At 40.2% G+C, this 103,380-nt stretch overlaps 1 protein-coding gene and 1 long non-coding RNA gene across 2 annotated transcripts; one reads left to right on the top strand and one right to left on the bottom strand.

Moving 5' to 3' along the window:
* Positions 1-1,734: 1,734 nt before the first annotated feature.
* Positions 1,735-79,680, bottom strand: LOC132401959 (cytochrome P450 4B1-like). Its single transcript, XM_059984339.1, has 12 exons — positions 79,268-79,680; positions 71,096-71,240; positions 57,519-57,563; positions 56,308-56,435; positions 52,501-52,628; positions 45,520-45,671; positions 41,478-41,584; positions 29,060-29,250; positions 12,654-12,787; positions 9,954-10,018; positions 6,313-6,395; positions 1,735-5,286 (listed from the first exon to the last, which is right to left on the bottom strand). The coding sequence occupies exons 1-12, from the start codon at positions 79,463-79,465 to the stop codon at positions 5,094-5,096; spliced, it is 1,569 nt and encodes a 522-aa protein (XP_059840322.1). The 5' UTR covers positions 79,466-79,680; the 3' UTR covers positions 1,735-5,093.
* Positions 13,927-42,497, top strand: LOC132401961 (uncharacterized). Its single transcript, XR_009514766.1, has 3 exons — positions 13,927-18,120; positions 18,356-18,467; positions 42,026-42,497. It is a non-coding gene; the product is annotated as an uncharacterized LOC132401961 (long non-coding RNA).
* Positions 79,681-103,380: the final 23,700 nt, after the last annotated feature.

The following is a 103,380-nucleotide window of genomic DNA, read 5'->3' on the forward strand; positions in this document are numbered from 1 at the left end:
ACAATATAAAAGCTGCAATGTAATGCTGAGGCTTTATAAGGTATTCATCAGACCACAGGTGGTGTATTGTAAGCAGTCTTGGACCACTTATCTAAGAAAAGATATGCTGGCGTTGGAGAGGGTCCAGAAGAAGTTCATGAGAATGATTCTGGAAATGTAAGGGTTGACATATGAGATGTTTTTGATGGCTCTGGGCCTGTACTTGCTGGAATTTAGAAGAATAAGATGGGATCTCTTTAAAACCTATTGAATATTGAAAGGCCCAAAAAGTGGAAATGGAGAGGACATTTCCTATAGTTTGTGAGTCTAGGACCAGAGGGCACAGGCTGAGAATAGAGGAACATCCATTTAGAACAGAGATGAGGAGGAATTTCTTTAGCTAGAGGGCAGTGAATCTATGGAATTCATTGCCACAAACAGCTGTGGAAACCAGTCATTAGGTGTATTTGAAGCAGAGGTTGATAGCTCTTAATTTGTCAGGGCATCAAAGATTACAGGGAGAAGGCAGAAGTTTGGGGTTGAGAGGGATAAATCAGCCATGATGGTATGGTTCAGTAGACTCGGTGGACTGAACAGCATAATTCTGCTCCTATGCCTTATGGTCTTACAATACATAACACAAGTTATGGTTTCTTAAAAGAAGCCCGATTCTCCAAAAGTCATATGTACTTAAGCTATTCATAGGTGGATCAGATGAACGGGAGCTATGTAGATATGAATTGCATCACATGTTATTGAACTAGCTATTAACTTACCAAGCCATTAGTGCTTGTGCAGCTTGTTTGTGACTTTCATTGAGTAGAATATTTGTCTTTTGGTTGAGGTAGTAACAGTGCACAAGAACTTGCATATCAATGTGCACATAAGGTAAAATCCAAGAGATCTCTCAAAATCTGTCCAACTTATAAAGTCACTTTATAATCCTCTGTTGTTGTTATTATGAAACTTGCAAGCTGTTCTTCTGTGAATCTCCAATAAACTACCCACTGTGAGTGAACTTTTGCCAATTCCTCATTGTTTATGAAACTTAAGCCCTTTTTGGTAGTGACCACTGTGAAGGAAGCCGAAGTGCATTCTAGCAATTAAAACGAGAGGTTGTGAACCTCTGGACCTTCGGTAGATTTATAATGAACTCTTTTGGAATTAGATGGGACAGGTTCCACAACCAAGGAAGCTTTGTTAACATGGTAAGATCTTATTATTTCTCTCTGTTTTTCTTCAGCATTCTATAATTCATGGCCTATCTGGTCCCTTTTCCATTTGCTGTTCTACAAAATTTAGCAGAGATGCTTTCCTATTTAACTTTGCTGCTTGATAAGAAAGTATTTCTGTATCTTATTTTTAGCTCAAAGTTATTGCCAACCTGAACATATATCACATAACTATTTTGATTCTGTTGCAATTTGCTGAATGCTGGATCCTTCTCTGCTGCATTATGGTTATTTTGATGCCATTTTCATATTTTTCTTGTCTTGGAAGATTTTTAAATTAGTATCAGTTGTAACCTCAGTATCACAATATGCAAACACCTAACAAACTGGGTGCCTTATTAATTAAAAAAAAATACAAGTCCCATTAAGCTTAATTTGAAGCAAAAACCTCTATGGCTCTTTGATAGACTTGTTCTTTCTCTTTTATGCTACCCAGACAACTTAGCTTCTGGCAGAAGCCAGACCCTTTCTCTGAAACTGTTAGATTAATTCCAAGACAGACTGACTTTTCATCAGATTATAATACACAAAGTTCAGTATTTTATTTTTAAAGTATTCATTAAAGAAATTAAAAACAGTAGTTACGGTCATACATAAAATGTAAGCATAGTTAAAATACAAAGTTCACATTTTAAGTACAAGCAACATTAATTTTAGAAAAAGCCTTGATTTTTGGATATCATTATTAAACAACTCTACATAAACAATCTTATTGTCAGTTTTCAAGCTGCCTCTCCTGTCAACTTACCACTATTTCCACTGTTCCTCTGCCGACAGTCCGTTTTTCATGGCCTATATTTTCTGCCAAAGGAACATTAAAACAAAAGAACTATGCTGGTGGGATATCTCTAACTCTTAAAATGCACAGGGTGAATGTAGGATCAAAACTCCTGCTTTACAATCACTGATCATCATAAGGACTCTGTCATCAGGAAGTTGTAGGTGGAGCTCAGAACAAATCCTCTCATTTTAGGCACGAGATGTGACCAACAGGAATCTGTGTTAATACACTATTTGGGATATTCAGGATAAATAAGGATAGGTGTTGAATGAATTCAGCTAGATACCTGAACTACACTGGGAACAGCATGGCTACTCTCCAGAAGGGAGAGAAAAAAATGGCAAAATTAATTGTAACTAAGTGCATGAAGTAACACCATCGCAGCTTGGCAAATAAATCTGCTTCAGTTCTACAAACTATGTTTTCAATTCCAGACAAGGTCTGGGCCAGGACAAAGATCTGTATCTTAATTGAGTCCAGAGTGCATTGATTATATAGCCAACCCCAAGCAGATATGAAGAAATTTTCAGCTTTGAGACCTTTTAGCACTCCTGATAGCTAGGATCATGTTTTAACATTATCTGACTATTAGCACAATTTCTGGATTCTCCTGTTTCAATACCAACAGAATTACATTGGCATTGTATACCTAGGAGTACCAATTTTCATTCTTAAGAATATTTGTACATTACCCAACAAACATAGGTAATTTCAAAAATATTAAAATATCTGATCTAAAATTTAAGACTATTGGCATTGGAAGCTGAGGGATGACTTGATAGATGGTGGAGATGCCAAATACAAGAGTGCATAGCTTTAAGGTGAGAGGGGGTAAGTTTAAATAACATTTATGTGGCACTTTTTGTGCACACAGAGTTGTAAATACCTGGAATGTGCTGCAAGTGTTGAAAGCAGATACAAAAGCAATCTTTAAAAGGCATTAAGATATATACAGGGAACTGAGAAATATGGATGACATGCAGGGAGGTATGCAGCTTAAAATGGCATTATGTTGGCTACAACATCTTGGGCCAAAGGGCTTTTTACTGTGCTTCTATGTTCTGTATAATTTGCAATAATGTCTAAAATATTGACAGAGGGCCTGAAAAATATTTTAACTCTATAAAATTGCTCCTAAAAATTTTCAAATAACTAAAATACTGATTAGAAGAAATGAAATATTTCAAATATCATGATATCTATCAAAAATTTCTTGTTTTAGCTGATATCAATCAATTGAAATAAAATGTATTTTTACATTTTAAACAAACCAATACTCAGCAGTATTCCTTGTTTTGCAGCTGCTTTTTATATAACATTCTTCACCGGAGAATTTACCAACTAGTGCATTCAGTCACTCAACATCTGCTGCTGGCCTGGCTTTCAGGCTATTATTATTTTCTAGCAGCTGCTGTTTTAGACGGATTTGGCTCTTCTACTTGTACGATGCTCCGATGCCGAACCAGAGAGAAGGCATTCAAGTTACACACAACAAACAATCTGCTGGAGGAAGTCAGCAGGTTGAACAGCATCGATCAGTCAAAAACCTTCGTTGTACAGTCCTGATGCAGGATTTCAATCTGAAACATCAGCAACTTATTTTCTCCCAAAGATACTGCTCAGCCCATTGAGTTCCTTCAGCAGGTTGTTCGTTGCTCTGAATTCCAGCATTGCAATCTCTTGTGTCTCCAAATTACACATGGTATTTCTTAAAGTTCCAGCAATACCTCAATTACTTTTGTTCCACAAATTGTCAAGTGCAGCAAGATTCACTTATTGTTTTTTATATTATTGTACAAACATAATACATTTGCTCTGAAAATATTTATTCATTTACTAGTCTGTTCACTGTAGGACTGCTCATGGAAAGGCAGAACAGAGAGACTTTGTTTGGAATTTATTAGTGATAGTGTAGAAATGGTTATGTGAACCTAATGAAGTTCCATCTAGTGGCTGAAATACTAGTTATAAGCAATGACAGAATGATTTTCTCAAATAAGTTATCTACATGGTGATTGTAACAGCCATGATGGAATCTTCAATAGTGAAATAATATATTAGCAAATATTTTACCAACTGGTTCACAGACATCCCACCCTGCAAAAACTAATTTCAGGGAGGTAGCACCATCAATTTCAGGGAGATTCCCGGGAGAGGTGGGATGTCTGCAGCAGAGTAGTTCCTTAGCAGCTAGCTAGCTAGTTTAAATAACGTTAGCTATGCTAATGAACAAATGACACCTGTTAAACTCACCTCAACATGCCTTTTACATTTTAACTCACCATGGGCAATAAAAAAGTCACTGTTGCAAACAGTGCAGTGAGCAACACTGTCATTATTTTTGACCCCTATTAGGCAGGAGTACACTTTAGTGTAGTCTGGGGTGAAGTACATTTTATATTTTCTTTTTTTTGAACACTCTGCCATGGCTCACTCTCTCTCTCAAAAAAAAATCGATTTCCGGGATATTGTATATAATTTGCAGGTGTCAGGGAGCCGCTATCAATATGCGGGACACTCCTGGAACTTCCGGGAGAGGTGGGATGTCTGGATTCAAATTCATGTAAATTTGAGATAGTCACAAAGCTTTACTCTTTTAACTAATGATAAATCCAAGTTTGATACTGCATCAGGTTAGAGATGTTTATATTCCTATATGATGAATAACATTATAAGTTAAGTTGAGACGATGCTGAGTTTCATTTGAGAGAGCTTTTGTAAGCTGGCACAATTACCTTTTACTGATTTCCAACAGGCAATCTGCCATTTTCTGCCACAGTATGAACTTTTCTAATAACTGAATGATGGGCTGAGGAAGGAGAGATTGTACATACCTTGAGGAACAGTACTCCTATAAGGAGTTCCAAGATGAAGGAACAGTAATAGAATTTTAGGTCAGGATGTGGCACAACTAGGTGTTCTGCATTATCTGACATGTTTCATGACATTCCAGCAATAACACAAGTAATGAACAGCTTTAGCACACACATGCAAGTTCTTGAAAATATTCCTTACTATCCTATAATTATTTCTTGAATTGCTTGTCTTATAGATTGATTTGCCTGAAATTGAAATGACCACTTTTTAAATTTTTTTCAGAATTAAATTTTTCTTTCATCAGTACTTGATTTGATTTTTTTAAGTTTTAGATGTATTCCATTTTTGGACCTGAGGACTAGCTGGGGTATTTTCATTGGTGGCTTTGAGGCATCAACTTCCAGCTCAAATCGACTAAGGATCAAAGCAATGGTCACCTTCATCTCATTCATGGCAAACTGCTGACCAATACAGTTCCTGTAAATGAAATGAAATAAGTTTTGAGTCAAACTCCATGAGAATTTTATTTAATCAGAAATATATTTTATTTAAATAGAAAACAGTTAGCCAAGGTACTTAATGTACATATTATTCTTCCCTTGTTCTTGGAGTTTACTCTTTCAAACCATCAATTTGAAAAAAGGCATTTGTGTAAACTGATCTGTTCAAAATGGAGATGCTCCTTTCTGAAGCTAAGCAAGTAGTGAGTATGTCCCTGGAGCATAAGAGAAAGTATCTCTCAACTCTAAGTTACATCTCACCAACATAAAAAGCAGGAACAAGGCTGGGAATGAGTTGGGGAGCCAGAAAAAAATAATTATGGACCACTGCAATCTGTATTCTGAATGGAAAATAATCTAAACACATCACACAAACAGCTCCTAAAATTTCAGGTCTAATTTCTTAAGAAGAATTTGAACCATAAGATATCCCATCTGTCTTAGAATTGCTAAAGACCTCTACAACTTGGTAGAAAATGCAGCAAATTATTAAGAATTAAAATAAGAAAGTTCTAGAAACATCAGTCACAAAGGTAACAACAGAAGCAAGTTTTATAAACACACTGTTCATTACTTGTTCCCTAGCCACAGTCATATCTGGAATGGAGAAATTGCAGCAATCTGTGATTTAAAGAAAAAGAACCAAAAATCAAGCAATATAAATCACAGGTGGGAATGACAAAACAACTGCCCAGGTCTCCATTCAGTAACACTGAAATGCAATATTGGCTATGCAACTATTTAGCAAGCTGTGCAATTTTAAACAATGAATCTTATGTTACAATACATGGCCATTTCATTTCACCTTGAAGATTTCAGCTATGTATTTAGTTCCCAGTATCAAATCGTCAGTCCACATTGGCAAAAGATACTTAACTACGTCTGTGAATGGGAACTACTTCTATTAAAAAAAACTGCATATTCATGGAAAGTTATTTGCTCAAAATAACTCCAAATTAACAATCAGATGTCAATTGTGGCAAGATGACAAATACTTTGCTACCTTGATCCAGCAGAGAAAGGTATAAAAGCATGGGAGTGTCTGTGTGCTGAATTTTCAGGAGAGAATCTTAACGGATCAAATACCTACAAAAGAATAAAACAACATAATGTTCAGACTTGGTTCTTCTTTGAGATTAGAATTATACAGAATCCACTGCCTGTTGCTAGGTAACCAAATCTCAAGAGCTTTCCCTATCAATGCTGACTGAAAAACCAATACTTACTTTAGTACTACACAGTTATAATACACTTGTTGGAAACCACTGTTTTTTTAATTGTGTTTTATGATTTGTACTTTTTAACAAACACGTATTTTTCACACTCACTGGCAGAAAGTGGTACAGCAGCTAAACAAATGGTTTATCACCTTTCCCATTTTTCATTGGCTAAGTACTCCCACATTATGCAATTGTTTCCATTATGTAGCCTATTAATTAATTCTTCACTATCTAAGGAATTTTCTTTATCTTATTATGAAAGTGATAGATTGTTTAGAAGTGCCATCTTTATTACATTGTCTTACATCCCTTTGCATTAATTTCCCTGTTAGCATCATTGTTCAGTGCCTTATTTAGTTTGTATATTACTTGTATGTTTGTTTGTACTCTAAAATAAACTGAAGTCTTGGAACTAAGACTGTTCTCCATTTTAATTCCCGAAAGAGCCCTCAATGTTGCAAAAACAAAGGAGCTGATTATGGACTACCCAGGAATGGAGACAGGCTAACCCAAATTCTAATAACTTTCTATAGCGGCACTATTGAGAGCATTCTGACTGGCTGCATCATTGCCTGCTATGGGAACTGTACTTTCCTCAGTCACAGGACTCTGCTAAGAGTGCTGTGGACAGCCCAATGCATCTGTAGGTGTGAGCTTCCCACATATACAGAGACAGGTGTGGAAAAAGGGCCTGAAGGATCATTGGGGACCCGAGTCACCCCAACCACAAACTGTTCCAGCGGCTACCATCTGGGAAATTGTACCACAGCATAAAAGTCAGGACCAACAGGCTCTGAGACAGCTTCTTCCACCAGGCCATCAGACTGATTAACTTATGATTGTATAATTGTATTTCTATGTTATATTAACTATCCTGTTGTACATACTATTTATTATACGTGACTATAAATTGCACATTGGGCACTTAGACAGAGATGTAAAGATTTTTACTCCTCATGTATGTGAAGTATGTAAGAAATAAAGCAATTCAATTCAAAAACAGCTTAAAATACACAAAGGCCAAGAGAGAATTGTTGCTGGAGAAGTGGATGGAGTGGTGGGGAGGAGGAACACAGGGTAAAAAGGTGTGAATTCAAGATAAAAAAAAAGGCAGGGAATAGGGTAAAATTAAGGCCCTGTTAGACAGTAGAAAGAAAGATTTAGATGGAAAGTGGGTGGACAGAAGAAGACCTCTTTGAAATGCCTGTATATGATTTATGTTGCAAAAGGCTAGGGAATCCCATCTGCTGTATAAGATGCAAGCTACATCTACTTTAATACAGAGCACTCAATATGAACATTCTTCCTTGGACAACACTCTGTCTTCTACCAAAATGCTACATCAAAAAAAATCTGGACAGCTGTATTGATTATCCTCTGGCCTTTAAATATTCCTCTTAGAGATTGAGGATGCTTCCATTCTAAAAAGAAGTCCACAGCCGGTTGAGGAGGCTTTATAAGGCATTGGTCAGACTGCACTAGTGCCCCTTAGCAAGGAAAGGATGTCCTAGCGTTGGAGAGGGTCCACAGGATGTTCACGAGAATGACCCTGAGAATGAAAGGGTTATTCTAGGAGGCTCTGGGGCTTCCTAGAAGGGTTATTCTGGAGGCTTTGATGGCTCTGGGCCTGTACTTGCTGAAGTTTAGAAGAATGGGGGTGGGGGGGGGCAGGGAACTCATTGAAGCTTATTGAATATTGAAAGGCCTAGAGTGGAAGTGGAGAGGATGATTCCTATAGTGGTGGAGTCTAGGACCAGAGGGAACAGCCTCAGAATACAAGGGTGTCCCTTTAGAACAGAGGTGAGGAGGAATTTCTTTAGCCAGAGAGTGATAAATCTGTGGAATCATTGCCCCATATGGCTATGGAGTCCAAGTCATTGGGTGTATTTAAAAAGAAAGTTGATAAATAAGGTCGTCAAAGGTTATGGGGAGAAGGCAGGAGAGTGGGGTTGAGAGGGATAACCAACCAACCATGATGGAATGGCAGAGCAGATTCGAAAGACAAATGGCCCATTTCCTTATTGTCTTAACATGGGAACCAGAGACTGCCCAGGTGGGACTAGGTTACACAATGGGGAGCTTCGGAAGTGTCACAACCTTTCTGCATTTTATGTTGGCAAGAGGGCTTGAGGTGCTGAGTACTGCCACGCTAAATACTTCTCTACTTTGAGTGGGTGTGGACTAAATACTTCCATGAATTGGTGTGGATTCCTCTTTTTGTTCTGGGATATTTTAGTACTTGTCCTCTGTTCACATTGTAACCTCTTTCAGTGCTGCAGCTTGACAAAAGGTTTCTGTTTCGAGAGCTTGTTAGCACTTTATCAATGTCAAATGCTTGTTTGAAATGAATGAGTAGAATTATAATTCCAGCTGAAATTCTGGGGTTGCTCGTCTAAGAGGGGTCACCAGCATTGGCTTGTTTATCCTGCCATAGATTTAGTGTTTTGCAGAAACAGCATCGGTAGTACCTCTCCGGTACTTTGAGCTGCCTGCTCTATGTAGCTGGTATCTCAAATTGCAAAGAGGGCAGCGAATCAATACTGCCTGATAGATAACGAAATATGTGCTGGCTTAGAGGTTTTGACCTTCAAATATTCTTTTCCTTGGACAGTCAAATTTAATGCTGGTGCACAAAGTTGTGATGAATTTCATCATCCATGTGTCTACCTTTGCTGAAAGATGGCTTCTGAGAAAGGGAGAGTGGGGGAGAGGAAGATCTTTACTTTCATATGCTTAATATAAAGCTCATTCCCTCATTACTCAGAAAACAAACTGCTGACGACCTGTAAGCTTTGACCTCTGAATGTGCCCATATGCAGGTGGTGTCTGCTGCCACTTTTTAAATGACCTACGTTAAAGTGAATATGGAAATTTTTTAAAAATTGCTAATGCTGGAAAGAAAATTGAAGAAACACAGGAGGTCAGGAGATATCTGTCGGATGAGAAACAGAGTTATGTTTCACATTGAACAGAATTGGGAAAGAGAGAAAAGCAAGTTAGTTTCAAGTTGCAAATAAAAAGAGCGTAGGGCTAGATAGGACAAAAGTCATATATCAGAAACCTTGAGACTAGATTTGCAGAGGGTATGAGCTGTACAGGCCATTTGTATAACTTGGTTAACAAGTCAGCTAGAAGATTATAATACAATCAAAAATGTGTAATGAATTGCAAATAGCAAGGTTATAAGGAGATACTGTACCTTAGTGCTGGGATGGAGACTGAAATGTCCTAGTTGCCTTAATCTTTCGTTAAAATATTCATATATAAAAGAGGTTTACTGAAATTCAAAACTGTACTTCCTCAATGCAGGTTAACTCAATGTCAATATATGCAGTGGCATTTCTTTCAAACGACTGACACTACATGCTGTATAGAAGCAATGTATGCATATTGTTGTTACACGTGAAACAGGCTAGCTCGTTACCTCTGGGTTACTCCAAATCATGGAGTTCCTGTGAATGCAGTAGATGCTTACACCCACCAAGCAACCTATGAAATACAAATGAATATTAAGAATTTTACAAGTCTACAAAAATTAACTGTCCTGCACACACACTCTACATTATTTACATTATTTTCCTGTTTTTCACACAAGATGAATACAGCCCTGACATGTCTCTTTCCTAGCCCTGTCAGAGGGTCTTCAATGTGAGACATAGCTCTGTTTCTCTTTCCACAAAGAGTGTTTCCACTACGTTCTGTTTTTAGAGTCATAGAGCAGTACAGTACAGAACAGAAACAGGCCCTTAGGCCGCCTAGACCGTGCTGAAACATTTAAACTGTTTGCTCCCATCCACCTTCACCAGGACCATAGCCCTACCATTCATGTACCTATCTAAATGTCTCTTAAACATTGAAATACTGGCAGCTCGTTCCACACCTTCACAAAGCTCTGAGTGAAGAAGTTTCCCTCATGTTGTCCTTAACTTCTCACCTTCCACCCTTAACCCACGACCTCTGGTTGTAGAGAGAACATTTTTGTATCAGATTACTGGCATTTGCAGTTCGGTAAGCAAGATCAGAATGCCATGAAGGACAAAATTACCTTTTAGTCCTGAAAGAACATTTGTCTCCAATTTACAAGAGTTCATGAGGCTTTGGATTACTTTGAGTGGGAGCACTGACTGTCAACATCATAGATCAAACAAGATCTGATGGGTAACAAGAGATAACACCACATTTTCCTTGTAGTAAACTTTAAAAAAAAACAAGTGGAGCGATGGACAAGAGTAATGCACTCCATTTCTGTCTTCATTGTTAAAGTATTGAAATGATACAGGAAGATATTTTTCCATGAACGCTGAGGAAAACCAATTTATGCTGCACTCTGTCCATTTAAAAAAAAGATTCAGATTAGTCATAGAGATGAAAGAAAGCCAGAAAGAACTGTTCATATGTCCCCTCATAAATGTCAGCAGGTGCAGAACTTCAGTGGGAGTGCACATGAATGCAGAAGGTTCCCCAGATCCTTGATAACTGCCTCTGATGCTAACTTGCAGTCAATCAACTGGTGGCAGTTTCTTCATTAGAGAGAGATATCAGTGAAGGTTAAGGTAAATAGTTTTCATTTTATTGAAACTTTGTTTTAAAGTGCCTCCTTTCTAATTCTAAGTATTTTAATACCTTTTCATGAAAACAAAAGTTTAATTAGATTTTAATAATTTTTGAATAGTTTTGTATCTCCTAATTCTTGACATTTTGGGAACTGATCGAGCTGGGGCATGGCTCAACAGCACAACTGAATGCAGTCAAGTACTGATCCATGACTCCTTCATTGCTATCTGTGTTTAGCCCTCTGAACAGTTTGGACATTGGTCTCAAGTTAAGATGTTAGTAGGAATCCAATGTTGTACTAGTAACAAATGATCCAGCCCCACATTGACCATGAATAGTTAGAAACTGTAAATATGTGCCTAATTTGTGAAGAACTAAATGAATGGGGTGTATTACTCATTTTTGCAGTTAGCAGCAAAAAGACAGCTCATAACGAAACAAATTTAATTTATCATGATGTACTCAGGCAGACAGCATACAAATTGTTCAGTTTCTTCAGGGAGGTGAATAACGAGGGGTTAAATAGTCAAAATAGAAAGCACTTTGAAATTTCTTCATTTTTCAAAAGTAAATGAAGTAATCAATTAAAACAATAATTTGTTGTGTAAGAAGGCCACAGAAATTCAAAGTGGCCAGTCCATCTCTGCATTTATCCTTCATTTCATCTGTGCTTTCGAAAGAATGGAATGGCATGATATTTGGCCAATGCAAAAAAAAATTAACCCTTTTTTCCTGAAACCTAACATATAGAAAAATAAGTTCAACCATTTCTTTCTCCAACAACCATAATCAACGGAGAGTGAAAGCAGTGACACTGTTAAGCTCACAAATAATTTTTGAATTAAATGTACCGATCTATTAAATGACTCCTGTATCTCAGGTGGTCAATATTATTGGCTATACAAGCTATCAGATTTAAGAAGGAATAAAGCTAAGACACTCAAAAGTAGCTGCAGCTATACCAAGTGCATAAATATTTTAGAAATCTGGTGAAGGAGCCTTGCTACCCGGGACATGCCCTGTTCTCATGACCACCATCAGAGAGGAAGCACAGAACCCTGAAGATCCACACTCAGTATTTTAGGAACATCTTGTTCTACTCTGCAAATCAGATCTATGAATGGTCCATGAATCGATGAACATTACCTCACTTTTCCTCTTGTGTAGCATTTAGTTTTTTTTATTGGAACTCAGTGACCTTGCACTGTCCTGCTGCCACAAAGCAACAGATTCCATAGGCTCGGTCAGTGATCACGAATCTGACTTTGACTCTGTTAACATTTAAAATCAACCCAGGTGAAAATGGTTGAACATACATGGTTAAACTCAAAGTTATTAAGTCTTTTAAAAGAGACATTATGAATGTTGACATTAATCACTTTGACTAAATAAACAGCTATTCATATGCTAGCAAATGGCATGATTACAATCCATTCTTTTCACAATGTTAGATTCAGTACATCATGTGGGAGAAAAGCTAATCTATATAAAACCCAAATTTGAATTGCACAAACCCAGACCTTAACAATAATTCTCTAATATTATATAAAAAAATAATTTTAAATGAAACCTTCAGGCACCGTCCTCCCATCAAAGAATGTGAGTGGTTTGTTCAGCCTCCTGGCTATTCCTGGGACAGGGGGGCAGAGACGCAGAGATTCCTTAATGCACATTGTAATATAAGGCATCTTACTGAGCATATCCCTGCCAAGCAACAAAGAGACGTGACTTATTAAAACACAGGTAATCTTGTATGGAAGTTCCAAAGAGTAGAAAGGTGCAAGTTCACTGTTTAATGCAGAGATTACAACATACGCTTGAACAAGAAGCATTGCTACCGGTCAAAATTGAAATTAAGGCCACATTACTTTGTCCTGTCCCAGCAAAAGGAATTTTTCAATTAGAAGTAATGAATTAGGGATGGAGTGGTTTCAATGCTCTTCGCCTCCTACTTCTACAGTGGTACGTTCGATTTTTGTCAGCCATTGCTCAAGGACTGCTTAATAATCCTAAGCCCTACCAGTTTTTATTCCTAAATCTTTTTTTGATAGCATTGATTCAAAAATTTCTTCATTTGTGTGGCAAAATAAAAACCCTAGGTTAAGTAAAAAGCAATTACAAAAATCAAAAAAAGATGGTGGTTTAGCTTTACCTAATTTTAGATTTTATTATTGGGCAAATAATATTCGTAATTTATTGTATTGGAAATTAGATTTGGATTCACCACTGTGCCCACAGTGGGTAAATTTGGAATGTAATGAGGTAAAGGGATATTCTCTATTCTCTGTTCTTGGTTCTTGTCTTCCTGCGGATTTAGTTAAATTTAATAAACAAATATTTAATCCTGTTATTAAACATACATTACGAATTTGGTTTCAATTTCGTAAGTTCTTTATTTTGAAAAACTTTGTTCTTGATAGCCCTATCTTATTTAATTTCTTTTTCAAACCTTCCTGGACAGATCAAGCTTTTAACATATGGAAAAGGAAAGGTATAAAATGTTTTCGTGATCTCTTTTTTGAAGATACTTTGATGTCATTTGATCAACTTTCTAATAAATTTGAATTACCTAAATCTAATTTTTTCAGATATTTACAAATTAGAAATTTTTTACATAAAGTTTTACCATCTTTTCCTAATTCAACTTTGATGGACACTACAGATTTGATCTTTACCTTAAATCCTTGTCAGAAGGGATTAGTAGCTTTTATTTATAATATGATTATGAAGATACAACCAGAAATATCAGTTAGAATTAAACAAGAATGGGAAAAAGAACTTCAATACAACATATCAACAGATAAATGGGAAAAAATTTTGCAAATGGTTAATTCTTCTTCTATATGTGCTAAACATGCTTTAATACAATTTAAAATTGTACATAGAGCTCATATGTCTAAAGATAAACTTGCTCGATTCTATTCTCATATTAACCCTCTATGTGACAGATGTCATTTAGCAGTGGCCTCATTGACCCATATGTTTTGGTCATGTCCCACTTTACATAATTATTGGAAGGATATATTTACTACTATTTCCTCAATTTGGAATATAGATTTACAACCTCATTTTATTACTGCAATTTTTGGCATACCAAATGAAGATGGCAATCAGTTTTCCCCCTCAATCAGACGAATGATTGCTTTTGTAACATTAATGGCCAGAAGGTCTATACTACAAAATTGGAAAGAAGTAAATCCTCCTACTACATTTCAGTGGCTTTCTCAAACTATTTCTTATCTGAGTTTGGAAAAAATTAGAAGCACTATTTTTGACTCATCAATTAAATTTGAAGAAACTTGGAGACCGTTTATTCGACATTTTCATATGAATTAATTTGGCCTTTTCCGGACCTTTCTGCTTATTCATGTTCAGGTATGGAGTTCCGGAGTTCTTTGACACTATCTTATACTTGTAAACTGTTGTTATTGCCTATGTTAGTTTAGTTTAGTGTTTTATTTTTTTTTAATATATATTTTTTCTCACATATTTTTTAATATTTTTTTTTCTTTTTTAATGGTTATTTGTTTTTTTTTCATATAATCATGTGGACTTGATTAAGGTACTTTCTTTTGTTGATGTTTAGTAGGATATTATTATCTTATTATCAATGTGATTTCAAGTCTATTGTATTTATAATTTACTTATTATTATGTTATTTTTTTTGTGTATATGTGAAAATCAATAAAAAGATTGAAAAGGACTGCTTAATAATCCTGGAAATGACAACCCATTGCTTAGTCATTCTGAATTTTGGCCTTTTAGCCGAGGGCCCGAAAATGTACAAGACACATATACACTCAACCCCCTTGAGCTATTAAATAACCAGACAACATAAAACTGGTATATCTGGTACATTCTATCTGGGACAAGAATCTGGGCAAATCGGGCAAAGACTGAGAGCCACAACTGGCTTTAACTCTCCTGCCTTCTCTGTAGTGTTGATAAGCAGAAGGGGAGAGTTATCCAGTGAGAAGGATGCCACCTGAGGTGGATGGTGGGCACGGACTGGCCCCAAAGGTAGGCTCACAGACTCTCAGGTAAATCGAGAGGAGAATACCTGGGAGGGTGAAGAGAGGGGGAACTCAGAGTAGGGGACCCTAAAGTGAACCAGGATCCTGCTCTGCTTATCTGATGGGAGCATGTTCCCTCCATGTACTGCATATTTAAAGAACTTCACCAATCATGGCCCCACATTTTTACTACTTCCCGAAGAGAGTGGATTGATACTGAAGAAAGGATACCTGATTTCACAAAACGTGCCTGTCAATGACCTTTATATTTATTCATTATTTTGGGAAAATGGCATTGCTTGCAAGGGCAGCATCTATTGCCTATCACTCATGGCCTTACAAAGCTGCTACTGGACTGCCTTCCTGAACTGAACTCTTTCTATCAAATGTGCTGCCATCTTCTGGTAAGAAAGCACCATTAAGTGGCAGCTGTTTGCTTGCAGCTCTTAGGAAACATCAAAATATTCCCATTTAGGATGACTACAGCTGAAATCCACACTCAAAGCTATGGAACAGTACTTCAGTAACCAGCATCGTTTTAAGACATTTTTCAAAAAAATCTATCGATACTCAAAATCGACAAACCTCGGACAGCAAGCTCGGCTCGCAAGTGCAGTTCCTCTTCAAGAAAACAAAAGCAGGGATACTGTGCTGGTCCAACAGGTAAGATTGAAATGCAGAGGCCTTACACCTCCGCTCCTGACTATCCTGCTGATGAAGTACAGCAAGAAAGCAAAGCCAAAGACCTCAGAGCAAGATTTCTGTACCACATCTGGGACTGCTGTGCATCTTGCTTCATGGAAACATGGTTATCCACTGTCATTTCAGATGCAGCACTGCAGTTCAATGGCTTCAGAATTCTCCACAAAGACAGGACAGTTCAGTCATTTAAAAGCAGAGGAAAAAGCTGCCGAATGTTGTAAATTCAGCCAGCACCATCATGGGCACGAGTCTCCCCAACATCCAGAACACCTTCGATGCCTTAAAAAGTAGCATCCATCATTAAGGACCACTATCACCCAGGACATGTCCTTTTCTCATTGCTACCATCAAGGAGGTACAGGAGTCAGAAGGCACACACTCTACGTGTCAGGAAAGAGCTTTTCCCCTCTGCCATCAGATTTCTGAATAGACAATGAACCCATGAACACTACCTCAGTATTTTCCCTTCTCAGTTTGCACTACTTAATTTAATTTTCTTTTTTTAAATATATCATTCTTACTATAATGTGTAGTTTTTTATTATTATAAACCTACTGCTGCTGCAAAACAACAAATTTCATGACATACGCTGATGCACCGTCAATAACTCACTCTGAGACGTAAGGCGAGATATCGGCTTTTATTGACTGGAAGAAGGAACAAGCAGTGAGTGACCGCCATACTGCATCCTGGAGACCGGGCTCAGGCCTCAATCGCCTTTATACAGGGGTCTGTGGGAGGAGCCACAGGAGCAGTCAGCAGGGGGCGTGTCCAGACAGGTATATGTAGTTCATCACATACGCCAATAATTTTAAACCTGATTCTGTATGTGACGGGTGAGTAGGGAGTTGCAGGACTCAGACCCAGCAACTATTATGGGCTAGAAGTATCTCTCAAAATCAGGAGTATGTGTGAAGAAAAATCCACAGATGGTGCTTTAGTATGTACCTATTGCCCCTGTCTTTGGCGGTACTGGTCTTATGTTTGACAGGAGCAGTTGGAGCAGCCTAGGTGAGTCACTGTAATGCATTTTCTGGATGGCGCACACTGGAAGCTGCTGTGTGCCAAAGGCAGAGCGAATGAACGTTAGGAGAGTGAACAGCTCATGTGAGCCGCTTTGTCTGGAAGTCGTTGGGCTTTGTGATTGGCCTTGCACTCATCCATCCAAGTAGAGGATGCTCCAGCACACTCCCAAATTCGGCCTTTTTAATGCGGCAAAGGTTTTGCTGGGTCAGACGCTGTGCCACTCTCTTCAGGATGTCCAGCTTCTGACCTGCTCTACAATGACGACTCCCAGGATGTTGATGATGGGGACAAGGTAAATTCTAACTGCACAATTAGCTGCTCCCTGAAAGGTTTAAACTCTTGTCTTCACAGACATGTCCCACTTGGTGGCGCAATAATATCAGCACCGGATTCTGGAGCGAAGGTTCCCGAGTTCGAATCCAAGTCGGGTTGAGCATCGAGCTAGCAACTTGGCCTCGTAAAAACAACAATAGCTTGCTACGGAAACACTGTCAAAAGATGGTGCCCCGATAACTCCACTGGCGAGTTAAGGGCTATTCTTCTTCTCTTCTCACAGACATAGGCCTCACTGTGGAAACATCAGCAATGTGAATTGTCATGAATTCGCATTGAGAGGGTCTGCAGGTAGGTCAACAATTATAACACTTCACTGCCATGGAGAACCTGCTTGGATATGAGATCAAAATGCATCTCCTTGTTCTGGCCTATGGTGGTAAAAAAAAACATGATGTCACAGCAATAATCTTTAAAGATATATTAAGTTTTGTAGTTGTATGGGATACTGGTGAGGCCACACCTGGCAACGTTGGATGTAGTCTGAACAAGATAGTCCAGCTAATTCCCGTATGAGAGACTAGACAGGTTGGGTTTGTACTCTTTGGAATTTAGAAGAATGAAAGGTGAATGTTCAGATATACAAGATCTTGGGGGGGGGGGTGGGCTTGACAGTGTTGATGTTGAGGTGTTCTCACCAGAGGGGAAGTCTTGAACAAAGGAATTTAAAATTGAGGCGCTTCAAAATTTCTTCTCTCAGTAGGTATTGAATGTCTGGAATTCTCGGTCCTCAAGTGTTGTTTGAGGCCAGACAATGAAGTATATTTAAAGTGGAGATAGGTAAAAATTTGAAAGATTGAGCAATCGAGGGCACTGGCATAGAAGAGAAGTTGATGTCAGCATTATCATACTGAATGGTGGGTAGTGTACAGAGACAAAATGGCCTACTCCTGCTCCTAATTTGTGTCCAATCCTCTCCATCTGCTGGGCTAGATGGGAAGGCCCAAGGCACAGGGAAAGATTGTGAGTAAAAGGTTTAAAAGTACTTCCATGGTTTCTGTTATACTTTAATCGCATAACTGTCTGATCAGTCTTTTTTATGCCAGTGATTATCTGCAAAAAAGACTTTGAATTGTACAAGGCTGACTGGCTCGGCTCAGCTCAGCTCAATTCACACAGCCATTTATTTTGGTAGTTAATGATTTTCTGCCTAACTAAAGATAAGTTGACTGAAATAATAGTGTCGATTTTTCTACAGACTGCAGAAGGTGCAAGATGAAAATATGGTTGAGATTGATGTTGCATTTCGAGTGTGCTGCGTAGTTCTGGAGGGTGACATGCTGACAACGGGAAATTTCTCCTTGAAGTAGGTGGGTAAGCTGTTTCACTGTGTTGGCTCAAAGATCACAATTAGAAATATTAAAGCAATTTCCTGACATTTGTTATTGAGAGTCATTTAAACATGTACATGACATGAGCCCAAAGGTACATATAAACTAAAGTTAAAGTTAACATAAAAATCAGTTTAAAAAGAATTTCCTAGCCTAAAAGTCAGGAGTTGAACTTTCCAATAGATCTTTTGGGTACGATGCTGCTTTTCCCCTAGGTTAAGCCAGTTTTCAGCTGCTAATCAATGAGTTTTTTAAGTTGTTTGAAGGAATTGTTAGACCACAGATATTTAAACAGCACTTTCCATCCTTCAGATTGTTCCATTTCTTTTTCTTTCAAATGTGTTTCTGCTTTTGTTGGAGCCTGTGATCTACAGATTGTACAGTCTGGTACTCTGGGGGCTCAGTGAGGTTTGAGCAATGTGTGTGAGCTGGAGGTCAAGAAGCCTGGAGACAGGGTGCCAATCCATGATCGACTTCATTTCTTGACACCAAGGCAAGATCAAAAAAAGAGAGGGGGTTCAGCGCTGCCTACCACCCTCTCACTCACTGTTGCTGGAAGAAGGTGTCTGTGTGTGACAGACTCCCTCTCCCACTCATCCACCGATCCTGGAGGGAAATCACTGTGTTTGAATGGTCTCCCTCCCTCCCTCTTGCTCAATGCTGCCGGAGACCTGGGTCTCAGGCAAGGTTTGATTGACACAGTTTGTAGTTCATGTTATGATGTGCTCCTGGTTGCTCCTTTTTTTTTGTTGCTATTTTGATCTGAGCAGACTGGCTCCACCAGAAGTTAGTAAATGACACAGAACTAGACTGAAATGAACTGAACTGAATATGCCTGGACTGTTCGATGATTTGCGGTCTGGTGTTTTATATTCTGTGTTTTTCGCTCATTTTTTGCCATTCATGTGATTTGTTCTTTTTCTGCGCGTTGAGTGTTTGCATTTTTCTTTGAACGGGTCTTTGTTTCGTGGCTGTCTGTGGGGAAGATGAATCTCAGGGTTGTACAATGCATACCTACCTTGAGAATAAATGTACTTTAAACCTTTGAATCCAATCCCGCCTGAGAGCCTTGTACTTCTTTTTAGGAGGCCACTATTTTTCAGAGATGGTTAAGTCAAAAAGAATACTCTCTCAATGTCAATGTTAACTCTGCAGGTTTACAAGAGCTTGAATTTCTCCTAGGTGTCTCTTACAGTTTTCTTTATCCAACTCCAATCAAAGAGTACATGCACTGGGTAGTGCACATGTAGTAGTTTAAACTTGAAATCTGCCACTGTTCTGCTCACATGATATATCAAATGTAACATTAGATTAACCTGTGATTTATTAACTTATCCCTTTCTAACACCTCACAGCATTTTCTTTAATTTTATCTAAATAGAAAACATAAAAATCCTCAATTCATCATATTTATTCAAAGAGAAGATCTATGTTATAATACAGAGACTTCTTGAGCAGACAATGAGGCAGGTCTTTGGCTAAACTGAGATTAACGTGTCCTGGATGATGACATTATGTCCATCATGCTCCTAGTTGTAGTCTTCCATTCAGAACCAGGCTCTCTTCACATCGGTGCACAGAGACTCTCCTTTCACAAATGACAACAGTACTGACAGTGGTGAGGACCCGCAGGCCACCCACTGTTCCTGCTCCACACCACCCACGGCTCACTTGTGATCAAATCTGTTGTTTAGATCAATATGAATGTCTTCGATGTTTGCAATCACTCAAGACACATTATAAACTAATGTTTAAACATTTAAAAAATTAATTTAATGTTTTATGTCTAGAAAGATTCATACATTGAAAAACAAGAAATTTAAACTGAAGTAGTTAAAATCAAATTAAAAATAAACTTTTCTCAACTTTCTCTCAGCAGCCTATTTCTCCTGTTGACATTCAGTGAGTTCACTGTACACATGCCAGATTAACCTGGTGTGGTGGGAAAATTTATAGAAGCTTGTGTTGCCTATTGGAGAGCAGAGGAGTTCCAGGAGTCACAGTGGCACAGCATATACAGAGACCTTTTACAGACCTCATCCATGCCAACCATGATGCCTATCTGGCTAATCCCATTTGCTGACATTAGATCTCTATCCTTTTCCTACTGCCTTATCCAAGTTCCTGTCCAAATGCTTTTTAAGTGTTGTGATTGGATCTGCTTCCACCACTTCCTCTGGCAGCTCCTTCCTTATAACCACGGCTCTCTGAGTAAGAATCTGCCTCTCAGGTCTTCTTTAAATTTTCCCCTCATCTTAAACCTTTGCCTTTTAGTCCCCCGCCTCAGAGAAAAGACTGATGATCTACCCTGTCTATGAACCCCTCTTATATCCCAATGCAACATTTTCAAAAGTCTCATCTGCCCTCTCTTTCTAATACTACCACATCCTTTTTGTAGTGTGGTGACCAGACTGTACATGATACTCCAAGTGCAACCTGGCCAATGATTTATACAGCTGTAACATGACAACCCAACTCATAATCAATGCCTTGGCCTCTGAACACAAGTATGTAAAATGCCTTTTTCATTACCCTATCCACCTCCGTCATGATTTTCAGGATACTATGAACATGTACCACAAGATGCCTCCTGTATGTTCACACTGTTGAGGTCCTTGCCATTTACTCTGTTAGTTAGTATATGATATCCCAAAGTGCACAACCTAATTCCCAAAATACATTGGACTGGCACAACTTACAGGAGCAAAGGCCATGCTGAAGCCTTCACTTGGGAAGTTATCCACGGATCTGTTGTGGGTCTTAGCTTTGAGGGCCAGTTGCAAAGGACGATAGATAAAAAGAACAGCCTTTTATCGAATCCCTGAAATATTTTACAGCTAATGCAAAGTTATTATCAATACTTATAATACGAAACAGAAGAAACAGAAGCAGGAGGTGGTCATGCAGTCCATCCAGACTCTGTTGGCCTACAGAAAGATGGGGATGACCCCCTATCACTGGTCAACAGACATATCTTCCACTTGGCTTAAGTCAGTCTCCACCCACCCCCCCACCCCCAGTCTGAGACTGTGTATCACTCTGTCGATAGTTAAAGGTGTCTCATCTTTGCATGAGGATGAGGGCTAGGTAGCTGGTTTAATTTTGAATATTCTTTTATACACTAGCAATGCAGGCATTGATTATCTATCCTTAATTGTTCCCAAACAAACAAGTCATAGTGACTGGTGGATAAGGTGGATGATCTTGTTGCACTATTACAGATTGTCAGGTTTGATGTTGTGGCCATCACTGAATCGTGGCTGAAGGATGGTTGTAGTTGGGGACTGAATGTCCAATGTTACATGTTCTTTTGCAGGCAGAGGGGGTGGCGTGGCTCTGCTGGTGAAGAATGGCATCAAATCAGTAGAAAGATGTGACATGGGATCGGAAGATGTTGATTCCTTGTGAGTTGAGTTTAAAAAACTGCATGTGCAAAAGGACCCTGATGGCAGTTATATACATGCCTCCCAACAGTAGCTGGGATGTAGACCACAGATTATAACAGGAAATAGAAAAGGCTTATAAAAAGGGCATTGTTATAATAGTCATGGGATAGTTCAACATACAGGTCAATTGGGGAAATCAGGTTGGTAATGGATCTCAAGAGAGTGAGTTTGTTGAATGCCTACGAGATGACTTTTTAGAGCAGTTTGTTGTTGAGCCTACTAGGGGATCAGCGATACTGGATTGGGTGTTATGTAGTGAACTGGAGGTGATTAGGGAGCTTAAGGTAACCCTTAGGAACCAGTGATCACAATATGATTGAGTTCAACTTGAAATTTGATAGGGAGAAAGTAAAGTCTGACGTAGCAATATTTCAGTGCAGTAAAGGAAATTACAGGGGTGTTAACCAAAGTAAATTGGAAGGAATTACTGGCAGGGATGACAGCAAAGCAGCAATGGTGTGTGTTTCTGGAGAAAATGAGGAAGGCACAGGGCAGATGTATTCCAAAAACAAAGAAATACTCAAATGGCAAAATAGTACAACTATGGCTGACAAGGGAAATCAAAGCATAATGTAAAAAAGAAGGCATACAACAAAGCAAAACTTAGTGAGAGGACAGAGGTTTGGGAAGCATTTAAAACCCTACATAGAGCAACTAAAAGAATCATCAGGAAGGAAAAGATTAAATTTGAAAGCAAATTTCAAAATGGAAAGTAAAAGCTTTTTCAAGTATGTAAAAACTAAAAGAAAGATGAGAGTGGATATAGGACTGCTAGAAAATGAGGCCAGATAAATAACAATGGCAGACAAGGAGATGGCAGATGAACTAAATGAGTGTTTTGCATCAGTCTTCACTGTGGAAGACACCAGCGGTGTGCCAGGTGTTGAAGGGTGTGAGGGAAGAGTAGTGAGTGCAGCTACTATTACAAGGGAGAAGGTGCTCAAAAAACTAAAAGACCTAAGGGTACATAAGTCACCCGGACAAGATGAACTACACCCTAGAGTTCTGAAAGAGGTAGTGGTAGAGAATGTGGTGGCATTAGAAATAATCTTTCAAAAATCATTGAACTCTGGCATGTTACCTGACGACTGAAAAATTGCAAATGTCTCTCCACTCTTTAAGAAACAGGAAGGCAGCAGAAAGGAAATTATATACCGGTTAGCCTGACCTCAGTGGTTGGGAAGGTGTTGGGGTCAATTGTTAAGGATGAGGTTATGGAGTACTTGGTGACACAGGACAAGATAGGACAAAGTCAGCATGGTTTCCTTAGGGGAAAATCCTGCCTGCTGAACCTGTTGGAATTCTTTGAGGAGATTACATGTAGGATAGATAAAGAGAGATGTAGCGGATGTTGTATATTTGAACTTCCAGAAGACCTTTGACAAGGTGTCACACATGAGGCTGCTTACCAAGCTAAAAGGGCCATGGTATTACAGGAAAGTTACTGGCATGTTCAGACTGGCTGGTTGGTAGGAGGCAGTGAGTGGAAATAAAAGATCCTTTTCTAGTTGGCTGCCAGTGACCAGTGGTATTCCGCAGGGTTGGTGTTGGAGTTTTCTTTACCTTCTTTAATTTTTTTACTCTCTTGCTTTAGTCAGTTTTCAGGATATAAACTTAACTTTCATAAGAATGAACTTCTCCTTTGAATAATTTGGTATTAGTTAATACTAACCCTCCTTTAAAATTGTAAGAAATCATTTTACTTTTTTGGGTGTAACAATCACTTGGAATTATAAATTCCTTTTTAAAGAAAATTTTTTTACACTTCTGAATTATGTTAAGAAGGTACTATTAAGTTGGTCACCCCTCTCTTTAACACTGATTGGCTGAATCAATTCTATTAAAATGAATATTTTGCCTAAATTTTTATATTTATTTCAGGCCATACCTGTTTTTATTCCTAAATCCTTTTTTGATTCTTTGGTTTCTATTATATCTTTATATATGGAATAATAAAATTTCTCAACTAAATAAAGTTCATCTTCAAAAAGCTAAAAAGAATGGAGGTTTAGCCTTACCCAATTTTAGGTTTTATTACTGGGCAGTCAATATATAGAATCTTATGTTTTGGTTACAGCTAGCCCCCAAGATACAAACATCTGACTTATGAACAACTCGTATTTACAAACCGAGGAAGGAGAACGCCGTCCACCATTTTAAGTCTGATCGCGACGCCTTCCGCCATTTTAAGTCATTGCTGTTGACACTGTGTTGAGTGTTAACTTTGCATTTAGCTTAAATTTTTCTTAGCAAGATTCACCCGACCACCCACTCCCCACTGAGATCAGCACCGAACTCGAGAACTGAGGTTCCCGAGTTCGATCCAGTGACAGACCGCTCCCAAGCATGCCGGGTTGATGTCGAGTTTGCAAGTCGTAAAAAAAAAAACAGACACCTCCAGTTTAAATTCCCACACAGAATATTGAGGAGGATCAAATACCCAAACCCAGCACAGCCTCCATTTGTCCCATTTAACCTCTCTCAGTGTGGCGGATCTTAGGACCTAGGGAATTGAGTGCGATGGTCCTTAGGACCCAGCGGACATCGGGACCCGCTGCCCACAGTGTTTCTATTCCGTTGACGGGAAGCGATCACAATTGAAAATAAAGTAGTAATAATAAAGCGTTTAGAAAGAGGTGAAACGTCATCGGTCATTGGAAAAGTGTTAGGCTACAGTTAGTCAACGATTGGAACAATTTTAAAGGATAAAGGATAAAGTGAGAATAATAGAGCATGTGAAAGGCCCTGTCCTGATGAAAGCTACAATTATTACTAAGCAACACAGTGGTTAAATTATTGGAATACATATGTTTTTTAAGTGTTTTATATGCATAGAAAGGTAAAATATATACTAGGTATATACTAAGACAAATGTTTCACTAACTGACGTTAAATAATACCGGATGTACTTGTTCCGACTTACGTACAAATCCGACTTAAAGACGAATTTAGGAACGGAACTCGTTAGTAACCCGGGGACTGCCTGTATATTATATTAATCGAGAGGACTGTCCAGTCTAGGAGCTAACTCTGTTAATAAATTTACTATCATTTCTCTTCTCGGATCCTCAATTCCTTTATTTTTAGGTAATTTAACTGATAATCTTGTAGTTGAACAGACTTTGAGGATTTGGGTACAATTTAGAAAATATTTTGGTTTATTGAGTTTTTCACTTTCCAGTCCCATTTTTTCCAACTTTTTTTTTAAACCCTTTATGTCTGATGTAGTTTTTAAAGAGTGGAATAGATTGGGTATTAAATCTTTTCATGATTTGTTTGGTGGAGATAGTCTCTCTTCATTTGAACAACTATTGAATATAGTATAGTCTATCAAGAACTCACTTTTTTCGATATTTACAAATTAGAGACTTTTTATGTTCTCAAGTACATACATTTCCTAAAAGTCCAGATAAAAAATTACTTGATATAATTTTTAATTTGAAACCCTTCAATAATGCAACTATACCTAATATTTATGGTATGTTGTTGGGAATGAGAAATATTCCTTTAGATAAAATTAAACATCTTTGGGAACAAGCTTTACAGATTTCAATTTCTGAGGACACTTAGAATGAAATTTTTAAATTGGTTAATACTCATCATTATGTGCCCGTCATTCCCTTCTACAATTTAAAGTGGTTTATAGAGCCCATATGTCTAAGAATAAGCTGTCTTGTTTTTATTCAGATATATCTCCCTATTGTGATAGATGTAATTGTGCTGCCCTTAAGCCATTTATTTAGCTTTAGTAATTTTTAAATATTTCAAACATTTTCAGTGCTTTTTAAAGTAAATTTAAAACCTAACCCTTTGACTGCCTTACTTGGAAGAAATGATATTATTTTGGAGACACATTATTTGCATATTTTGGCCTTTATTTCTCTTATAGTCAGGAAGGCATTGTTGCTCATAATGTTAATGCTTATTCTGTTAAAAGAAATGACGGTTGATGAGGTTTATTTTCTTGTGCTATTGAAAGTGTTGCTGGAAAGTTTGTGTTGAAATGTATTTAAAGTTGTTAATGGCGTAGATAGGTTCTGACTGTATATTGTACTTTAATGATACTTTAATGTAATATAGTTTGTTGTAGTTTTACTTTTACAAGTATTTATGATGTAAATGCGATGCCAAGAAGGAAACAGATACTGTATATGTTTTGTATTGTTTTATCAAGTTTTCACCATACGTTAATGTGGCAGAGTGAACAGTAAATGGTCAATCTCACTGCGATCCCGTCCTCATTGACTTCTGTTTAACTTGGTGTTAGAGTTTCAACATACTGCACGAGAACACTACAGTAATAATGGAGAAGCTTCATTAATCCATATGTTTTGGACTTGTCCGAGTCTTGAAAAATATTGGAAGGAAATATTTCAAACATTTTCAGTCCTTTTTAAAGTAAATTTAAAACCTAACCCTTGGACTGCCTTACTTGGAAGAAATGATATTATTTTGGAGACACATTATTTACATATTTTGGCCCTTATTTCTCTTATAGTCAGGAGGGCATTGTTGCTCATACTCATTGGTTACATGACGCCATGTCATGTTTAATTTTAAAGAAGATTCGATGTTCAATTTCTGAACCTAGACAAGACCTTTTAACATTGTGGGGAAGTTTTTTGAATTACTTTCAAAATCTTTGATTTGCTATTAAGCACAGATGTTGGCTAATAATATGTTTTACTATATGTTAAAGAATGTTTCCTTTTCTTTTTTTAACCAAACAGCTGTTTTTTTTTCTGGTAGTGGGTTTAGACTTTTTGTATAATAAAATTATTTCTTTTCAATTTTATGTTTAAATTTAATTTATATGGATATGGGGTAATTACACTTAATCAGTGATTCCAATACATTGTAATCGATATATATCTTACTGTACCCTGTATTTTTATGTAAGAAATTAATAAAAATCTTGAAAAAGAATCATTGGATTTTGGATTGGTGTCAGGACTGGAAATTAGCAAATGTTACTCCATTCTTTAAGGAGGAAAGCAGCAGAAAGGAAATTATAAACCAGTTAGCCTGACCTCAGTGGTTGACAAACCTGTAGGAATTCATTGAGGAGATATCAAGTAGGATAGATAAATGGGATGCATTGAATGTTGTATATTTGGACTTTAAGAAGACCTATGACAAGGTGTCACACATGTGACTGCTTGCCAAGTTAACAGCCCATGGTATTACAGGAAAGTTACTGTCATGGTTTTGAGCATTGGCTGATTGCAAGGAAGCAGTGAGTAGAAATCAAAGGGTCCTTTTCTGATTGGCTGCCAGTGACAAGTGGTGTTCCACAGGGTCGGTGTTGGGATCGCTTCTTTTTATGCTGTATATCAAAGATTTAGATGATGAAATAGATTACTTTGTTACCAAGTTTGCAGATGATATGAAGATTGGTGGAGGGGCGAGTTGTTTTGAGGAAGCAGGTAGGCTGAGAAGGACTTAGACAGATTAGGGGAATGGGCAAGAAAGTGGCAAATGAAATACAATGTTGGAAAATGTATGGTCATGCACTTTGGTAGAAGAAATAAATGTGCAGACTATTTTATAGACTGGGATAAAATCCAAAAATCTGAGATGCAAAGAGTCTTCAAAGTTCTTGTGCAGAACACCCTAAGGGTTAACTTGCAGATTCACTCAGAGGTGAAGAAGACAAATGCAATGACAATGTTTGTTTCAACAGGTCTATATGAACAAGGATGTACTTTATAAGGCACTGGTGAGTCCTCACTTTGAGCATTATGAACAGTTTTGGCTCCTCGTCTAAGAAAAGATCTGCTAGCATTCTAGAGGTTCCACAGAGGTTCACAATGATGATTCCAGGAATGAAAGGGTTATCATATGAGGGACATTTTGTAGCTCTGGGTCTGTACTCACTAGAATTTAGAAGGATAAGGGTGATCACATTGCAACTGTTTGAATGTTGAAAGGCCTAGACCAGAGTAGATGTGGAAAGGATGTTTCCCACAGTGGGGGAGTCTAGGACAAGAGGGCAAAACCTAAGGATAGAGGTGTGCCCATGTAAAATAGAGGTGTGGAGAAATTTCTTTAGCCGCAGGTCTTCTGTTACCACAGGCAGCTCTGGAGGCCAAGTCATTTAGTGTATTTAAGACAAGCTTGATAGATTCTTGATTGGACACAGCATCAAAGGTTATGGGGATCTGGTTAGGAAGTGGGGCTGAGGAGGAAAAAAAAGGATCAGACATGATTGAATGTCAAAGCAGACTCGGTGGGGCAAATGTCTTAATTCTATTCCTATGTCTTATGAAATCATATACAAGACAGACTAGGTAAGGATAGCAGATTTCTTCCCTGAAAGACATTATTGAATCAGATAGGTTCTCAGAATAATTGTGTTACTATTACAAGGACTAGAAAATTGCTGATTTATTTAATTACTTGAATTTAAATTTCCAACTTCCATAGATAGGTCCCTGGATCACTGGTCCACTCAGGATGCTCGTCAGGTAGCTAAGTTACTACACAGCATGCCTTTAATGCAATACGAGCCAGTTTGACAATCTATTGAGTATCTGAATGTACAAAATCTATCATCCTCATTGCTAGACGTATCTAATAACTGAGCATCTGGGGCAGAGGATTCCACTGAGTAGGTAGGGTACATGACTGTCAAACTATGCAGCACCCACCCCTTCAAATAGTGGCTTAAAAGCAAATCCATCATTCCTCATTAAGAGGTGTGGTTTGAGGAATAAAGGTTCTTTGGATAATTTTTCTACTCTTCTTCAAAATAGTTCCTTTGGGTCTTTTACATAGAAAAATTTGAAAGACTGTACTTTGAAATAAAATAACACAGATAAAAAGACATTGTAATGTTAAAAACATGGAATAGTTCATCTGTAGCTCTCAATATGGTTGTTTTAGAAGTACAAGTTTTTACATGGCAATTGCAGCATTGTTTGAACATCAATGGAATAATGTTGGTATGGTTCGCAAGAGATAATATTGTACTTGTAAGTACTCTGTAGCCAGTTCACTCACCATCCAATAACTGTGTGCAGGCCAAAAGAATTCCTGAAAATTCACTCTGATGTTTTTTGTACAACAACCTCAAAGCCTGGAGAAGTGAATCAACAACAGAGACAAGGTTTACATAAAACTCACCATTCAACTTGTTTGTGCTGCATGAGGAGCTGCTGGATTTCTTCTCTACACTTCTGCTGGTGTTCTGGGTGTTGGGCCAAACAGTACAGAAGCCAAGAAATTCCACTTGCTGTTGTGTCATGGCCTTCAAACATAAAAGTGTCAACTTCTGCTCGGATTTCTTCATCAGATAGTCCCTTTCCATCTTCATCCTACAACATATTAATGGTGCCTTAAATGATCCTCAGGCTTGTTTGCAATTAGGATTTTCAAATGACATGGAACAGAAAAAAAACACTGATAAATGCTCTTAAGCAGTAGTTATAATTATGCTTTACTTGAGTAGGCAACATACAGCAGTTTGGAACTTTACCAAGGAAATAATAGGAATTTGTTTGAATTTTTCTGTAGAGGAACAGTGATGTAAAGAAACTACTCTTTAGTAGCGAACACAGTAGCAGTGAAATCTTACACCTGAAATCCAAAAAAAAATACATACTCAAATTTTTTAAATTTATCATTTGTCAATTAGGAAATACCTTTCCCAATCTGTGCTTGAGCTTTATCCTTAAGAGTAGGTACACTATAACAGGAATAACAGGATAGGCTTTTTTAGAACATAGAAATCTACAGCACATTACAGGCCCTTCAGCCCACAATGTTGTGCCAACCATGTAACCTACTCTAGAAACTGCCTAGAATTTCCCTAGCGCATAGCCCTCTATACTTCTAAGCTCCATGTACCCTATTGAATTCTCTTCCACTACCGCCACCGGCACGCATTCCATGCACCCACCATTCTCTATATGAAAAACTTAGCCCTGACATCCCCTCAGTACCCATTTCCAAGCATCTTAAAATGATGCCCCCTTGTGTTAACCATTTTAGCCCTGGGAAAAAGCCTCTGGCTAGACACACGATCAATGCCCCTCATCATCTGACACACCTCTATCAGGTCACCTCTTGTCCTCCGTCACTCCAAGGAGAAAAAGCCAAATTCACTTAACCTATTCTCATAAGGTATGCTCTCCAATCCAGGCAACATCCTTGGAAATTTCCTCTGCACTCTCTCTATAGTATCTACATCCTTCCTATAGTGAGATGACCAGAACTGAACACAGTACTCCAAGCAGGGTCTGACCAAGGTCTTATATAGCTGTAACATTACCTCATGGCTCTTGAACTCAATCCCATGGTCGATGAATTCCAACACACCATACACCTTCTTAACGGCACTGTCAACCTGAGAAGCAGTTTTGAGTGTCCTATGGACACGGGCCCCAAGATCTCTCAGATCCTCCAGACCGCCAAGAGTCTTATCATTAATATTATATTCCGTCTTCAAATTTGACCTACCAAAATGAACCACCTCACACTTACCTGTGTTGAACTCCATCTCCCACTTCTCAGCCCAGATCTGTATCCTATCGATGCCCCGCTGCAACCTCTGACAAACCTCTGGACTACCCACAACACCCCCAACCTTTGAGTCATCAGCAAACTTACTAACCTACTCTTCCTCATCCAGGTCATTTATAAAAATCACAAAGAGGAGGGGTCCCAGAACAGATCCCTGCAGAATACTACTGGTCACTGATCTCCACGCAGAATACAAACCATCTGCAACCACGCTTTGCCTTCTGTGGTCATGCCAATTCTGGATCCATAAAGCAAGGCCTCCTTGGATCCCATGCCTCCTGACTTTCTGAAGGAGCTTTGCATGGGGAACCTTATATAATGTCTTACTGAACTGCATATATATTACATTCACTGTTCTACCTTCATCAATGTGTTTTGTTACATCTTCAAAGAATTCAATCATGCTCAAAAGGCATGACCTGCCCTTGACAAAGCCACATTGACTATCGCTAATCAGATTATGCCTCTCCATATGCTCATAAATCCTGCCTCTCAGGATTCTCTCCAACAAATTGCGCACCACTGAAGTCAGACTCGCTGGTCTATAATTTCTTGTGTTATCTCTACTCCCTTTCTTGAACAAGGGAACAACATTTGCAACCCTCCAATCCTCCGGTACTTCTCCTATCCCTACTGATGACACAAAGATCATCGCCAGAGGCCCAGCAATCTCCTGCCTCGCCTCCTTCAGTAGCCTAGGTTATATCTCGTCCAGCTGGTGACTTATCCAACTTGATGCTTTCCAAGAGCTTCAGCACATCCTTCTTCATAATGTCTGCATGTACAAGTGTTTCAGTCCACTGTAAGTCATCCCCACAACTGTTAATGTCTCTATCCCTGGTAAATACTGATGCAAAGTATTCATTAAATACCTCCGCTTCCTCCTCCGACTCTATGCACACGTTTCCACTATCGCATTTGATTAGTCGTATTCTCTAACGGCTCATCCTCTTGGTCATCACATACTTGTAGAATGTCTTGGGGTTTTCCATAATCCTGCTCACTAAGGTGTTCTCATGGCCTCTAACAGTATCTACTTCCTTGAAACTTTTGTAAGCTTTTCTTTTCTTCTTTACTAGATTTTCTACATCCTTTGTACACCATTGTTCTTTAACCCTATCATCCTTTCCCTGCCTCAATGGAAAATACCTATGCAGAACTCCATGCAAATGTTTCCTGAATATTTGCCACATTTCTGCAGAACATTTCCCTGAGAACATCTGTTCCAATTTATGTTCCCAAGTTTCTGCCTAATAGCATCATATTTCCCCCTACCCCAGTTAAATGTTTTTGCAAATTGTCTGCTGCTATCCCTCTCCAGCACTATGGTGAAGGAGATAGAGTTGTGATCACTATCTCCAAAATGCTCTCCCACTGAGAGATCTGACACCTGACCAGGTTCATTTCCCAATACCAGATAAAGTACAGCCTCTGCTCTAGTTGGCTTATCTACAAACTGTGTCAGGAAACCTTCCTGAACACACCTGCCAAACTTAACCCCATCTAAACCCCTTGCCAATCAATATTAAGAAAGCTAAAATCTCCCATCACAACAACCCTATTATTATTGCACCGTTCCAGAATCTGCCTCCCTATCCGCTCCTCGATATCCCTGTTACTATTGGGGAGTTCATAAAAAACACCCAGTAGAGTTATTGCCCCTTTCCTGTTTCTGACTTCCACTCACACTGACTCAGTAGACCATCCCTTTATGACTTGTCCTGTCTACAAAACAACTGAGATCAGGAAAATTACTGAACCTGTCAATAGCTTTGTGGTGAACTACATATATCTGTCTGGACACGCACCCCCCCCCCCCACCCCCCTGCTGACTGCTCCTGTGGCTCCTCCCACTGACCCCGGTATAAAGGCGATTGGAAGCACAGCCCCGGCCTCAGTCTCCAGGATGTAGTGTGGTGGTCAATTGCTGCTTGTTCTTTCTTCCAGCCAATAAAAGCCTATATCTTGCCTCACGTCTCTGAGAGTTATTGATGGTGCATCAAGCTTATTACCCAGAAACCTTTTATTAACCAACAATTCAGCATTTCATAATCTTTAAACTTTCAAAAAGTTACCTCAGTGAGTTTCAAAAATGATAAGTTATACACATAAATATTAATAATTAGATGATCTAACCAGGAAACTACGGGCAGGAACATTATATTTTTCCCTATTGTGCATCTTTGCTTAAGTCAATACATGTGAAAACTCACTATGTATTGGCAGAGAGATTGTCCAGAAAACATTTAAATGCATTCCATCAATAAATGATTTCACAGCTGAGTGTATGTTTTCCAAGATACAGGCACAAACCCCAAAAACAAATGCTTTTTAACTGGGACTTTCAAAAGAAGGCTTGAAATTTCAAAGATCTAAGTAAATTTATTATCAAAGTACATATCCAACCCTGAGATTCATTTTCTTGCGGGTCATTAAAGTAAATACAAGAAACACAATAGAATAAATGAAGGACCACACCCAATGGGATGCAAAAAAATAACAAACAGTGCAAATACAAGAAGAAACATATGGAGAAGGTGAGATGAACTGTCCTTGAAATTGAGTGCATATATTGTGGGAACAGTTCATTGAAGGAGTGAGTGAAGATATCCCCACTGGTTGACGAGCTTGATGATTGATGGGTAATAACTGTTGCTGAATCTGGTGCTGTTGATCCTGAAGCTCCAATACCTTCTTCCTGATGGCAGCAGTGAGAAGAGAGTATCGCCTGGGTAGTGGGGGTCTGTTTTTTATGATGAATTCTGCTTGCCTGCAACTGCACTCCATGTAGATGGGCTCAATGGATGGGATGGCTTTACTGGTGATGGACTGGGCTGTATCCACTACTTTTTTTTTTAGACTTTTCCATTCAAGAGCATTGGTGTTTCCATACTAAGCCATGATGCAACTAGTCAATATACTCTCCACCACACAGCTATAGAAGTTTGTCAAAGTTTTAGATGACTTTCCCAATCTTCACAAACTTCTAAAGTAGTAGAGGAACTGACCAGCTTTCTTCATAATGGCACGTACATGTTGGATCCAGGACTAATCCTCTGAAAGGAGGACAATAAGAAATTTAAAGTTGCTGACCTTCTCTGCCCCGATTCCCCAATGAGGATTGGCTCATACACCTCCAGTTTCCTCCACCTAAGGTCAACAAACAGATCCTTGGTCTTGCTGACATTGACAAAGAGGTTGTTGGTGTGGCAGCACTTGAACAGATTTTCGAACTCTCTCCGATATGCTGATTTGTCACCACCTTTGATTTGGCCAACGACAGTGGTGTCATCAGCAAACTTGATGACATTGGAACTATGCTTAGCCTCACAGTCATAAGTATAAAGTGAGTAGAGCAAGGCCCTAAGCACACAAGCTTGTGCTCTTGTACTGAAGGAGATTGTGGAAGAGATGTTATTGCCATTCTGAACTGACTAGGGTCTGCAAGTGGGGAGTTTGAGAATCCAGTTGCACAATGAGATATTGAGGCCCAGGACTTGAAGCTTATCGATTTGTTTTGGGGGGATGATCGTGTTGAATGCAAAGCTGTAGTTAATGAAGAGCATCTTAATGTAGGCATCTTCACTGTCCAGCTGCTCTAAGATTGAATAAAGAGCCAATGAAAGGGCATCAGCTGTTGACCAGTTGTGATGGTAGGCAAACTGGAAAAGATCCAAGTCACTTCTTAGACACGAGTTCATATGTTTCATCACCAACCTCTCAAAGCACTTCATCACAGTGGATGTAAGTGATACAGGACAATAGTTATTGAGGCAGGTTACCACATTCTTTTTAGGCACCGGCATAATTGAAGCCTGCTGAAGTGATAAATTAAATATATTGGTAAACACCCCAGCCAGTTGATAAGCACAGGTCTTTAGCACTTGGACAGGCACACCATGTAGTTTGGATGCTTTCCGCCGGTTTATTCTTCTGAAGGATGCTCTCACATCGGCCTCAGAGACTGAAATCACAAGATCATTGGGGCCTGTGGGTGCTGGTGAAGGTCATCTGGGGCTATGGGAGTTCATGGTTTAGCTATCTTGGTTAAAGGAATAAATGAATCAAAGGCAGATTATCATGACTGGTTAATGTCATCCCCATTACACAAATGTAAAGGAGAACAAAATAATTATTACTCCGGATTCAATGCAGCACAAAAAACATACACAATAAGATAAAGAACACAATAATAAAAACATAATAAATATAAATACATAACTTAAATACTGCACGTTGATTAAATGTGCATGAAGTGATTCGAGGCACAGGAGAGTCTGTACATAAGGTCATTGATAGGAAATGATAAAGTAGTGTTGGCTGGGGGCATGGAGGGATAGGTTAGTGGGTGGAGGTGTTGATCAGCATTACTGGTTATGGAAAGTAACTGGTTTTGAGTCTGGTGGTCTTGGTGTGGATGCTACGCAGCCTCCCCTCCTATGTAAGTAGGACAAACAATCTACAGGCAGGGTGAGTGAGATCCTTCATGTTACTGGCCCTTTTCCAGGACTTTTCTTTATTAATGTCCTTGATAGCGGGTAGGCTAGTGTCGGTGATGTGTTGGGCAGTTCTGACTAGAATGGCATGGACTAGGTGAAGAGCCTGTTTCTGTGCTGTCATATTCTATGACTTTATGATTCTGTGGAAAGAGATTTTAAATGAGTGAAGTTCAGAAGGAGCAAACACAAGGAAATCTGCAGATGCTGGAAATTCAAACAACACACACAAAACGCTGGTGGAACACAGCAGGCCAGGCAGCATCTATAGGGAGAAGAACTGTCGACGTTTCGGGTCGAGACCCTTCGTCAGGTATAGTGTATAGATGTGGGCACATCTGCAATACTGCACCTGGTTTTGGTCTCCTGACCTAAGAAAGGATATGGTAGCACTAGAGGCAGTCCAAGAGAGGTTCACCAGCCTAACTTCCGGGATAAGAGGCTTGTCCTATCAAAAGAGGTTCAGCAGGCTGGGTTTGTATTCTTTGAAGTTTAGAAGAATGAGGGGTGACTTTATTCGCTGGCTGGTGGCGTAATGGCATCAGCACTGCACTTTGGGGCGGAAGGTCCTGAGGTGAAATCCAGCTGGCTCCTGTGCACGCTTTCCATCTGTGCTGGGTTGAGCGCCGATCTAGCAACTTGACCTCGTAAAAAAAGAAATTGCCTGCTACAGAAACATCAGCAGCAAAAAAGTTGATCTCCTATGCTCTCTTGTGAGTTGAAAGGCAATTTCTCTCTCTTTATTCAAAAGTAATCAGATTCTAAGGAGGTATGCAGAGCAGATGTCGAGATCCTCCAACTGGTGGGAGAACCTTGAATGAGGGGACATAGTTTCAGCTATGTGGCCAATCACTTTAAACTACATAGAATTTTTGTTTTCATTTCTTGGATGGTAATAAATTTTGGTAATTCTCTGCCTAAATGAATTGCAGAGAATAATTTATTGGAAGTAATTAAAGTACAGGTTGATTTATTTTGAAAGGTGTGGAGGACCGAGGGTTTTTAGGATCTGGCACAGAGAAGGAGTTGTGGCTAAATTTTAAAGAAACTTTATTATCACAGAAGGCATATGTTACCATATACTACCTTCAGATTCATTTTCTTACAGATATTTTAAGGTAAAAATAATTTTATGAAAAGCAATATATAAGCAGACAATAACTGACAAACAACCAACGTGCAAAAGAAGTTGTGCTGTCCTACTGTGAATGACTGGAAGAAAATGAATCTCAGGGTAGTATATGATGACATATACGTACCTTGATAATAAATTTTCTTTAAATTTTTAAGGCAAACTGTGTGAATAAAACATAATACTGAGAACACGAGTTGGAAGGAATTTTTGAAAATGAACCATCATTTCATACACTCAGTTTAGAATAGAAGTGAATGAAGTTGGCCACGCCAGTTCAGGAGCCTGGTGATTGTAGGGTAATAAATGTTCCAGAACCTACGGTTTCTGTTCCTCCTATCCATTGACAGTAGTAAGAAGAAAGCATGGCCTGGGTGGTGGGCATCTCTGACAATGGATGCGGCTTTCTTGTGGCGGCACTCCATGTAAATGTACTCAGTAGTAGGGAGCACTTTGCCACTGATAGACTGAGATGTACCCAGCACTTTCCGTAGCCTCTGCCTTTGCTGGGCACTGGTGTTTCCATATAGGCCATTCCAGACCATAATCATACTGAATGGCAGGGCAGGCTTGAGAAGCCAAGTGGCCCAATCCTCCTCCAATCTTTTAGGCTGATAGGTAGCACAGATACTTCAAGACAGATTTGCATATGTGCATAAGCTGTCTTTGGTATTTGTACTACTCTTTAAGCTTTAGAATGCCTCTCCAAGAGCTGGCAGAATAGCAGTGCTATGGAATATGCACTTAACCATAGCTGTGGCACAGGAGAAAGGACTAGAGCAGGATGGAAACTGAAGGAAGCCGTCAGAAAGTTTTGAAGAAAGCAACAGGTTCACTGGCTGCTCAGTTCATCTTGGAGCCCCTTCTATGTTGCAATGGTTTTTTTTAAAGATGAACAGCTGACTGGCAAAGCACTTACATTTGCGTGACTGTATAATTTAAAAGCTACTAATGCACATTTCCCTGTGTTTAAATTTTACGACGAGAGTACAGACAGACCTGCAAATGCCTAAGAGCAGAATCGAGCTTCTGTGAATCTATGGGTTTTGTTTATTTTTCTCCTCAGTTGAATGTGAAACGAGTGTCAGTGACTTGCCGGATACACATAACTGTGCCCTTTGGATTAACAAATTCTAAACTTATCCCACCAGAATGACCTGCTAGGAAGTTAGTTACCATGCAGTCTTTGACACCACCCAATAGCAAGGGTATAAAACTAAGACAATGGTAAGTACGGTTTGATTCAAAATTAAGAGAGAGAAATAGTTGCAGTGACAAACAGAAAATTGCTTTGTTTGACCATAGCTGAGAAGCATTTGGGTGGCCTGATGAAAGCAAAAAAGGGATTACATTTGAATAAATGCTGAGCAGGCAGTGTCATGATGCTAAGGGGATTTAAAGTAATCCAAAAAAAAATTAAAAAGGTGATTAAGAAAATGTTACTCAGACCATAGAAGCAGAATTAGGCCATTTGATCCATCGATTCTGCTCTGCCATTCAATCATGGCTGATAATTTTTTCCCTCCTCAGTCCCACTCCTCAACCTTCTCCCTATAACATTTGATGCTGTGGCCAATTAAGAACCTATCAAGCTTTCCCTTAAAATATACCTGGCCTCCACAGCTGCCTCTGGTAATAAATTCCACAATTTCACCACCCTCTGGTTAAAGAAATTTCTCCACATCTGTTTTAAATGGATGCCCTTCTATCCAGAGGCTGTGCCCTCTTTTCCTAAACTTCCCCAGCAGGGAAAACATACTTTCCACACCTACTCTGTCTAGGCCTTTCAACATTCAAAAGGATCCAATGAGATCGCCCCCATCCTTCTGAATTCCAGCGAGTACAGACTCAGAGCTATCAAAAATTCCTCGTATGATAACCCTTTCATCCCTGGAATCATCCTCCTGAATCTCCTCTGAAACCTCTTTAATGACAGCACATCTTTTCTTAGATGAAGGGTCCAAACTGTTCACAATACACAAGGTGAAGCCTCACCAGTGCCTTATAAAGCCTCAGCATCACATCCCTGCTCTTGTATTCTACACCTCTTGAAATGAATGCTGCCATTGCATTTGCCTTCCTCACCACCAACTCTACCTGCAAGTTAAACTTTAGGGTGTTCTACACAAGGACTCCCAAGCCCTTTTGAATTTCAGATTTTTGGATTTTTCTCCCCATTTGGAAAACAGTCTGCACAATTATTTCTTCAACATTGTATTTCATTTGCCACTTTCTTGCCCATGTTCCTAATCTGTCTAAGTTTGTCTGCAGCCTTCCTGTTTCTTCAACACTACCTGCCCCTCCACCAATCTCCATATCATCTGCAAACCTGGAAACAAAGCCATCTATTCCATCACCGAAATTTGATATTTAGCATAAAAAGCGGTCCCAACACCGACCCTGCGGAACACCACTAGTCACTGGCAGCCAAACTAGAAAAGGATCTTTTCTGCCTCCACTCACTGCCTCCTACCAACCAGCCAATGTTCTAAACATGGCAGTAACTTTCCTGTAATACCATGGCCCTTTAGCTTGGTAAGCAGCCTCATGTATGGCACCTTGTCAAAGATCTTCCAAAAGTTCAAATATACAAAATCCATGGCATCCTCTTTATCTATCCTACTTGTAATCTCCTCAGAGAATTCAAACAGGTTCATCAGGCAAGATTTTCCCTTAAGGAAACCATGCTGACTTTGTCCTATCTTGTCCTGTGTCACCAAGTACTCCATAACCTCATCCTTAACAATTGACCCCAACACCTTCCCAACCACTGAGGTCAGGCTAACCGGTATATAATTTCCTTTCTGCTGCCTTCCTGTTTCTTAAAGAGTGGAGTGACATTTGCAATTTTTCAGTCGTCAGGTAACATGCCAGAGTTCAATGATTTTTGAAAGATTATTTCTAATGCCACCACATTCTCTACCGCTACCTCTTTCAGAACTCTAGGGTGTAGTTCATCTTGTCCGGGTGACTTAAGTACCCTTAGGTCTTTCAGCTTTTTGAATACCTTCCTTGTTGTAATAGTAACTGCACTCACTTCTCTTCCCTCACACTCTTCAACACCTGGCATACTGCTTGTGTCTTCCACAGTGAAGACTGATGTAAAATGCTCATTTAGTTCATCTGCCATCTCCTTGTCTGCATTATTATTTCTCTGGCCTCATTTTCTAGTGGTTCTTATCTACTCTCATCTCTCTTTTATTTTTTATACACTTGAGGAAAGCTTTTACTATCTACTTTGATATTGTTTGCTAGCTTGATTTTATATTTCATCTTTTCCCTCCTAATGATTCTTTTAGATACTGTCATTTTTTTAAAAGCTTGACAATCTTCTGTCCTTACACTAATTTTTGTATGCCTTCTCTTTTGCTTTTACATTAGCTTTGACTTTCCTTATCATCCATGGTTGTACTATTTTGCCATTTGAGTATTTCTTTGTTTTTGGAATACATCTATCCTGCATTTTCATCATTTTTCCCAGAAACTCACACCACTTCTGCCCTGCCATCATCCCTGCCAACATCACCATCTAATTTACTTTGGCCAACTCCTCTCTCATATCACTGTAATTTCCCTTACTCCACTGAAATACTGCTATGTCATACTTTACTTTCTCCCTATCAAATTTCAAGTTGAACTCAGTCATATTGTAATTAATGCCTCCTAAGGGTTCTTTCACCTTAATCTCCCTAATCACCTTCTGTTAATTACATAACACCCAAACTAGTATAGCTGATCCCCTAGTAAGCTCATTGACAAACTGCTCCAAAAAGCCATCCTGTAGGCATTTAAAAAACCCACTCTCTTGAGATCCATTACCAACCTGATTTTCCCAATTTACCTGCTTGTTGAACTCTCCCATGACTATCATAACTTTGCCAGTTTGACACGTCTTTTCCACTTCCCATTATAATCTGTGGTCCACATCCCAGCTACTAGTACTGGTAGTGATTAGAATGTGAAATTCTCCATCACACATTATTGTCGACTAAGTATTTTTAAAGGGGAATTAGATGGTGCCTAGAAATACAAGGAGAATCAAGACAGCAGAATTCAACCTACAGTACATGTGAAGGCAATCACGGGGCAGACTTGAATACCAAATGCTCCACTGTGATGCCCTGATATTTTATGGTTTATATTTTAACGTCAACTTGAAATTTTGAGACAGAAGTGTGTTGGATGACTATGAAGCATTTTTTTCTCTTGCAGCCAAGCTTGCCAAACCTGGATCTGAATCTCAGTGGATATGTGCTAACATGTGCAAAGCTTTTAATTTAACAGCACACTCCTCCATTCTTTAATGCAACATCTTCATCTGCATAGATTACAGGGGAGGAGGGATACAAATACTGTATCCCATTTATTTGCCAGGCAAAACACAAACATGTCAATCATTTAAGCAGACAAACTGAATGTGTCTGAGATAATTGTGTCAATGCAGACTTACTATAGGACTCTCCTATCCAATAGTATTGTTATATGAACTCACTAATACAGAGAGAACAAGATATCTGTGCTTAAAGATAGCTAAGTGATAGAGCTTACTCTACCCTTTTTTCCCACAATTTTCCCCCCAGGAATAAAAATACCAGTGCACTGCATCCTGATATTGTGAAATAGACAGCCATTCCCTATTTAAAAGTCAGGAATAAATCTAATGTGATTCATTTCTAAATATGTTGAAACTTCAGAAAATACTTTTAAAATATTAAAAGGCAGACTCATTATGGAAATCTAGTGGGAAATTAAAATAGTTAAGAAATCTTATTGTTGCTGAAGAAAATTGAATTAAATCTGTTAATTCAATTTGTTTAAAATCCAGGACACTGAAATAAAAAGGAAGATTGACGCATTAAACATTTATTGATTAGGACCTTAAATATTACTGGCAACTAACAGGGTGTGTAAAGGTTATAAATAAAAGAAGCCCATTTTTACTCCTTCATAAAATACTGAGGAGTCAGTGATTCAAATGGCTGATTATTTCAAATACTGTGAATGGATGTCTTAGTCAAGCCAGGTGTAAGTTTATTGACAACATCGTACAAGGGCTAAAGGCAGTCAACAGCCTCAGACCCTCAGTGGAGGACGAAGTCTCATCTTAACCATTAGTCTGTTCATTGTATCACAATGAACTTGGGAACCTTTCCATCATGGTTCTTGAGTATCTGTTCTGAGAATGTTGAACTCACATGCGTAGCTGATATATGCTTATCACGCAGCAGGACCTTGATATCATTAACAGTATTCCTGATCTATGCTTTGCCATTGGGATTACAGCTATAAGAAAAGCCTGAAACCACAGTAGATACCACTGCAAAAGTTACTTACACAGCAGAAGACATAGCTTAACTAGAACTATTAGCTGTTACTATATGCAGACACTTACCCTCGCACAAAGCAGAATATCCAAGAAGTCCAAATACCTCCTGTCCTTGATTTTTCCCAACTCTTTCTTATCTTTCAATGTCTCTTTTCTCTGCCGTATTACTTCCTCTATTGGATAGAAACCTCATTAGGACAATGCACACACAATTTTCATTATAACTAAGATGATTGTACTCATGCAGGGAGGCTATAAGGCTGAGCAGAAATGTTTCTATGTTTGCATCTTTGTGCTCTTTTTAAATTTTTTTTAATGTTTGGATAAATTTGTGTCATCAGTGTTGTTGAGAAACAAGCACTTGATGTTTATACATTGTTAAAAATTCAGAATTGGAAATATACTCTCAAGATAATAGAAAAACCATTTAGGATTGAGAAAGAGGAGAAACTATATGCCAGTTTAAGATTAGATTCCCAGATTTTTGGGTACAAGAAATTGAAACAGGAGGAGGAGCTTAGGAGAATCAATGGCACCTAATGGTAACTCCTTTGCTTGCATCTTCAGAAACAATCCTACTTCTATCTTTAATATCTCTATTTTTCCCTTTCAAGGTTCTTTTGAAGACCCTGACCTGGAGTTACATGCTCACCATGGTTCTTTGTGGGAACGGGACCTGCTCGCGGGGTTTCATGACTGGCCGTTCCTCGGCATGCCAAGAGCACGGCCTAATAGCTTCACTCGCTTTCACAGGTCCGAGATTTCATGACTCTGGAGACAGGGGTATCGGAGGTCGGTATCTGGGCAGGAGATTGGTGTGTGGTGGAAGTCGGAAGATCTAAGGCCATGTGCCTGGACACCTGAGATCTTTGGGCATAGAGTTTGGAAAAAGTGATGCAATGGACTTTTAACATCATAAACCAGCAAGTTGTTTGTTATGCCTCCCCTCTTGCTGTGAAACAGACATCTCTTTCTACCTTATTAGGAGAGGGAGAGCTTGTGGTATGTCAAATACTGGGTGAACGAGTAGTCTTTGGAGTACTGCAAGTCTGTATCTTTCCAGCACGCTTGAGTGCTTGGTAGTGGGTGCCGATGATTTTATTTGCTAGCGGGGGGAGGGGGGGATCGTTGCTTTCTGCTGCTTACACATGGGAGAGAGGGGAGATGGGGGGGGGACTTTGGGGCTCCAACATTTAACTGCCATTCATTCTTTGGGGGCACTACTGTTTTTCGTGGATGGTTGTAAAGAAAAAGCATTTCAGGATGTCCATTGTATACATTCCTCGGACATTAAATGTACCTTTGAAACCTTTGATTTAGATTAGCCGTAAACTTGCTGAATGATGGCACAGGTTTGTGGCCAGCTCCTGCTACTGTTCCTATCACAAATGACACCAAGTGTTCCCAGGTCAAAGAATATAAAGGTAAACAAGAATTTTTTTAAAACCTGCAGGGTATTCAACCCAAACAACTCCTGTTAATGCTTAATCTCCAGCAATAATGCTTGTACACACTTTATTCCTGCCCCTTTTTTTATCACCAATTACAATCAGCTGCTCTCAGATTATCTACTGCCATGACTAATTCTGCAACACTCATTGTGTAAAACAAAGCTTCATCTGCACTTGTTCTAAATCTTCATTTCTTCCTTCTGCTTCAAGCTAATGCTGAAAGTATACACTGATATTTTATTTCTCATAAAGTTATATATTTATATTGACTTCTCTATAAATTTCTGCAATCACTTAAAATCTCCCATTACAAAGCAGTGCATAAAGAAGACATGGTCTAACCCCTGACAGTCTTCTAGTGATCCAGCTGTGTAGGCTAATGTCAAGATATCATCTTTCTGGTAATTTATTCATTTTTCAGGCAAGGCCATCATTTGTTGCCCAACCCTAGCTGCCACTGATTGAGTGGCAGTTTGCTGGGCTATTAAGGGGGCAATTAAGGATCATCCGACCACAGTGGTGAGTCATATGAGCCAGAATAGGTAAGGATTGCAGATTTCCTCCTCTAAAGAAACCAAATTAACAAAGCAATGCAGGGAACGTGCTGGAAGAACTCAGCAGGCCAGGAAGTATCAATGGAAAAGAGTAAACAGTGAACATATTGGGCTGAGACCCTTCTAAATTAAGTAGATGTGATTTTACAGCAATTCACAGGTTTAGTGTTACTCAAGACCAAGTCTTTGTCAGACTAAGCAGGCAGAGCCTAAAGCTACACATAAAATCTTTTTCAACATCTTCACCTTGATCACTAGAAAACCTTGAGTCCAAACAATATGTCAAATATCATTTCATTCACCCCACATCCCAATCTTCTTTTCAACTGTGTACTACAACACCATCCTAATCTATCTCCAGTGGGACTTCTCTGACCACACTCCCCCTTCACTACTATCTAGCACAGCCCTCTGTACACAATTGTTCTTAAACACAATCTTCTCCAATCTCCAACCTCATCTTTTCAAATTGAACCCCAAGCTAATAGCCACACAGCTCAGAAATAGAACATTTGAACCAACTGGTTCATCATGTCCAAGATGTCAATCTAAGCTAGTCTCATTTGCAAATTAATATCCAGTCCAAACATCTATTACTACACTACCCCTTTCCAACTGCAGTTGTCCTCTAAAAGGCAGATTCTCACCATCCAACAGCCAAAGGTAGCCTAGACTTTCTTCCCTCATCTCCAATGAGTTGAATTGCCAGAGTCTTGCACCTGGCCTCATACTTTCTCATCTACATCATAAACAATGCTTTTGATCTTGTGTAGAATAGAATTTTTTAGTTTTAGGCTCTCACATGCAGTGATGCAACTTACATGAGAGGTATTTTTGACCTCTATATTTTGTACTGCTTGTTACTAAATCAGTACTTTGCATTGGCTTGTGAATCAAAAGCCTTTTCTTGTCCAATTCATCGGTATAGGATTTTGGGTCGTAATCAACAGAAATCATAAAAAAGGAAGTTATGCCTTTTTGTTATAATACAAATCAGTGGTTTGACCTTATCTCATGTCCATAATGTCCACAGCAGGTGGGCACTGAGATTTTAAAAGCATGCAAACTAATTGATAAAAGAACCTAAAGGAGAATAAGATTTTGTTTCACAAGTGAGTTGTTACGATCTGAATGCGCTGTCTAAGAAGAATTATTGTAAAGCAATTGTATATAGACTTGGAAAGGGAAAAAGGAGCATATTCATAAATAATGAAGACTTAAGACAAAACAACGCAAGTTTAAAGGGAAAGTGGCTTAAAGTCTGTTACATGATTCTATGAAATTTTATCGACATCATACCAGGGCTGAGGACAAAGTCCTTGTGTCCTCTGTACTCAGTCCCCTGTGTAGCAATGTGGAAGAGAATTGAAATATTCTAGCCAGCTATCATTAACACTTCACTTACTTCTCTCAGTGTGCTGGGGTGAGTACCATCAGAAGTCAATGAAATGCATGTAAAGTTAAGTTACTTTTGCCATCTCTTACAAATTTTCTATATCCCCTCACAAATAAATTGACATCATCTGCGTACCAATCTTGTCTCAGGGTCAGAAGGTTGTAGATTCAAGCTCTACCTAGAGATGCTTGGAAATTCAGACCAACTTTTCATGTTCAATGGTGCTGCATTTCAGACTTGACTTAAAATACCTTCCACATATTCTCTTCAATAGATGTAAAAGATTCTATGCTACTGTTTGAAGAGAAGTGAGTTCTGGCCATAATTTATTATTCAACTTATGCCCTGAAATATGTTACAAGGATATCTATCCTGGACAAAATGACTTGCTGATTGGCTCTAGCAATGGTACCATCCTTTATCAATGTTTCAGGGAACACAAGCAAGAATAAACAGCTTTGCTGTTTCACTACAAATCTTTGAACTGCCACCAGTACTTTATTATTGTGGATAATGAAAGTCAAATAGTTAAGATTTTTATTCCCCTTGCTGTCTTTCTTCAATCTGATGAAGAAATGAGCCATTAAAATGTACCAAGACTGGTTTCATCACAAACTCCATAACTGACACAACCTGATTTTAATAATACTTCATTAGAGCTTGTATACTTTGTGACTGCATTTACTTGGCAAAGGCTTCATACTTACCAGTATGACGGTGAGCCAAGTTGCAAGCCTTCCGAAAACGAAATCCATGTGGGCTCAGATAGTAGATAAGGTTGCTGTGATATGGAAAAATTCTAAACCTTTGATTGGAGAGGAAACACAGCCTGTACACAGCCTGGATATATGAGCTGTCACTGGAAAATTAGAAAGCAGTCCATAAAACTCCATTCAATTAATACTCATTCACATAAGTTACACAATTAAAATCTGGCATTTACAAGAGCAGCACATTAGAAATAGCCATGTTGATAAGGAATTGATCAGTATGTAAACAGTGGTTCTGACCTGAACATGCAGCATTTTAGGTATTTATTTACGAGAGCAGGTTCAGAACTCCCATTAGTAAGTGAGGATTATCTCCGGGGTGATAGGAGCTAAGGGTTAGGTCAGAGGCCTAATATTTTTCAAAATGTTAACAGTTCTTAACATTAAAAAAAACTCACAGGAAAATCGTACCATCTTGGAAAATGAGCTTTACCACTCCCTCTTCATCAATGATCTCCAAGTGATGGATAGCTTGCTGGAATTTTTTTGCATGGTACGAATCCCTTTTCTACAGCAAACAATCCGAATGTCCCCTCACACTTCCAGAAGTTCAGAAGGGAGAGGATGCCTTTCACCCAAACCAAAATCCATGGATGAACCAGAAGCTTCGTAGTCTGCTGAGGGCTAGATAAGTGGCATTCAAGACCGACAATCCACAACTAGATAAAAAGTCCAGGTACAAACTGTGGAAGGCTACTTTAAGAGTGGAAGAAACAATTCCAATTGATGTTAAAGACAGAAATGGATGCACATCAGTTCTGGCAGGATCTACAGGCCGATACTTCCTACAAAACAAACCCTATGCCAACCAATTGGCAGGAATGTCCAGGACATCCTCAATCTCTCACTAATGCAATCAGACAGTTCCACTTGCTTTAGAAGTGCAATAGTCATACCCGTGCCTAAGAAGAGTAGGGTGAGCTGTCTTAACAACTATCTTCCAGTAGCACTCACTTCAACTGTGATGAGGTTGGTCATGGCTGGAGTCAACTCCGGCCTAGGCAAGGACCTGGACCTGATGCACTTTGCCTATCGCACAATAGGACCACAGTGGATGTAATCTCATTGGCTGTTCACAATAGCAATACCACCAACAGGCTGCTGTTGATTGACTATGGCTCAGTGTTCAACACAAGCTCCAAAATCCTGGCCTCGGTACCTCCCTCTGCACCTGGATTCTTGATTTCCTCAATGGGAGACCACAGCCTATACAGATTGGAAATAACAGATCCACTGTGCTGAAAATCAACACTGGCACACCATAGGGGTATTAGCCCTTTGCTCTACTCTGTTCACACCCATGACTGTGTGGCTAAGCCACAGCTCAAATGCCACCTATAAATTTGCCAGCAACACAACTATTGTTAACAAACTTTCTTATGGTGACAAGGAGGTGTGCAGGAGCAAAACAGATCAGCCGGTTTAGTGGAGTCACAACCTTGCAGTCAACATCAGGAAGACTAAGGAATTGATTCTGGACCTCAGGAATGGAAAGCTGAAGAAACACACACCAGTACATATTGAGGGATCAGCAGAGAAAAGGGTGAGCAGTTTTTAATTCTTGGGTGTCAACATCTCTGAAGATCTATCCTGGGCCAAACATAATGATGCAATTAAAAAGAAGGCACAGCAGCAGCTATATTTCATTAGGAATTTGAGGATTCTTGGTATGTCACCAAAGACACTCACAAATGTCTACAGATGTATCGTAGAGGGTATTCTAACTGGTTGCATCACTGGTATGGAGGGGTCACGGCATTGTATTTGAAAAAGCTGCAGAAAAGGGCAAGGCGTTAGAAAGGTGGCATTCATCATTATGGACCCCCATCACCTGGGATATGCTCTCTCCTCATTGTTACCATCAAAGTGGGAGAGGAGCCTGAAGAGACACTTTCAACCTTTCTGTTCAACATCAGATTTCTGAATGGACAATGAATTAAAGATCACTACCTCACTATTTTTTGCACTACGTATTTAATATAATATTTTATATATAAGTATTATAATTTATAGTGTTCTATTATTATGTATTGCAATGTAGTGCTGCTGTAAAACAACAAATTTCTCAATATTTGCCAGTGATACTAAACCCGTTTTTGATTCTGAACAGATTGTCAGACATATCCTACAGGCTTAGATCTGGTGAAAGTCCTATGTATGCAGGGTAAATGCTTTTCATATGATGTACAGTCTTCCAAAGCACATTGACAAACATTTTCAAGGAAACACACATATCCTAATTGACATTTCTGGGAAATTTCCAACCTTATTATTCTTGAATATTTTAAAGTATATTTGCAGCTCTATATCTCCGGCCCACATTAACCCCAGGTTGTTGAACGGCTTCTATCTCGCCCAAATTCCTCGATAAGTATTTGATAAAAATACTAAGGAACTCTAACAGAAAATACAGTATGTTGAAATTCACTGCTTTGGCTAAGTAAGAAAGGCAATCTCTGCCTTAAATATACATAAAGGCTGAGCCTCCAAAGCCATCTGTGGTAAGGAATTCCATAGATTCACCATTCTCTGGCTAAAGGAACTCCTCCTCATCTCTGTTCTAAAAGGGACAGCCATCCATTCTGAGGCTGTGTCCACTAGTCTTAGATTCTCCCACCATAGGGAACATCACCAATCCACCCTATCAATGTTCCCCCAGAATGATATCACGAAGGCATATGACAAAACAGACTACACCAGAAAATCCATGTAATGTTTGGCAATCCCCAATCCAGAGTCCAGAGAGGCTGTTGCGTATTAATATAGCACTACCGTCTACCAACATTACATCCTTGCTTTTATACTCTAGTCCTCTTGAAGTAAATGCTAACATTGCATTTGCCTTCCTCACCACAGACTCAACCTGCAAACTAAATTTAGGAAATAGTGCACAAGGACTCCCAAGTCCATTTTTACCTCAATTTTTCGTATATTTTCTCCATTTAGAAAATAGTAAACTCTTCAATTTCTTCTACCAAAGTACATGACCATACACTTCCCAACACTATTCCATCTGCCATTTTTTACCCATTCTCCTAATCTAAGTCCTTCTGTAGCCTCCCTACTTCCTCAAAACTACTTACTTGTCCACCTATCATATCATCTGCAAACTTTGCAACGAAGCCATCCATTCCATCATCCAATCATTGGCATATAACATAAAAAGAATTGGCCCCAACAGAGACCCTGTGGAATACCAATAGTCATTGGCAGTCAGTCAGAAAAGGCTTTCTTTATTCCCACTCTTAGGTCTTCTAAATCAGCCACTGGTCTATCCATGCCAGTATCTTTCCTGTAATACCATGCGCTCATAGCCTGTTAGGCAGCCTCATGTGTGGCACCTTGTCAAAAGCCTTCTGAAAATCCAAGTACACAACCTCAACTGATTCTCCTTTGTCTATCCTGCTTGTTACTTCTTCAAAGAATTCCAACAGATTTGTCAGGCAAGATTTTCCATTGAGGAAGCCATGCTGACTACAGCCTGTTTTATCACGTGCCTCCAAGTACTCTGAGACCTCATTCTTAATAATCGACTCCAACATCTTCCCAACCACTGAGGTTAGACACACTGGCCTATAGTTTCCTTTCTCTTGCCTCTCTCCCGTTTTGAAGAGTGGAGAGACATTTGCAATTTTCTAGTCTTCCAGAACCATTCTAGAATCTAGTGATTCTTGAAAGATCATTAATAATGCCTCCACGACCTCTTCAGTCACCTCTTTCAGAACTCTGAGGTGTACGCGATCTGGCCCAATGACTTATCTACCTTCAGACCTTTCAGTTTCCCAAGAACCTCTCCCTAGTTATGGTAACTTCACACACTTCATGCCCCCAGCACCTGGAACTTCCACCATACTGCTAGTGTCCTCCACAGTGAAGACAGCAGAGTAAACTTGCTTATTCTCCTTCAAATCACTATTACCACAAAAGAGGAACAGAAAGTGCTAGAAATACTTAGCAAATTGGTAAGTATTGGTAAACTGTGAAGGAAGAATCAGAGTCAAAGTTTCAAGGTGTGGTGAACTATGTGCCTGTCTGGACACGCCCCCTGCTGACTGCTCCTGTGGCTCCTCCCACAGGCCCCTGTATAAAGGCGATCTGAGGCCTGACGCTCGGCCTCAGTCTCCAGGACATTGTATGATGGACACTCACTCCTGGTTCCTTCTTCCAGTCAATAAAAGCCGATATCTCGCCTTACGTCTCAGTGTGAGTTATTGATGGTGCATCACAAGGACAATGGCCCTTTAAAAGAATTCAAATTGTGAGAAAACAAACCTGTTTTAGTTTGTCCTGAGAGGGAGGGAACAAAAGAGCTGTCTGTGATCAAATAGAAACCAGATTGTCCAGGTACCGACTTTGGTGTCAGCACCTTGAGACAGAAAAGAAACATAAACTTCATGCTTCCTGGAAAGCTGAAATATAAGTATGGTGTGGCAACATTTTTTTTGTTCAGCCTTCTTTCAGTCTCCTGGCAACTGCTGGGCTCCACATCTAACAATTCCACATTCTTGTGTTTTGTGCCTCTAACTGCCAGCACTAAATGTTTGGACAACCTTAGCGTCCTCAACCCTTCACTTCTCTGAACCCACATGTCTTCTTACTTTTCCAGTTCTCTGAATCTGAGGGTTAATAATCAGGTCCATACTGGTCCCAGCAAAACAATCTCATCAGTCTATTCCCTATCTTATTTCCCCATAGATCTTCACTTTACAGCTCTTGAATTTATACTCGTCCACCAAATCCCTTCATCTTTAGCCACGCTTACACTACGGGGCTAGTCCCAGTAGCTAATTAGCTTAAAACTGTGCCTTTGAGATGTGGGAGTAAACTGAAGCAGACATAGAGGGGAACAAGAAACAAACTCCACACATGCAGACTGAGATTGAACTTGGATCACAGAAAGTGCTTCCAGGTGCATCCCTGTGCTGACGTCCAGACCGTTATGGTGCAACAATAGCGATTGGGCTTACTTTAAAGTCCTCAAGAACTGAGGTGCGTACCTAACAAAGATTCTATTGACCTTTTCAGGAACTGGTCAGGACAATGAAACTATACTGGTGCCAGTACATTATCACTATTTCTCAGCAAGGGGACTCTGAGTCATCCATTGGCACTGTGGAGATGACAGCAGCCTTTAGGGTTACATCCTGCAGCCCTATATTCTGCTTTCTTCTGGGTACCAATTAATACTTTTGAGGGACTACTCTTTAAAAAGAACTTTTATATCCTGCCTATGTGGTCCTGGGCTGTCACTAAGCACCATACAACCAATGACCTGCTTTTAAAATGAAATCACTTTTATTATGAGCAGCAAGGCTGACTGGAAGGATCTTTCACAGTGAGCTTTAGTAGCCAGATAGTTGATTTTAGACAGCTAATGTGACGATCAAATATAGCCTGAACACTAGCAAACAACCTGATTTCCTTTATAATGGCAGCTAAGTCAGCAGGCAAGATCTCAGTTTAATGTATCATCCAGCAGGTGACTCTAAAAACAGATTTTTATGCTTAAATCTCTGGAGTAGAACTGGAGCCTTCAACTTTTGAGGCAAGTGTGCTACCAACACTTCATCCAAAACCAGGGTCTTTATTATCTCTCCCAGCACCATGGTTTTCCCGATATAAATTCACTCACTTATTGGCATACTCGTTCAGCCACGGCCCACGTCTGAAAAACACTCCACCTCACATTCTCACTGGCATTCTCCTAATTTATCCTAAATAATTTACATTATCATCTAACTGCGGGTAAAATAGAAGACCTGTGAGTTAAATCACAAACAAGAGAAAATCTGCAGGTGCTAGAAATCCAAGCTACACACACAAATTCTGGAATCCTGCTGAAGGGCCTCGGCATGAAACTTCAACTGTTTACTCTTTTTCATAGATGCTGCCTGGCCTGCTGAGTTCCTCCAGCATTTGGTGTGTGTGACCTGTGAATTCAGGCACTTCTTGTTGCCACAATATTTCCCTTCATTGACTTTCAAACAATTAAATTGAGGTTCAAATTTGGCCAACTGGTGTTATTGAAGATGACTGAAGTTACATGGTGAAGGAGATGAAACAAAAAAAAAACACAACAGTAATGGGGGAAATACGGGGAAAATGTTTCACTAAAAGTAATCAAAAAGGAAAATAAAAAGTTACAGAAGCAGAAAGTCCAAGAGAAACAGAAGCAGGTCAGGAGAGAGAAACAGAATTTCATTACTAATCTATCCATTAGCTTTTGAATAAAGGATCACACAGAAGAAACAAAGGTAGAGGATAGTTTATTATAGGGGTACAGAATCCAAACTGGCTTAAAACAGAGAATGTTTGTTAGGGTGCAAGGTCACTGTGTTTAGAGATCTTCTGTTAGCACTTTGATGTTCTTCTAAAGTAATACATCATGTGGAGTGAATGGAGCTGTGATCTCACTACCTTTTGGCACCTCTGGAACGTGACCCTTCACGAATCTTTTTCGGAGAGATAGCGTAATCTGGTGATGGACTTTAGTCAAAATGAAGGGGTCTAAAATATGGGGATCTGTTGCTGTGAAGAATGACAAGACATTTCAGAAATCTGGAATAGTTCAGGCAAAAAGGACGGCTATGTTTCTGGGGTGTGTTTTATCTGTGGCTTCAATGTTTCACCAGACAATAATTTGTACAGGCTGAAAATAACGGAGGCAATCTGCTGATAATGAACTCAACCATTGAAGATTACAGAACCAGGGCAGGAACACTGCAAAGACAGAGTTGTAGTCTGATAAATTTGCTATTGGGAAAATATTCAATTCAATGTTTATATGTCCATAAATTAGATTCAAATAATTTATAGCTCCTCCTCCTTATCACATGCACATTATTTCAAACATATTTTTCATGTATTACTTAAAAAATCAGTATTCAAGTTATTTGGTACTGTTGTCCAAATGCTGACCTTGCAACCTGGCAGTTACTGTTGTAACTGAAGGCACATTTCAGTATACTATCCAATGTCATGAGGCTGACGTGCTGGTAGAGCTCCAAAGTATTACTTCCTTCTGTGCAAAATCGTTCCCATTTGTCCTGTACACACAGATATTTATTTTCAGCTTTATTTAGAAACAACACAAACATATCAATTCATATAATCACAAACATGAGAAAATCTGCAGATGCTGGAAATCCAAACAACACACACAAAATACTGGGGGAACTCGGCAGGCCAGGCAGCATCTATGGAAAAGAGTAAACAGCTGATGTTTTGGGGCGAGACCCTTTAGCAGGACTCATGATGAAGGGTCTCGGCCTGAAATGTCAATTGCTTACTCTTTTCCATAGATGCTGCCTAGCCTGCTGAGTTCCTCCACCATTCTGTGTGTGTTGCTCAGTTAACAATATTATTAAGCAGCACTAAAAGGAAATACATAATTTTTATCTTTCTTCTCAACTGGATTCATGCCTAAATAAAAGAGAGAGAGAAATAAAAGGAGTGATCTAAGAAGGCACACCTAGTTACTTCAACGGGTTTTAAAAAGAATCTGACTTGTAGATTTATGACCAAGATCAGAGAAAAAGTTATAAGAGGCAAACAACAAACAGAGCAGAAATGAAAAGATGGTGCAGGTTCCATTGGATTCAGTGCTGGGATCTTTCCTGTACACTATTTCCAAAGAACAGGTTGTAAATTATTCCCCTCTACATAAGGTCAGAAGAAACTAAAGCAATTTCAATAACCAAAATCTGACCATCTTTAAAATAAATTTTTCATGAATTAGATATGAGTGACCTCAAAAACACCAACAACTATGTAAGCCATAAATGCTGCTAATAAGTGTGCATGAAAATAGATAAAAAGATTTAGTAAATGTTGTTACTTTTGTCCGCATGCTCAAAGGCACTTGACAGCAGGTAACAGAAGAAATCAAGGCCAGAGATTCAATTCCAATGAGGCAACTGCAGTGCATACAATGATTTCATGTGTGGTTAAATTGAGTGAATCTTCAAACAGTCTTACTGACTCAATGCATCAAACCCCACCGTCACATGTAACAATCTCCATCATAATTCGGACCCTACATTTATAACCTTAACTGCATCCTCACACATGTAGTCCTGCTAGAAGCTGCAGGCCTACATCTCACAGCCTGAATACATCTTGCCAGCTATTTAGTCATATTACCTAAACCAATCACACAACACTCACTCTGGTCTCTTACAGAACAAGGAGGCACACAATATGAGGCAGCCAAAACTGGTCAATAAGACCATAAGACATAGGAGCAGAATTAGGCCATTCAGCCCATCAAGTCTGCTCCACCATTCCAACATGGTTGTTCCTGGAACCCACTCAACCCCATACACTTGCCTTCTCACCATACCCTTTGATGCCCTGACTGATCAGGAAACTATCAACTTCCTCCTTCAATATACCCATGGACTCGGCCTGCACCATAGTCTGTGGCAGAGCATACCACAGATTTACTACTCTTTGGCTAAAAAAATTCCTTTCCTCTGTTCTAAAGGGTTGCCCCTCAATTTTGAAGCTGTGCCTTCATAACACTCACCAGAGGAAACATCCTTTCCACATCCACCCCATCTAGTCCTTTCAACATTCCATGGGTTTCAAATGAGGACCCCGGCATTCTTCTAAATTCCAGTGAGTACAGCCCCAAAGCTGCCAAATGTTCCTCATATGTTAACCCCTTCATTCCCGGAATCATCCTAGTGAACCTCCTCTGGATTCTCTCCAATGATAACACAATAAGAACAATGACAATAAGAAACAAATGCTCCTGCCAAGCCCAGCGCATTTGAGAGCATGTGCCAATCTTTAATGAGATGCTCACTTCCAACATTGTAAAGTCATCCCCTAATCCTCCTTAGCACTGTCTTTATCCTGTAATCTCTTTCGATTTGCTGGTCCTAACAGCGAGTGTGTGCGGTACTGGCTGATCCCAGTATCACTTCCCTTCCTGATCAGGTATAACCAAGTACTGTAACCTGCCAGCCAGTAAACAGCAAGAAGTCAACAATAAAGACATGATACCGTATGATTTCATTTAAAGCTGCCGAGGTGGGCTTTGTGCATGATAAGCCACTGAGTAACCAGCAGCCAGAAACAGTGCATAGGGACCTTACACTCAGCTCACTGGAGGGAAATTTTCTGTTGCAGAGGTATCAGATGGGGTCTTTAATAGGGACTGCATATCGGAATTCTGGTAGCTGTGGACAATAAAATCCTTGGGGAGAGCTGCCAAAACCCTCTGAGCACTGTTAAGGAGTTATGGAACCAAGCACCAATATGACACAGGACATTTTACTGTGTTTTGAACAGGTGGCTAAATCCAAGCACACAATTGTGGATTTATCTGTGATGTGGTATCTGAAAGCCTGTGTTGTAGCAGCCAGCTCGTGTCTGTGCACTGCAGCAGAACGTCAGACTACCAGCCTGGAGACAGAAATGCTCAGATCTGTATCTCATTGATGACAATTACCATTATGTTCTCAAAGTAGCTCAGTAACCTGTCCTTCCACAAGTCACCAGGACTGTTGAGAAGTAGGAGTACTGGAGACCCCTGTGTTACAGATGCCAGCCAGGAGGGTGGGTTACAATCCTAGAAAACAATCTGAATAACAACACACACAAAATGCTGGTGGAACAAAGCAGGCCAGGCAGCATCTATAGGGAGAAGCGCTGTCGACGTTTCGGGCTGAGACCCTTCGTCAGGACAATCTGAATCACATTTTTCTGTACCATGAAGCTGTATCATCTTCACATGTATGAAGAACTGCAAATTTAATTTTTAAAATATGTATGTTCATTTACGTTTTTCACACACCAAATATGCAAGAGCAATTTTTTATTCTGTACCGATGTGTGAATTTGCTAAGAGTGGATTGCCCGGTAACCACAAACAAGAGGAAATCTGCAGATGCTGGAAATCCAAGCAACACATACAAAATGCTGGAGGAACTCAGCAGGCCAGGCAGCATCCACGGAAAAGAATAGAGTCGATGTTTCGTTCCTGCTGAAGGCTCTCGGCCCGAAAACGTCCAGCATTTTGTGTATGTTGCCCAACAATCAACCAGCTGCGACGGCCGCTGTTTCTGTAGCAGCGTTGTCAAGCCTGCTAGGCCATAAGCACACCCCTGCATTGAAGGTCAGCAGGCTTTGAACTGCCCTGTTTCCACTGAGGTGACAACATTAAAGAAATAAAACCGGTAAAGGCAGAGAAGATAAGCATGAGTAATACTTCTTTTTGCATGAGGTGCCATGTCATTTTATTATTAAATTTGGTGATTTTTGTGGTGGTGCTTACTCTTTGCACTGTGATGGGCAGTGATTAAGGAAGAGAAAGGTAACTAGAGCAGGTGGTAGCATTTGGTCAGATAACACTTGACAGGTTTCAGGAAAGAATGGTGTTAACTTTACATGTATTTCTAGAGAAACTGAAGTAGGGTCAGTTATATTTTCTGCAGGACAGGGCATTAAAAAAAAACTTCTATACCAGCTGGTGGGAGAGCAGTAGTGGGATGATGTTTGGAGTTTAGTGACTGAATGTCCCTGTTCCTTTATAAGCAGAACAATAACTTTTTCAAGTCTGATCACTATTTAGTACAAGGGAAAAATGTAAAGAATGCATACTCTGCACAAAATACATACTTAAAATGATCCCTCTTCCACTGGAAAGTACTAAGAGCTTACTGAAGACAAAATGATATTAAACTAGGAAGGAATAAAGTAAATCACAAAAGAACATACCAGCATGGATTTGGCAGAGTCAGCAACCAGCTTTACATACGGTTTCAGAACATCATAGTGAAATCCGGGTGTTAAGAGTCTTCGATGGCGGAACCATTTCTGGCCAGAAGTCACCAGTAAGCCATCACCTAGGAGTCAAACATTTTCACTCCTGAACACCATCAGCATCTGAGTTGTAGATTTCCCAATTCTCCAGTGTAATCACTTAAAGCTTTTCAAAGACTCTGTGAGCCAAATTACCTTGAACCACATAGATCACATTCAATTCACTGATTCTGCTGAAATTACTGGCATCAGTCAGACTGATGTTCAGGACATTATAATTTGCTTCAATCGTTTTCAACTAAACAAGAAAATTGACTGCTCCCAACTCCAATGTTATCAAGACAGGATTTAGATTAGAATAGATGCACATTGTGATTCTAAACAATCACGAACTTTGCTAAGGCAGTTCAAGATAGGCAAGCCACACAAGGGATATTACAAAACAAATATCTGTAGAACAATTTAAAATATCTAGAACATCTTGTCATTAAGAACTATACACTCTGATACAAAATGTGCTCAAAAATCATCCCTCCACCACCCCCAAAATCAATTGGGTAAGAAATAGGTCTAATGAAGTTGACAGCAAGTGAGTAATTGTTGTTCACAAGAACTGTTCCCAACACCTCTGTAAGAATATAGTTCCTTCTGATGTACTATGCTTTAAGTAAGCAGATTCATAAATATTGCGCAGGAATAAATATTGGTTCAGCTGCGATATCCTCCATATTGAAAACTTGCTGATGTTCACTGTCATTGACTGAACTAGGAACTACCTTTTGGGAGAGATACCAGAAGATTGCTGGTAAGAAAGAGACCCTCATTGAAACCTCTGCCTGGGAATAATACTGTTTGTTATATAAGTAATCATGTTACTAGGTTGGAGTAGGCCATAGTTACTTTTGATAATTACAGAAAAGTGATGTGGGCTAAGGGTGCTCTGTGAGGGACAATTGAGGGCCCTGCTGATTGAGGGAGAAGGGACTTACAGCCACCAAATAAGAGTTAATATCATTAATAGTAGTTGGATGAGCATGCATTTAAAGTGTGACAAATTGCTCAGTCAGGATACTTAGAGAAGTCAAAATTCTCACTGTAGGTATTCTTCGTCTTGCTCAATGGGATAAAATGTTGTAATACTGCAAAATAGGAATGACATTACTTACCAATCCAGGGAGTTATAAACTGGTACACAAAGTCATCTTTCGGTGCTGTAATATATTTAAACACAAGACTATATTACTTAAGGGTGGCAAACAATAAACTACTATTGAAACATAAGACACAATGTACAAATAGAAATGCTTTCACATGTGGGAGACTCAAATAGAATCCATTTATATCACATTTAGCTTTTACAGTTAAAAACTGTAAAATTAAATTTGGATGACAGCAGTACCAAAAATGCAAACAGACAGAATCTTTAAAAAACAACTTTTGCAAACATTATTGCATATAAGGAAGTTATTTTAAATAGAGTCAATTAAATGGAGAAACCATGCTTGAAACCAATTTCAAGAGAATTCTTGCTACACGTATACTGATTCATTTGTTTTCTGACTGCCAGCATATTTGGATTGAACTGATTAAATCCGCACTGGAAGAGCTTCTGTTGCTGTGTAATAGTGGTCTTAGAACCAATGTATCTTCAAAACTTTTAATGGAGAGCTGAAATCAAAACTTATTAATAAACTTTTCACATGGGGTAGAAACGCCTTCCATCATAACCAGACAAGAACCAGTTTTTGCCTTGGATTTTTCTAAGACATGTAGCAGTATAGTGTGGAAATACTGTCATATCACCATAACTGACACGGAGTTCAGACCCTTACACAAGAGTGTCAGAACACAGGGCTTCTGAACTCTCTCCGAACTGATTGCCATCTCTACCCTGACTGAATTGGCAGCGCTGGATATTTCATGCAGTCCAGTGATGGACTGCCATCTCCTGCAATTTGCCAGCAGTTACATCATGAAACGTACAGTTTTTGCAACTTCGGTCATTTCAATTGAGCAGAATGATGCAAATGAGGGAGACATTTCAGGCAATTTAATATATCTTTTTAATAAAGACATAATGTATTTATTTTTGTACTTTTAGAATACAATAATAAAGTATATTTTAATTAGTTAAAATTATGATTCATTTTTGGTAGTGTTTTGAATGCTTTTTAAATGTTTGAGGAGATATTACAATGAGATTAACTTTCATTAGGAGTGTCCAGCACTATCTAACAATATCAATAAATGTTCAGCACTTCCTCTACTCAAATAAATTTACATGCAAGTCGACTGTTGTTCCTTTCCACACCTTGTGGGGCATCGGGCAGGAACTTAGTCATTTTGTCAGCATTTCGGTCTGTTTTTTAATGAGGCTGAGTTGCTAGCTCAATGCTCAACACAGCACGGATGGAAAGCGTGCAAGGAGGTGCCGGATTCAAATCCGGGACCTCACACCTCAAAGTCCAGTGCAGATGACAGCATCCCACCAGCCAGCAAGTCCACTGCTATTCCTACTAAATCCTGAACACTAATGCACAAAGTTGCCTTACAGAAAATAATAAATTAAGTAAAAAACATAAAAACATAAACCTGTAAATTAAAACTGCTCTGTTTGAATCTGTTTCGGGGAAGAGTTTATCAGATGGTGGAAAATGTGTTATTTACTGAAATATTTGATAACTATCAAAATTATTTTCTATTAACTATGAATATGTACATTCCAGCTTTGCTTCATATTTCTTAGATACAAGGCTGTTATATTGTTATGGGTTAAGTCAGGGGTCACCAACCTTTTTTGCACCACGGACCGGTTTAATATTGACAATATTCTTGCAGACCGGCCGACCGGGTGGGTGTGGTAGGGTGTTAATCACAACCGGAATATAGGTGATAAGTCAACTATGAGTCACTTATAAGTAGCTAATACACTCAATTTCGTTTCTAAAAGGGTTTATCTAATGAATTTAATATTAAACACACAGCGCATATTTTCCTCACATGAATATAATGATGTCAATAGCATCATATCATTTTAAATAACATTTGGATAATAAACACACAGTGCATAATTTCCTCATATGAACATATAAAATCATTGCACCAGTGAGAGGACAAGGTAAGAGACGGAGGTCCCCGTACCGGGGCCACGGCAGTCGCAGTCTAGAGAGGGCGGCCGACAAAAGTTTGGCTCGAGGGATGACTTTCAGTAGATTGCAGCAAGGTAGCTGCTCTGCTACTTACAAAACCCTGAGCCCCAATTAGGTTGTCTGTGAATATTTTAGCACAGGGTTCCCCACGAACATTCGGTGTGCTAAGCAGGTTTACAGGTGACGCCCATCTGTCCGCGCTCCAGGCCAGTATCAACGGCACTTCTCGCCGGCCGCGCAAGGCGGCTAGTTACCCGAGGCCAACCAGTGATCCCTGGCATGAGGGTATCACTGTGTTTAGGCGACTGATAACCTCACATGGGTAATGATGAACTCGTCGTGTGCATTCAAGTTCAACAGTTGGCGTGATGGAATTAGGAAAGGTGCAGCTGACTCATATCGTTTCATATCGTCAAATCATATCGTTTCCTCATGGTCTGCAGCCCAGTGGTTGGAGACCACTGGGTTAAGTTACTTAGCCTAGTTCAATAAAGAATATATTTATAATATTACCACAAATTTCAAATTGAATAGTCCTTTCTGCAAAATAAATATTATAAACAAATGTGTTTTAACAAAAGAATTTTACAAATGTGTTAACATTTTGGTTCCGTTGTGCTAGTTGAGATGCACTGAAGCAAACTCCAAACATAAATGCAAATGTCCACTTTAAGGAAATAGGCCAGCTGCTTCGATGAAAGGAGAAACTAAATATTAAACAATTACATCTTCCCTGATTTTAAACATTCTGACATAACTCCCATCAATATTAATTGGAAAGTTTTGATGTCTACGTCATGAACTATTCAATTATTTGAAATAGTAACAAACCAGCTGTTTGTTGATTGGCTCTACAAGAACAAAGGAGACTTATATTTCCAAGAGAAGCCTTCATTGTAGAGGTTGGGCGGATCTAACCTGTTTCAGATTTTTAATTATATGATCTTGTGGGAACTTAACATAATACCACTTTTGCAACAATGCCAGGATGGTTTCAGATACCGAATTTAGCAGTTTTTTTAATATTAGGCAAAAGATGTTAATACGGAACTCTTCGTAGATTGGCTATCCCAGCAAAGTTGAGAAGGCTACAGAAAGTTCATCTCCCATTCCCCCCCAACCCCATCCTCATCACATTCCACAGGGGTTGTATTGACAGCATCCTGCCTGGTTCAGAAATTGCACCATCTCAGATCGCAAGACCCTGCAGCAGATAGTGAGGTCAGCTGAGAAGATCATCGGGGTCTCTCTTCCTGCCATCACGGACTTTTACACTACACCCTGTATCCGCAAAGGAAACAGCATTATGAAGGACCCCATGCACCCCTCACACAAACTCTTCTCCCTCCTGCCATCTGGGAAAAGGCTCCAAAGCATTCAGGCTCTCACAGCCAGACTATGTAACAGTTTCTTCCCCCAAGCTATCAAACTCCTCAATACCCAGAGTCTGGTCTGACACGAACTTACTGCCCTATTGTCTTGTTTATTATTTATTGTATTGCCTGCACTGTTTTGTGCACTTTATGCAGTCCTGGGTAGGTCTGTAGTCCAGTGTCATTTTTTGTGTTGTTTTACGTAGTTCAGTGTAGTTTTCATATTGTTTCATGTAGCACCATGGTCCTGAAAAACGTTGTCTCATTTTTACTGTACCAGAAGTTATGGTCAAAATGACAATAAAAAGTGACTTGACTTGACTTGAAAGGGATGCTTAGAAAGACTCATACATATTCAGACCTTTGCTTTCTTCTAGCAGTATAAAAATGGCGTCAGAAAGCTCAACAGACAAAAGCAACTATGGAACATCTGAACTGATCACAAGGTCTATCAATACTTCACGAAAGGAAGCAGGAGATTCTCTGATTTGGCATTGCAAAAATCCAAGTATCAAGGCAAAGGAATATACAGCATTGTGACCATTTCTCTCCCAACATTAAGACTCCAATATGATAGTCTCTCAAAGGATTTTCATCATCGATATACAGTCTAAGATTATTGGAGAACTAGAAGAACAACATCTATCAGCGGGTTGTGATGGAAAGTAATTTCCTCCTCCCTCCTGCCGTCTGGGAAAAGGCACTGAAGCATCTGGGCTCTCAAGACCAGACTACGTAACAGTTTCTTCCCCCAAGCTATCAGACTCCTCAATAACCGAAGCCTGGACTGACACCTTACTGCCCTATTGTCTTGTTTATTATTTATTGTAATGCTTGCACTGTTTTGTGCATTTTATGCAGCCCTGGGTAGGTCTGTAGTCTCGTGTAGCTTTTTTCTGTGTTATTTTTTACATAGTTCAGTCTAGTTTTTGTACTGTCATGTAACACCATGGTCCTGAAGAAACATTGTCTCATTTTTACCATGTACTGTAACAGCAGGTATGATCGAAATGACAATAAAAGTGACTTGACTTGATGTACTCTTACATTTATTTGATCTTTAAATCTTCCTAATCATTATATTTTTACATATTACCCTGATCTAACAAGCTATCAGAATAATGTTTTCTGTGTCTTTGAGAGATCAGTAATATTACTAATTACTTCCACCATATAGCCTAATTGTAAAATAATTCTTTAACATGGAATTACTATCAATTGAGCATGGTTCTGAAAATGGATGAATTGAATCAAAAAGAGCCCAAGGAACAGAATCCTAGAAGTACAAATATATAGTCATCACTCTCCTGTACAAAGTGAACTACCCTGTACAAAAAATCCACGCAAATTGATGTTTCCTGGCTATTATGAGCCAAATTCTTTTGAACTATCCTAGAGTGCATGTGGCTTCAGAAAACAAATCCCAGAGATGATGTTTGCAACTCAATTAGAGGAGAAATGGGATTTTAAAAAATCCCAACAACTTTCATTAACCTGACAAAAAGTATTTGATTTTTATCACTTTGGTAGATCTTGGCTAAATTATGCTATCTGAAGAAAGTTTTGAAAAATTTCAGCAGTGGCGTGATCACACGAGTTACGGATAGCATTGTGTGCTCTGAGTCACCAATGAATTCAAATAGAAATGTGTGATGTATGAGGCAAGTCTAATAGAGACTGCATCACTACAGCAAATATCCAAACCACCTAGGCCAGTGAATACAATAAGTACACTGTCATGCGCCATCCACATTAATAATAAAATAATGCCAGGACAGCTAAATTAAAAGTGTCCCGTGCACCATTTGCTAATGTGGGGAGAACACAGAGACATCAGCCAATAACAAACTGGAAGCTGTCATGCTATCAGCCCTGAAGCATTCAAATAAAACCTCAGCATGCTGACATGGTGTTTTAAACTGTTCCTGAACGTTGTGCTGTTTCCGCTGCATTCTTCCAAGCTTGCTGGTATCTTTCCTGTAGGAATGCGACCAGCACTACACACAATACTCCAAACTTGCGCTCACTAAAGTCTTATACAACTTCAAAGTAGCATCCCAACTCCTATGCTCAGTGTCCTGATTTATAATGAACCAGAAACATCTCTCAGATGTCACTTTCAAGGAATTGTGGATCTACGTTCCCAGGTCCCCTTGTCCAACCTCATATCTCAGTGCCCTACCATGCACTGTGTAGGTCTTACCGTGGTTTGCCCTCCCAAATCTCAACACCACACACTTGTCAACATTAAATTCCATCTGCCATTTTTCAGCTGGTGGAGAGCACACCACAAACATTGACAGCCTTCCCCACTGTCGGGACTTCTCCCTCAACCTTGGTGTCACCCACAAACTTGCAGATCCAGTTTACCACATTATCGTCCAAATCGTTAATACAGATGACAAGAACAGACCCAGTACTGATCTCCCTGTGGCACACCACTAGTGACAACCCACTACCACCACTCTCTGATTTCTCCCGCTCTGATTACTTCCTATCATGCTCAAAGCCTTTTCACTATCCCCAATCAGTTCTTGCCTATCCTGTCTCTTAAAACACCTTCCAATAGCTTAATCATGACTGATGTCAAGCTCACAAACCTACATCCTCCCAACTTATTCCTAGAGCCTTTCTTGAGCAAGATAACAATAGCGGCTACCTTCAGGTGTTATGATACGCACTCGAGCATGCCAGCTTCTAGAGTTTAGACACTCTGTCTCTCTGGAATATGCAAAGCTGGCATGGCTCCTTTAAAGATACATGCCTGCCCTGCTAATTGGCAGCCATGTTTTGGCACCATGATTTTAATATTTAAAGATCACTTGAACTGAGATTTTGTGCTCAGTCGTCAGCTCTACTATGATTCTCATCTAGTATGCAGCTTGGAACTCTGTTTTTGTTTCAGTTTTGTATCGTGTCTTGATTCTAGTCACATCCTCGTTACAGTACAATTGAGCCTAACGTGGACCCAGCAGGGTATGGGAGCCTCTCATCAGCTGTGGTCAGACACAGAAAGAAAATTTCAAGACAGAGCCCAGAGATATATGACCTCCAGGTCACTGTGCACCAGCTATCACTAGGAGGAAGCCAGAATCGCTCAGGTGAGGCTATCGGTCGCTCTTTGGAGCCAGTCCATCCTCGGACCCTAGAGAGATTCAGTGGTGACCCAGGTTCTTGCCGGGGCTTCTTCATTCGGGGTTCATTGGTGTTCAAACTCTCTTCATCCCAATTCCCTACAGAGCAAGGAAACACAGAAACATAGAAAACCTACAGTACAATGCAGGCCCTTTGGCCCACAAAGCTGTGCCAAACATGTACTTACCTTAGAAATTAGGTAACCTAGGGTTACCCATAGCCCTCTATTTTTCTAAGCTCCACGTACCTGTCCAGGAGTCTCTTAAAAGACCCTACCGTATCCGCCTCCACCACTGTCGCCAGCAGCCCATTCCATGCACACACCACTCTCGGCATAAAAAAAAAACTTACCCCTATCATCTCCTCTGTACCTACTCCCAAGCACCTTAAAACTGTGCCCTCTTGTGCTAGCCATTTCAGCCCTAGGAAAAAAACCTCTGACTATCCACACGAGCAATGCCTCTCATCATTTTATATAACTCTATCAGGTCACCCCTCATCCTCCATCGCTCCAAGGGAAAAAAGGCCGAGTTCACTCAACCTATTCTCATAAGGCATGTTCCCCAATCCAGGCAGCATCCTTGTAAATCTCCTCTGTACCCTTTCTATGGCTTCCACATCCAGAACTATGGCGACCAGAACTGAGCACAGTACTCCAAGTGGGGTCTGACCAGGGTCTTATACAGCTGCAACATTACCTCTCAGCTCCTAACCTCAATCCCATGATTGATGAAGACCAATGCACCATATGCATTGACTCTTAACCAGAGTCAACCTGTGCAGCAGCTTTGAGTGTCCTGTGGACTCAGACCCCAAGATCCCTCTGATCCTCCACACTGCGAAGACTCTTACCATTAATACTATATTCAGAGGCCAAAGATCTGCTCTGATTCGGAAGAATTCATGAACTCATGAGCCCATGAAGAGTGTGTTCCATCATCCCACTGGAGCTAACAGAGCTTCAGATTGTCTGATGAAGATGTATCAGGGTAGTCATTCAGCAGTTGCCTACGCTATTGAGTTTTCGACTTTGGCCAGAGTGTGGCTAGAATGAGGAGGCTTTGGTCACTGTACCACCATAGATTCAGAGGCAAATTAAAGAACATCCTTGCCTTGGGAGAGCCAGTAGAGAACTTAAAGGCTCTGAATGATTAGTCCATCCACCTCAATTATCTCCTGGCAGAGCAAAAGTTGGACTACCCCGGAGGTCAAAGAGGACTGGCCCGGCCCAAGCCTGGCCTGTATGTATCACAGTTCCACTTCCCGACCTCAGACGATGACCAGCCCGTCTCCTGCACAAGATTCTGTCAAGCCAATGCAGGCTGGCTGCACAAAACTCTCCACCTATGAGAGATCCCCGCACCGGAGTCGAGGTTGCTGTTATTATTGCGGGGAAGCAGGCCACCTGTGGGTTGAACGTCTAAAACTGCAGCCACCTCTGCTAAGACCATCCAGTATCGGCAGGACTGTGACAGTATCAGCCACTGTTAACAAACCCACAGATTCTGGTGTCACACTGAATGGTGAGGTCTCCTGGAGAAAGAACCAGAAGAGGTGAATGCCTTTGTGGACCCTGGGCAGGCAGCTAGTAATTTCCTGGACTTGGGGACTGCCTGTCGACTCAACATACCTCTGCAGGAGCTGAGCCAGCCTATGCCTGCAACCTCCTAGACGGTCGTTCTCCTGGGTCTGGGGAGATCCTGCAGCAGACATCAGTTTTGAAAATGAGGCGGAGGACATATCTTTGCATATGGTAGATTCTCCTCACATACCCCTGATCCTTGGGCACCCTTAGCTGTCCAAACAGAAGCCTTCCATGAACTGGAAGGAAGAGAGAATCATTGCATCATCAAGTCAATGCAAGAGGGAATGTTTTCAGTTTGGTGCTCCGACCCCCAAACGCTCGAGGCCAGCAGCCAACAAGGAGGCAGATTTTTGCTCAGGGTTACCTGCAGCCTTTCTGAGACCCGGTCACGCATCCACCGGCAGACAAGCTGGCTCCAGCCAACAGGACCATGTGAGTTCAAAGATTTCAAAAGGTACATTTAATGTCAGAAAAATGTATACAATATACATCCTGAAATTCTTTTCCTTTACAACCATCCACGAAAACAGAGGAGTGCCTGAAAGAATGAATGACAGTTAAATGTTAGAACCCTAAAGCCCCCCCAGCTCTCCCCACCCATGCACAAGGCGCAGCAAAGCAACGATCACACCCACCAGCAAAAAAAACATCGGTGCTCCCCCCCCCCCCCCCCCACCAGGTACTCAAGCGTGCAGCAAAGCATCAATAAAGACACAGACTTGCAGTACGCCAAAGACTACTCGTTCACCCGGAAATTTGACATACCACAGGCTCTCTCTCTCTTTCTCTCTCTCTCTCTCTCTCTTTAACAAGGGAAAAAGAGGTGTTCCCATTTCACAGCATGATGGGAGACATAACAAAACAACTCGCCGATTTACAAGGTTAAAAGTGTGTTGCATCGCTTTCTCCGAGCTCTGTGCCCAAAGAACTCAGGTCTCTGGGCACACAGCCAGCTCGCTGCTTTCAATCTTCCATCTCCCATGATGCACCAGTTTCCTGCGGAGCCACGAAATCCCGGAACCCTGAAGGCACACTAGACTTCTAGGCCGTGTCCTTGGCATATCGAATAGTGGCCAGTCGTGAGACTCCGTGAGACTATTCTCGCAAAGAACCGAAGTCAGTGTATAACTTCAGGTCAGGGTCTTTAAAAGAACCCTGAGAAAAGGAAACATAGAGGTATTAAAGATAGAGATAGAGCAGTTTCTGAAGATGCAAGCAAAGGAGTCACCATTAAGCACTATTGTCCTCCTAAGCTCCACCCCTTGTCCTCCTAAGTTCCAACGCTGTCCAGTCGGGGGTACACTGGAACTGGAGAGAGAGTGTCTCCAGTTTAGGAACAAGCCAAGGGGCCCAACTAGGAATTGCCCAAGCAGTCTGGAGCCCTAGAAGCCAAGCCTAAGGGAACCAGTCACCAGGTTTCATCTAATGGAAAGGCTCCTAAATGCAGACCCTTGTAGCCTCGTCCCAGGAGCACAAAGACCAATTGTAGCACCTCACTGCACTCCTCTGATTATAAAGATGAGGAGCTGAACTCTGATTTGGTTTCTATTTCAACAAAGACCCTAGTGAACCTATGGAAGGGTCTCTGGGGTCTGCTGAATTACCCCCAATACTTAACGAGCCTCAGGAGTCATCCGCAAAGGGATGTTTGGGGGTAGTTGCAACATACCAGCTGTGGTGAATTTGTGGAATTTGTTACCACAGGCAGCTGTGGAGGCCAGGGCATTGTGTATATTTAAGGTGGGGATTGATAAGTTTCTTGATTGGCCACAGCATCAAAAGTTACACGGAGAAGGCCAGGGAGTGGGGCTGAGGAGGGAAAATTGAGTATCAGCCATGATTGAATGGGGGAGCAGAGTCAATGTGCCAAATGGCCTAATTCTGCTCCTAGGTCTCATGGTCTTGCACCCACGTGTATTCTTCTCCAGATGGCTATCCCCAGAAGAGGTGAACTGTGACGTCAGAAATAGTGTGCTGCTCACAGTCAAGTTGACATTTGAGGAATGGCATCACTGGCTTGAGGTAAAATGGGCTAGGGCAAGGGATATTTTGTTGGCCTTTACCCAGAAGGCTGAAATGAAGGATAACCACAAGAGAAGGCTTTGCATCCTGGGCAACAGGTCTGGCTGTCTACTCAGGATTTGTCTCTCCAGGTGGAGCGTAGGAAATTGGCGCCCAAGCTTATTGGACCCTTCAAGGTTCTCAAGAAAGTAAAACTTCCCCACGATTTGTCAATCCAGGTTTGTTGATAGAGAATAAGTCTTCACCATTAAAAAAAACTCTGGATTCACGAGCTGTTTGGGATGTTCAGCAGTTTCTCATTGACTGGGAAGGATTTTGACCTGAGGAATGGTGCTGGGTTCCTGAAAGGGACATCTTGGATTTGGCTCCCATCCATGACTATCATCATCATCTCTCCAAGAAGCCTTCAGGAGTCAGCCGTAGTGGAGGAGTTCCTGTTATAATACACACCCAACCATGCCAGCTTCCTGGGTTTAGACACTCTGACTCTCCGGAATAGGAATCGCTAGCACAGCCCCTTTAAAGAATCAGTCTCATTCCACTAAGTGGCGGCCATGTTTTCGTGGTAGGATTTTTATATTTAACGAGCATCTGAACTCAGCTCTACCTTGATTCTTGTCTAGTTTGGACCAATATTTTTTTGTCTGTCTCAAATCTAGTATACTCCATCACCAACCATCCTCGCTGAGGTCTTTCATCACATTCAGTTCTCTGGCGCCTCACCCCAAGGGCATTTTAAATATCTCTGCCAAGGTCCATGCAATTTCTTCACTTGCCTCTCACAAGATCTCCCACAAGCCCCATCTACAGTACTAGCCTCTGTGGTATCCAAGACATCTTCAAGGAGCAGTGACTCAGAAAAGCAACATCCATTATTAAGGACCCCCATCATCCAGGGCATGCCCTCTTCTCACTGTTACCATTAGGAAGGAGGTACAGAAGCCTGAAGGCACACACTCAGCAATTTAAGAACAGCTTGTTCCCCTCTGCCATCTGATTCCTAAATGGGCATTGAACTCATGAACACTACCTCACTTTTCTAAAATTTCTGTTTTTTGCACTATTTTTGATCTACTTAATACACATGCATTGTACTGCTGCTGGCAAGTTAACAGTTTTCACACACATGCCAGCAAAATTAAACCGGATTCTGATTCTGATCTGAGACAACATAAAACATGCTTGCAACTTTGTATTTTCTCAGAGTGACATTATCTACATCCTCATTCCTTCAGAGAAACCACAACAGTTAAACTTACTGTATTTCATCCATTAAGATTTGACAATCTGTAAATAAGGAACAACAACAAAATGAAGAAGTTTGAAAGACAACAAATTTAAGTGTAGTATGGAATGGAATTAGTTTTTCATTGTATGGCTGTGAAAACCATACTTCTTTGAAAGAGTATAGACAAGAGGATTAGCCTATGTAAAAGGGTGGTGTTGGAGAAGGTAGCTTAATGCCCCTGAGATATTAGGGAGAATGAAACATTCAGCTATTAGCAGAATAAAGCTATCTTGATTCCATTATGCTCAACCAGAAAATGTTGTATTTGAGATGATATTTGGTCATAACATGATATGGGGAATCCGATTATGCTTGGAAAAATGAAAGGAAGAAGAGAAGGATGTTAAACAAAGGGGTGAATGCATTCAAAGAATTACCATATGTCTGAATATTATTAGAAATAAATAGTCTTGGAGAGGACAACTCCATTGACCCAACTCTACAATTGATTGAAAACCATTTAACTTGGTACAGCACCAGAAAGGATTGTTTTTCCTTACACTTTGGATACTTTGGACTGTAGCACTATCCCTGAAATGCACAAACATATTTACTTTTAAAGGGAACGAGGCTTTTGGCCTTACCAGATACATACTGAATAGATTATGCTCACTCCAAGACAGAAACGCACTCTGACTGTCAATGACTTGTACAAACCTTCCCTTAGCAAAATGTCATAGAGCTGATGTACCGTAGCAAATTTATTTGTCAAAAGATACAGCGGAGGCTGCGATCATCAGCAAAAAAAAAACTTGTATGCATATCAATTGTGGTTTAGTGGAAGTTTTTGTTCAACAATTTCCCTTGAAGACCCTTGGAAATGTTTACCACATTAAAGAAGTTATAAATTCTGTATTAAAATATAATTTTTTTGTAATAATACCTAATTGGAAGTTAAGAATTTAAGTAGAACAGTGACTGAAACAATACATCCATAAAATTCCCATTGAAGAGAAGTCCCATACAAACTGTGGTCAGTAGCTATAATTTCAGAAAGATGATTGATTCAAAGAGTTTAATTCTGAGGATGTAGTATAAACTCCACCTACAGTGTAGAAAATCCTACAAAATTGTTTCTGATCTCCTCTGGTCTCTCAACTATTTGCTGCCCTGTGGCATTATTCAAAAACTCTACATCAGTTTCTGCACCCTGATCCATGAGGAACACTTCCGATGTTCTATTGCATTACCGTATATAGGTGACATGGAGATGCATTTATTGCAGTACTTGCTTTTACTAATCTGAAATCTTCAATGCTTTCCTTGAGGATTTTTAAAGGTCTTTTATTGTTCCTAATATTCCTATGATTTTATGCAGAAACCTAGCGCTGCGGGTAATTTTCAGTTTTCTTTAAAGAAGAATCAAAAACCATACGACAGTAAAATTTGAGTAATTCTTAATAAATGCCATGAGGTTCCAATTTGAATTTGTGTGCTGTCATCCATTAATAACATCAGCTTCTGAACTGCACTGAAGAACAAAGCAATTAATAGCCTGTTCTCCATTGAAAAGCAGCCGTGAAACAAAAGGAAACAAAACAACTAATATTTCACTGAGATACTGTGAGCATGATAAATTGCCTGGTAAATCTACTTCACCATTATACACAAAGAATCTCACACATTGAAGCATAATGGTTAAATACATGGGCAAACATTTAATAATAATTGATGTTTGAATTTTACAACAGCAGATGGTAATTTTGCATTGAAGAACTTCAATACAATTGGAACAAAAAACTATTATCAGTAATGATGGTCATTAAACCAGTGCCAAAATCCACCTGGTTCATGCATGTCTACTTCAGGGATTAAAATCTGGCATCTTTAACTGGTTTGGCCTCTAGTATTAGTGACTCTGAAAAACATCCTGAAATAGCCCAGGTACTCAGGTCAAGGTTAACTAGGGATGTATGCTGGCCTTACCACCGATATCCACATCTTGTGAATGAATAAATAAAAAACTTCCAAGGATATTTTATCTACCTGTTTTTATTCCTTTAAGAGGTTGATAATGATCAGGTGAAATGATATTGTCCCTTTCATGCTAGTTCCAAAATTAAATTTAGTTCTTACAATCTTGTGTACAAATACTTTGCTGTAGTGATCCTGGCAACAGATAATATTGGGAAAATGTCCACACAACTTAATGAACGATTATCAGTTACATTCCAAAGAAACATAATCTTACCTGTACTTAAGAGTATAGTTTTAACATAATCAGGGTGGTTGATATTTAAAAATACTGTGAATGGACCAAACCAGATTGGGTAGGCATATGGATACTGCTTTGTCCATGCCACAGTCTTGTCCAAATCTGTCCCATCCTGTGGAAACTGCAAAGAGATTTTAATGAAACAAAAGAGTGACTAACTGGCAAGAGTTTCCAGCTGGAGCCCATAAGTTAAAAGATATTTGCCTTTTTCCAAAATGTTAATAAAAGTCTTAAACACATTTAATATGTTAAGCCTAATCACAGCAGCCTTAAATCAAGTTACTATGATTTGAAGCTACTATGATTAGTAGCCTTAAATCACAGTGGCATGTGAATTTTGTACTGTGCCTCTTAGTTAAACTTTTATTACAGAAAGTCTGCAGTAAGCATTTTTATAAAAGACCAGATTTGGTGATCATTACTTTAAGGAAAGTAAATATAAAATTACAGAAAAGTTCTCAAAATTTAGTCAGAATTTCACTGGAGATTCAAATAAATAAAGATGGGATTCAGGGGTGCATACTTGTCAACTATTAATCAAAGATCAGTTAGAGCTGTAAAAAGAACTGCGTATTTTTAATAGCATTTCTAATTTGCTTTTTGGACTCTGCAATTTATTTACAGATAGAGCATATTCCGTTCCCCTCAATAAAAAGTTTGGAAACTGTTGCTGTGGAGTAGGGGGTAATGACCTACCAGAGACAGGCCACGGGGTCAGGTCTCTGGCACTGTGTCTGGCTCTGTGGCTCAGGAGGGAAGAGGAGGGGAGAAGAGTGAACACTCATGATAGGAAATTCATTGGTTAGGGGAACAGAAAGGAGGTTCTGTGGACATGAACAAGATTCCCAGAATTCCTGGATGTTATTTTACCTCCAGGTGCCAGGGTTGGGGATATCTCGGATCAATTCCATAGCATTCTTAAGTGGGAGGGTGAGCAGCCAGAGGTCGTGGTCCAGTGATATAGATAGGAAGGGTGATGAGGTCCTGCGAAGTGAGTTCAGGGAGTTAGGTGCTATGTTAAAGGACAGGACTTCCAAGGTTGTGATCTCCAGATTACAACACATTTTACATGCTAGAGGCCAGGTAATACATTTCAATACTAGGCTAAGGAGATGCTGCAGCAAGTAGGGCATTAGATTTTTTGATCATTGGGCAATCTTCCGGAGTAGGTGGGACCTATACAGCCAGGACTTGTTTCTCTTGAACTGGAAGGGGGGTGGGTGCTAATATTCTTGTAGGAAGGTTTGCTGGTTCTGCTCCTGGAAATAGGATAGGAATGGTCCTCAGGGTGATATGCTATGTTGGAGAAAGTATCAGAAAGGATATGCATGTGTCGATTAGCAGAGGTTGATTTCTGGCAAAGATGTGCTTGGTAAATGGGAGACATTCAAAGGTGAAATTTCAGAGTACAGAGTTTGTATGCTCCTGGCAGAATAGAAGGCAAGTCAACAGGTTTAGAGAACTTTAGTTATCAAGAGCTATTGAGACCTTGTTAAGGAGATACATAGCAGGAATGGGCAGCAAGGAATAATGAGGTACTTGAGGAGTATAAGAAATGCAAGAAAACACTTAAAAGAGAAATCAGGAGTGTTAAAAGAAGTCATGATGTTGCTCTAGCAGACAAAGTGAAAATGAATCCCAAGGGCTTATGCAAATATATTGAGCATAAAAGGACAGCAAGGGACAAAATAGTCCCCTTGTAGATCTACACTCAGTGGCCACTTTACTTGGTACATCTGCTCACTAATGTAAATATCTAATCAGCCAATCATGTAGGAGAAACTCAATGCATAAAAGCACACTGACATCATTAAGAGGTTGCACTGCTGTTCAGACCGAACATCAGAATTGGAAAGAAATGTAATCTAAGTGACTTTGACCGTAGAATGATTGTTGGTGCCAGACAGGGTGGTTTGAGTATCTCAGAAACCTCTGATCGCTTACACACTGAACAGTAGGGCATTGAGGAGTGCAATTGAACAGAGGGATCTGAGTCTACAGATCTATAATTCCTTGGAAGTAGCATCTCAGGTAGAAAGGGTCATAAAAATGCTTCTGGCACACTGGCCTTCTTAAGTCAAAATGCAGAATACAGGAGTCAGAATTTTGGGTTGAAATTGTATGAGACATTGGTGAGGACTAATTTGGAGTATTGTGTGCAGCTCTGGACTTCCACCTACACGGAAAATATTAGGATGCTTGGAAGAGCACAGGGAAAATTTACAAGGTCTTGAGGACCTGAATTATAGAGAAAAGTTGAATAGGTTAGTACTTTAGCCCCTGGAGTGTAGGCAAATTTGATAGAGGCATGCAGAATTGAGGGGTATAGAGGGGAAATGCAAGCAGGCTTTTTCCACTGAGGCTGGGTGAGACGAGAACTAGAGGTCCTTGGTTATGTGTGGAAGGTGAAATGTTTTGAAGGGAACATTAAGGGGCAAGCTCTTCACTCAAGAGGTGGTGAGAGAGCTGCCAAGGGAAGTGATGGATGCGAGTTTAATTTCAACGTTTAAGCGAACGTTGGATAGATACACTGAGTATGGAGGTCTATCGTCCAGGTGTAGGTCAATGGGACTAGGCAGAAGAGTCCTTTGGTGCAGATTAGATGGGCAGAAGGGCCTGTTTCTGTGTTGTAATGCTCTATGACCCTATAATCCTGGTTCAAATATGAAGATGCAAGAAGATGAAGAAATTATTTCACAGATTTTTTTACTAACTGTGAGTAATGTAAATTTCAAATGCACAAATAAAACTGCTAGGATTGGTTAAGCCCACTCAAATAGGCAAATAGGTGAGTAATAACTGTCGTCTCAATTGCAATTGATACATAAAGAAAATCTGTTTATGATTCAAAACTGTAGGTAAAAGTCTGAATTATTTCCTATTAAGTGAATACTGTTCAGTTAAAACAGTTAATGACTAAATAACAACAAATCCAAGAGGATGTTTCAGAAACAGAATCCCATGATATTGAACTGAAGCTGAAATCCACATTTCATCATAGAATTATGTTGTAATAGTTCTGTAATTCTTTAGAAATCAGTAATAAGTTTAAGAATCTGATAATTGTGTTTTGAAGTTTGGTTTCCATTACAGGGAACCAGCCCGAAACATCAACAGTTTACTCTTTTCCTGACCTGGCGAGTTTTGTGTGTGTTGCCAAGGTTAATTTTGTTGGTTAGAATACCAGTGTAAATATATACGTTGTTCAACAAATAACTGGAATTATTATTAAAAACACAATTTATTCTGTCAACCACTGCAAGAAAGCATTGCTACCACTACAAGTCAAAAGGTACTTCCGTGTAATACCTTGGATTGCTTAAATAGCCTGTCGATACTATAGCTCAGGCTCCACGCTGAGGAAATAAAACATCTGGATTATACTTTGGAGTCGATAGTACTGAAGGCAATTAACTCCAGAATCAATTACCTGAGAGAGAAATGAGCAAATTGATAGAAGCAGTATGAAGCAAAATTTGGTGCAAGTCTAGTGAAGATATTTGGGGAGATGAACAAAAGATTAGTTAAGGGGATAGATTTAAGGAACTTTAAAAAAGGGAAAATCGAGTAGTAAAGAGGACTTTAGAGAGCAATTCCAGAATATAGGGCCTTTAGAGCTGAAGGCACACCAATCAATGATGGTACAATTAAATTCAGAAATAATCAGAATTGTAATAATACAGATATCTTAAAGTGCTGAAGAAGGTGCAAGCGATAAAGTTCAGAGTACAAAGTAAATTTATTACTCAAGTACATATTGTATATGTCACCACATACAACCCTAAATTTGTTTTCTTGCAGGCATACATAGCAAATCCAAGAAAGACAATAGAATCAATGAAAGACCACACCCAGCAGGACAATCAGTGTGTAAAAGACAACAAACTGTGCAAATACAAAAGTGAACAATAAATAAATAAATAAACAATTAATATCCAGAACATCAATGAAGAGTCCTTGAAAATGTGTTTATATGTTGTGGGAACAGTTCAGTGATGGGACAAGTAATGTTGAATTATCCCCACTGGTTCAAGAGCCTGATGGCTGAGGGGTAATAACTGTTCCTGAACCTGGTAGTGTGGGCATCTTCCTGATGGCAGCAGTGAGAAGAGAGCATGACCTGCGTAGCGGGAGTCCTTGATTATGGACGCTGCTTTCCTACAACACTATTTCGTGTAGATGTGCTCAATGATGGGGAGGGATTTGCCCATGATGGACTGGGCCATATCCATTTCACTTTGTGGATTTTCTATTCAAGGACATTGGGGTTTCCAGACCAGGCAGTGATGCAACCAGTCAATATACTCTCCGACACATATCTATGCGATTTGTCAAAGTTTTAGATGTTATGCCAAACTTTCACAAATTTCTAAGGAAATAGAGGCAATGCTGTGTTTTCTTCATATGTGTACTTGCGTGCTGGGCCCAGGGCAGATCCTCTGAAATGATAACAGTGAGGAATTTAGAGTTTCTGACCCTCACCACCTCTGATCCTCCAATGAGAATGGGTTCCTCCTCCTGAAGTCAATAACCATCTCCTTGGTCTTGCTGACATTGAGTGAGTGGCTGTCGTTGTGGCTCCATTCAATTAGATTTCTAACCTCCCTCCTATATGTGCTGCCACCATTGATTTGGCAAACAACAGTGGTGTCGTCAGCAAACTTAAACATGGCATTGGACTGTGCTTAGTCTCACAGTCATAAGTATAATGCACATGAAGCAGCGGGCTAAGCTCACAGCCTTGTGGTCCATCTGTGCTGATGAAGATTGTGGAGGAGACGTTGCAAACTGACTGGGGTCTGTAAGTGAGAAAATCAAGGATCCAATTACACAAGGTGATAGTGAGACCAAGTTCTTGAAGCTTATTGATTAGGAGGTCAAAGCCAGGAAGGGAATCTTGAAACAGATTAGTAAACATAGATATTGCTTAACGGGGAAACAATATGATTCTTTTGTACATACTGTATGTGTTCGGTGAATGGGATACTGGTAAGGTATCTCCAATGGTGAAATAAGCAATGCTTGCTGGAAGTGCATTGGAACAGAGTCAAATTTCAAAATAACAAGCTGAGGGCAAAGGTTTCAGCTACAGCTGAACTGAAATAGTAGCGGAGTAAGGTTATGTTACAAAGGCAGATGGTTGAGATTATGAACCCAGGTTCATCTCATGATTGAGAATTATCAAGGCGAAGAAAGCTTTCTAGCTGGGTTTCAGGCAGATGCCAGACAGAAGCATGGAGTTAATGACCAAGGAATAAAATTTGTGATTGGGACAAAAGGTGGGCTTTGATCTTCAAACTGTGTAAAACAAGTATAGTTATATGACAATTTAGATGTAGTGTCCCAAACCAGAATTTGGACCAGGAGATCCACTTCCTACCGAAGTCTAGAACTGCAGAGTTCAAATTGGGTAATCCCGACTGACACAGGAAATCGAGGAACGACCTTCATTAAGGGATACCGAGAGATAATGCCAGTGCAAGATCGAGCCTCAGACCAGTTGCCAGCAGGACTACAAAACAAAGTCGGGCAGTGTCGCCGAAAACAGTGCATCCGTTCCTGATGATCTTAACACATTCTATGCATGCTTTGAACAGGAGAGCATTGGAATGTCATCAATCTCCAATGCACCTGAACCCAGTCACTATTGCAGATGTCAGATCAGTCTTCCAGAGAGTGAACCTGCAAAAGGCATAGGGCCCAGTTGCAATCTTCAGCTAACAGGGCTTTTTGCAGACATTTTTTAACCTCTCCGTGTTTCAGTTTAAGATTCCCATCTGGTTTAGGGCCACTATTGTCTCTATACCTAAGAAACGCATGGTAATATTCCTCAATAGCTACAACCCAGTGGCTCCATCAGCTCCAGACAACTATCTATTGCAATTCCCCTAGCACTAAAACACATGCATAGCAGACAGCATCTCCCTGCCAGGACACTCATCTCTTGTGCATCTGGAGAGTAAAGACACCTATATTAGGCTATTGTTTATTGACTGCAGCTTCACCTTTAATACTATAATAACAAGCAAACTCATCTAACTCCTGGACCTCTACTAGATCCCAAGCTTCCTGTCCAGAGGACCACAACCTGTAAGAATAGGCAGCAATACCTCTGCCACCATTATCCCCAGCTCGAGTGCCTTACATTGTGTCCTCAACCACCCCCCCCCCCACTTTACTTCTTACACACTCACGATTGTGTGGTCAGATGCTGATCTAACTCCATCTACATATTTGTAGATGATACCACCAAAGCCAGCAGATTCTCATATAATGACCAATCAATACAGGAAGGGGATAGAGAGCCTAGTGACATCAAAACAAACTTCCCCTCAATGTCAGCAAAACAAAAAGGGCTTCAGGAAGGTGGTGGTGGGGGGGGGGGGGGGCGGTGGGAGCTGCACATACTGCTGTTTACATCAATGGTGCTGAGGTCAAACAAGTCGAAAGCTTCAAGCTCCTAGGAAGGAACATCACCAATAGTCTGTCCTGGTCCAACCACACTGATTCTATGGTCAAGGAAGTTCTCTAGCACATCCCCTTCCTCAGGAGGCATGCTCCTGTTACCCCTCACCAATTTTTATCGACGCACGATAGATCACGGCTTGGTATCACCACAAGAAACTGCAGAGAGTTGTGGACACAGCTCATGGAAATCAGCCTCCCTCCCTGTCCTTCTCACTGCGTGGTCAGCAGACAAGGTAATCCAAGAATCCTTGCCCTGAAAAGACTCTCACCTCCCATAGAGCAGAAGATACAGAAACCTGAAAGCACATCTGTAGCAACAGGCTCAAGCCTTCAGTCCCCTGTTAAAAGACAATTAAATTGTCCACTACTACAGTGGTTCCCAACGTGGGGTGTATGCCCCACAGGGGGGTAATTTGATTTTTAAGGGGGGCAATTCGAGAATGAGTTATTAACAGTGAATTTTTTCTAGTAAGTCTGTGTGAGTATGTGTGTGTTAATACATGTGCATATACAGTATGCATACATAAAAATACTTGTGTGTATGTACATGTGTAATTGTGTATGTACTGTATATATAGTGTATCACCATCATTACAACCGTCAAATGGCTTTCAGCATTAAATTAATGAATTGACTGATGTAGGAAGGAACGAATGAACAAGTCCAAACACGTGAGAAACTCGCACGAGGTCGCGCCAAAGCTGCTTTTTGCAGTAGCTTTCGGTTCTTGGTGGTGTGAAGGTGTGTACATTGCGTCATCTCCTTTAAATCTGTCTTCGTATGCTGTAGAAACGAATCGGCATTGTTTTATTTATTTATTATAATTATTATTATTTTAATATCACTTCATGTTCTTTTTTTACAATTTTTACAATTTCTTAGTAATTTCTTCCTCAGAACTTTAATAGTCCTTTGGTTCTTTTATTTTTCTCTTTCATGAATGCTATGTTCTTTAGAAGCTTGTTTAAACCAAGTTAATGGTCTTTTAGGCTTCCTCCAGGTGAATAGGAGTTCACTTTTTGAATAATAAGAATTATATATCACCACAGGGGGCATCAGGATTTTAGAGGTGATTAGGTGGGGCATGGCCAAAAAAAGGTTGGGAACCACTGCACTAGTGGATGTTAAGTTGACACGTGGCCTTGGGAATCTATCTCGGCGACCGTGCACCTTACCGTTGCCCTGTAAATGATATTCTGCACTCTGTTTTTGCTTTACTTTGAACTGCCTCAGTGCACTATTGTAATGAAATTATCTGTATGGATGGCAAGCAAAACGATGTTTTTCACTGTACCTCAGTGAATGTTACAATAATGAACCAATTTACCAGAAAAAGTTACTTCTTGCAAAGTCATCCAAGACGCATTTCGCAAAGCATTTGATGCCATTCATGTTGTGTGTATTTAGTATTAAAGAAAGCCACAACTAATCATGGAGTGAACACGCGGCATTGGTTTATGTTTATACACTTCGAGACTATTATCTTATTCTTACTTCCATCTTATTTTATACACAGTCATTTTTCCATTTGATTTTGTTTTATTACAGTCAGGTGTCACAAACACGAACCTGCTCAATATGACTTCATATTTTTCGAACAGATCTCAGAACTGCCATTATTTTCCCCGTCATTTTTTTTTACCAGACAGACCTTTAAGTGCCGCAGATAAAGGTACCAACCTCCAGTACATGTCCAAATAACCAGTGCTCTGGCGGTCCCGGGAAGAGTTGCATAATTTCTTTCAGCTTCCATCTACGGCGACAGAGCTTCACACTCATGAACAGAAGGTAAACTGAACAAAACACCGCGATCAAATGCACCAGCCTGCAGAGTTCGACGGGAAAATACAGCGCCCTTAACGCTTCTGTTAATGTCATTTGTACAAACAACGATGGGATCGGGCACTCGATAAACGTGATTCACGGACCGGATCTAATCTCCCAACTATCACTGGTGGTATTACAGTTGACTTTGCAGCCGCACCCGACGTAACTCGATGACAGCACACCGTACGTGCTCTCACCCTTAAAGCTGGAAATCCTCCTACCATCAGGAAAGCTCGTCTAATACCTGTTCTCTGATTGAGTTTTGCAGACATCCTGAAACAAAATCAAGTGAAATTGCCTGTGAAGCGGGGTTAATGAATAGGATTTTGGAGTAGGCCACCTTCAATTTAAATTAATTTATGTTCATTTTATAGTAGTTAAAATTAAGGCTCTTTGGTAACGTTGATTGACTGAGTTAACTGCGCGGAATAGGTTCTTACTGCCCTTCCAGCTACGCCGCCCAGCACCCCTTCCCCCCCCCACCGATTTAACCCTAGCCTAATCACGGGCAAATTTACAATGACCAACTTAACCTATCAACCAGTACGTCTTTGGACTGTGGGAAGAAACCGGAGCACCCGGAGGAAACCCACGTGCGGCATTGATGTATTGTCATTATTTGTGGCGGGCAGGTCATGACTAACATCATTACAAGTAGCAAGAAAACAGACCCTTGAGCCCGACTTGTCCATGCCAGCCCAGGTACCAAGCCAGGCTCACATGGTTGTATTTGAGTGTGTCCCTTAAAACCCTTACCCAACTTTATTTTTTGCTACACTTCTGTATCTTTACATTATTAAAATAAGCATGTAAATTTGTATAAAGAAGAGTTACAAAACAAAACACATTACAGACAAGAATGGACATATATTGTGCAAGAATGACCGTACGGTCTCCACAGACATACTGGGGTTTCTTCAGCTTTATTATGTGCCATCAACAAGACCTCTAACCACCAACTCAAATCCTAATCAGTGTTTTCATGACCTCTGACTGAATGATTCCAAATCACCACAAGTTGGATTTGCTTACTTTACTTCCCTCAAACTTTAAGTTTTGTGAAGCTTGGCTGTCGCTGTCATCACCAAGCTTCAATATAAATTCCTTATTCACATTTATATTGAACGTTTGCTAACGTCTGTGGTCAAATGCTTCCACCAAGGATAAAACTAGATCAAATACCAAGTCACCAAGTAAAAACCATTTTCCTTTGATGACTCAAACCCCTTTGGATAACTGGAAATAAATTAATCCTTAACATTAATAATCCAAGCTTGACCTTTTTCCTGGTATTCTAAGAAATGTTATTCATTGTCAGAAAAGGTGTTTGTTTTCTTCTTGTGAAATGACTAAAAAGGTGGGTGGAGATGAAAGGAATACAAGCTAGAACGTTATAGGTGTAGCCAGGTGCAAGGAGGAGGGGGGAATCAATCCCTCATTCTGACCCTCCTACCTCTTCTCTTCTTCTCTCCTCACCTGCCTGTAGTTCCCCTCCTCCTCCTGTTTCTCCCATGGTTCTCTCCTTTCCAATCAGATTCCTTCTTCTCCAGTCCTTTACCTTTCCCACCTATCACCTTCCACCTTCTTACTTCATCTCCCCACCCTCAACCAACTGGCTTCACCTATCACCTTCTAGCTTGTAATCCTTCCCCTCCTCACTACTGTATTACTTTGGCTTTTTCACCCTTTCTTTTTAGCCTGATTAATGTTCTCATCCCAAAATGTTAACTGTTTCTTCATTTCCATAGATGCTGCCTGAACTGCTGAGTTCCTGTGTGTGTTCTAGATTTTTTATCACCTGCAGAGTATCTTGTGTTTACTATTTTCTTCTGTCTCTGGTTAAAATGGGTCAATGTATTTTTCTTACCCACCTGTCAAACTCAGTTTGTCATTCTTTACCATGTTACTTAGGGATATTGTTATGTTTATCTATTTGGACATGGTCTGATCTCCTACAAAGTTCTACCTTGGCGCCTCACCATGGCATAGGAGTGACACTGGCTGAACATCAGTGAAGTACGCAGAGATTTGTTCTCTGGCAGGTCTGACCTAGCCAGGAAGGTGATGTTCCATCGCAATACTATTAGACTAGATCTAGTAGTAGAATCTTGGTTAGCTAAGTCAAGGGATAAGCATGCCTTTGCTACTTTGTAGGTTATGCCTCTTCGGGCAATGGCTGCACCCAATGAGGATGCCAACAGCAGGGCATCTGATGGTGTCTGTGGCAGATGAATCCAAAAGGGTCAATGGTAAGGCACCTTGGTGGTATGTGGAGGAACCGGAGTGCTGGTCAACGGGTGGCATCACTAGACTAGTTAGCTGTCACTGTGGGGCAGCTTCCTTATCCGCTCAGTCTGTTACACTCCTGTGTACCACTTAGCATCAGATTTGGAAGCCCAGAGAGACTGTATGGTGAGGGGCACGACACTGTCTGTCTTATTACTGTGCAAGGTGTGTTGGAGCACAGTTTCTGGATGGTGTGTCAATGCTGGTCTTGTGGTCCATAAACGTGCCTGCAGAGACTAAACTCTCAGCACAGTCAACATCGAAATCGATGGACAGCCGAAGAAGTGAAGAAGAAGAAACTTTGATAATATGCTGTCTAGGTTACAGAGTTTTCTGATCTGCAGGATTGTTTTTCAAGGTATTGAAATACAAAATATTTTGAAGATCACCTCTCTGAAGTTTGCAACAAATTTTTCTCCAATAATCTTTTATACAATTTGCTTCATCTTTGTCCATTCATTTCAGTAATTTCATAGAAGAGTACAGTGCAGGAATAAGCCATTCAGCCCACAATGTTGTGCCAAACTAATATTGCTCCTTCATTCTCTGCATATTCATGCTTCTTAAACATCACTATCATATTTTCACAAATAAAATGCTGTAGAAACTCAGCAGGCCAGGCAGCATCTATAGAAAAGAGTAAACAGTTGATGTTTCGGACCAAAACCCTTCATCTGGACGTTGCTTCGATTTCCAGCATCTGCAGATATTCCCTTGTTTGTGACTATTGCATTTTGCCACACTACTACCCCTGGTAGTGCATTCCAGGCACCCACTACTCCCAGTATATAAAAAAACCTCCCCAGTACATCTCCTCCGAACTTTTCCCTCTTAACTTAAAGGCATGACTTCTCATATCTGACATGTCAATGCCGGGAAAAAGATATTAGCTGTCTACTATAACTACAGAATGACTCTCATAATCTTATAAAGTTTTATCAAGTCTACCTCAGACTTCACCTCTCTAGAGAAAAAAACCAAGTTTGTCCAACCTCTCCTCATAGCACGCACTCTAATCCAGGCAGTATCCTAGCAAATCTTGTTTGTACCCTTCCCAAAGCCTCCAAGCCTTCCTATCATGACCATAATTGAATGAGAATTTAATGCTTCAGATGTGGCCTAACTAGAGTTTTATAAACTTCCTGACTCCTGAATTCTCTGCCTTTGCTCATAAAGGAAAACATACTCTCATTTTTATTACCATCCAGCCACTTTCAGGAGCCATGGACTTGGACCCCAACATCCCTCTGTACATTAATGCTATTAAGATTCTTGCCATTAATTGTATACTGTTTCTTCATATTTGATCTCCCAGAGTGCAACACCTCACACTTGGTCAGATTAAATTCTACCATTTCTCTGCCCATGCAACATTCAAGAGAAGTTTGGATAAGTATATGGATGGGAAGGGCATGGATTTAGTACAGGCTAAATGGGCTGACCGGCCTGTTTCTGTGCTGTAGTACTCTATGACTCTATTTCTGCAACTGATCTATATTCAATTGTATCATTTGGCAGACTTCCACATTATCTGCCAAGCAATCAAACTTTGTATTGCCTACAACCTTACTAATCCTCTCAACCATGTTTAGCAGAGGTCCCAGAAGAGACTCCTATGGAAAACTGCTAGTCATGAACCTCCAGCCAGAATAACCCGCATTTGGCTGAATGGCTTCTTTCCGAGCTGTAAGTATTCTGTCATTTTGCAATGCTGGAAAATTCTCCACAAAACTTGTTACAAATGGCAAAGAGATAAATAGTTTAGTCAAATTAACTGAAAAAATAGGCACGGGAAATTTATGCAGTTGTTCAATCCAATAGAGCCATGGGATTATTACATCCACCTTGGACAGCAGATGAGGCTTCAGTTTAGTTTCAGCCAAACGCCAAGATTTCTGAGCATGCAGTCCTACAGTATGTCAGTTCTGTACAGGTGTCAGCTGAACATTTTGTGCTTAATTTTTTAAACCTAAACCTACAATCTCTGACTTGGGCAGATGCCATTATAAATACATAAACTGCATGCTTATTTTCTAGAATTCTTGTCACAAAGGAATGCCTACCTACTTTTGTTCTTGAACAATGTACACTTTTATTATACAGGTCAAGTTCAGGGCAGAAGCATAACAACTTTTATTTTCTGCAAAAGCTTGATTGTCATTTTGCAATATAGTTTAAAGATACTTCATTTTTTACTTTCTATAATTTTACTTCAGAGATTATTTTACACCTGCAGGCACATGTCAATAATTACCAGAAATTATTTAACCTTTTTGCCAGTTAATTGTCTACTCATAAAAAGCTGTTGGAACGCAGCAAGTTGGGCAGCATCTATAGGAAGAAGTACAGTTGACGAAGGGTCTCAGCCCAAAACATTGACTGTACTTCTTCCTATAGATGCTGCCTGGCAACTTTTTGTGTGTGTTGCTTGAGTTTCCAGCATCTGAAGAATTCCTTGTGTTTGTGGTTTTACAATCATCTACTCATCACTTTTTAAGCCATTGAATAGATTTTAAAATTTGAGAAATTTAGAGAAGCAAGGAAAATTACTGATGAATAGATCTACTTTCTCAATAAGTAAGAATATGTTTTTGTAAGTCTCATTCACTGGAATAGTTCTAATTGAGGAAGCAATTTCTGATCTGCCAATTTATTATGATCTTTTTGCATCGAAAATTAACTAAATTTATGCCCTAGGTAGATATTCAAACCAATAAGACAGAGTATATATTCTTGGAGGTCTGCTTAAAAATAAATCCATATTTACTGTCTAGAGCACAAAACTGATCCACTGCCTTACCTCTAATCCACTTCAACAAAAGAATCAGTTTCCCAGATGAGCAATTCATAAAAATCTAAATCAAGCTGTTTTGGAACACAAACATTTGGAGCAGGAATAGGCGATCTGGCCATTGATTCACCAAGATCACAGTCATTCTTCTAACTTAAACTCAATGACTTTGAAAAAAATGGCACAAGACAAATCAAGTTTAATTGTCATTCAGACCATACATGGATACAGTCAAACGAGATGGTTTTCCTCTGGGGTCTAGGTTCATAATGTTACGTATCCCATAACTGGATAACTTACCAGCAAAGATAGAGAGGTCCGTTGAAGTCTGATGTCACTATTTTCAAACGTTTTTATTTGTAAAGGGGCACAAAAGTAAGGCTAATACAAATATTCACGTCGTCGTCAATACTCAATCTAAAGCGCGGGTATAGTAATAATCATCATTAAGAAATGAGCTCTACTGTTGTCTAGAGGATAATACGTTGTCCATTGGAAATATAAAAGTCACTCAGAAGTCTGCAGGCTTCAGCCTTTTGGGAATCACTGGGTTTCACGTGGTGCGACAGAGAGAGAGAGATTGGGGAGAAGAGGAAAGACTTGCCGGGTCTTTATGAAGCTTCCGTTGAATCGGGGGAGCGTTGGATCCCCCTCCCCAATGTTAGTTAGAAGCGGTTTTCCGTAATTCCAGCCACAAATTCCAATCCCGGAATCTAATGCACGTGGCTTCCTTCAAAAAGGCTTCCCGCTATGGCGGGATCACTCTCGTGTCTTCTTGGTGCATCTGAGGGGGCTGTCCCTCTGAGACTCTCCTTTATACTTCCTCACGGGGTCGCAGGTGTCAATCAGGTTGGGATGATGCAATCTCTCTCTCAACCAGCCCAGCTTGCCCGAGGGCTTTTCACGTGGTCTCCATGAGACAATAGTCACTGTCGCCTTATTTTGCATCCCGGTGGAACGTGCTATTTGGCACGTTTCTCTCTCTCCCACTTCCTGGGTCTACTGACCCCCCCTCAACGGGTGCTCTTGCGATTCTCACAAAGGAGGGGGCTGGAATCATAACAATAACATATATTTAAAATAGTGAGAGAGAAAAAAAACACACACGCACATATCATTATGCAAGGAAACGTGTAGTCCAAGTCCCTAAGCAACATGCAAATTTACAGTACAGCTCCTGGCAATCCAGCCTGTTCTTCTGCTGGTCGAATACTGGAGGGTATCACTGACAGGAGAAGCCAGCTCCCAACTGGGCATGGACTCTATGCTATACTGCCTCCAGCATCGTCTCACCTGGACTGCAGCAGCAAGCAAGCCCGTTTGAGGCCTTGTCCTCGCCACAACAAAGGCCATGCTGCTTCCTCTGTCATAAGGTAGGCATTGGGAACGGACCCAAATGCAAGACACAGACACTGAAGTACTAGGGAAAGTGGGACCTGGTGGGTCAGAAAACAAGGGAAGTGAGGAATAAATTATGCTGGACAAGGCCAGGCTCTGGATAAGACTAGGATACAGGGCCTGGGCTAGGACTAGACTAGGAAAGTGGGACCTGGATGAGGAACTAGGAACAGTGAACCAGGAACTAGGAACCTGGACAAGGTCTCTGAGCCAGAGACTGGATAGCGACCTGGAACCCGGCTCTTGACTCAGGCTTGGACTCCGGATTCAGGCAAGGACAAGACATGGCAAGGTAACAGGACTGGACGTGGGGGCAGTACGCGGGACTCCAGGGCTAGACAAGGACATGAAGCTCAGGCTAGGTCTTGGTCGAGGGAGACCAAAGCAGAAGCGGGGAGAGGCGTAGCTGGACACGGACACGCCCTGGACGAGACCAGGACTCAGGGCCTGGGCTACGACTTGGACTTGGATACGGACTGGAACCCCCTTGGAGCCTCAGACACAGACTGGAATCCTCCTTGGACCCTTGGACATGGACTGGAAACCCCCCCGGAGCCTTGGACACCGAATGGAACTTCCTCGGAGCCTTGGACACGGACTGGAACCTCTTCGGAGACTTCGACCCGGACTGGACTTGACTCAGAGCCTGAGACTTGGACACGGAACGACAAATAACGACAGTCCATTCAAGTAGTGACAAATGGCCTGCTTACTGAGCCTTGGACTCGAGCACGGGAACACGGAACACAGAGCCAGTACTCCTCCTTGGGAACAGGACGTAGGGCCGGAACTCATACATGGACACTAAACACAGGGACACAAAGAGACAGTTCGAAGCTCAACAATAGATAGTTCCTTTTGTTTGCGTGGCAAGGTTCTGGTCTCACTCCGGTGAATGAACGATGGCAATACAAGCAAGGACTCAGGCGAGATTGCCGGCAGGGCTTCAGGCATGGGTAGGCGGCAGGGCCTCAGGCCAGGCTTCAGAGGGAAGGAAGGGAACAGTCCAGCTTCAGGGTAATGGCAAATACAGCCTGACTTACCCAACAGAGGTAAGGACAGGAAGGGACCGATCCCATCATAGGGTAACGGCAAGAGCGGCCTGACTTACCCTACAGAGGCGAGGACAGGATACCAATGAGTCGAACCAGACAGAGGCGAGGACAGGATACTGACAAGACGAACCTGGCAGAGACGATGACAGGATACTGACAAAACAAACCAGCTCCGACACTCGAACCGAGAGCCACTTATATTCCCGGCCCCAAGACGAGAATCAGGTGCCTATGATTAAGCCCAAATGAAACAAGGAACGGCCGGAAGACCCAGAGTCTGGAGTCCATGGACCGGATCATGAACCAGAACGTGGACTTCACGGACTGGACCTCGTCACCTATTTCACCACCAAACAAGAGAAACAGGCATGTTCCATCTCACATTACTAATGTTCAACAGGGTCTTGCGATCACAAGATAAATGTCCAAGATAGTCACTCACGATTAGACTGTGCACTGCTTTCAGGCACCAACTCTGATGTCTTTGAATAGCAGGCAGCAGTATGGTCTGCAAAGTTATAAAGTTTGCAGATAACACTGAAATAGATGGTGTCATATACAGTGATGGTGGAATCGGAATCAGTTTTAGTATCACTGGCAGATGTTGTGAAATTTGTTGTTTTGTGGCAGCAATACACAAAAACAAACTATAACTTGCAATAAGGAATATATATTGAATATATAAATTCTATAAACAAGAGCAAAAATATTGAGGTAGTGTTCATAGGTGGTTCATTGTCTGTTCAGAAATCTGATGGCAGAGTGGAAGAAACTGTTTCTAAAATGTTAAATGCGTGTCTTCAGGCACGTGCTCCTCCTCCCTGCTGGTAGCAACGAGAAAAGGGTTTATCCAGGGTGATAATAGGCCTTAATGATGGATGCTGCCTTTTTGAAGCATTGCCTTTTGATGCTGGGGAAGCTAATGCCCATGATGGAGCTGGCCAAGTTTACAATCCTGTATAGTGGTGCCTACTTTCCAGATGGTGATGTATTCAGAATGCTCCCTTTAGTGTAACTGTAGAAATTTGATTGTGTATTTGGTGACATACCAAATTTTCTCAAGCTCCCAATGAAATATAGCCACTGGCTTACCATCTTTGTAATTGCATTGATGAATTGGGCCCAGGAGAGATCTAGATGTTCACATCCTGGAAACTTGAAACTGCTCACCCTATCCTCTGCTGAATCCGCAATGAGGACTGGTGTGTGTACCCTCAACTTCCTTCCTGGAATCCACAATCAATTTCTTGGACTTACTGATCTCGAGTGCAAGAATGTTGATTCAAAACCATTACATCTTTTAACTCCAAAATTAATCAAAAGAAAAACAAGGGGAGACCGGGATAAATCTGTACTATGCATTTTTACTTTAGTGGGGGTGCACAGATGACATGGTGGCACAAAGACATATACCATCCATGTACTTCTTACATATAACTCATAATGAAGTATGTAACATACAATGCTTAATCAAACAATTTATTTACAATATTACTCAAATATACTGAAATATTAAATATACAATATTCCTCCCTGTTTAACTATAAACTCCAACTCAACATAGAGTGCACCTCAACTCAAATATGTAACGTATTGCTCTCTGATCAAACAACTATTATTTAAACATCCACAGCAGAGTAAATCTAAATGGTCCCATTCAGGCCTAAAGATTTAATTGCTGTGGAGGATTTCTTACTCTTGCGGGATAATGTCTTTTTGCTTGGCAGGTGTAGGAGTTGAATCTGGGACTACAGGAAGTGGTTCTGACTGCTCTGGACACATTTCTTCTCTAACAATTGACTCTGCTCTCCTCAACTGATTGATGTGTCATCTCAAGATGACATCAGATGCAATTTCTACTATGTAGGAGAGTGATCCAGTTCTGTCCTTAATCTTTCAAAGTTACCACTTTTGATCACTGCTGAAGCCTGGACACTCCTGCTTGTCCAGGAGTGAAACATTGAACCTTCTTGAGGACTCCTCAATTTGTCTCAGCTGTACGTCCTGCATATACCTTCTGAGATTGGGTTTGAGGAGATCCAAGTTGAGCACAAGGGCAGACCCAAGAACAGTATAGCTGGTGAGTTGTTGGTTGTGGAGCATGCTGCATTGCAATATACAAGGAGGAAGTTGGTGAGCTTCAGTAGTGTGTTCTGCCGTCATTGCTCACAGAGTGTTCTTTACACTCTGGTCAAACCTTTCTACCAAGCCACTTGTAGCTGGGCAGTACGGTGCAGATGTAATATTTCTTATTCCATTCATTTTTGGAAATGACTGAAACTGTTCTGCAACAAAATATGGTCCCTGTCCCTAACTAAGTGTTCAGGAACACCTTTCCTTGAGAAGAGGCTTCTCCACACATCAACAGTGTGCGAGGCTGAAGTGGAGGCAATAGGGATCTGGCCACTTTGTAGCTGCATCCATTATAATGTAGAGATCTGTGCCCAAGAAAGTTCCGGCAAAACCCACATGAATCCTCTGCCAGGGCAATGCAGGCTATTCCCAGTGATGTAAAAGCTCCTCAGCCTGATTGTGTTGGCATCCCAAATGGTGCATGGCAAACTGCTCAATCTGCTGACCTACACCAGACCACTAGACAAAACTTCGAGCCAACACTTTAATTCTGACCATGGCTAAATGACTAGCATGTAACTCCTCCAACACTTTAGCTCTCGGCTTGGAAGGTACAACAGCTCTCAATCTCCACAGAAGGCAACTATGGTCAAGGACATGCTCATCCTGGCATGATAAAATTGAAGGAACAGAAATTTCTGCTGCAGATTCCAACCAGTTTAGGCTACCTTGTAGAATTGAGACAGTGTAGGGTAGGGTCTTTTCTGGGTTCCCTTTGGATTATCTCTGCCATAATAGAGAAACTACCAATTTGTGTTAGGTAGAATATGTCAAGAGGGATGTCTTCTTTTATACCACAAACAGACTCAAGGCTAGTCCTTGCGGTGCATTGGTATTAATTTTCAGCAAGAAGCAGATATTACTTCTAATCCAAACTGACTAGGGTCTCCCAATGAGGAAGTCAAGGATCCGATTGCAGAGGGAAGTTCAGAGGACCAGGCTTTGAAGCTGTTTGACTAGTACGGAGGGGTATCATGAATTGCAGATGGATCAGCTGGGTAAGTGGGCCAAGAACTGGAAAATGTAGTTTAATTCAGTTATGTGCAATCTGTTGTATTTTGGGAAGAGAAATAAGGCTAAGGTGCTTACAGAGAACTGGAGACTGTTGAAGGTGTACAAGTACATGGGTCCTTGAAAATGGTGTCACAGTTAGAATGTTTTTGGCATATTGGCCTTCATCAGACAGGGCAGGAAGTATAGAAGTTGGGATGTTGTGTTAAAATTGTACAAGATGTTGGTGAGACTGCATTTGGAATATTGTGTTCAATTTTGGTCACCTTTTCACCAGACCTGAGGCACTGAACTATGGAGAGATGGTGAGCAGGCTGGGAATTTAATCAGTGGAGTATAGGAAAATGAGGGGTGATATTACAAGGATCTAAAGACAGAAGGGGCATAGATAGGTAGAATGCACTCTATCTTTTTTCTCATTGTTAGGGAATCAAGAACTAATTGACATAGGTTTTAGATGAGAGGATAAGGACTTCAGAGGATTTCAGGGACAACTTATTTCACCCAGAGGGTGGTCAGGATATGGAATGAGTAACCAGAGAAAGCTACCAGAGAAAGGCAGGTACATCAACACCTTTAAAAGGCTAATGGACAGGTACATGGATAGGAAAGTTTAGAGGGAAAATTTTAGAGGGAAATAAGGGTAATAGGGAGAAACCTGGGAACTATAGACCAGTGAGTCTTATGTCAGTGGTATGCAAACTACTGGAAAGGATTCTTAAGGATAGGATCTACAAGCATTTGGAGAAGTACAGTCTACTCATGGATAGTCGACATGGCTTTGTGAAGGGAAGATCATGCCTCATGAGCCTGATTGAGTTTTTTGAAGAGGTAACAAAAGAAATTGATGAGGGTGGGGCAGTGGATGTGGTTTACATGGACTTTAGCAAAGCATTTGACAAGGTCCCTCATGAGAGACTCATCCAGAAAGTCATGAGGCATGGGATAAGTGGAACCTTGGCTGTTTGGATAAAAAATTGGCTTAAAGGAAGAAAGCAGAGGGTAGTTGCAGAAGGAAAGTATTCTGCCTGGATGTCGGTGACTAGTGGAGTGCCACAGGGATCTGTCCTGGATCCCCTGCTATTTGTGATTTTTATAAATGACTTGGATGTAGAGGTGGAAGGATGGGTGAGTGAGTTTGCGGATGACACGAAGATTGGAGGAGTTGTGGATGGAGCTGTAGGTTGTCGAAGATTACAAGAGGATATAGACAGGCTGCAGAGTTGGGCAGAAAAATGGCAGATGGAGTTCAATCCGGACAAGTGTGAGGTGATGCATTTTGGAAGGACAAACCAGAAGACTGAGTACAGGATTAATGGTCAGTTACTTAAGAGTGTGGATGAACAAAGGGATCTTAGGATTCATATCCATACATCCCTTAAGGTCGCTGCACAGGTTGATAGGTAGTTAAGCAGGCCTATGGGATGCAACTCTACAAATCTCTGGTGAGACCACATTTAGAGTATCATGTTCAATTCTGGTCACCTCATTATAGTAAGGATATGGAAGCTATGGAGAAGGTGCAGAGGAGATTTACCAGGGTCCTGATGAAGGGTCTCGGCCCAAAATGTTGACAGTGCTTCTCCCTATAGATGCTGCCTGGCCTACTGCGTTCCATCAGCATTTTGTGTGTGTTGATTTACCAGGATGTTGCCTGGTTTGGAGAACAAGTTAGAAATGAAGCAAAGTTAGCAGAGCTGGGACTTTTCTCTTTGGAGTGTAGAAGAATGAGAGGGGTCTTGATAGAGGTCTACAAGATTACGAGAGGCATGGATAGGTTGGATAGTCAGTACCTGTTTCCCAGGGCACCAATAGCAAATACCAGAGGGCACATGTACAAAATAAAGAGAGGGAAGTTTAGGGGAGATATCAGGGGTAAGTTTTTTTTTTACACAGAGGGTTGTGAGTGCCTGGAATGACTTGCCAGGGATGGTGATGGAGGCTAAAACATTAAGGGTATTTAAGAACCTCTTGGACAGGCACATGTTTGAAAGAAAAATGGACGGTTATGGGGTAGTGTGGGTTTAGTACTTTTTTAAAACAATTATATGGGTCAGCACAACATGGAGGGCTGAAGCACCTGTACTATGCTGTAGTGTTCTATGGTCTATGGGACATTGGCCAAGTATGGGAAAAAAGGACTAGCTAGGAATCTTGGTCTGCATGGATCAGTTGGGCCAATGGGCCTGCTTCCAAGCAATATAATAATGAAGCTACAGGTTCATTGTCCTTAATATCCAGAAATATGTCTCTGGTTTGAATTTACTTAATGATCAAACCTCCACAAATCTCCAGTATAAATAATACTAAAGAATCAGAAGTTGCTGAATGAAAGATTTCTCCTGACCAAGAATGTGTCATCTAGTTACCTACTTCTCAGCCAGAGGAAACATCCTTCCTATATCCACTCCGTTGAGCCCTTTAAGTTTAAATAATATCACTATTTACCCTACTAAACTCCAGTGAATTCAGGCCAATAAATAAAATACCTCCCTGTACAGCAAAGCATTATCCCAAGAAATGATGTGGTAAATTCTTATTGTGCTCTATCAAGTGGATCTATTTTTAAACAAGCAGACCAAAGCTGTACACAAAACACAAGGTGCAATGTCACCAAATCCCCAAACAATTTGACTAAGACATCATATTCATGGACACATATACTCTTAAAAGTCCCAACATATCATTTGTCTTCCTAATTTCTTGCTTCACCTGTTTGTTAGCTTTAGGTGACATGTTTGCTGCTCCTAGAGAAATGGGGAATGTGAGTCTGTTGGGGTCATTTACTGTGTTCAGCGCTCCCGGTGTGGCCTCCTGTATATCGGTGAGATCCAAGTATGGTGATTGGGAGACCACTTCACCAAGCATCTATGCTCCATCTGCCAGAACAAGCAGGATCTCCCAGTGTCCACTTCCCATTCCCATTCCAATATGTCCATCCATGGCTTCCTCCACTGTCTTGATGAGGCCACACTTAGGATGGAGGAACAACACCTTATATTCTATTTGGGTGGCCTCCAACCTGATGGCATGAACATCGATTTCTCAAACTACTAGTAATGCCCCCCTCCTCCATTTCCTATCCTTTTCCTCTCTCACCTTATCTCCTTGCCCACCCATTGCCTCCCTCTGGTGCTCCTACCCCCCCCCCCTTTTTCTTTCTTCCATGGCCTGTCTCTTTCACCAATCAACTTCCCAGCTCTTTATTTCATCTCCCCTCCCCCAAGGTTTCACCTATCACCTGGTTTTTCTCTCTCCCCTTCCCCCTACTTAAAAATCTACTCCCCAGCATATTTTTCTCCAGTCCTGCTGAAAGATTTTGGTTTGAAATGCTGACTGTGCTTTTTTCCATCGTTGCTGCCTGGCCTGCTGAGTTCCTCCAGCATTTTGTCTGTGTTGCATAGGCAATTAGAACGCAAGATCGTTTTTGGACTTAATCTTTTGGATCAGGAATGAGGCCGTGGTATGGTCTTCTGATGCGTAGTGGGAACAGGAGTATCCAGAAAAGAGAGACAGAAGCAGTAATGGAGGGAGAAGGCTGAGGAAGGCAGTTGAACCTCTCGCATCAGAGGAATTTCCCCACAGTGCAGTAAAAGGGTTAATGACTTCAAAAAGAAAATCTATGGTAACTTGATATACATGTTCATTCACCATAGCATAATTTTAATTACAAATTTGCAAAAGAAAACAGAAGGAATTGATGGACTAATACAAATACTGTACCTTTTCATCTTATCAAAGTAATCACAAATCAAAGAATAATGCAACACAGTAGTAGGCCATTTGAGCTATTCCATTAATGTCACTCTTTGAAAGAATTACCCAATTCATTACACTCTCTTCATCTTTCCTTCCGGTCTTGCAACTGTTATAAGCTTCAAGTAGTTGACCTGTTCTATGTTCTATCAGTTTTAATGCAGTGCCTAAAGCAAAGGCAGCAGTTGAGATTGAGAATTAGATAATGGTTACTGAAGGCATAAGAATCATGTGCTAAATGTCCATTATAAAAACAGAAAGTGATGAAAATTAGCAGGTCAGGCAACATCTGTGGAATGAGAAATAATTAGTGTTTTAGGATTGGGAGCCTTCGTCAGAATGCTGAATGTTTCCAGAAATTCTGTTTTTATTTCAGATTTCCAGCATCTGCTGTTTTTTTTATTAGTTTCAAACAGTCAATAAAGTATGTGTCAAGTAACTCTATGTGTCAAGAAATTAAAGTATTTCTAAGAAAATAAAAACATGCTTAGAAGTTGAATTGTGATCATTTGGTATATATTCCCTCTGAGATCAAAATTAGACTGAAATTCTCTAGAGAATAAGATAATTTTACATATTCTCTCTTACGTTTGTAAAGCATGGAAACACAGTCAGGTGGTTTGAGATATTGCTATTTAACAATTATGATATTTTTACAGTAAAATTACACTTCATGAGGAATATGTACCTGCAAATTCATTTCCACTCAGACAGACAGACATACTTTATTGATCCCGAGGGCAATTGGGTTTCATTACAGTCGCACCAACCAAGAATAGTGTAGAAATATAGCAATATAAAATCATAAATAATTAAATAATAATAAGTAAATTTTGCCAAGTGGAAATAAGTCCAGGACCAGCCTATTGGCTCAGGGTGTCGGACACTCCGAGGGAGGAGTTGTAAAGTTTGATGGCCACAGGCAGGAATGACTTCCTATGACGCTCAGTATTGCATCTCGGTGGAATGAGTCTCTCGCTGAATGTACTCCTGTGCCTAACCAGTACATTATGGAGTGGATGGGAGACATTGTCTAAAATGGCATGCAATTTGGACAGCATCCCCTTTTCAGACACCATCATCAGAGAGTCCATTTCCAATCCCACAACATCACCAGCCTTACAAATGAGTTTCTTCACGCACCTTATGAATGAGTTTGTTCACTCACCTACTTTGTTCTTATTTTGAAATGTAGTCTCACTAAAACTAGTGTGGCTGCATCTCTTAAGGCACTACTCATTAATGCACTTCCACCTCAGAAAAAAACCAAGGTGGTGCTGTGGCGACCCACTTCCCAGCGCATTCGAACCGGCTCACAAAGCGGTGCGCGCCGGCATAGAGGCCAGTCCCAAAGAGGGCGCCAAGTCTGCTTCACCAGCAAGGGGGAAAGCCCACGCGCGGGACAGGACTGTGAATACGCACCTCCTACAGTATTCCCGCCCGGGGAGGGCAGGATCAGGAAGGCTTTAAAGCGAGGCCGCGAAGTTTGAATAAATCTCTTTTGCAACTGCAGCTCACCGACTTCGTGTCGTTTATTGCAGCGCTGCACAGTGCATTATTTCTGGTAGCAACAGCTCACCCTACTGGTGAACGTGATACAGACATATTTCAACAGTCATGACTAAGACGATGGTAAATGACAGCTGAAATCAATAAAGATGACGATCCCTCTTATCCTCCTCTTGTCACATCAGAATCCAGTTTCATATCATTGACATGTCATGAAATTTGTTGTTTTGTGGCAGCAGTATGCAATACATAATAATATTTAAACTGCAATGATATATGTATAAATAAGTAGTATTCAAAGTAAATTGTATTACCAGAGTACATATATGTCACCATATACAACCCTGAGATTCACTTTCCTGTGGGCACACTCAGCAAATCTATAGGATAGTAACAATGAAAGATCAATGAGAGTACAGAAGACAACAAATTGTGAGAATGCAAATATAAATAAATAACATTATAAATAATGAGAACATGAAATAACAAAGTGTCCTTAAAGTGAGATAATTGGTTGTGAGAACATCTCAATGGAAGGGCAAGTAAGTGTAGTACTTTTGTTCAAGAGCCAGATGCTTGTGGGGAATAACTGTTCTTGAGCCTGGTGGTGCAAGATCTGAGGCTCTTGTATCTTCTACTTGATGGTAGCAGTGAGAAAAGAGGATCTCTGATGATGGGTGCTGCTTTTCCACATCAACATTTCATTTAGATGTATTCAATGGTTAGGAGGGCTTTACTTGTGATGCACTGGGCCGAATCCACTACTTTCGTAGGATTTTCTGTTTGAAGGCATTGGTGTTTCCATACCTGGCCATGATATAGCCAGTCAATACACTCTCCACTACACATCTACAGAGGTTTGTCCTCCAGTATGTTGATTCATCACCACTTTTCATGGGGTGGCCTATTCCTTATCCTATTTATTATGTTCTTACATCTGCACTGATCTATATCCCACTGTGGTAGTATTATATACTATCCACAATACACATCTTCATATCATCTGCAAACTTACTAACCCACCATCTACACTTTCGTCCTGGTCATTGAAATAGACCACAAACAGCAGAGGTCACAGTACAGATCCCTGCTAAACACCAAAAGCCGCTCACCTCTAGCTAGAGTAACTCCCAATGACCACTACCCTCTGCCTTCGATGGGCAAGCTGGTCCTGAATCCAAATGGCCAATTCACTATCGCTCCTATGCATATTAATATTATGGAGTCATAGAACAAGACAGCACAGAAGCTGGTCCTTCGGCCCAAAAGTTCATTTCAAACTGTTATTCTGTCTAGCCCCATCAAACTGCACCTTGACCATGGTCCTGCATACCACTCCCATCCATGTACTTATCCAAAATCCTTTTAACTGTTGCATTTAAATCCGTATTCACCACTATCACTGGCAGCTTCTTCAACTCTTGCAGCACCACCTAAGTGAAAAAGATCCCCCTCAGTTTCCCCTTAAATATTTCACCTTTTACCCTTAGTTTGTGATCCCTAGTTCTATTCTCTCCTAAATCAGTGGAAAAAGCTTGTATCTATACCACTCATAATTTTGTATACATCTTCAAATCTCCCCTAATTCTCCTACGCTCCAGGGAATAAAGTCCTTACCTATTCAACATTTTCTTATAACTCATTTCCTCAAGTCCTGGTAACATACTTGTAAACTTTCTCTGTACTCTTTCAATTGTATTAATAGATTTCCTGTAGGTTGGTGATCAGAACTTCCCATAATACTCCAAATTTGGCCTCATCAATGTCTTATACACATCTTCAACTTTAACATAACATCCTAGCGGGGTCTTATCTTCTGGATGAGTCTCCCATGATCTTATCAAACACTCAAATCCACTTAGACAATATCCATAGCTCTACCTTCATCAATCACCTTTGTCACTTCCATGAAAAACTCAATCAGTATAGTAAGATACAACTTATCTTGCATCCTGACTGTCCCTAATTACGCCATAGTTTTTCAAATGTTCAGAAGCAGAATTATTTTCACTGACATGGGTCAGGAAGTTGCTGTTTTGTGGCAACAGTGCAGTACAAGTACTATGTTACAAAAATAAACAAGTAACTCAAAGGATGAATTATAAGGTTGTGTTCATGGGTTCATGGACTGATCAAAGATCTCATGCTGGAGGGGAAGAAACTGTCCCTAAAACACAGAATGTGGGTCCTATAACTTCTCCTCAATGACAGTATTGCAAAGAGAGCATATCCTGGATGGAGAGGGTTTTTAAAGATGGATTCCAACTGCTTGAGTCACCGTCTCTTGAAGATGTTCTCAATGATAGGGTGAGTTGTGCCTGTGTCAGAACTAATTGAGTCTACAACCTCCTGCAGCGTCTTGTGATCTTCTGCATTGAGGCTATGATACAGCCAGTTAGGATGCTCTCCACCATATATCTATAGCTATTTGCAGGAGTCTTTAGTAACCTACCAAATCCCCTCAACGAATGAAGTAGAGCTGAACGTAGTTCAGTGTAGTTTTTGTACTGTTCATGTAGCACCATGGTCCTGAAAAACGTCTCATTTTTACTGTGTGCTGTACCAGCAGTTATGGTCGAAATGACAATAAAAAGTGACTCGACTTGACTTGTTATTCATGATTGCATTATTGTGTTGGCTCAAGATACTCTATGTCCTCTCAGAGGTTGGCACCCAAGAGCTTGCTGCTGCTCACCCTTTACACCTCTGACCCCTCAGTGAATACTGATGTGTGTTCCCTCGACTTCCCCTTCCTGAAGTCTACAACTAATTGCCTGGTCTTGCTGACATTGAATGCCAAGTTGTTGATCTGACACCATTCAACCAGGCAACCTTTGTCACCATCTGAGAATCTGCCAACAGTCGTGTCATTGCAGAATTTATAGGTGATGCTTGAGTTGTGCCTAACCTCACAACATAGCGGTTATCGTAACGCTATTACAGCTCAGGGCATTGGAGTTCAGAGTTCAATTGTAACGTTATCTGTAAGGAGTTTGTACATTCCTCCCCATCAATGCATGGGTTTCCTCCGAGTGTTCCTTTTTTCTCCCCCGTTCCCAAGGCGTACTGGTTAGTAGGTTAATTGGTCATTGTAAATTATCCTTTGATTAGGCTAGGTTTAAACTGTTGGGTGTGAAGCTCATTGGACCAAAGTCCTGTTCCGTATGGTATATCTAAATAAATGTAGAGAGTAGAGTAGTTGGCTAAGAACGTACCCTGTAGTTAACCTAGGTTGATTGTCAGCTAGGGGAACCGGTTATTACTAATCTGCACTGCCTGTGGTCTTTCAATACGGAGGTCGAGGATCCAGTTACACAGCGATGTACAGAGGCACAGTTTTTGAAGCTTGATTAGTACTGAAGGGATGATGGTGTTTATGCCAAGCTGATATCGATAAACAGTGAAGATGAAAACACCTGGATGCTCTTCATTGACTATAGTATTCAATATTATTATCCCCTCAAAACTAATCAATAAGCTTAAGCACCTTGGCCTCAATACTTATCTTGTGCAACTGGATCCACAATTTCCTCACTTGCAGACCCCGTGCAACAACATCTCCTCCACAATCTCCATCCGCACAATTGCACAAGGCTGTGTGTTTACCCCCTGCTCTACTCACTCTATGCTTGTGACTGTGAAGCTAAGCACAGCTCCAATGCTATACTTAAGTTTGCTGATGACACCACTGTTGTTGGCTGAATCAAAGGTGGTAATGAATCAAAAAGGAGGGAGATTGAAAATCTAGCTGAGTGGTGCCACAAAGATAAACTCTCACTCAACATTAGTAAGACCATGGAATTGATTATTGACTTCATGGGAAGGAAATTGGAGGTCCATAAGCCAGGTCTCATTGGGGGATCAGGGGTGGAAAGGGTCAGCAACTTTAAATTCCTCAGTGTTATCATTTCAGGGGATCAGTCCTGGGTCCAGCAAGTGCCATTACAGAGAAAACATGGTAGTGCCTCTACTTTCTTTGAAGTTTATGAAGATTCAGCATGTGATCTTAAACTTTGACAACCTCTATAGATATGTGGTGATGAGTATATTAACAGGGTGCATCATGGCTTTGTATGGGAACACCAGTGCGCTTGAATGGAAAATCCTACAAGAAGTAGTGGATACAACCCAGTCCGTGATGGATAAAGCCCACTCCCGATTGAACACATCTACACACTGCACTGTTGCAGGAAAGAGACTTCCATTATCAACGACCTCCACTATCCAGGGCCTGCTTTTTCTCAATGCTGTCATCATAAAGGTGGTACAGGAGCCTCAAGACCCATACCACCCAGTTCAAGAACAGTTATTATCCCTCAACCATCAGGCTCCTGAACCAGAGGCAATAACTTCACTTGCCCTATCATTGAAATGTTCCTACAACCTATGGACTCATTTTCAAGGACTTATCTCATGTTCTCAAAATTTATTGCTTATTTATTTATTATTTTTCTTTTTGTACATATTGGTTATCTGTCCGTCGTGTTGGATGTGATCTTTCATTGATTCTATTGTGTTTCTTGGATTTACTGTGAACACCCGCAAGAAAATAAATCTCAGGGTTATATGTGGTGACATATACATTATGCACAATACTTGCATAATAAATTTAGACTTAGACTTAGACTTAAATTTAGACTTCAGACTTAGTGCTGGATGTATATTTTGCTGTTGTCTAACTGCTCATAAATCTTATTTCTAAGAATTTTCTCCAGTAGCTTCCCAACCTCTGATGAGACTCAGTGGTCGAGATTTTTCAGGATTATTCACAATTCACTCCTTAAATAATGGAGCAACATTAACTACTCACCAGTCCTCGAGGACCTCACCTGTGGTTAGAGGACATGAAGATATTGGTCAAGACCCCAATAATATTGTTTCTTGCCTCTCTCAATAATCTGGGTATATCCCACCAGGACTTGAGGGCTAGCTACCTTAATGTTCTTCAAAAGACCGAACACTTCTTTGTTCTTCATTTCAAAATCCTCTAGCACATTAGGACACTCCACACTGATCTCTCTGTCCTCCACGGTAATACCGATGCAAAATACTCATTTACGTCCTCAACCATGTCCTCTGTGATCAAACATTTGTTCCTTCATTTATCCCTGAGAGGTCCTATCTACCCATAGTTATCTTCTTTGCTCTGATGTATATATAAAATGCCCTGGGATTCTCTTTAATCCTACTTTCCAAGGACTTTTCATGCCCCTCCCACCCCAGACTCTCCCAATTCCTTCTTGAGTTATTTTCTGGCTTTTTTTTTATATAATCATCAAGGGGTCTTTTTGTTATTAGCTTCCTAAACCATACATAAGCATCCTTTTTCTCCTTGACTAAATTCACCACCCCTCTTGACATCCAAAGTTTCCTTACCTTGCCATTCTATACAGTTGCTCTTTAAACACCTCCACGTTGATGCAAACTTGCTCGAGTTGTTCACAGTTCACTCTCCCTAGTTCCTGCCTAATGCTCTTATAATTTGCCCAGCTCCAAGGTCCATACTTATGCTCATCTATTTAAGGTCTTGTGATCAATGACTGTTCTCCCACTGAAAGATCAATAACCTGGACATACTTATTGCCCAATGTCTCATCCAGAATGATCCCTCCTCTTGTAGGTTTATCTACATATTGATTTTTAAGAAACTTTCCTGGAAGCACCTACCAATATCTGCCCCATTTAAGGCTCTTACATCAAGGAGATCCCAGTCTATATTAGTGAAGTTGAAGTAACCCACGACAACAACCCTGTTGTTTTTACACCTTTCCCTAATCTGCCTGCATATCAATTCCTCACTGTATCAGTGGCTAATGGGAAGGGGTGGGGTGCCTGTAGTATAGCCCCATCAAGGTGATTGCATCTTTCATATTGTTCAATTCTACCTATATAGGATCAGTGGATGAACCCTCTATTATGTCATCTGGCTGCAGCTATGATTAATAGCACAACTCCCTGCATCCCCTTTCTCCCACGACTTCTTATTTTCTCTAAGACATCAAAACCTTAGAACATACTTAGAAAACCAGAATTATCCATTTCTGGTTTTCTTTCAACTAAGTCTCTGTTATGACCACTATGGAAGATGAAATCAATGCCCAACTAATGAAAAAATATTAATCGACTAATTGATTAATTAATATATTGTACACCAGTAAACAATTTGCATAAACATTCACACAGCACATTTTCAGATTAATAACATTATGGTCAAGCTGTATTTTTTGTTAGATCAAAGTGTTAGCAAATATAGATAGAATCTATTTGAAAAGCTTTCATTTGTGTGTCCAATATAATGCAGGAAATCCTCCAGTATTTGATGATGGTTCACTTAAACATGAAAGAACACCAGCAAGATATTTTTTAAAAACCATGTAACACAGCTGTCTTACAATCTTGAGAGTAAAATGATTGTCACTTCGTTCAACTGCATCAATGAAACTTATCAAAGTCATGATTTTAATATAAAAGTTTAATTGTGAGGCAACAATTCGTATATTTACTTAGACAATATAAAATGGCTTGTAAATGAGTTTAAAGGTTTATGAATCACCCATGTCATATCTGCCACATTTAACTGATTATTGGACTTTGAATCAGGATACATGGAGGATGTTGAGGGTGTGTTTCTATTGAACAGCTGTCTCACTTAGATCCAAAAAACTTTCATTGGAAAAATGTATTATTATCTTTTGTTCTTTTTCATTTACAGTTTTGGGGGTTTGAATGCTCTGATTTATATTTCCTACATCTTTCAGTGGTTGGTCTGGAGTTTTTTTTTCTGTGGGAGGGGTGGATACTAACTCTACATGACTTTATTTTGGGTGTTTTTTCATCATTATTTTGAACCATATTATTGTATGTTTATCTTGCACTGTATTAATCTCTTATTTTGTAGTTGGGTTTTTGTCATAGTAATTGTAGAAATGCATAAAAATTAATAATAATAAAAAAGAAAAATGTATAATGGCAAAAGGCAGATGAAATATTTTAAAAGTTGTACTGCCAAACTTGATCTTTGGCTGTCAACTGCCTGAATCAGGGCCTCCAAGGAGCAATTTCAATGAATGACTGTTTCACTGGAGCTTATTGTCAAAACACAGCTTTTTTTGTAACAGGCACAAACAGGTGTTTCACTTTGGTCAAATACAGAACCATCATATTTACAGCTTAGAAACTTTGAAACAGAGAAGCAAAAGGATCTCAAAAGCAATTAAGTTAGCAAAACACTGAGAAGTATTTCTGGGGATTTGAATTCCCAGTGAAGAAAGACCTTGATCAAGCCACACTGATGAATTAAACATAGAGCTGGTAAATTGAACATAGAAATGACATTAATGAAAATAAATAGGAAAGATTGAACAAATTAGTGGTTTATTTTAGAGGAAGGAGAACATTTGAGATGGCTAAATGGAGAACTAAAAATGGTGTAAGTGTTCACTGATTTAGAAATAGATTCTGCATTTACGTCTCCTGGCTTAAGATTAATCCTCTTTCAGAAGAACTCAGAACCACGAGCCACAAATATATAATCACGACTGGATTTATAATATCAGAGAGATTGGTTCTTGTCATGTCCTAGATATTTTCAAAAGGAAAATAGACCAACATTAGGAAATAAGGATGAAAAATTGGTGCAGAGGACTATAAAGAGTTGGATGGAATGGGAAGGTATTTGTGTGAAATGAAAGCATCTGCACAGAATTCCTGTACTATATATTCTATGTAAGTCAGTGCCATTTCCCAATTTCCAAGGATAGATCACATCAGTACCAAAATGCTGTGCAAAACTAGGCAGGAAGTGTAATATTTAATATAAATGAAACAATCAATAGCTATCAAAATGGATGCAAGAGGAAAATCCAACTTGACAAACCAAAGTGGAATGTGTCAGAGCTTAGTGCTGACATCGTTCTGGTTCTTAAATTCAGTAAATGCCTTGGATTTAGCAGACCAATTTAATAGTGTTTCCAGATGCCAAAGCAGGAGGGAGAGCAACGTAAATTACAGGATGAATTAAAGTTTGT

The sequence above is a fragment of the Hypanus sabinus genome, chromosome 11 (assembly GCF_030144855.1).
Source record: "Hypanus sabinus isolate sHypSab1 chromosome 11, sHypSab1.hap1, whole genome shotgun sequence".
Classification (NCBI taxonomy): Eukaryota; Metazoa; Chordata; class Chondrichthyes; order Myliobatiformes; family Dasyatidae; genus Hypanus; species Hypanus sabinus.

Coding starts and splice junctions, on each gene's coding strand:
- LOC132401959 (XM_059984339.1), bottom strand. CDS start 79,465: ATGACATTAACAGAAGCGTTAAGGGCGCTGTATTTTCCCGTCGAACTC. Junction 6,396..9,953: donor TGATTTGGAGTAACCCAGAG/GTAACGAGCTAG, acceptor ATTCTTTTGTAG/GTATTTGATCCGTTAAGATT. Junction 5,287..6,312: donor CCTTTCTCTGCTGGATCAAG/GTAGCAAAGTAT, acceptor TTTCATTTACAG/GAACTGTATTGGTCAGCAGT.